General features: G+C 32.9%; 2 protein-coding genes across 5 annotated transcripts in view; both read right to left on the minus strand.

Moving 5' to 3' along the window:
- Positions 1 to 3,692: 3,692 nt before the first annotated feature.
- On the minus strand, positions 3,693 to 96,572 carry LOC111034366 (homeobox protein homothorax-like). Of its 2 annotated transcripts, none has more exons than XM_022315549.1 (12): positions 95,199 to 96,572; positions 89,155 to 89,663; positions 87,559 to 87,700; positions 79,295 to 79,345; positions 75,621 to 75,671; positions 74,732 to 74,983; positions 61,424 to 61,553; positions 51,392 to 51,397; positions 41,976 to 42,107; positions 36,122 to 36,273; positions 25,254 to 25,330; positions 3,693 to 3,795 (listed from the first exon to the last, which is right to left on the minus strand). In XM_022315549.1, exons 1-12 carry the CDS (start codon positions 95,211 to 95,213, stop codon positions 3,708 to 3,710), a joined length of 1,605 nt encoding a protein of 534 aa, XP_022171241.1. In that variant the 5' UTR covers positions 95,214 to 96,572; the 3' UTR covers positions 3,693 to 3,707. The 2 variants fall into 2 exon arrangements, with proteins under 2 accessions (XP_022171241.1, XP_022171240.1); XM_022315548.1 differs by having other exon boundaries at positions 95,187 to 96,572.
- A 39,683-nt stretch (positions 96,573 to 136,255) lies between these two features.
- LOC111034359 (tyrosine-protein phosphatase 10D) overlaps positions 136,256 to 144,179 on the minus strand; it is an 11,318-nt gene continuing 3,394 nt past the window's right edge. For 2 of the 3 annotated variants that reach the window (XM_022315538.1, XM_022315537.1), the window contains 17 exons: positions 143,998 to 144,179; positions 143,534 to 143,823; positions 142,978 to 143,466; positions 142,762 to 142,887; positions 142,538 to 142,678; positions 142,148 to 142,453; positions 141,616 to 141,996; positions 141,140 to 141,520; positions 140,189 to 141,055; positions 139,891 to 140,108; positions 139,444 to 139,669; positions 139,023 to 139,377; positions 138,592 to 138,862; positions 138,106 to 138,366; positions 137,803 to 137,996; positions 137,310 to 137,620; positions 136,256 to 136,297 (listed from right to left, as the gene is read on the minus strand). The exon at positions 143,998 to 144,179 is cut by the window's right edge and continues 90 nt beyond it. In XM_022315538.1, the coding sequence (XP_022171230.1) occupies positions 136,266 to 136,297; positions 137,310 to 137,620; positions 137,803 to 137,996; positions 138,106 to 138,366; positions 138,592 to 138,862; positions 139,023 to 139,377; positions 139,444 to 139,669; positions 139,891 to 140,108; positions 140,189 to 141,055; positions 141,140 to 141,520; positions 141,616 to 141,996; positions 142,148 to 142,453; positions 142,538 to 142,678; positions 142,762 to 142,887; positions 142,978 to 143,466; positions 143,534 to 143,823; positions 143,998 to 144,179 (5,031 nt within the window). In that variant the 3' untranslated portion in view covers positions 136,256 to 136,265. Of the gene's footprint in view, positions 136,298 to 136,870; positions 136,953 to 137,309; positions 137,621 to 137,802; positions 137,997 to 138,105; positions 138,367 to 138,591; positions 138,863 to 139,022; positions 139,378 to 139,443; positions 139,670 to 139,890; positions 140,109 to 140,188; positions 141,056 to 141,139; positions 141,521 to 141,615; positions 141,997 to 142,147; positions 142,454 to 142,537; positions 142,679 to 142,761; positions 142,888 to 142,977; positions 143,467 to 143,533; positions 143,824 to 143,997 lie in introns of those variants that run through there. The other variant, XM_022315540.1, reaches the window with a different exon arrangement.

A 144,179-nucleotide genomic window follows, 5' to 3' on the forward strand; every position in this document is an offset into this window, starting at 1 on the left:
TATTATAATAACGACGTGGGCTACGACGATAATATTATGATGGCGAGGATATGGCAAAGAAACCACGATCGTTTCGCGCAAAAACGGCTTTGGACGAACGAAATAGTAATTTATAGCCGCTTAAAGGAAACACTACCACTGTACCATTACTATTACAACTATTACTATACTATAGGCAGCGGAGAGGTGAAAACTTGGTCTGTCCCAGAGCGAGCACTTTTTTTTCCTTATCAGATACTGCCGGGGATTGACGGATTGCAGTCGCACAGACCCTTCGGGGTCGAGGTCCATTTTTCTTGTCCCCAAACACGAGAAGGGACCACCTCTAGCGACAAGATATATTGTTGTCCCTATACATATACCTATATATATATATATATATATATATATTTATTCCTTGTCCACGCCACCACCGCCATTATTGTATTTCCCAATTCCCGCGTACATACAACATATATACTATATGTGTATAACATATTGTGTGGACGCGATTGTTCGCCTCACCGGATAAATTTCCGTGTAGACCGCTATTGCAATATAGCAGAATATAGAATTTATAAGATATAACCGCATAATAGTATAGAAATACGCGTATATTATAATATGCGCGACGATGACTGCCGCTACAGCTGCAGTTCTTTGCAGTCGTTGTTAAAAACGTCAATTTAAAAGGTAGATATGTATATATATATATTATATATATATAACCTAAAAGCGTACGACGCGACGTCATGTTAACAGCGTTAAATGAAATGAAAAACAACAGACCGGGAATATATTATTAATAATAAAAAACGGCGTTGCCCCGAGGACGAGACACTAAAAGCTTTTGTGTCGTCTGTCCTCCGTTTTGTCCACTGTATATAATAATAATAAAAATAATAATAATGTATAATATATATTGCATGATACGTTATATACACGAATATAGTATTATACATTTATACACATAGTACTGCAATCGTATATACTATATATATATCCGAACAAAAACCAGAAAGCGACATGTACACAACACAACGTTTCACACACGAGAGCATCGCCGCCGACGCCACCGCCGAGTGACGGGGCGCGAAATGCTCTTGGGAATAGAAATGATTAGGACCTCGACGGCGGAAAAGTGGAAAGCCGTGTAATCCCCCGACGACTGATTTTTTTGAATTGCAATTTAATTGGCCTGCTATATATACGGACCACGACCGGGCACGAAATCAGCGTCGGTGCATGGCCATCATTCATAATAATGATAATAATAAAGTAATAATAATAATAATAATAATAATAATAATAACGGAGATGATGACGATATAATCAGTATAAAAGTCAGTATTATAATAATGTCATTTTCCTCCTTGATGGCCTCGCGTATCGCGCTACGACGGTGGTTGCATGCAGGCGAAGACCCCGACGACGCAGAAATATCATCGCCAAAACGAACGTTTCTAAATAGTCGTCGCGGTTATAAACCAGCGAGTAAAAGTTTCCCCCTCGATTTCGCGAAGCACCCCGTGCGCAAACACGGTAATGGATATTAACAGAGATTACTCTTAACACCACCCCACTGCAGCCTGCAGATATATCCAAGATGTCCTTGCACTGCAGTACAGCACTGTCCCTCAATCCTCGCCGCCCCTCATATACACTATTATAGATATCGCTGCCTAATATTCTTTTCGGCTTCTATGCTTTAACCGTATATAATATACGACTACTCCTATTACCGCCGCCGCTGCTGCTGCTGCTACCCTCGGTTGAGATTATATTCACTTTCGTATTATATATATTAGATCGTATATCGTAAAATTATTATGTACCAAATGATGCGTACGTTCGGTACTCGGTTAAAGCTTTCGAAAAGTTTCGAGAACGTTTTTTTTTTTTTTTGCGAGATGTGGCACGACAAAAAATGTTTTAAATATATATATATATATATATAAACATATATGATGATGATGATGCGTCCAAATTACGCGAAAAGAGTTTGTGAGCTATGTACCGAAATAAAAGGGGTCGAAGCATTTTCAAAACGTCCGAGGAAATGTTATCGTGTCGGGAGTGAACGACTATATATAAGCTAGCAGGGTTGATGAGGCGGAACAGCACTGTTTGGTGGTTTTTATATCCGGTACGCATTTATTTCTTTTCTTCGTAAAACGTATAAAATAATGTCGGTCGTAATACATATATATATAAATATATGAGGGGTGGAAAAACTTGGACGGGAGGTCGGACCAACGAGACTTGTCTTGTTAAAGCTTTCGGGAGATTTCTTTTTCGAATACTACCGGAAATATAGAATCGAGGCCCTTTTATACTGAACACAGTACACAGCTAAGGGGTCAGAGTATATTATAATTTTTATACTATGATCGACTTCTATGTAACGCTCGAGTTTACAAGTTATACGCATTATATACATTATACATGTGTGCAGAAACTACGAAAGGTCTTTTTTTTCATTCTTATTTACAATTTATTCCGCACACCATCGAGTAACTTGGTAAATTCGAAATCCGTTCGTTGGCCAATGTAAAAAAAAACACGCATACGATACGACGCGTATACTATAATATATATTATACATAATACGACCTAACTATGCATATTATATATGCAAAAGCGCGCCACATGAAGTCTCGCGATGACATTCGTCTATATATATACATAATAGCTATGAGGTCCCTATATATGTCATGGCGAGACCCTTTTCTCTGCTGTGATTTAACGTCAATGATTCGGGATTAAAACAGATATAATGTACAGTGCTATAGTATAATAACGGACGCGCGAGTGGTCGGTTTATAGTTTGTTTGACCGTAACTGTTTCCCGGTGGTTGCACGCTGCACATTCACGTATACATACGCACACGGGGACGGAGACCGCCGAGTGCAGCTATGCGGGGGCAAATAAAAACAAAAGTGTCGTATAAAGGCAATTTGCTGCTAATAAAATTAAAACGATCGTGCGCGCCGTGGTGAGAGGAGACGACAATCATCAAAAAAAGGGTCTAGATGACTTGCAGTAAAAATAAAATTTCCATTAAACGGGAATAAAACGGTAACCGGCTCGGCGCGCGAGAGAGGGTGCACGAAAATCAAGCATGTCGTAACAAGTTTATCGCGCCATAAAACCCCTCGAAATTGCCAGTCAAAAGTTGTGTGCCACCGTCTCGGAATAGCCGTAAAACCCTACGGCAAATGGGGGGTATAAGGCAGGGGGGAGAGAGAAAATGCGCGCGCGCGAGAGAGAGGAAAAGAAACCTGGGCTGGAAAATTCGCGTAATTGGACCTGAGGTGCATCGCGGAAAACATTACAATTTGCCGCCACCGCCGCGCGTTTACGACCCCCCGCGAATAGTCGTTCTGCTTTACGACGACGACGGTCCTTCTATATATATATATATATATATGTATGTATATACATATACACGGCCTCACTGCCACCTGATTCAAACGATTTACCGCGTATCTTGTGAACAACAACGACGACGACGACTATACGACTATATCGCGACGGGGGAAAACAAAAAAAAAAAATCCGAAACAAAAACTTTTGCGGAATAACAATTACGACGTTTTTGCGCGGCGCCGCAAACAACATTATTACAATAATATATACACGACGATAATAATATTATAATAAATGGTTATGAGATATATATATATAGGTACAACCATCGTAATAATATCTAAGTACACATATTATATCACATAATTTTATTGTTTCGAGACTTACCGGCACGGTTAGACTGATCGATCATAGGTTGCACTATTCTCCGTCGAGCGTTTATAAACCTGCAAAAACAAACAAACAATCGTATTAGAAACGTAATTAATGTAAATAGTACAAATAATATAATATTAGATAATATATTGATTGGGATTAAAACATCACAGCTCCGAGCTACGTTTATCGGTAGTTTTCAAAGCACAAAAAATTACGTTTTATTGATATCAATACGGTTTCAATCGTTAGTAGATATTATATACGTATATTATATTATATAGTTTAGGAAAATCTTTTGTAGACTCCCAATATCGATTACCGCCATTCGAAAACACGTCGCGGCGAAGGCGTAATTCAATACACAAATAATATTGTGTAGTTCGGTCGATAACTCGACGTCGCTTGTCTCGAGTTACGCTCGTATCCATAATACATTAATACACTATTGCGCTGCATTATTGCGCATATAATTCTGAACCGATGAATTGGTTTTTGTTTAATACTTAGGCGCTGGTTATTAAATTTAGAAAGCGCGAGCCTGCATGTGTTGGCGACGCATACCTACGCTACGCAGCCGCCTCCGCGGAAGAAAACCCGAAAATAAGGGTCGAAATAATATGCGTTTAAATGTATTTTTGCCGATTAGAGACGTTGTAAATAGCATTTATGGACGGGAGATGGGTGGGGGTGTGCACCAGTAGGAGAAGTCGTTACAAACACCCGGTGCACATAACTCGATAGTTCTGACCTAACAACCCCGACCTGACATATGACCCGACCCCCATCAACGCGCCCGTAACAGCTGTTCGCTTGACGCCTAATTTTCCGGCCCTTTTTATATCTTTAATATTTCGATTCGCATATGAAACATATATATATGTATATAGTAGACTGTATTCGAGGGCCCCACTGAGCGCAGCCAACACAACCTGCAGAGTAACTTTGGGCGACCGGCACTTCCTCACGTTTATAGTCAAGACTGAGTCTTATTAATATAATATATTGAAACAATTGGCGAGGGCGACCGGAGAAATGAAGTCCTGCGACGCGATCGCTCGTCGTTATTCAGCGCGCGAGCTTAAGCAGGGAAACGCACATAAATCTCCGGGACGCGAATTCTATACCGGTGTTCAGTGTTTATATATATATAGACGAGAGAGAAATCCGATCGTCCTCTTATCGTGTTAATTCGTCGGACAAGTCGATGTCTTTTTAATCCTCGCCCACGACAACTACGTCGCTGCAGGAGCACCAGCTATTCGCTCTCCTGTCTCATAATATATATAGCCTCGCATTAAGGGTGTTGAAAAAAAAACTTTGTCATTAGCAGGGCAAAAGTATTCGTCCAACTCCATTATCACGCGTTTTGCATTAATTGCAAAATCAATAGTCTCCTCTCCCTCTTATTTGGTTCTCTTATCAGATTAAAAAAAAAAAATAATAATAATAATCTCGGAAGTGCAAGCGTATTCCTAGCAAAAAGCGCAACTCATATACTCTCATTTTGAACTGAAACTGAACGTCATTGCGGTTTTTTATGCTTATAAAAATATATACAATTACCTAAATTGTCAGCTCTACTGTACGAATAATGTTGCCTACTTGATTATCAATCATTTGAATACTCATAAATTTTGTTTTACGTTAGAGTAATATACGAATTGTATAATAATATAAAGCTACATAAAATAATATTAGTAAACAAATAAATCGAATTGTACTATAACACTTCTCTCAAAAGTATATTTTCCCGCAGAGACGCTAAATTAATTCTACGCTATTTTACACCATATATATGGTAGTTTTTTTTTGTTTTGAATAAGTAAGTTATTTAAAGCGTGTCTCGGGCGATTACTGTACCTACAATTATTAATGATCATTGTCATTGAGAATTCGACATAAGCGCTAACCTAATCGCTGTTTTTAAATTACAATATTTACATTTTAATTACATTAGTTGGGTTACACGAACGAACTGATGAATTAATTTTCACCATTTATATATGTGTGTACAATAATAATAAAAATGTATATTTATTATTTTACGTGGATAAATAATTTTAAACAACTCGAGTAAAAGTGGTTGTCGATGGTTAAAAACACAATTCGCGATGTAATTATAGTGTTTATAAAAAAAAAAAAACAACAATAATTATATAGTAAATAGTGAAATAATAGCAATAGTAAACTGTATTAATAATAATGATAATAATATACTACTGCCTTATAGATATTAAACACACACATATTTTTTTTAACACCACGCTGCAGGTCTCATAACATATATTTTAGAGAAACATATTTTTTACGCGTCGATACATACTTAAAGGTAAATAATAAATAACGTGAATAGACAATATGGGAATAGTTTTTATGCCCATTTTCTCACGTAATCAATAGTTCATTTGAAAGAGTGAGTGTATGGGTGTGTGTGTGTGTGTGTGTGTGTGTGTGTGTGTGTGTGTATAATACAAGAAGGAAAAATTGATTTCGTGCCACACGCGATTTCTGTAATATGGTTAACTCGACGTTGTATATACAGGTATTATATTGTAATATACTAACGACAACAGCGGGTCATGTATTTGATTAATGATTCTCACAGTAACTATACGTATATACAAATAAACACGTACGGGTAGGAATATTATTTTTGATACGATCATAATTTTCGTCCTATAGTCTCGCGCACATCATTTATTTTATTCGTGCGTATAGACATATACGTATAATATACAATTATTTAAGGTCTCGAGTAAAATATCGCAGTACCTCCTCATTAGTGCACATGTATATTTTGTAAATTATATATATATATATATATGTATAGATTCCGCCGCAGGTACGCGCATTTTAATTGGTTGTCGTATTCACGAAATTATAACGTAATAATTTAAAAACCAACGCAGGTACTTGATTTTTTTTTTTTTTCGTGCAGTTTAGTTCGAACGTCTGGTCCTGTATATTATATACACCAGTGTACCATACACACCACACATACAGCTAATGAAAACGCGAAATTGAATACTCGACAACGCGCGTGCATAAATATGTGTATAGTGTATACACAGACACTATATACACTGCAGGTACTTGTATATTATACATGATAATGTTGTGTGTATGGGTATAATTATGCACGCGTTGATAACTGGCACGACCGCGTTGTATACGGCGTACCTATACCTATGTATTTGACTAATGTCGTATTATTACAGATGGGCGGTTGTCGGAAATCGACAATGTGTGAAATAATATAATATTAAACATATTATAATGTGTACCTTTCACACGGCCAGCGTACACATTATAATATACATAATGTCTAAGGGAGAACGTTCGTCGCACGCATATGCTGGCGCTCGCACGCACACTGCACACGACCGCGGGCGCGTCTCGAACGCATTGTCGGTTATATATACGAGATTAGCGTTTAGGCCTCGGTATATCTTAGACAGAAATTGGAAAATAAATCCAGCCATAAACAAGAGGGTAATCTCCGGGTCTCAACTCGACTCCGACCGGCCAGATATGGAAAACGACATCCCTCTCCACCCCACTAACCGTCGTCCCCCGTCCGAAACGACCATATACCGCCCTCCGACCACCCCACACTGCGCCGGCCCTCGTTTATCCGGGTGGACAAATTTTACGGCCATTCAAACAACCAAGAATGGTCTTTTTCGGTGGACGGGGTGGGTAGCGCGGCACGGCGCGGTGAATCGGTCCCCGCTCCCGCGGTGAGCCTTTTATGCGAACCCATCACACACAAAAGCTTGACCGCCGTCCGCCGCCGCCGCCGCCGCCACCTCCGGCGGCCCTTTTTCCACCGTTCCGTTGTTATTGTAGAGAAAGATTCTATCTCGGCCGCAATGTGTCCAGGAATGTTCCCATATCTCCTCCGACCTCATATATATATACACGAGTATACCTCGTGTCCCGGTTTTACTCGGTTGCGTCGTTGTATATACAAGTGTGTGCGTGTGTGAGTGCGTGTGCGGAGGGCGAAATAGCTCATTCTTTACTCCCCCGGAACAATATCACCGCGCCGTTCGACGAGAATGAAAAATGTGGTTAATATCGTTCGGGCTGCAGCTGCAGCGCAGTGCAGCAGCAGTAGTATAAGGTGGTTTTCCGCGATTTATAATCTCCGCGCGGATTGAGCCCGGTTTCTTATGATATCACGCCGCGGGGGTATAGCGCACACACGCCGATATTGGATTATTTTTATTAGAAATTCCGAAATCGTGTCAAGTCATATTATTATTATTATTATTATTATTATGTCGACATCGCTCAGGTATATATAAACGCTCTTAAATATTATATTGTGTACGCCGCGACGGCCTCGCGAGTATACAATAATAATGCATATTATTCACCACCCCGCGGCACTGCACAAAAGCCACTGAACAATATACCATATATACATGTATATGGAATATACCGACAACGGCCGAATCGTTTTGATTCGCTTATCGTTTGAATATATAAATATAAATATCGTTGTAATATAAGTGTGTGTGTGTGTGTGTGTGTGTGTGGTGCAATTTTACTTGTTACACGCATATATATAATAACATAAAGTCACACACGATAATAACCTTTTATGTTATAATTATTCTAATATTGTGGCCACTACTGAATGCCCTTGAGGGACTTATCCCAAAGTCCCGTGTTCGCGGGGAGCACGCATGTGTTTCAAGTGGCTGGTGCGCGCGTATTATACAAGGGTGACGGCGGACGGCGGTGGCGGTGCCGAACAAGAGGGGGATCTTGAAAAAAGTTAATTTACGACAATTACATCTGGACACCCTCTTGAGTTTTCCGAAAGCAATTTCGCGCAGAACGAAATTAGGGACCGCGGCCGCGTGATCTGGTGCGCCGGCAAGGGGAGAACGAATACAAGCATCGCAACCCTTGCTGTGTATGTGCAGCGCCGCGCGGTGCACGCCGGCATTCGTCGGCTAGTAACACACGGTTTTGTGATCATTAGCAAAGATCATTGTTGTGTTTCGAGCGCACAAACATCGCGCCGTGCGTGTGTGTGTGTGTGTGTGTGTGTGTGTGTGTAATACGCGCGGCGTGCGTGTGTGCATGCGTGCGACGCAAAGGGAATACGCACGGGACCCGATAACCCTTTCTGTACACGTATATACGCGCGCCCGGGAAACATTCACGGTCGGCCGACCCTAATCCCGCCGCCGTCGCTCGTACTCGTTCACCGTGACAGAACACGACTTTCCGTTAATCACTGTCATTTATTTATACGCACACACATGCGCGCGCGCGCTAGAGCTCACACACGCTCACGTGTATTTGTATATTGTGTATATATTATTATACATACGCGCGCTCCAGCGATAATCGATTAAGTGTAATCCGTTAGTGAAAGAATAATAATAAAGTAATGTCGAAAATATAATGTACTCCAACAACAACACGTTATTGTAAGCGATGAGCGTATATTTTCCGTTTTGAGTCGAATTATTGCTGCAGTCGGGAGGACGGTGCGCGTGCGTGCAGCAGGCGCGTATAGGTCGAATTCTACCCGCGGCGGAAATGGCGAACCGTCGCGCAATTTAGATAATATTATTATATACGAAAGCCGGGCGCGTCCGGTAAATCGTCGGTCCCGCGTGCAATATTAAGAATTATGAAGGATATTTTTTTGATCGGAAACCGCGCGTTCACGGGCGCACGAGCTTTATATATATAATAATAATATAACGCGTCTCTCTCCTAATCAGGTGATATACACGCCGGGACACGTAGCCGCCGCAACGTGCCGGGAAAAATAGTAACGGTTTATACGCGGCGCTGCAGGGGGAAAAGGGCGAGCCAAATCCCGATTTTTGACCCTTGGCGTGCCCGCCCGCGCGGTAGCTATATGTACGGAGCAGCGTCCGCGCTGCAAACAAACCAATCTAAATTCGAGACCGTAACAGATAAATATTCCCGCCGGGAACGAAATAGGAAAAAACCAGGCGACCATATATATACCACGTGCGAGAGTGCGTGTATACCTATATATGTGCACCGTTTCCCCCCAATCCGGTGGAGGACTGGCCATCTATTTTCCGGGTGAGAAAAGTTATTTGCCGACGCCAAAGCCGAAACTGCACGTGGTGGTATAGGTATACAAGCGCGCGCGACTCGCATAGAAACTATGGTCATTAAACGCTGCAGTGGCGGAAACATTTTACTTCCGTGGTCGTATAATATGAACACACTGCTGCAGCAGATCCGGACGCTGGAAGACTCCGATATTGAAGGTTATGAAGTTGAGGTGGAGAATGAAAAGGAGGCATTCGAGGCGAACGAAAATTCCTATTTGCGGTTTCCAATTCGTATAATAATATATATTATATTATTATGTATGTGTGTGTGTTATGATGCCTCTCGTCGGGTTATATACACGATTCATATTATTATATGTGGCCGTTACGTACCGGTATGCATAAACCAATGTGTAAACATAAAATATGTGTACACATGCATATGGGTGTGTCGAGCGATGTCGCGCCAAGATAGTTAAATTTATGGTCGAAATTAATCAAAAGAAATAAATTCAATCGGTTTCGAAGACGAAAAGTTGTAAGCAAGTAGGTACGATATGCACGAGTCGTTGCATTTTCGAACCGTGTATCCGTGCAGTATAATATCTTGTGTACAAAGAGGTACATAAAATATAATGTATATATATATATATATATATTACTCTCTAGCACGCTGTATAAGTTTTTACGCGGTATAACAAAGTTTGAACAAGTAAACACACACAACTGCAGACACATGTAGGTGAATGTATAATATTTGAATATAAAATATATGTACTGTACAGTGTCGGTTGATTGTGCGGAAACTTAAGTATTGAAATACTACGTGGTTTTTAAATTCAATGGAGTTAATTGAATAGGCGATAGAAAATTACCCCTTTTTTGTTCAACCCTTTACAGACGCTTCGTTTTATGTTAACAAATCTTTTTTCTTGCGTTCGAGCAGTGATTGTTTTTGTGGCGTTCAACGACGAATGGTGATATTATTATTATTATTATTATCATGGCAACCAAGGGGCGAATAATAATTAACGCGTGTCTTTTTAATTAAAAAACATTATTAATAAAACAATTGCGTTCGTAAAACGCGTATTCGATTTAGCGATACACAAAGCCTGGCGCGTTTCTTGTAATGCGTATATGCGTACGACGCAGCGGAGGGTCACGATAAATATTTATTATGGAAAAATAAAAAATACCAACAATAATATTGTACAGGTACCTATATATATATATATATATAATATATTAAATCGATAGTTTGTAAAACCGGTATATCTATATATATGTATATACATATGTATTACATAAGTACGTAAGATTGCTGGTTTATTTTAAAAAAAGGAAACGAGTTTGAGAATTTTAAATCGAATATAAATAATATATTATACAAGTAAGATACTAGGTATAGAGCATAAAAATAAATGGTAGTTATGACGTCGCGGTGGTTGAAAAAAAGGTTTATTATTATTATTATTTTTATGGGACGCTCTCTCCGAGTGGTGGTGATAATGGCGTATAACACGAGTGGTGGTGTCTGCTCGCCGCCACCGACGCCGTTACCGTTGCCGCAGACGGATGACAAGAGGTGACAATGTATGCTAATGGAAACAGTCCATTATGGATTATGGGCCATGTGGTCGATGGCGACGACGACGACGACGATGACTACGACTATACGATGATGACGAGACTACACGGCGGGGGGGTTGCAGGAGAGGACCGGAGAGAGATAGAAAGAGAAAGAGAGAGAGAAAACGAGGACGGAGCGATAATATAGTATAGTGCACGCCGTTTCGTATAGCGATGATGACGCCAGCCCACGACAGCGGATTCTGCATCGGACTGAGCGACGGGGGTGGTGACGCGGTGTTCCACACTAATATTGATGAAATTAGCCCCGAGTTGCATCATTTCGCGTGAGTGTGTGTGCCCCTCCCACCATGCTCTTATAGTGTTGTTGTCATGCCGGTCCATTGTGCGCAGCTAATGCAATTATTAGGTTTTGCAGCGCGACGGCGTGCCGGATGAGAGTGCATCGATCGATTATTATTATAATTCGTAGAGCCGAGTGGAAGTATATTGTGCAACGATCGGGCGCACGCACGCATATATTATAATAATGATATAATTGTCGCGATATCCGCCCGAAGTTTTCACACGATTCACGTACGGGAATAACGGGTATACGGGCACTGCAGCTGAGGTGCCGCGGACGTCCCGTGGTCGCGTAGATCGTAGAAGATGTCGAAAACGTAAAGTACTAAAAATGGTCCGCCACGAACGTATAATGTCGATTGGGTTTCTAGAAGTCCGATCGATGACAGCGGGAAAAAAGGTGAGAAAAGCATTCATCTCAATCCAAACTCAGTTCTTTTACCGACCTATCGTATGTGCGATCGACATAATATTATAATATAATAAAATTACATCGTATAATAAATACTATAAGAGATAATAATAATAATAATATACTCTCGCGTATCCGTCCATAACGCGACGTCGCCGAGTGAACCGGTTTACACGTCGGGCTGGTTGCCCGAGCCCATTTGTGTGTGTGTCTCTCTCTTTCTCTCTCTCTCTATATATATATATACATAATATATACGTATAAATATATATATATATAAAATACATATGTATATACAATAATGTGTACTATAATATAATGGCACGTCGACGTCGACGTCGCGGTCGTCGTCGTCGTCGTCGCCGCATTTGTCCTTGGGGCCACGGAGTGAATATTTCAGACGATTAAACGATAACGATCGTTCATGTCCCATTGCCGGCGCGACCCGCTGTGTCCGCAATAACGTAATACACTCGCCCGTGCGTCTCCCTTATAATAATATTATAGTTGGCACGCACAAAAGCGGTTTTGCATTGTTTAAGAGGATTTGCGCGCGCGCACACACACACACACACACACACACACACACGAGCGCACAAACTTACATATTATATTATTAAACGCGCGCGGCCGTGTGTGTGTGTGTATAGATGCAGTCGCATAAAACGACCGCAAAACGAGATTCGTCTGTGCGTCTGCGTGTACGTGTACTGCGCTCGTGAATTTATTCGTAGCCGGACATTCTTCGAGTCGAATCTCACCTACCATAATAATAATAATAATATAATAATGTATAGGTAGGTAATATAATATGATTTCCAATTCCCGAGTGACGTATGTGTTTGACGATTCTGAACGGAGCGAGGAATTTATTATGGTCTGAACGCGACGCCGTAGCTTATATTATTTATTGTTTTATGTCCTAATCTTTTTTTTTTTTTGGTATACGAGGAATGATCCGATCATCATTCGCGCTTAACGTGTTTCCGGTAGCGGGTCGGATGATCACGTCATGAATTTCGTACTTTACGAGGAGGGTCGGTGTTTGGGTTTTTCGCGATATCATTAGATAATAGAGTTGCTGAAAAACCACCGCAACTCATCGCTCACACAATCGTTTTTGAGATAATATAATTTAAAAACTACCAATGCTTGGACAGTGTAATAGCGATTTAAATGCGAGCATGCTTGTGCGTTGTATGGGTATTTTTCAAACTATTATATTTCTGCGCTTTAATAAAATCAAAACGATATAAACGTCTAATTTTGATCGAATCGAAATCTCGACATTTCACCGTTTTATTGTGTCGCAGGCCGCAGCTGTGATTCTATTTCGTGTACATAGTTGTGGTTAAGCTTTTATATTATAATATACATAATGTCATAATATACATCATGAATATTATTAAAATGATTATAATATTATGATGTATTTCGTCGTCGTATAATCTATGTATAGTCATGTCACAGCGATATCACCGCGACGCCCGTGAGTATTAATTCCGCGTCAATTAAGCGCGCATAGTAATATAGCGTGTGCGCTATATTATACAGTACATGCCGTCCGACGCAATATAGTGCATTAGGCGATTTGAATTTGAAAAGTACTCGAATTTCAACAAACTCGTTTCTGCCGCGAGGATAAGGAGAAAAGGGATACCTCCCACACCTCCCCACGACCCGCGTGCGTGTATATTAAATTATCTCGCTTACGGTTTTATATCAAAATCAAATTACTCGCGCATCTTGCATAATGAACCGAAGGGGCTTAGCGCGTTAATGTGAGAGCGCCGTGCATGTATGTGTGTGTTTGGAGGTCTGCAGCGCTTGTGTGAGTGTATAATACATCTATAATAATATACACATCTATGTATAATATCCATCCTGGCAACCGAGTGTAACCAATTACCCGAGTTACACAATGCTACAATCCCAATGGAATTCTTGTTATGTACACATATATTATCTGTGTGTGTATATATTATATTATATACAACGGTAAAATAAAAGACCCACCCCGTGTATTCTTCGATACTAATTTCATTTAAAAGTATATATATATATATTAGAATGGCACAAACATTCATTAGGTAGTTATTGTATACCTTAACCCAAAAAAGTTAGTGATTATAAAGCTATAAGTAAATCATATTATGTACATTGTTCACTGAACCACGGGTATATACAAAGATATCTATAGTTTTATTTTATCCATTATTCATGTAAAAAACATATTTTTGATAGCATAATGTCGAGGTATATTTCCGAAATTTAATTTAAAACATAGTACTATAAAAATCGGAGGTATTAAAATATTATAGAATAGAAAAAAAAATTGTTTTATTATTATTTTTTTTTTAATTTAGTTATTATTGACATGTAGAGAATATAGAGTAGGATTTATTTTTCCCTACGCCGTAAAAAAAAAAAAATAAATAAAACGACGAAAAAGAGGAACGGGCCGCTGGAGCGTGAAAATAACGCCCGAGATCCATAAATAACAAGGGGTTGATGCTGCTGCAGGTTCCCAAAGGACGACGTGATGAAAAACTGTGTGATAGGACTTCCAAAGACGAAGAGGCATGCACACACACACACAAACACACACAAGTATAGCGAAGAGCGTTCTCATGCGTGCGTGTGCGTAAAGCCTATAAATAAAGGGAATCTCTGTGAGCTTTTCCGCAGCACATATTTACTAGTATCCACGAAAAGAGCATTCACGCGACAGCTCGAAAGTATAATGTAATATGCAAGTAAAAATATTTTACACATCTCTCATATTGAAACTATACGGTTTAGATACGGATAAAAGTGTGCCAGTCCGGGAATGAGGTGGAAAACGTGAAAGAAATGAAAGACGTCGATTTTTTGCTTTTCAATTAACAGAAAACGAGTTGAGCGATACGGAATATGTCGACGTTTAGTCGCACGCACAAGTAGGTTATCGTCGTCAAATTCGTATATAATTGTCGGACATTCGTATGATACAAGATAGCTATACCTATAGTCCATCATAACGCGTTATGATTATAGTAATATAGTACTCACAGATATAGAGATAAACGGACGATGTACTTGTCCTATACGGAGTAATATGCGTTTACGCCGCGGCCGGCGGCGTCTGATTGAGACGAACAATCCCCTCGTAGACGTTTTTATGCGAGTATCACGCAAGTGTGACAAACGGATATAAATAGTTTACATCAATTGACACGATTATGATCATCGTTCTGTAGTTGCATTTATAAGTACATCACATATTATAGAGTCCTACACACATAAAATGTTTGTGATAACGCGTATATTTTTATATTTTTATTCTGTTTGTTTAATTTTTAAAATAACAGTTCGCTTCTTCGTCTTGTATACTCGGCGCCGTTAACTGTACTCGTCTATTCTCAAGAACAACAAAAACAAACACTGCGAGACAAAAAATATAAATATATATTATATCTAGGAGTTTGTGAAATGTGTATCGGTCATGTTAGGGGAAAGCGTATATAATATATATGTATAGATAAAATAAATACAGGGCAAAAATATTTCAGAACTCTGGCCGTATTTAATCCAGACCATTAAGTTTGTAAAGATACAGTCACAGAGCGGAAAGGACGGCGGCCTCCCTTGTGTCCGATCACTGCTGCCGTTGTTATCACTAACTCACAACGACCGACCGGAATACACGGGACAAAAGGGGAACTTCGTACATCCCTTTCGTTCATACAAAAACTGCACTATACCGAAGAGACTAATGATCCGGCACGGCTTTTCTCTCATTATTTTTGGCCGCTTCCGCAACACGCTTTAAAATCACATTCGGAATTATAAAATACGCAATTTCGATATATCATTATATACGTCACCGACGGTTACTATAATATAACAGCATGCTACACGCATGAGTTCCATGGTACTAAAATATATTTTATTTGTTGTTTCTACCGAGTATTTCTTATTTTCTTCTTCGCCTTAATAGAAATATGAAATTAGAATAGCGGTAGACGCTCTAAGAGAGACGGTGGGAAATTGTATACAGCGGAGCACTTCCGTTTATTCACAGTTTCTGATGAAAGCCGGTCGGCAACGGTGGATGTTCGTTGCGGGGACATGAAGGGGGATGAAGGTTGGGCGAAGAACGAGAGAAAACTGCAGCATCTGTAGTTTTGTAACATTTGCGCTATGTCGGACTGATAAGAGAAATTACACTGTCAGACCAGAATGATATATACCCTTACATTTCCATACTCGGCATACTTTCTCCCTTCTCTTCCCTTTTCCCGTCTATGTTGCTCGATTCCCTCTCTGTTTCTCCCCTCCTCTTCTATACATTTCCTCATTTTCCACACCGTATGCACAAACAGCCAATTCTCGTACAATTCTATCATCCCCAGGATTCTATTGTAAGTTCAATACTGCTACTTTTATTTTGTCACCGTGCGAGTTTGATTAATTCCACAATTTTTGTTTTTAGACACAAGCATATACAACCACATTATACCTTAGCTGTGTTCTATTAAAATAATATCGAGCATTAATTTAAAAAAAATATATATTATTTTACTAACGAAATTTTTTAGTATTTTTTTTTTTTTAGAAATATTTACCTAATACATAACAGCATTGTCGTTAGTTAAATTTAAATTTTAATAATTATTTTAGACATCACACTGTCGTGATGTCAAAATATTAAATTTAAGTACATTGTAGCTGACGACGAGTTAAATATGCCCTATTATTAATTGTAACATTAGGTATAATAAGTGCTAAAAAAATTATAATTTACAACAATATTGTATAAATCAAATGTAATACCTCGTTATGGACAAAAATACGGTGTAATAGGGCCGACCATTAAAAATACCGTATAAACATAATACGATATATATACCCGAAATATATTATGTGCGTGTGGAATTTTATAAAAATAATAATATAGTAGGATAATACATTCCAATAAGCCCGTGAAGGTAATAATAAAATCCCAGCGCAAAAAATCGGAATTCTTATTTATTGCGACGACGATGAGTTGGGGAAAAAGGCAATAAGGAGGATATAGACAGATCCCCGTTGAATACAGGGTTGTAACCAGAGAAAAGGGAGACAAGACGGATCATCTTGGCCGACACAGAGAAAAGAGAAGTAAGAAATTGCGTGGAGGAGGGAAGAGGAGTATGATAGGGTGAAGTAGTGTAGTGTTGGCTGGTGGTGGACCCGGGGGGTAGTTCATTAAAAAGGTGTTTGGAAGACTATTAGGGCTCCTATATTACTCCACCGGGAGTCGTTGTGTGCAATGCTTCTACTATGTCCTAAATATATATATACACCTCATGACTAGCGAAATGTTACCACTACCATTGTGGAGTTTCTGTCAAGACAAACTTTCTCATATAATACTAAGAACAGTAAATCCCTCTAAAATAACCTTTCCTTTACTATCAATTACATACGAATTACAACTTACGACCTTAGAACAACAAAAAAAAAAATAAACTATATTTTGAAACCTTTATTAATTATGATGTTATTTCAACAACCACCGTAGTGTTTAAAAGTGATATTTTCAAAAAAATCATCACAATTTAACAGTAATATGATTCACAGTATGGAGCAGCCATTCATTGCAGCTGTCAATTTTTTTTTATTATTCTAATAAAACACAATTTCAAACCCCTTTATTGTTTAGAGTTTAAATTTTACTATCAGTTCCAATACATGTAACTACTCGAGACGGATTCGCTTTATTTTATAAAATAGTCATAGTTTTAATAAAAATACAATTTCCTCGAACATGACCTAAAGGGTCGATGTTACCATCCCTTCTAAAATAACATAGCCCCTGTTACGGGTCTAAGTAGCCTCTTATATCCGATTCGAAATTGTTTCCCTTTTGCTCCCTGTTTCATGCCAAATCTCCGGGTTTTCTTGACGGTATTATTTGTTTGCAACAAATCCTACAAATAATGATTTATTTCTAACGTTTGTAATAGCTAGCCCTCCGACGAACGTATTAGGGGTTATCGGGACAAAAGTTCTATTGACATTACCAAACGCATAATTGGCAATGCATTTACGTATATATTAATATATATAAAATTATAGTATAGTAAATTAACATTAAACTGTATATTTTAAATAATTTATCAAAATCTAGTGTTAAATAATATATATGATATTAGTGTATTACAGATCGTAATAATCAGCTAAGTTTGATCTTACCATCTATTAAATTGTTAATTGTTTTTGGATGTTCTTTAATTTGAAAAAGTACAAAATACTAAACGTATTATACAAGTGCACATGATATATATATGCATAGTGTTAATTATGCTAATGGGAAACCTATAAAAGCGGAAACATTAATTGGTGACATCCGTCGGGAAAGCGAAATTCAATTGCATTTCCTTACATCGGCCGACGGAAGGAATACACTTGCGATTATGTCTTGGAAATGCGGTCATTTTCTCTTAAAGGGATGGGGTGGGAAGCTAATGCTGCAGTTGCCGTCGCCGGGTAATTACCGTTAAAAACAATTAGCCAATGAGAGGTCCTTCTAAACGAGTTTTATGTATATCTCGTACACGCGCAACAGATTCCCTCTATACAGGACGCAATACTAAACAATTGTCGGTTATTTTGCCCCAGGGAAACAACCGCCACACTCCCTTCAACTTTTCAGTTTAGACGTTTCCGTATTTTTATCTCAAACAAAATAGCAAACTTAAAATATTAAAAAGAAAAAAACGTTGAAATTGAAAAAAAACTTTGACAAGAAAACGCGTAGGTGTGCAGTTATATATTAGGTATCCCACCCTGATGGAAAAAAAAATGTTATTTTACAATTATATTGCACGCGAGATTACACTACACCCACCTCTTTAATGATCAATTAAAAATAATATAAATAAATGTATTATTTTTATTCAATGTTTAAGATTATTTGAAAAATGTTAATGCTGCAATAGACGATATTTTTTTTTCTTCGTGTAACATTCGTGTAAATAACTTTTTGACAATGTTCCAAAATCGCCGATGCATATTTAATTGGAATTTTCGTAGTATATGCATATTATAGTCACGCTCGTTTTTTTTATATGCTGATTTCGCATACATGTTACATTATAATGCAAAAAAAGAGAGAACAAAAGAAAGAGGAAGCATCCATAAAGAAACGAATTTGTCCTCCGTCATAACTCTACTGTGTATGAATATTTTCCGGGTCATTCAACATTTTCTCCATTCTAGCGCGTATATTCTCACTGGCTGCCGATTTACCGAAGGAGACACCCTCCCATATGAATACTTGAAAAAAAAGGAGCTGCATCAACCCCCAGGATTCATTTTTCGTTTATTTCAAACAAGTAACGGCGCGCGTCGCAATAGCAAATTCTCGTTACGCTTCTTCCGTCGTCTTATCACATAAGTTCTCATCTTTCTCAGGTGATTTTCAACCTCATTTCACTTCGCGCCCCATCCCCTACGGCACGTAATTCCCATTCCGCCTATTACTTTTAAACTTTTATTATCAAATGTTCGTCGTCTCCTTTTCCTGATATAAACTTTCTCACGTTTTAAATTTACCGGTTGTTCTTCCACGGCAGCCCCTACGCAATTGTCGTCACAAACTTTCTACCTCACTTCACCTGTTGAGTACACACAGTTATTCTTATTTCGTTATTTTCATTTTTCTCAACTTTAGATTTCTTCTACATATAGCACACTCCCTTCCTCGGAGTGTATTCGAGATAACTCTGTTTTTATTTCGTTTCTTATTAATATTTAATGAGAATTCGTTTTATTCCTATTATTTTTATTTATTACTCACGCGCGCATAAATATATATATATATATCTTCAACTTTTTCTTCCTTTTTTTTCGTAAGTCGTCTTTTCGTTCTCTTATATTATAATAATATCTGTTTTCATCTACCCTCTCCGGCAGAAAGGAAGGAGGGCATTGAATGAGAAAAACTTTTTCGCTTGCTTTTGCCAAGCGTCGCGCGGAATTGCGTTTTGTAATTTATGACTTAATGTGTTGCCTTCAAAAAACCCACTCTCTAAACTCGATCTCTCGGTGCCGCTATCTCTTATTTATTTTTCCAATCCAACTCCCCAAACCTCCACTACCACTATACTACTACTATCAAGTTGTAGCGCATCCCGATTCCTGAAACGTAATTAAGAGCAAGTCGTTTAAGTTGAGCGTATCGCGGAAAAAATCTTTAAGTGCGCAAAATACAATGCATTATTATTCTCAAAGTCCACTCTCCAGAATAGAACCTTTATCTTCTTGATTTCAACATTTAAATTTCTTATACTGTGTCTTCTGATATACGTATATTTCATAGGTACCTATGTATATACAATATCTCGTTTTAATTAAATGACGAATAATTAAATTAACTATTCATCGTAATGTTTAGTACTAAATCGAGAACGTCATATACTCTAAACAATTTATCATATTAGAACTATGTGCGTAATGTATATTATATTGTATAGTAGGTATAGCATTACGAATTCAAAATTGTACGTAAGGTTCATAGTTATTATGAGCTTATTAATTTATTAAAAACATCGACAAACGATAATGATGACCGCGTTATTCTATACTCGAGCAATAACAACAATAATAATAATAAAAATACCGTAAAGTGAAAGTGGAAACGAGCCCGAAAAGTGTATATATAATATATTATAACGTATAATACGGGTCTGCATCTGTCTTCGTTATGATGACCTGGCATTTTAAAAACCGATAGATCGACCTACAGCAGCAGTTAGGGTTTCTATACATATATATATATATGCGCACGAGGAGAGCCAGCCAGTTCATTTTTAGCAGTTTCTAGAAGTATACACTACTGCAGCGGTAACGGTGGCGCGGGCGGCGTTATCGTCCGTGTCCCCTCGTTAGCCTTCGGGGAATTGCCAGGGTGGTTTTTATCACTTTCTGTAAAAAATGGATTGTCATCATCATTTACGCGGGCGCGAGCGCGTGTGAGACGGCAGCCCGGGGTAGGTGTAGTACGCGCACCGTAAGGCCCACGGGACGGAAGAATTCCAGTCGTGAAATTATACGCGTGCTACACTATACTTTTTTTTCTCTCTTCTTTGCCATACCACCACCACTCCCATCTACACCTCCACCAACCCCGGGTTCTGACAGTGTTATTTTTCCTACGATTCGCACGCCGCAGTTTCTATATACGCCGTACAATATAACGCGGTTGTCGCGTAATAACTAAAAGTTGTCGCTGTATTTTTTATATATATGTTTCCTATACACATACACACGCATCATATATATTATATATGTATATAGGAAAAGAAACCGTTGTACATTTTCCCATGAGGATCTGTGTATAAAAATGTATATATAAATTGTGTATGTGTATGTATGTGTGTGTCCGTGTGCTTGTGTGGGTAGGTACATTTTTTTCTTCAGCCCCGAGGTCGGCCAAGCGTAAAGAAAAGCTTACCGCCGTCATTAACGTTTTGCGGCGCCCTCTCTGTTTGGGGCCATAGTAAATCATTTAATCTCCGGTCGACGGGACCCAATGCAAACGGGACGTGAAAATTTTTTCGATAGGGTGTTTCGACCTGCTGTGAGCCCCTGCGCCAGTAATATAATATTAAACCAAGTAAAAAATTTCGTTACTAACACCCCACGCATGTTGGCGAATAATAATAATAATAATAATGACGAAAAAAAGGCCCACTTCTTTTCACTATTAAAGTGTTTTATAACATAATGTAATTATACTGAAGCGAAAGCAACATGTCTAAAAATAAGTATAACAATAATTTTACTCAAAGGTGGGTAATTAAATAAAAAAATTAACTGGAGTAAGTTACGATAAGTCTTAAGTTGAGTCAACGGTAAGCTATAAGTTATTATTAGTTAACAAACAATATATTCAACTTCAAAAGCTTAAAGTTTTAATGAAGAAAAATATTAATATATAGCTCGGTAAAAATATGTTATTAATTTTTTTTTAATTATTGCATAAATTACATACATAGAAATTGTACAACTTCCAATTTTTAAAAATAATAAGTATTTTGTTTAAAATGCGGGAAAATTTCAGGAATATATTCCCTCTTATTTCAACACACTATAGCTGTAAGGTTTAGGCAATTCCAGAGATTAAATCAAGGAATATTAAACTGTTTATTTGTATTTTATAATTATATATTATATTATAATACCTATACAGTGATTAAAAAAAAAAATTAAATAATTTATTAGTTTTAACGATACAACTTTTATAGTTATGAATAAATATTATGATTTAAATTTAAAGTATTAATTTTCAAGTTAGCTGGAAAAATCTAAGATGTTAGAATAGATTCTTTAACTAAGTAAGTAAAAATAAAATTTTTCCCGTACCTAGGTAATAGTTAATGCCATGCATTGATTTTTCTGATAAAATTGATGATCGCATGTCGTATAGGTTTACAGGCTATTGGAATATACAAAGATACAACTGATGTAAATATATATTGAGAAACAAACCGACGAGTATGCATCAATAAATGTTTTCGTCCTAAATAACTTTTGGGCAGTTGGCTGCTGTAGGTACGGAAACGTTGAGACCACCTTTTGAATTTAGTGTTGAATATTTTAAGCAGATTTCAACGTCGAAAATAGGATACGGTCGACGGCAGCCATTTTCTATACATATGTATATCGTATATGGTATATATATATATATATATATGTACGAATACCGCAATCGTCGCACTGCAGGACTGTGCCGGCGACCGTTTTATTGGCCTTTGCTGGATTTTTATGTCCTACTGTAACGGTTCGGGTCCCTCGGATTTTCACGGCGTTCCCGTCGAACACGCTCGCGTTTTATTGCGCACCATCAAATCTCAATCAAGAGTCAATTTGCCGGATCGGCTGTTTGAGACATTTAGCCCACGATAGGTACCTTAAGCGTTGATTTACAACTAGGCGGCGAAAAAATTACGTAAGCCTCAAGTACCCGCTGTAACAGTCGCCAAGCAGGTCATATACGTGCGACAACGAAACGCAATAAAAGGAAAATAATATATTTTGTAATCGCCATTTCATTCCAAATATATCTACAATTTTCGTAAGCGGAACAATAACGCAAAATTATTAAATAATACATTATGATGAAGCGATAGATATTCTGTTCTAATAACAGTTTTAGTATAGCTGATTTTATAACACGAATGAACGTTAAATTATTAAACTGGTAGCTCGAAAAATGTATAATGATGCTGCTACGGTGTATCATTTATAATAACGTACACTGAGAATGTATACATATAGTAGCTATAAATGTCCCCCGATAGCGAGTGAGCGATTAGAGTGTACCGCGTTCCCCATTATGTATACAAGCAATATATATTTTAAAAGCGTTCGTTTCGAGTGAAAATGTAAAAATTCGTCGCACTCGACATTCCTAAATATATTACATATGCGTAGAATACGGCGTGTATACATAGTATACATATATTTATATATGTGTGTGTAGACACACGCGAAATGTAACTGTAGCGCGAGGTGGAGAAAACCAAACGCGAAGAAAAGCGCACGCACCACCGAAACAACATGGCGCCGTCCACCCCTCTGCATGCCCACCAGCGTGCGCATAAAAGCCGCGGCAGTCGCTCTTTCGCCGCTCCCTCCGACTTCTCTCTCCCACTCACTCTCTCTCACCATCCGTTCTAGCGGAATTTCACGTCGGGGGTCGTCCCAACACTCTGATGAATGTTTGTAATTATAACAGTCAGACCCGTTCTAATTTCGCCGAATACACACTCTCGTGTATATATACTCTGTGCACCCCCTTGCCAGCGTACCATACACTATAGTGCCGCCCACCCTATCCAAAGCACCACAACCCACCCGGCAGCAGTCTTACCGCCGCTGGTGTTTATATGTATACGTATACTCGGAACGGCGTACATTACACGGGGACCCGTTCCCGGGGTTACTGGATATAATCCCGAAAGTTCCGGAATCCAAACTTCGGAAACTACATCATCCTTGAGTTGCCGTGACGAAACTCCGAGCCGAGGGATTAAAATTATTTCCCCGGACATTCGCGGAAACAATGTAAAATGCATTCCGGCGCCGACCGACACTATAATTGATAGTAAATAATATATTATATTATATTATAACACACTTATAATGTTTTGTAAACGGCGCATCAATAATGAACTTATAAAACGATAACTGCTGAGTTATTATTGGCTTTCGTGAAGACGATATTGTTATACAATATATAGATAGAATTAATTCATTACTCGTTTTTTTATACAAATCCATCATAATATTAAAAATATTTACACATATATGATATATACATCAAATTAAACGATACGTGGTATTATTTTCATACAAATTATGCCGTAGGAATGGTTTTCAATACGACACGTCCTCACTGCAGTGAAAGCCCATCAAAATAAAGAGAGTTGCAATCATTATATCCACTCGTACCGGCCGACGGTATAAATAGGTATGCATTTTCATTATAATAACATATACATTTTACAGTGATTATTAAACCTCTCTCTGTACGTAGAATATAATATTATAATGTAAGGCACAAGTGCAGGGTAAAAACGTCTGAGTTTCTTTTGTTATCGTGTCGAATATAATATACGTGGAAGGTATGCGTCTGAAATGACTAAACTCTATACACGTTAATATACATTTTGATACTTGTAGACATACCTATAGATACTATATATAGTACGGACAGGACAGGGGAATTGGAATAGAAGAGCAGTTGTTCTTTTTTCTTAAGTGAATGATGATTCAGCGTTTTATTAATACATACTCAGATTAGAGGGTCTTTCGTAATTACAGGTTGATGGTGGATTGGCGTTTTAAAACCATTAAGGACACACTCACACACATAAACATAAACGCGCACGCGAGAACACCGGGCTTATCTGTGTATAACATAATATAATATAATATACACACGTGTATGCACGTAAAATAGACAATGATGAGACGACGTCGAAATCAAGTTATAAAAACAAAACACAAATTGTATCGTAATGGTTTTTGAAGTACGCCACATTAATATATATTAACGGCGATTTAAAAGATAATGTCGACTTACCAATTGTTGACTTGAAGTATAGTCAGACCGGTGTCTTGAGCAAGTTGTTTTTTCTGATCTTCCGATGGGTAAGGATGCTGGAAAAAAAATTAAGTTATTCAATAACGGTATATATAATGAAATCCTTTTTATAGAAACATCTGACATATACCCATACATAGAACATATTTCTAAGCTGTACCTACGTCTACATTGTATCCGTGTACAGTTAGCCTAAACTGTTAAAAAATCGGTTTGTGTTTGAGTGCGATTTCTTTAAAAACGATATAGTTTATATTAAACTTGTAGAGTTCAATAGTAATTTTTTAATGATACGTCGTCAAACCTTTTTTATAATATATATAGTATAATAGTATTATAACTGTGTTTAAATAAGCTCAGACACGATGACGTTTCGAACCAAATTATATACATAAAAAAAAAAAACTCTTTGCAATTGGATCCGGAGGCGTTCTAAGCCGCCCACTTTTGACAAGTGACTTCGAGGTAGAGGATATGTTATTTGTTGTATAATGATGCGTTGTCGAGGTCGCGTGCTCTATACGACATCTCCATTATTCTTGAAAACATCACGTACAATAATAGGAAGGGAAAAATCAGTAATATCAACGCCTCTTTGTAAAATGTATAGCGTTGCCATTTCCGTTGCACCGTCATATCGATGTTCGCGAGAATTATTCTCAACTTTGTAGGCGTATCCCTTGGTATACAGCACCATTAACGCCCAAACGGCACGTGACATCCGATATATCAAACGTAACGCGTGTAGTTATGAGCAAATTATTTTTAGAACAAAAATGTTTAACGAGAGCATAGTCAGTCGATTTCTCCGACGAAACAATTATTAATATTTTATTATTGTTTTTATTATTATGGCTACACTACGACTGACGACTGGTGGGTGATGTTAGTACAAACGCATTTTTATTCATAAATTGATATCGAATAACTAACAGAAACTTATACGATGTTATTATATTTTATGTACCATAAGGGCGTACGTTCATATATACAAGGTAGGTATCCCGCAATAAAATCACGATATGATATTATGCCGGGAAGGAATTTTCTATCATTTTCATAACGTGATGTATACCCCCTTTTTGTCGGTAGACGAGACCAATAACGATCGAGGAAGAGGTTTTTTTTATCCCCGTAGCTCGTTGGAAAAGCAATAAAAGCATTAAAGCATTGCCTATACAGACCGATGGGAATATTGGTTCCCCTCTTTTCACATATTTCCCTATTGGTAAGAAAATATATATACAAGCGTATAAAAATAGATGGAAGAATGTGCACGAATATTTTACAGCACGACAGCTCTATATATACATAATAGCGTAACTCAAAAACCCAAATCTGTGATTCAAATATCCGATCAGTAATAACAAACTAAACTAGGTACACATACTTCCTACACAACACACTAGCAGTAATGTTGTATAGATTTAAAGTTATTCGAAACGTGTTGTTATTTTGCGCTGTTAGTTAGTACGAGTAGTTGTTAATTAATTTAGTTTAGTTAATAATGATGTATTACTATAAATATGATTTTATATATTTCAAAATGTTTACTATCGTAATTTAGACAGTTCTTTTAGTGCAATATTATGGTATAATATTTAGATTTCGAAAAATGAAACATTACGATTAATGTAATTCAACTATCACTAGTTCAACTATAGTTAAAAATGTTTGCTATTAATTAGATTTAAATACGTAATAAAATATAATTTTAAGTGGTGGTGAATAAATAACTAGCGATACATCAATAATGTTTGAATACAAACTTAACCTGAACCGAATTGTTGTTTAAACACTGATACGACAAGCGTGCATCTAAATTTAATTCCGAGGGTCATTTACCAAAATAAAAACGGAAGGGGAGAAGTGTGTGCGTTTGAAACCGCTGATAAAGCACGAAGATTAAACTCCGAAAAATAGGCCTGTGAGCACGTAGTTCCGTTTTTGAACTGAATCCCAAATATCCACGACGGTCGCTGAATGTTTAATGGAGCCCGATTGAAGCCTCTAGGGGCCCCCGGGGGTGTGTATGCCCCCGCCGTTTTAGGACCCATTACGAATGCCTGCAGTTGCATGACCCTTTAAACCAAAGTGAGATAGAGAGAGAGAAATATATATATATATAGAGAGAGAGAGGTATAAAGAGATACAGAGAAAGTGAGAGAGACGACACGACAGTGAAAGCACTGAGATAAACATTTTCCGTCGTATACCCGCGGGAACCCGTCGCTGGCAAAGTTGAAAAGGACAGGTTGATTTCGCGTATAAAACTACCGTACTCAAATGTGATTGAATAATCGGAATTATTATTATTAATATCGTAATAATAATAATAACGTTTTATTAATTGAAACTTAAATGGCTTAAAGTGGGTATATAATTTTAAAGACATACTTAATTGATATTATCTACCTATCGATGCCGTTTAAGGGAACGTATTTATTATAGCTTTTAAAAATTCAAGTGACGAAAAGGCGAAAAATATTTTATGATGGGATAGAGACCATTTCCTTTAACAACTATAACACACGAAGATTTCCTGAGAAGTATAAACCGCAGCGCGCGTCGTAGATGGGCAATTTCGTTCTTCGTTCAGCCAATATAACAAACAACAGCAAGGGATCGACGGAAAAGAAAAGGGTCTTCGGGGAGTCGTGGTGACTATTTCCTTTCCGGATAAACGACACAGAAATGGAAAAAAGGTTTTTTTACTACAATGTAATAGTATAGCATGCTATGCGATGATGCTGCTAGGAAGCAGTTTAGAGGGACGACTCTTAGCGGCCGCATTGATGCGTCGTTGAGTCATTCACATATTCATAGAATCGCCCTCACTGAAGCAGTTTTCCTAAGCAATTTCCGCACCCCTCTCCGGATTGCTATCTCGTAAATATACGCATATTATGCGCACCTCATCACCATTTCACATGTTATAATAATAATTCCGGAGTTTGCGCACAAATCGGACGAAACCCGTTTTCGCGTGCTTTACATATGCGTGTCATTTATTATTACACCATATCGGGTTTAATCTAAATAAATGTATTTAGAGTTTTTACACAGCTCACGAGTGGAAAAAAGAATTGTATAATAATAACGTTATTATTATTATTATACAGACTTGTACGGGTTTCCTTTAGGTATAAAAGTATATAAAACATGATTCGATTACATTGTGTTACGACGGCAGTAACGCACTATCAATTTAAAAGGTAAATAATGATTATTCACCCATTACTTTTTATTTATCTGGTAAATTTATTGTCGTTACGACCGTGTAACAGGAACTCACCGATCAAAACACGGGTTATTACATCAAGGTAAAGGCTGAGATCGTAAAAATCCCATCAAGATGCAATACAAGCTATACGGAAAAATCCATCCAGAGCGGATGTATACGCCATAAAATTCAACCCCTGTATTAACATCGAATCCACGACTACTATAAAGACAACGATTAGGGGATTGTTATTATACGTAGAAACTTTTTTGATTTTGTTTTTCGCAATTTTGTAGATTTTCAATAGCAGAGGGTTATGGTCGATGAGTATACAATTATCATGACAATAAGTAAACCGTGATTAAAATTGTGTAGGTATACTGTATAAGATATATTATTATACGATTCTTTACAAAACTGAATTAATCGTCATACTACAAGTTATCAATTAATATAACAATCGTGCAGCTCATAATAAAATTCAATAGGGGGGGTTCATTGTACACGAGTACACGACAATCGACAAAATATAGGTGGCAGGTACTGTACCTACCTATATTATTAAAAAAAAAATATATAAAAATGAAACGTGTGAGAACAGGTACTGTAATTCTGGTGTCCTAAAGCGTGAACGCGATAAAGAGAAAAACCCCCGGTACTTTGTTTTTTCCCTTCTCTGTCCAGTTAAATTTACGACGCTATAAAACTAATATTGCATCTGGTCGTAAATCTTGACGGGGTTAGCAAGCTTTCCCGTTATATGCACTTCAATGTGATAGACTCGGTATAAACACGCACTAGTTATGTAAGTGTATAATAATACGTCTTTAAATAAACAGAAATTAGATGGCTAATCAAACGTTAACTCCCATTTATAGGCATGCCTAATAAAAAATTAATATAGGACGTATTTATATATAATGACGTAGGCAGGTAAATGTTATTATTATAATACTTAGTCCAGTCGTATGTACAGTATGCTTATTAAAATGCAATCATATTCAGAACAAAACCGTTCATAAATATTTATGGTTTTAAGCGTAAGAATATCATAAAAGAGACTTTGTGTACGATGTCCCTCCCATATTATATGTATTATATCAATACAATAGAAATTCGATATATCTACTTTACGGAACTTCAAACACTGAACAACAAAATAAGGAACTTTATTTTTGTAATCGAATTAGATATTAAAATATTTTAAGACAGTTAAAATGTACAGCTGTATGAATATTGTCATTAATATTAAATCGACAATGTACTACTTTGAGAACGATTATTATACTTATAACTTATTAGTTATTACAGTCGAGTGGCTTAAAAATAACAATACACGAAGATGTATACCGAATGCAAATAAAATCGCATGATAAGACATCTGGAAAGACTCATTATAAGATAGGCAAGGACAAACACATAGTGTGTTTTATAAGATGTATTCTGATATTATTTCCGGAGCAAGTAAAAATTAAGGATTTTTTTTAACCCACTATAGTCTACTAACCTAACCTAATAATTATTTTGCATGAGAAACCGACGATTATAGTTTTATAGGTATACAAATGTAATTGTATGAAAGAAAACGAGGTGGTTAATTTATTGATTCAAGAGATACCGATGTGTAAGTAATTTCAAGAAAGGTCATTGCATTCTTAAACATACACGTTATAACGAGTAATCACAATGAAATGCGGTTACCGCACCATTGTTAAAAACAATCACAACGGAAAACGTCCTACAATAGCCAATTAGAATAGCGTCAACAGCAAACTGGAAACAAAGCTTAAACAATGGTCATCTTTGATTTTATTTCAGGTAGAAAATCAGCGCATACCTGAATAATATGCAATGTTATAAAAATGTATCGGTGAAGAATAGTTTTACACATCGAATAAAAAACCTTATTATACTATTAACCAATCTGATGAAGTCAGTCAGTACCTAATGCATTATGCATTGTAAAACCCTAAACAGATGACCATGATATAAAAATATGAATAATAATGAAATGGATACAATTACTTTTGATGAACATCGGTAATAAATCTGCATTTCGTGACACCGTACATCTTTATGAGACTACTACTAATAATAACTCTGATGAATAAACTATTAATTGTGACGTGTTTATTTCACTATCGATTTCGTTCAAAAAAAATATTCAGTTTTTATATTTTGTTTTTAGTCGTATCATACATTTCATACATGGAATTCGACAATAGTTGCTGTATAAATCGAAATTAGGAATGAAATTAACATCAGACAAGTGATTTTATTTCAGATTTTACGAACGATTGGATGAAATAAAAACTGTGTAGCTGCACAATACTGGAAATAAATTATTACAGTATAAATAAAACGATTTTAGCCAAATCGCGAACACTGAAGCGGTTGGACGACGACGACGCCGCCGCTATAACAACGGTTAAAATAGTTTTCAAGCAACACACGGTGAACGGGAAGGGAAAACAGCGAGGCAATGTGAACGCCGCTAAAGAAAGAAACAGAGTATATTGAAAATTGGAATGAGTATACGGAGAGTATAGGCGTATAGCCGTTAAATTTGTCCGGCAAAAAGGGGATTGAAAGGTTCGATAGGAATTTCAATTCAACCCGAGTGCATTGGACGCCAACGATTCGTCGGGGGCAGCAGCGAAAATGGTTCAGAAAAAGAATAAAAAAAAAGCTCTGGAAAAAAAGGAAAAACTTTAAGACCAGGAGTGGAGAAACTGTGAGCCATTAATCTTGGCAGCCAACAACTGATGTAAACCCATAAATTACTTTCCTCTTTCCCCTTTCACTCTATCACTACCCTGCTCTTTTTAAAGTTACCCCCTCTCTTTATCTCCACCCTCGATAGCGAGATTGAATGCGCGTGGATAAAAGCGTGTATACATATACACACAACGGATATATATATATATTTATCCGAATATATAAAGATATATATGTATATACGTAGAATATAAATATATACACATCCAGAGCATATTTAAATGTGAATTTTGTTCGCTTAACGAAACGAATATACATCCCAAGTGGGTATTCAAAACGGTTGTTCGAAAAATAAATTGATAACTTAAACATATGATTCGATTACGCGTTGAGGAGGTTAGAGTTTTGCAGAAAAAATCAAAATCTTTGCTGAAATATTAAATGATTCCACTGCAATACCTAAGAAAAACGTAATTTACTATCATTAGATACTGAGTGCACAAAAATGCATAAAATACAAAACGGCGGGTAGGTACGAAACCATATTATGTCATACGAAAATAATGTAACGCAGATAATTGTAAGACTTTAACCGTGAAAAGTACATTGTGAATGTGTACCATAAACCTACACTTGTCCGTAAATAACGCGTATACGCACACATTAGTATGCGCAAACACGCTTTTAACCAATTAGCAATGATGTCGGAAATTATCTGTTTTTGATCACAACTCCACTGCTGGTCACACGTTTACATCGACAAACCGTAATTTATCATTAGATCAAATTTGCATAACACGGCTGGTTAGTTATAAAATTAAGCATCAGAACCAACATTGATGTAACCCGTAATATTTTACGACACATAAAAAAAACTGAATTACCAATCACCACACACGTATATTATACGTATACACTATACACACGTAATGAATTAATATGAAATATATTATGGATGTGTTTAATGATGATAACAGTAATAAATTATTGTTATTATTTATTATTATTATGGTATCTTTAATATTATTATATCATCGTTAACATAATTATACATGGTAAATATTATACGAATGCATAATATATTTATTTTTTATTATTGTTTAAAAGAAGAAATCGATAGAAAGCAGTAAGTACGAATTGTATGAAATTAGTCATCATCATATACGAATTATGAGTATTTTATTTGTTTATTTATTTTATGTTGTTAGGTAGATATTTGCTCATAAAAGATAATATGTCCCCCCAGCAGAACATGCTCGTAAAAGAGTAGGTGTATAAATGGGATATACAAATAAAATATAATAAATTTAGTGAAAAGAGGTTAAAAACCGATTGAAAATAAAATATAATGGAGAATGTAAAAAAAAAATTTCAATAACGAATTAATATTTAATGCGTATGCGTAATTAAAAACACGCGAGAAGTTTTTCGATCGTCACATTTTATTTCTACAATACAACATACTATTTAAATACACACACACATATATTATACATAATAATAATATATTGTATGCCTCTAATGTATAATGTCAATAATAAACGAAACGTAAGGTTTCAATAGATTTAATTGCCACTAAAGGACCACCTACCATTAATAAATAATGTTTACATATTACACCGTCTCGCATCTCGCTCGGGGCCGGCTAACGCAGTTGATACGGAGAGACGTGAATTGGAGTAATGACAATAATATCCGTCTGGGGGGTCCAATTTCATTTAATTTATAAAAATGAAAGACGCTAACAATGGGTGATGGACATATGCACTTGAACATGCGTTAAAACAATGCAGTAATGATACACGAAAGTACCACGATTGACGCGTATTTAATTGTCATAATTAAACGGTCGTATACGTATTATTGGGATACACCTTCCCATCCGTATAATATAATAGTCATCACTCTCCGAGACGCAGCTCCCGCAGGAACAATAAAAAAATTGCATTTGTTGTACGTTACAAATCGTTTATTGTACTTACTAAATATTATTTATCATATGTTGTATGCGTTGCACGAATTCCGAAATGGAATCATTGTGGGTCTGTATATTCGTACACTATAAAGGCATCGAACAAATTATGTACCGTGTAGCAACGAAACATGAAACGATAATAAATAACGAACTCAGTACCTGTATAGTATAATATTATGTAGGTACAGACAAACAATAATGGCAACAACGGTTTTAAAAACCGTAGGAAAAAAGTTCTAATCTTGCCAGAGAGGCAAAAAACACGAAGAAGAAGAGGTCGAAGAAGAAGAAGTAGAAGAAGAAGAAGTAGAAGAATATAAAAAATCCAGAATAATATCGTATTTTATTTTGTTATAACTGTCGATCTTCAATATAGACCACTTAACTCTGTCGGTTATTCAATCAGTCTCCGATACTTTCAGACACTGCAGTTCACCGAGCAGCGTGGAAGGAGAAGAACTCATTAGACAAGTCCAGACGATTCTATTAACCGCGTTCATTCATGTCGTTCCCATCAAAATATATGTTGTCGACGTGTTTTTCGACATGTCCACCATATATATATAATATATATATATATATATATATACACACAAACACAGACACACAGACACAAAATACACACACACCAGTCGACGTTAATACCGAATATGTAATTCATATTATTTTACACGCGGCGCGCGCGTTTGTCGACGAACGCGACATGAAGCGGTTTCACCAGACATAAAAGCGACTACACACAAAAGTAATGGCGGTAAATCATATATACGAATAATAACTACATATGTATTGTATATAAATATATATTTCCCAGTGAGGTGGAATGGTGGTGGTGTTGGAAAGAGAGAAACATGGTGAGAGAGAGAGTGAGAGAGGTTTGTTGGTTGCCAGGACAACGAGGAATTTTAATTATTACGATCAGGCTTAAGGGGGCAAGCGTCGCTGGTGCGACCCATACCCACAGTGTTACCAACGGCAACGGGGAATGGTGCCGACCGGTACGGGAAAAAAGGGGTGGGCATATTTATATACATATATATATATGCGATGAGGAGAGAAGGATAAAAATATAACTAATTCCAAATGTCCATTTGAACCCCACAACCACATCCTCGCTCGCTACCTCTCTTTCTCTCTCTCTTTTTCTCTATCTCTCTATATTCCGTTCTTTCGATATATATATAAACATGTATATGTAATATCCACGCATAAATTAAACGAAGTTTGTACATTGTGTAAAATGTATATAGAGTGAAAAGAAAACGCAGTCGAGTATCAAAATTGTAAAAAAAAAATGTATCAAATAAAACGTTACTTTTTGGTTTCGTATACTAAATTTCAATTTAAATAATAATAATACAACGAATTCAACACAGCAACGGTCTAATAAAATATGGTTATCCATTACAAGTGAACTCGATAAAATTACATTTACATATTTACTTAAATTACATCGGTTATTTTAGCAAGAGCAATATATAAAAATTAATTCAATTTGTTTTGTTTTTAAGAGAGAAAGAGAAACATTTAAAGTTAAGTAAGTTTATTATACACAGAAAAATATCAACGGCGAGAAATATTAAATATATATGAAGAAAAACCGCAAACCAATAAGAGTTTAGGTAACTCATCCAATTCCAATAGTGTACGACAAAAAGTTTTGTACCTACTATAAAAAGAATAAATGTATATTAATGTTACGTAATTGCAACAAAAATCTCAGTTTTTAGTTTTGCGTCGACTCTTTTCCTCTTTCTCGTTAATCTCACTCCATCGCTAATAATTATCATTTACCAACCGAAATGGAAGAAATGTAAAAAAGCATAAAGGTTTAATAATTTCCCTTGAGTTGGTATAAAATGAATTTTAATACCCAGAGAAAAGCTCGACAGAGTTTTCGCTCCACCCCTCAGGACAAGATGAAGGACGTGAATACATTCCGAGCACCTGGTACTCCACGAAAGCGCCATAGCAGCAGTGGCGGTGGTAGTAGGAACGGCTAATTGTTATGCAAAATTTAATTTCAAACGAAAATTTACCTTTTGCACAAGAGGGCCCTTTAATTACCCCTTTTTACGACAAGTATACTAAACGCGGCTGGGGCTACAGTGCACGGAGGAGGGTAGGTACGTCACTGCCACCAGTTATACACAACTCGGGCGTTTTTAATTAGGTCTTGGTACCGACTCGTTTCACTGAAGGAAACTTTTCTGCGACAAACATCCGTATCCAAATGGATAAATTACACTGCTAGTTTATTTTCCCTTGGCGAACAAAATTAAATTTCAGAAATTCTCTCGCGTGCCATAATAAAACAAAGAATTCCAAACAATGACAATTCTACTGGAACAACACGTGTCCCATGGAAGTTAATACCGGAATTTTCACAACACAGTAAATGTTCCTTGCGTTTAAAATCAACATTTTGTAATCCAACGATGGTTTTAAACGTACATACATTTAAATCGGACGCAAAACAGTAGGCATTAAACAATAGTTATATATATTTATACGCCATGTAATATGTATAATATATACGTTCTTACGTATTAGTTTGTACATTTGCCAATTAAACGTTATGAACTGACATAATATCGAAAACGTGCGTTGAAAATAATTACTATTATATAGGTAGCGCGTTATAATACAGTTTATTCGTTTCTTTATATACATCATAAATCACTGTACATGCAAACACAACCAAACCCGTAGAAAATGTTTACTTATAAGTTATAAGTACGATGCAGTTATAATTTAGAGCCCGGGCATTAAAATCCATGTATTAAACAATAATTATTATGAAAAGTAAACATTAAACAACCTATCATTTTTAGTAAATCATGTAGTATGTTTAATACACTTTACTCGAGACGTATTCGAGAAAACCGTGGAGTAATATTACAAGTTAACGATTGAAATATATTGGCTTACCGTTAGATGCTGAAATAACCACGCTCGAAGTATATTTGTGGCCACTTTTGGGAATATACCTCTTTTCTTTTGGTTCTTTTTTCCACCGCTGGGATCATCGTCATCCTCTCCCGTACCATCACCACTGCCAACACTGGCATTACTCGCATCACCTATGTATATAAAACAAAACATAACATAACGAGTCATTTTATTTTAATTACTAACATACGTAAATTATCAACGTCAAAAATGCAATTTTTATCCTACTGGATTTACCTTTTTATTTTTTGATAAAAAATAGAAAATTATTATGATTGTCAACATCGTAAAAATGATATACTTTAAAATCGTATCTTTAAAAAAAAAATTATCAAATATAAAATATCATAAGTACTACTTTTTGACTTTTTTTAATTAAAAAAAAAATGAAAAGAGCCTACGGTTATAAATTCGTCTGTCTGCGCGTGCAATTGGTAATTTTACGGAAGTTAGGGGTCGTAGAGCTTGTAGCCGCCGCCGTTCACCCACGCCGGCGGCACTGGTGGTGGGTAAATGTGCACCGTCGCTATCAGATTCACTACAGAAGGTGATCAATCACTGCTACCCACCCCTTCATCAATCCCACTGCATTTCTCCTTCTACTCACTTTGCCAGCCAGAATACACAAGCACACGCACATATCGTATAAATATATACAATATACATATATATACGTACACTTACACACACACCCACACACAAGCGCACAATCAAAACAATATCTCTGCCCATACTCTGCTCTCCCTTATAGTGTATATATATACCTTTTACCGTTCTACACACGTCGTGGTGACGGTGGATAACACTAAATACACGGCCGATAAGGGACCTCCACCGCCACGTGCATACGTAGCTGGATGCTGCAGCGTGTTTCCAAGATACCGTTTTATTCGAATACCGTTTTTCAACAAAAAGCTGAATAAAGCTGTTAAGTATATATTCTTACAATAAAAAATAAAACGCTTAGGACTTCTCATAATTAAGATGATTGGAAAAAATTTAAATAAGTTATAACAACGATGATGACAAGAATCGCGACATTTTATTGCATGACGATAATAATTTTTTATTTAAATTCACCAACGAATATAATAAAATATGTATAAACAACAAAAAAACAACAACAACAACAGCAACAGAATGCGCTTTCATTGCGTTGTTTTAATGTTGACTGTAGATAAAACAGCTACGCTGCACACTGCGCCAGATAAGAAATAGTTGGTGGTTGGGGACATAAACATATCATACGACTGCATATAATATAGCATAGAGTGTGTAATGACTCATACACACTAAATAAACAACAGTAGTGGTATAGTGGCGGTGAGGAGTAAAAACTGTTTATCTAATGGGTTTAGGTGTTTGTTTGTATTTGATTGGATTACAATATTATATCCGAGGGACTGACCCCCTAAACACATTAGGAAGGAAGGGTTATCTCTCTCGACCGCGCGTCGTTGTGGCGGACCCGTCGTCCCGTATCATTGTCAGAGTTCAACTTTTGAATTCGTAATTTATTATAAGTTAAGCTGCAGCACCATGCGTGTCCCCTTCCTAATGTGTTTTTGTTGCACGTCAATTAAACACGGGATTTCGGTCATAACGAATTTTTTAAAACATTCTATTGTCGAATTCCATCTGAAGACTATATACTTTGGCAAAACTAAAATTGTGTTAAAACAAAATTATTTATAAGATAACCTTACCTTCCTATATATAATAATCTATATATGTAGGTACTTCCTAGTTACTTTTAGTTGTTCTAAATCGAATACGTTAATAATCATTATTCATTAAATATCGATTAGCTCATCTGATATTAAAAAAATAATAAATAATCAAATAGAAATATTTCTTTACGAATACCTAACCTATACATGTTGATGTTATATGTTATAAGGATTGGTCAAAGAAAATGGGCGGCGGCATATTAAACAGACAAGAGAAAACGAGTTTATGGACAACGACTTTGAACAAGGCAGCCATTAAAACTAAAAAAGAAAATAACAAGTAATGAAATCGAACTCAGTGCACAACTTGAGATTACATACATGTAAAAGTATAAAATATTAATATAAATATTCCATAAAGACCTTTATGAGAATGATTGACTATAATGAATTTAACTTGTAAATATAGGTAGGTAGTGCAACCAATGCTGCGCACAATAACTAATGAGTTACTAGTTAGATATAATTTAAAATATTATAAGCTAGTTATTCTCACTAAATTCGTAAACAAATTGTTGAATAATAACGATTGTCAGTTATATAGATATTTTATTATATAAACGCTATAATATAATACATGTAATATAGTAAAATAATAATAATCATGTAATAATCTTAATCGTGGTTTCAAAGAATTTACTAAGGGGCTTAGCCACATGAAACATAAGAAAAAAATCTCAACCCCTGAGGTCCATACTAAAAAATAAAATAATAGCGTTAAAAATTACTCGAAAGTCTTATAAACGGAATATTATTGTAATACATCAACGTTAATGTCGAGAGAGAATTAACCACAAAAATATGATGATAATGATGATGATGATGGTGGCGGTGCCTTCGAGATGAAACAAGTTAAAAAAACAACAACAACAACGAAAATAACAGAATGAGAGAGAGAGAGAGAGAGAGAGAGAGAGAGAGAATCTGGCCACCAACACTATATAATATGATTAAGGTCAAAAAATGCCTGCAGACCGACAACGACCCCGACTATAATGGAATATATTATAAACGTGCGACCAGCGAGTTTAATAATTTAATGTAAACCATCTATGGCTATAATAAAGATTAAAGAACGTATTATATATAGGTAAGCTACATCATATATGGATATAAAATGAATCGATACATTTTTAACAACGGAATTGGCGCCGATCTCGTAACATTTTCAGAAAAAAATATGTTTTCAACTTTGTTCTTTGCAACGATTGTTTATTAAAATAAATATATATCATACGACATGAAAAATTCATCAACACACTAAAGAATATTACTCTTAAACATAATATGACAACGTTGTAGCATAACTTAGATTTGAAAAAATAAAAAAAACGTCTGGTAAATAACTGCAATATGTACAATAATAGAATTATATAGCTAATAATTTTACCGTTAAGCCCGTATAGGCGGGAACAAAATGCCAATCGTTTAAAATTTAAGTAAGGCAGTTTTATACTTTTCAGTTCTGCAGATTATAGAACAAGGAAACGTTTGATTTATAATGGACATTTTTCTTCGGAATGTACTATATCAGATAATAAAAATGCCTCAAATGCGTAATTTAGGGTATGTATATGTTTTAGATTTTAAATTCATCGTAAATAATACTCAATATCAAAATAATGAACAACAATCATTACTTTTTGAAAGAGAAAAAACCAAGGACGTACAGTAAATATAGTTGTCAAATATCATAGTCATAATTTACAATATTTATATTCTAATTAAAAATAAATGAAAGATGAAATTTTAATAAAAATATTCTATGCATATATAAACAAGTAGTTATTGCAGGATGCTATTACTTCTAAAATATTAATTAAGAAAACCCATGAAAACAACCACACTTCGAATAAAATGACATCAGTTTTCTAATTAAATATGATAACAAATATTCTCTATATTATAGGGGCCAACCCGAAACATTGACCTAACTACAATTCTAACCGTGTGAAAAAATGTCCCCTTTTTTCGAAAATAAATTTAATATAAGCCCTGGCAGTGTTTATTATATATTTTTTCTCCAACTTAAGATAACTACGATATTATTTGATATAGTATTATAGTTAACGCAAACCGAAACGAGAATAAGGGGGTGACCAGCGTTCGTTCATTTCCTGGCTGTCACCAACACACCTCCGTTTTACCAGTGGTCCGGTGCGCGTACTACACCTCCATTCCGCACACACAATCACCCTATTCCTACCCTTATTGAATGGTATAATATATATATATTTATACGTATACTATAATTGAGACCTCCTCACTTTATGGGCTGTTTTTGATATCATCGTCGTCGTTGCCGTTGTCAGCCTGAAAACGGTACGCGCGCACCAACCCACGTAGTAGCTGTCACATGCAGCAAGTATAAAGAGAAAATAAGTACAAACGAAAAAAGTTCCGTCGGTTGCGGTTACAAGTACCACTAATCGTATTTTCATTTCTTTCTAGCCCTTTACATATTATATACATGATACATAAATCTCAACAGCTGGATATTTCTATATGCATTCATATGAGCTATGGTATATTCGATAACGGTCATTTTTGTATTTTCAAAGGCTGTATGTAATACATAATCGACATTCGAAAATCGAAAACTGTTTATTTTTTTTGATTTAGCAATATCAGGTTCATCATCTTATATCTTTATAATCGATACATAGATAATATTATTTTAAATTAACATAACATATAACAAACCGTTAAAAATAAAATAATTCTATTAAAAAAGCAACATTATTCTCGGATTCAATAACGATCATAATTTTCACTGAATTTTCAAACTTTATAATATATAATGGTGTTTTTTTAGACGAGTGTTTCATGTTTCTCTAAGTTCATGTTCAAAGTTTCTACTTATATGTTGATTGGTCAATCAATCTCTTTCGGGATATACGAAGCAACAACAGTAATTGGCTCCTTCGAGACCAGCTGGACCCCACTACCGCAAATAGTTATCCCTTAGGGGGTTTATTATCATCGTTATTCTGTATATATCTTATAGCCACCACCATCACAACCATTTTTACACCGTTATTACAATCTCTTATTCAGTTTTAAATAAAAAAATTATAATGTAACCCACACGTATTTTAAATAAGCTTTTGATAATGGTGGGTAAACCTATTTATATAAAAATTAAATAATTCATGAAATACTATTTAACAACTTATGATAATCGAAATATACTAGAAAAATATTTTATCAATACTAATTGCAGGATTCCGAAATAAAAGTTACAAACATAGTGTAACTCCGTCGTGTTTAATATACTTATTGCTAATCAATAAACATTAAACGTGTAGAAACATGTTGTGCTAGCTTATAGGCGCATAAGTATACATTTATCTGACGCATCATATTATTACAGTTCATTGTTTATTTATTTTCTAGTTAATTGTATCAAAATATATGAAATTTAATAGGTCTCATATTTCATTCCGAATGAAATGTGGACATCAGAAGATATTTTAATTGATATCGCGTAGGTATACACGTGCCGCAGTTAGCAAATATTTTCAACAAAATGTTTGCGGAGTAAAAATGGCAAGACGAACATTATATCGTCGCCGACAACCAAAAAATTTATATATATATATATATGCGAGAGAGATGGATGGCTGCCTGGTTGACTGCATCGCGGCGCACGGCGCTCGCGCGGTCCAGGTTTTCCATGGCAACGACGACTACGTACATTGGCAAACCGGGAAATGTTTCCACACTCATACCCGCTCACCCACTACTCGACCACCCCTTCCTTCTCTCCTTTACATCCTCTATTACCCCTGATACTCTTTGACAGGGGTTTTCCATTTTTTTTTATTTAATAAAGGGCACAACAAACCTAAACGTACACGTCAAATGCTCATTTTAGTGGCGATCCTGCAGCAAACCCTTATTGACGGTCAGTAAATACCTTAAACTCATGGATATTTATATACAAAAAAAATAAAAAAAGGACGTTAATGGAGAAAAACGAGGGACACATTTTTCGTGACTTTGAATAAATTAACCTATATATTATAACGCTGTCGCATATAAAAAAAACAGTGACCTAGTTAGTGGTAAATGTAAATTATATTTATTTTATATGTACTTACACGAGTTGTAATCATTTGGGCTTCCGCCGAGGAACACAGATTGATACAGAAGACCGCGTTTCGCCGCTTCCGCAGCTGATGCCGCTCGGGCGTCTAGTGGTGGAGGCCAATCTCGCCGTTGACACCATTTACCTGAAAAATACGAACAATCACATTACGTTAACATTAATTTTAAGATAGTTATATAAAAAATTGAATATAACTATATAATATATAAGCATCGAATATATCGAATAATACTAACGTTAAATTAATAGGCTTATACATGATAATTTAAAAAAATACTAAATTTGTAATAATAATACAAAATATCACTTAATCTGACTAAATAATATTTTTAATAACCTTTATGTGTGTGTAAAATATTCGTATAGGTATGTATAAGTATATAGATGTGCCTGTACCTGTGTGAAGAAAGAATTAAGTCGGACAAGACAACCTATAATTTTAAAACTGGTATTTTTAAACGCGTAAAACGTTAAAAAATAATAATATCTGTCATGTCCATTTCGACTGTTACGAGCTGTCGTCCGAAGGGGTATTTATTTGTATTTATGGGAGGAGATTTCGAAAGCGATAATTACGAGTTTGGAAAAAAATCTATTAAAACCACTGCAATCGTATACATTATTTTATACTTACGGTGATAATAAAGAAAATACTATTTTTTATGTACCTATATATATATATATATATTGCAAGCGCGCACTTGTATGAGTGTGTACCGTATATTATGTATATATGTTTGGAGTTTCGGGCCATAAAAATATATGTTTATAATATGTAATTTATTTAATTATTTATTTGTTCCAAATCAATACTTTCAATTATAACTACATACACATATACACACATTTACAACAATATACATGATTCTATTTAATACATATAACTATTCGTATTTCATATATATTATAGTAACACATAACTGAGGTTTGAGAGGCGAGTGGTTTACGTCATCTTTGCAGAAAATATTATAAATATTAGGTATATAGGGGATTATCATCGATTAAACGAGGAATTGAAAATCGATAATTTTGTATTAGCATGATAAGACCTAAAAATGTTTTGTTTCCAAGTCATTTTAATTGAAAAATATTTAAATTGAAACGATCGGCAAAGACTTTTCAGAAAGAAAAAAAATCCGGTCACGTCATGACTTTGTATTGCCAGATGTCGTGTGTTTCGTTGCACACTGAATACAAAATGTGCCATCACCCGTCATCAAATTTTATATGCACGTGCGTGAATAACACGCCGTTTATTATTCTATAACAAATAAGGCCAAATGTGTTTATTTAGTAATATTTTATCATAGAGAGCGTATAGAACAAGACTATAACTATATGCTTACAACGATGTCCGAAGAGATACGCCGGTACGCGCAATATTTCAAATCCACAATAAGAACAAAAAAACAATTGACCTCCACATATTTTTTTCATTGTATGTAGTGTTTCGTTCTCAAATACCAACCAAAAATTAAAATAATAACATATATTGGATTTGTGTCCATACAACTAAAGAAGAACGACGAAGAAGCTCGTATACAAACCATATAGGTAACATGTAGTATATAATATATGCACACTTTACCTATTTATTATTATAGCTGTTTTAAGAATCAAATAGAAGCATGCAACATTCCACGTAGAATAACTCACGTTCGGAAAAAATATTCTAAGCAATATTGATTGAGAAAAATAATTCAACGGAAAATATTTAAATCATTATAAATAACGATGTAATTTAATATTTATCATTGTTATTATTATTACCTTTTGAACGTTTAAAGATTAACATTTTTCAAAATAATATACGTCAAAATTCCCTCTAGGCAGTTACAACAACCTCCGCTGAGTCAACCGCACTTAGATCTCCTCTCAGACTACATGCAGGTAATCCTACTGCGGTGTCGACCTTCTATATATTTTAAAAAATATATTCCCATAAATCAATTTAGTATTTTTTGGATACAAAAAAATATGTATACGTACACATTATGTGCGGTTAAATTTTTACAGCGGGGCTCCGTCGATTTGAAACTAGTAAAATAATAATAATAACAAAAACGCTCCAAGCTGTCAGTCGACTAAAGAAAGTGTGTGTGTGTGTGTGTGTGTGTGTGTGTACAGTATATTTTGTGTATAATATAGTCGGATGATGGAAGTACTAAAATAATTTTAATAATAATATTATTGTTATCATTATCGTTATTATTATTATTATCATTATTATATTATTATTATTATATCCGAATGGTACTGTAATGCGCGCACGTTACAATGATTGACGGGTGTTTTATTTTTCCGAGAGAGAAACGAAGAGAAAGACGTACGCGATACGTCCATGCGTCTCTCACACGCCAATCCAGGCACAGAGTACGGAGTCAAGAGGTCAAACTCATACTACCGGCTCGAGGAGACGATGAGGAGTGGAATAAGTTCTGACAACGTGCACACGCGAAATAGACGCCCTCGTGACGACCATGATCACGACGATGGAGACGACGGTGATGATGATGTTGATCATTATAAAGATGACGGTGTAGTAAAGTTACGGGGCCGGAGCCGGAGCGCGGTGGTAATAAAAATAATAATGATAATAATAAGAAGAAGAAGAAACGAAAATAATAATAATAATAATAATAATACGAACTAAAATTCATTTTCTAAAACGAGTTCTATTATTTCTACACGCGACGCATTACATATATTAGGTATAGTATGGTCGTAGTGTATATAATACGTACAAAGTGTATATGGCCCTGCAGTCTGCGTACACGATGATAATCCTACACGTCTACAGCGTGTGTGCTGAGAGTGCGGAGACCTCGACAAGACTAAGCAACGTTAACAAAGTTTACAAACTTATCGGACACACTGTATAATGTAAATATAATATACGTTTAAAAAACAGTACATGTATATTATATTTTAATGTTTTCATTAAGAAAGAATAGAGAACGCGACTGGTCACGAATTTTGGACATCTCAAAACTGTACTTGGCTATCGTCATCGTCTCTCGTAGGTACGATCCTCATAATACATATTTATTTTTATTTTTTTGTTTGTCTGCATTCATAATATATTCTCCGTACAAAACGCTTAAGATATATACATTATACACAATAAATTGTTATTCACAATATATTATTTAGTATAATAATATGATGAACGAAATGAAACAAAACTCCCGAGCGCACAAGTCGCCAATTACGAGACGAAAGGCGATTTTTCGATTTTTCTTTTCTTGTGCAACCAACAAAAGAGATAAGATGTAAGATAAAATACAAATAAAAGATGGAAGGCAAGAAAAACACGACCGCGGCATATTATATATGGTAAGAAAAACTGTCTCCATTCTCTTTTGTGTACATATATGTATAACTACAGAGTAGACTCCTTTAAAAATTACCATACAATAATCGCCGCCGCTGTCGTTGTCGTCGTAAACAGACGTTAACGAATAACATTATCTCACACACGGCGGTAATTACAACGCTATATTATTATAGGATGTACCTATACATATATAATATATATGTACCTATTATATTGTTCGCACGAGTGACACACTATACGCGGCTATCGTGTATATGATGTTTTTACGTATAATTATTAATAATATAAAAAATGTTAGGTATATAGAAACCTTACAAGCGTTGTATACACCGCGTTTTCTTTTTACGTATTATGTATATGCAAATATATTATGTACACGCATCGGCGATTCGTTAATATATTACATATGTATGTATTTTTAATTCGTAACGGCCGTACCACGATAATTTTAACATTTGTTTGATAAATATATTTTATATACTCGAGAAATCAATATGAAGTTCAAACGCGAAAATAAGTTGTCAATTATAATATTTTATGTCCGGCATTGCATCGTTTTTTACTGTACCACGCCAGTAAAATGTATATAAAGACGTGACATGTTATTATATTAATATATCTTTTTGTTCACAGTAATATCAATGTGAAAATATTATTATTATATATATAATATTATCATCATTCATCGTTTTCGTTCCACACAATTTCTTCCTAATTCTTCCTACCTACCGACAATAATCATAATATATCCGGTTTGTAAACTTATATTATTACTTACAAATATATCTTTGTTCGATTAGTATCTACATTTAATACATAGGTCGTGGTTTATATAGATACTTTTCTATACATTATGTGTATACGCGTATTATATACGAGATTCGGCCAAAGCATTACTACAGCACCAACACCGCGGATAACCACCGTCGGTTCCGAGTTAAATGAGCCATCACAGCAGGCTTTATACATATATATACGAGTTTTCTTTAATTCTATAAAGAAATAAAAATAATTCGTCCGTGGTGGTAATCATGGGAATTATGTGTGTGTGTGTGTCATTTTTATTGTGTCCGTTGCCGGAAGACACCCACCTATTTACTATACAGCCACGAAGACGACGATGATATTTTCCATGGTTTTTCTCATCGCGTCGTGTCCTGTTTTGTCGTGGTAGAATAATCGCGGGTATACACACACTTTAACAGCTTCCGGCGTTTTTAATAAAATGTTTTCTTTCTGTTATGGTCGTGGTTGAGGTGGGGGGGATATACATAGTAATGCGTGTATATTTCACGCTGAAGACGATGCAAAAATAAATTGTATGATAAAAACGGTTTGTACTTCAGCAGCCAGTCCTCGTGGAGAAATATCAAAATTGACGTTCACAATGGTGAAATTTGCAAAAAAATTGAACAAGCATAACTTTTCTCGGGGGTATTATTATATTGTATTACTATATGCGCATAAATTCTCGAGGAAACCTTATGTTATATAGAGTTTCATGTTACTGCAATAACGCGATTATGAAGTTTTCATTTAATGTAACCGTTACTCTTATAGTTTAAACAAACGTAACATACAGAATCTGTCTACAGTAAAATTATTACTCATCTACGAAAATGTAGGAACAGCCGGTGTTTTCAATTTTTAATTTTATAAGGTTATCTCTGAGACCATATTATATAAAAAATTAAATGATGTTTTTAATTCTTTAATTTTGTATTACATTATATATATAAATACTTGTGTTTTTGTTTTATTAATTCATAAAACTTTATGGAAAAAGATATAATTTCATGCTATAAATAAAAATATTTTTAATAAACTGTCAAGAAAGATAAGAAAATGAAGGTTTAATCTCAAAATTTAGTCCCTGTATAAAACTGAAACTGAAGTACTTTGTTTGGCCTATACTGACGCTAATAAGGGATATTAATGTTTCTTGTTTTTGCCGCAGCTGAGAATCCACTAACACGATCTCGCCAATTCAATTACAGTTGATGGATTTTTGTTGTAGAAGTATAAATATATATATATATATATATAGAAAAATGTGCCCCCCCCCCAACTAAAAGTAAATGTATTTGAAAACAATAGACAAGAAATGAATCAATTATAGGTACCTATATAGTATATATACCGCACGAGAAAACAACTATATAAGATAATAATTGAAGAAACTAATTCGAACTAGAAAATATAAGTAGGTACATCAAAGCATTCAAAGCATGGTGATTCAATAGTACAATTACTGTTAGATTTCAGCGATATCATCATGTTATGAAGTATTTGGTAGTTTTTCATAACTCGATGCTTTTCCTAATATGATAAAATCATGTAAATTATTTTACGAAAGGTTAACCACCAAAATTGACAACAATTATGTTGATATCATTATTAATAATAATAGTAACAACAACAACATTAATAATTTATAGTTTGAAGAAAAATTATATTATGATAATTGGAATGGTTAACAAAGCGATGATGATCGTTGCGTGATCGCGAGGTGTACAATTGCTCGGTCAGTTGTATCGTATCCTGTAATTACGTGCGTCTCCTCATCATAATGCCGTAATGACATTAATCTTTTGACATGACGACTGCGAGGATAGACGGAAACATAGAGCAAAGCGACCAACTCCCTGTTGACGGCAGCGATTCGACAAAAATACGTCACGCCATTTATTATGGAGGCGGCGATGGTGAAACCACCAATTACCATTACGTGCAGTGATAATAGGTATGTAGTGGTGGCGTAATAACTGTAATTGTTTATTTTACAATCGTAATTTTGGGGTACAATGAAATGTGTCGTCGAAAAAAAACTCAATGGTAAGCTTGCGTCGTCTCCGCCCTGCTCTATAACCGTTAACCACGTTAGATGTAAATTGTATTGACATAATACCACTCCCCCCCCCCCCCCCCGTTGGAAAAATTGCCACAATATTGTAGATGTAGAATAAAGTTTAGTACATTGAATTTTTTATATAATGCATTTTGTTTATTGAAAACTGAATACGAATCTATAAATGTACATTTACGATGAGGTTATTTGGCATTTTATCAGACTATAGAAGTAAAACAGAAGAGAGAGAATAATATGATTCTACACCAGTTCGTAAACGTCATAATGTATATATTATTATAAATTATAATAACGGAAGTAAAATTAGTTCGTGATTGTGCTGCGTCGCCGCACCGCTGTGCGAGCAGCGTGCGTATATCGCAATTAAGACCAATCGTTTTATAATCAAATATTAATTAAGAAAAAAATCGTTGTCAATAAAATCGAAACCGATCGAGATTGTAATTGAAATAGCAGTTTGCTAATGTTAACACAGCGATTTTGGACGTGTCGTCGTTTCTGTCCGTCAAGGACCCCCCTAGCATAAATAATAATAATTATTTATTATTAGTAATAATATTGTACCATTTAATAATAATAATAATAATAATATGCAGAGCACATCGTCGACAAGCGATCTCACAAGTTTTTCCACTTGTAAACAATACCGTGTAGACGACGTGATATTATTATATTGTTACCCAATGGTTTTTGTCACGCGATTTGGTCACACGGAAAAAAGTCGATACTGTTTTCAGAAATCCCAAATAATATTACATTATATTATACCTTTGTTCTTTTTTAACAAACCTTTTGCTCGCGACGACGGTCTTATTATTATATCGGTTCAATTTCAATACATCGCGTGTGCGTGCCTATATATTTTATATTTTTGTACCTAGGTGTTGTACAATATTTTTATTGAGTTAACTAGCTGCAGTATACGAGTAGGTATATTGGTGAGAGACTATATTATATTATGCCGCTACTGTTGGTGTTCTAAGAAAAAAATATACGGAATAAGATGGTATCAACGCCTAATAATTATGATTATAATATATTCATTTCAAAATTAATTAAAATTTAATTATCGACAGTGAGTATCATGTAAAAATATGATGATTAAGCAGCGACGATGCGTTATTTTTCCGGTTATAGTGGGCGTGTTCTCTCAATAATGTTTTTACCTGCGTGGTTTTTAATACTGTTGGTGAAAAAAAGAACTGCTATACGTCTAGGATGCGTCCGCTTTTTTTTTAATGTTAGGTTTTATAATTGATTCGTATATACCACATAATAAATGAAAATAATACGAATTAAAATAATCAATGTTTTTTATTAAATATTCTAAAGAATAAGGACTTTTCTTTTAAGAAAAATATTCGAGAGCATAATATATACATAAGATTATTATTAAAATATAACGTAATCGATTGGAAGTATGAAGAAAAAAAGGAACGGAATCGTTATTTATTTTGGTATACTGAATAATAATGAGCAATTTGCCCTGCGCTCACTCAAACGCGCATTTTTTATGAGACAAAATAGAAAAGAAGAGAGAAATGAATAACAAACTCGCGGCCCACATTCGCTCAGATAACGAGAATGTAGAAATATTTCACCTCGATAAGTTTTTTTTTAACTTTTTATTATTTGCCGCGTGTAGACTTTAATTTCAGCTCACGACAATCCCCTTGCCCCGGGGAAATATAATGGTATACATAATATAAACTACTACCACGTAAATGGGTCTTTTTTTCTTTCCATCATCCCTTCTCTAACGTCTTCACACACATACAACCACAATATGATTGCACATCGCATGCATGCATACATATATATACATAAACAATATACATATAAAAACACGTATACACTATATACATATAATATGTATATATATAAGACTACGGCGCAACGGCGGTCACGAAAACATATAATTCGATAAGTGAAAATATCGACTGGCCCCTGCTCTACTACCACTACTAACACCGCTGCCCCGGCAAAAGCACTTACAAAAAAAACAATGAAAAAACATAATCCAATCCATTCGCTTAATAAATTAAAGGGCGCTGACGGTGTTTTTTTATACTTCTAAAAGCCTCTACAACGTTGTTTTGGGCGTAATTCGTTTAGATCCATTAATATTATTGTATTCTCTATAAATATATTATATTTATAAATACAACGTTATAAGTAAAATCTAAGACATGAAGTTGGATTTGTCTTATGGGCGTTACTATTAATGATTAAAAACAAAAATAATTTAAAAAATAAACGATGACGATTATACCCCAAATTAAAGATATATAATATAAAAATATACTATTTTATATATAATATGTCATATACATAATATCTTATAATAATATGTACATTTTTTAATAGAAGGTCGAGAGTATATTTAATGTGTGGGTAGGTACGTCGTTATACGTTTAGGCGCATCGAATCAAGTAAGTCATAAAAAAAAATTACGAACGATTTAAAAACGTCAATTCGTCGAGATAAATAAGCTATAAAAACAGATTGGTCAATAACGATAAACAACGAATACTATAGAGAAAGAAAGTTGCGACCGTATATGACGAGTATTGCAATCAATTTAAGGGCGTGCGAGCAATCCCGCTGAAAAAAAAATAAACCAAAAAGGGGGAGTGCCGCACAAGTTGATTGACTTAAACGCAGCTTTGTTCTTTTAACCACGAAACACACAGCATGAAGTCGCACAACGCGGAAAACCACACATTACGTGTATATACCTTTAAGGATAGTACACACGAAGGTATACAAAATGAATGCATGTGGATTTTTTTAGTATTTTATTCAGTGGCGAGGTAAAGAAAAAAATGCAAAACCGTACTGTTTACGAGAGGAGGAGGAAACGTGACTTGAACAGTCAAGACGGATTTAATGGAACTTTTCCATTGCGCCGTCGACGATAAAACCCCTGGCTATATTATAGGTACAATATATATATATATATATATGATGACGATGATGGCGTACGCGTGCAACGGAAGACCTGAGGAGCAAATATTCATTTTCGATCGAAAAAAAAAATCCCGAGTGTCGTATTATATTATTATAATGTAGATGGTGTACTAAAAACACGGTCAGCTATTTTTTGAAGTGCGGACATAAGACGAAGGAAAGTGCGTCGTTTACTTACCACGGAATGCATTAACACTGTAAAAGATTTGGCCGACTTTACTTGTACACTTACCCAATTCTGAAAACAAAAAAAAAACAAAAAATCTCATTAATACATTTGATTTGGATATAGCTACGTGGTATTTTATAATCATTAACAAATTATTCGAAAGTAATCAATTTTAATTATTAAAAAAAAAAATTGGTAATCATTTTTGTTTTTTTTTCTCTAAAGTAGCACCAGCAGTAGGTATATATATTATTATTATTATGAGGTCTACAACACTATATGTACAGCGTAAGTAGTTGAAATGTAGGCGTGGTTATAGCCATGACGTAAGATAACAATCGCACTTGTTTCCACCATAGGACCACCGCGTTTTGTTCTATGTCTATATAATGATGGGCGTTGTTGTTTAACGCTATAGGTATAACATAATTATTACCGTTATATTATTGTGTATGTATAGCCGATATTCGAATGCGTTTGTATTGCCGGCGCACTATACGCAAATCGTCAACGCGTTCGGCACCATATGACAACAACCATAATCGAAACTTGAATCCAATGTAAGTACCTACTTAGGCTAAAACGCGTACGTATATATAAATAAGAACTTGAAAACCATGTATATAAGTGTGTGTGTATCTATGAAGAAATGTAACAACAATTTGACCCTTGCACCGCGTCGGACGGTTATATCGTGCGGCGAGAAGTACGCCTGTCAAATATCCACATGCCAGTACCGCCGGGGCGGCCGTTTCCATTGACCGTTTCGCCGCGGCGCGGCGTATTAGGAGAAGACTCTCAGTCGAAAAGGTCAAAAAAAAAACCGAAGGAAAAATATGTACGTGGTGACTCAATAACATATAGTCGACGGCTAAAGGAATGTTGTCAGATCCAGATGTTATTTCAGTTAGAGAACAGAGCACTGGGCTGCGCCGTGCTGCTATACAGTACCCCGCCGCGTTTTCTAAATCCCATAGGTTATACTTTCGTTTTCTCGATGTTGCATGTTACCTCTCCTCTTCTTCTTGTATTCTCTTCCTGACGATGAGTTGATGGGTCATGTAGATAACGTTTGGTTTAACAATTATTATCATCATCCCATCGACTGTTGTATGACTGTATATATACACACTCACATATAAATATAGATATATACTTATGTTTATATCGTATAATGTATATACTATATATATAATATAAATAAAAGGAATGTAACAACGTTCGAGTCGGTTCTAGAAGAATTTCTCCCACATTTTACAAAACAAACCGAGTAAAATAATAAACTAAACGAAAAGATATGTTTTGTCTCTTACACGGAATGAAGAAATTGTGGAATAACAAAGACAACGGGACCTCTCAATAAAAATCGTTCTCCTATATATAGAAAACCAAGTTCTGCATACTCGTCCGACACCTTATAATAAAGCCAATGTGTGTGTGTATAATATTTGTAAAACCAGTTTACAAGTCTCATGTTCGTTGTCGTCGTCGTCGTCGTCGTCTCTTATATATACGCTCACATTTACATTCAACTGTTTGCATATTATATATTATATATATGTATGTGAGTGTGCGTATAAATGTATATAGTTGCGGTTTTTTCTCTCTATTTCTCTGCCGTCTTTTTAAGCAGAAAAATGTCCATATGTTATGTGTATAATGTATATAGGTATATTTTATTGTACGGTGCACATATTGTATATTATATTATTATGATAGTATACAGTCTCAAACATATCGTTGATGGTTGATGTCTTCTGTTTGCGAGTTTCTGGAAAATGCCACCTGTCATGTGCGTATGTGTTATGATAGTCATTGACTACGCAGAAAAATATGCCAAATTCCTCAATCTAATAAATATGGCAATACACAAAATGTTCAATATAGGAGCACACATAAAATACAAACAACCGTTACATCCACTGTACAAATTATATTACTTTCTCTCGCACCCCACCCCCTCTCACACACACATACTCTATATATTATCATATATTTATTTATATATAGTTATATATATTTTTAAATAAAATAATGGGAGAGGACACGGAAAAATTAAAAACATTGTACAGCGAACGCGATTATTCGGCTATCCCTCCACTATACAACCGGTTATGCGATATAATTTATTTCAAAAAATTAATTCGTTTCGTTTTTTTTATACTTCTTACCCATGTATATATATTTTTTTCCCTGTTCATTCCATTTGATATTATGTTTTTAAAACGTCGTTCCCCAGACGTCTACGAAACGACAGGTGTTCCCTCCTAATACACACACACAGACAAGTACACACATATACATACACACTCACTCACTCACTCACTCACTGGCACGAACGCATTCACTCTCTCATTTACACACATACATATATACATACACACATGCATACACACATACGTACAACACACGTCATCAGACACAATGGGTCTCGCGTATAGTAGTTATGTTAATGTGTGTCCAATGATAAATCGGATTTTAATATATTCCTGGATTTGCTGTTGTTCAAGAATGTCAAACGAACGCCCGATGGTTCCCATAGGATATTTTTATTTAAACTCAAAATTAAAAGTATTTTTTACTAAACTTGATATTTTAAGACTAATATATTAAGTATAAAACTCATAATTACACTGTGACATAGACAATGTAAAAAAATGTATTTAATTCATACTCCAAGTTAATAATTATAAATCTTTTCAAACTAATAGTATTCAACTTAGATAGGTGTATTAAATGTATCTATACCGATACAACTTCATATGCGAATAAGCATCAATAAAAAAATAGTATATTATTATTATTATTATGAGATGCGGTAATATAAGTATTTACCATGTCCTACTTACAAACACGTGGTCAATTTATTAGTCCTTACAACATAATGACCCCCGGTTTATGGTAAAATAAATAAAAGTCAAGGTCGTGGCATACAGTGTAAAATTATTATAACTTACAGAACACCGACGAATCAAACTAATAACTTTTTGTAGTTTTGACTCATTTATATTGATAATAATAAATATACGGTCTAGGAGCACGTTATTAGTTAATTATTATTCTTGAAATGTTATACTCTTCCCTTTCGCGTATATAAACATAAGCTAATATAAGCCGATATATCATATTTCAGTATCTCATAATACCCGGCACGAGGCTCGATTTTTAATTTAAATGTATTATAGATCATTGCCGTCTGAATTTAATAATAATAAAAAAAAAAATCATCGTCTATAATTATCATAATATATTACTTACAGCTAGTGCGTATATAAAATGTAAAGTGTCTTTTTATTTTCTAATCATATATTATATTATTATATAATATTTTTTTCACATATAATTTTTTATTATTTTTATCGTCATTATTATTGATATAAATATAATAATACGCAAGAGTTTTAATATTCTACGGTTTAACGCGGTTTTCCTCCGAAGAATGCATGAAATGACCATCATGTGTGTAACATTGTATACGTACCACACGTTATAAATTATATATACCTCTACCTATAGTATAATATAATATGTACCTCAGTATATATATACATCCACACATCATCATGATGTACACGATTTTTTTTCTATTATCTAGGACTTTTTTTCATTCTTATTATTATGATTCCTGTTTTTTTTTATAGAAATTTAACAGCTATTTTTTTTTTATTATTATTATTATTTTTTGCCCATTGCTTTCCCTCATATGTGTGCGTGCGCGCCCGAACGCGTGAGGATATCTATAAAGACGAAACTGGCGCGATTGCGTTTTTATGTGGACTACGAACCAAACCTGTCGCGTAACGAATTATTATTATACTTTAAATATATATGTATATATACAATAAATACATGTACATATTATAATAGTTTCTATATCATAAACGCGTATAACACGTCGTTGTTAACGTCGATATCAGTTTTATTATTTTTGCAAAAATATTTCCCTTTTTTTATAAACATAGCGTAGGTACCTATCACATATTTAAATCGACATTACACATATTATTTTCTCCATTTTCCACTTACTACGCTCGTGGATTTATTTTAAATAATTTTGCCACAGTAGGGCATACTATATTATATAGGGACACCAATTTATAATAAATTTATATCTTATTTTAAAGTATTGTCCAACTGATGGATTGGAAAATCGAATTTTATCACATAGGTCGTTATAGTCTACAAAATACTCTTAAAAAGAGTCAGAATTAGAATAACAGCGTTTCAAAACAGATTGATATAATAGAGTTCATTAATTACGCATAAATATACATATACATAGTCTAATAAAATACCAAAATAATTTGACAACTGTGGTACCTAATATTATAATTAATACCATGCCGAAGATTAAAAATACAATCACGTGGATAATTTTATTCAATGTTAACTACTTTGATGGATATATATTGTACAACGACAATTGCTTGCAAAACGAATAATATTTATCGATATACCCTAACTTCATTTAACGACGACAGCATTTAACATGTAATGCAATGGTAGTTTTAATAAAAATAAACACCGCGGTGAAGGGGAAGATGGCATTACAACCGTTTACTATTGTGTATATTATATAGTCCCGAAATTCGTGTTGTTGATGGCGACCACGATTATGCAAATTCTATACTCGAAAAGAATGAAAGGAAATAATACAGCTGTAATGTAGTACGCAGGCAACGAGCACAACGCGTACATAATAATATTATAATATATAAAGGGAGGGCGAAAAAATTGATATCGCTCGATTCTGCATAATAAAGATTTATACCTACGTATTATTATAATATTATATATTTAAGTGCATACAACTTTTGTATAATATAGTCCGATGAAAAGAGTGTAATGATTACCAACTATAAGTAAAATATTCGAGATAAAATGGAACATGTTATAATGTGTACTATTTTACCATATAATTCCGCATGCAAATATTGCATATAAAATCTGTGTCGGAAACTTTAAAACAATATAGTCAGCGGCGATGGCAGCGTCGGCTTTGAGAGTATATAATTATTAAATAGCATTTCAATTTATGTATAATAATTTCAACGTTCACTGGTGGGGTTAACGAATATAATCCCCGAAGAGCACACCCGTAAGATTACAGTTTGTCGCGCGCACGCTGAATTCTAAAAAGGCGGTGGTGAATGTCGGCACCCTTCGCCCCGCGAGTACACCACTGCGACGATCAAATTTATAAGTGAATCGTTTTTACGACGTTTTTCCGACGACGACCCTGCAGTATACATATATATAGTAGTCGCATAAATATTATTACCATTATTGTTATTATTATTATATCTTAGAAGGAGGAGAAGACGACGTGACTTTTGTTAAAGTACCCCACTGATCTGCACCAGGATCAGCATCAGCCACAGCCACTGTCGCTTATTCCTACCTGCCTGCCTGCTTTGCCTACCTGGGTGGTTTATTTACACTTTTTTTTAAACATATATACATATATGGATGATAGATATAATATAATATATATTTTCCCCGAACCAACGGTTTAATCGGTCGTCTATGTGCCCATGTGCGCCCCGCTGTTTCGTGTTATTGGAGCCCCCCATCGAGTTTGGCAACGAACACCACCGGCCCCGGCACCAGCGTGCACCACGACGTTATGTATCTATATGCCATCATGCAGAGAGAGAGACCAGCAATGCTGCATTTATTATTATTATTATTATTATTATTATTATTATTATTATTATAATACTCTGTGGCACACGACCCATGCATTTTTATACGTCACTAAATACTTTGTGTCGGACACACAACGAAGATGACTGCTGGTTATTTCTATATATAATGTAATTGTTGTGGTAGGAACAATTTTTTTTTTTTTGGAATTTCTTCTTTGCATCGACCCAAACGGTCGGGTTCGTTGTGTTTGAGACGCTTGTACAAAAAGAACTATAGAGAAACGTTCGTTGTTTGCATGTGCGTGTGCGTGCGTGTGAGTTGTGAGCATCGCACTCGCACACAAAAACCTTTTTGTCCCCTATATAGTCGTTGTTCGGCGTGCAGTTCTCTTTCGGTGCAAGACCGTTTGAAAAGTAATTCGACCAAAAAATAAATTCTTTGGCCAAACAACGGTACTACCTTTTTTTTATCGTTTATTTTCCCCCCTCGACATTTGATACGTCTAAAAATTACAATTACAATGCAAGGGATGAATTTCACTAGATTCAAATGTTATTATATTTATCATTATATCATATTATTATTACTGATTCATTCCCGTTTAATTTTTTTTTTTTGGCCTGAACAAAATAAACTAAGAAACAGCGAAGAAATAAAATTATTAATTTTATTTAAACTAATAATAATCAGAAACAATAGGCGGTAGATTATCTCACAGCCAGCCAGCTGTGCTCACGACAAGCTTATACACACACATACGCACGCACAAGCCAGGCACACAACAAAAATGGCCGCGTCGCCTCGGGGTCATTCCACAAACACACACACAAGATAGTCGTAGCTGCTGCATCATCATTTAAGCGCCCATCATCATCATCACGATTGTGTTTAAGGATATTATATATATATATATATATATATATATATACGTATAGCACTAACCACAGAACAGCTATTATTGTTGAATAATATTCTGCATGAGAAGATTGAAATTCCATAGTAAAGCTTACGGTGTACAATCAATGTATAGGTACATATTATAAATAAACTAAACAAAAACACTTTGTTTTTTGATTTTTTAAATTAAGATTTGTTACACATAATAACACGATAACAATTTATGGCAACTTCAAATGCTGAAATAAAAAAATAATGATTAAATATTTTTCTTATTAAGAAATAACATAACAGGTAGGTATTTGCCTTATTTACGGTCGTATTTGAACATAATCATCTATAAAAAAAATAATGACGATGATTATCTTTGTTTTTAGATTAATGTTTTGTTTACATGCATCATTTTGGTTTGACAAAAACAACGGTGATAAAATGAAGAACAATGAAAAGAAAAAGGGGTAAAACTTTAAGTGCATAGAATAAAAAGCACCAACTGAATCCTTTTGTTTTCATTATTGTAATAGGTATATGTATACAAGAAAAATAAAATAAGAACTTGTTTAGTAAAAACTGGTGAATAATTAATTTATTAACGAATTTCGATATGATTAAACGAGTACTGTCACGCGTTGCTATAACAAAAATTCAAGACATTCAAGAATATTTTACAAGGTATAGAGATTTTTAATATAAACCTTCGAAAAAAATAGGGAAAAACGCTGGAATAGTATTATAGTCGTATAATGGCATTAAATAATATATTATATTAAAAATGTGCAGAGGCAGGTATACAAAATAATAACAAAAGGCAAGACATTTTTGTCGAAAGGTAAGCAAGCAGCTCTACCTCCATACCTTCGCCTTATGTTCGTGTGTGCTTGTATATTATGTCGTATGTGCTGCAGTATTCGTGTGTGTGTGCCAGAGAGTGAGTGTGTGTTATATGTGCTTCTCTTTCTAATGAATACACGTCATAACAATAGGGTCTCCTCCACTAGGTAAAAATGTTCTTTTCATACAATATAATATAATAGTAGAGCCATTGCATTGTCGGATAGCCTTATATATCATTAAGAATAATATAATATAATATTCAAACCGGTAGGTACAATATAATATATAGAGTTCCATTTAGAGGAACGTAGTTTTTATATTTTTCAACGTGGAATATATTTTAAATTTTATAATATATAATACTTGTATAGTATTATATACCTACATATATTTATATATTATAATATAATATGTATAAAAAATATTATATTTTAGTGACATCGATCTACCTACTCATACATAATATCGTTTAATATTTGTTTTAGTGTTGTGTTATGAAGGTTTTCATCTTATAATATATTATAATCAGTATAAAGAATAAAAGGTGTCATATCCCCGCTGTTTTTCATTCTGAAATCGCATCCCAAGGGGAACATTTGACGGCAAGAAAAGATGTTGATAGAGGAGGAATAAAACGACAATAATAAAACGAAAAAAAAGACCGACGAAATAAGCTCAAGCGAAACATTATTTTTCCCCTTTAGAAAGTAAAAAATGTGTGATAAGACTTAGTGACTTTAGGGGGAGGTGAAAGTAATTAGATCACAAATTTCGAGAAAAACGTGGTGGTTATTTTCCACCCACCCATCCTTGATCTCACGTGACCAGGCCACCACCACCACCACTGGCTCTGCCTAGTATTCTCATTTAATCCCGCGGGAGACAAGTGACAGGGGTGGCTGCGTACTAAAAATACTTATCAGTAAATAAAGAAAAAAAGAGGCCAACATCATCCTACAGCTTCTGCGAATATCATTATTTTCTTTTTTGTTATTACTATATTTTTGGGGTGTAACAAAAACAGTAATATCTAATAAGTATTAACTATATAAAACTTCAACAAACCAAACCCATCAAATATATATATATATTCGAGCCTGGGTTAAAAAAAATATAATATATGTATTTTATTGACGCAACTAAAGTAAAGAAATAACTAATGTTATACACCAAGCACTTAACCACGTTCGAAAACTGCAGAGATATAGTGACAATTTCCATTGTTAGACTACCACTATATATGCATACAAGTACATAACATTTTAAATCGAAAAAAGAAGGAAAAAATTGTGATATTAAAGTTTTTTGCGATAAAATGATTTTTCAGCATTACACCAAGTCCTATATATGTGCAACGAAGACAAAACTTGAAATTATGAAGGCGTCACTCCTGCCGCTTCCATCGTCGCCATAAACTGGCGGCAGTACTAGTATTAAGACAGCAACCGAACTGCAAAGCGAGCAGAGAGAAAACCTTTTAAGAAGATGGGAAAGTTTGTTTTCCCACTGCGGCGTCTAAAAGTTTCCACCACCTTCCTCCTTTTATACCAATATCAAGCAGCAACATGTGAAATACTCTCAAAACCACCCCTTGTCCCTGTTGAAAACAGCCACTAAGATGAGTTTAAGTTAAACCTTTAATATTACATCGAAATTATTTTACGCTTTTCTGCTTTTAGGTAGACAGTAGTACTAGAGTTGTTGGTATTTCAACGGTGATGTGTCGGAACGTATTAAACGGCTGAATGCTTAAATTCTTAACATAAAACGAAATTTATTTAAATATCAAACAATATCAAATGATTGTCATTTTAATTTGTTGTTTTTTTCCAAAAACTCGATGTCCAAAGAACGAAAATATTGTTTAAATTAAAGACATAAATGTATAGATAGTACATAATTTATTTTATACATGATGTAATAAAGACCATTTGTTTTCAGTTATATTTCTGACTTCCTAAATTAAACTTATGAGAAATCGAAAATATTATTTAGAACTTTTATACCAATGAAATGATTAAAAAATAAGTACTCATACTTTTGTTTTCTTAATTTACAGAATATAGTATATACATAAATTGAACGAAAATATTTTAAATTGTATTTAGTGTTATCACTAATTATAGTTATTATATAAATATATAATGTTTTTAATTCGAATTTCGAAATCGTTAATTGATAATTAAAAATAATGTGTTATTTGAATTAAATTAAACATAAAATATTCAGTGATACAAAATCTACATTCCAAAACATAATTTTGACACATTTTTGATACCTACGTATATTTTAGTTAATCTCTTCACTTAATCATTGAAACAACATGCTGATGATGGTCGATATAAAAATAACATCTATGTCTAAGACTGTGTATCGTCGACGATAATCGAAATAAACAGTTATAATAGTATGATAATATTCTGGTTGTAGGGATTGTCCCCATCCATATAATAACAACAAGGACACACGCAGGACAAACACTCAAGATGATGGCACTTGAACAGCGTATGTGTCCAGGCTCAAGTGACATACACGCGTAGGTAAACATGTTACTATACAATAACGTTTCGTAGGGGTTCAAAAACTCCCTAGATACGGGACGAGAACAACGCTGCAGTGGCGCCTCAAATGTTGTTTGTATTTCTGTTAAGTGATATTTCTAACCGTAGAAAAAAAAATAATAATAGTAATACAAATTAAGCGTTCGTCACTTACCAGGATCGCCGTGGTCGAGACTTTGCTGCGAGCCCGGTTGCTGTGACATCGGCCCAGGCGTGCCTCCCGAACCGGGAGATCGGTCATCATTCCCGTGTCCACCGTACGATAATGAAGATGAAGGTGGTCTCTGAAATAAATCAATTAAATGTGTACATTAAAGAACGTGTCGTTGTAGTACTACGTGAGAGTTCTCTGAAAAGTATAAATAATCAATAGGTATATACGAGACAAATTTTAACCGTGTAATGGAGTAATATGTTTTTCGTGGAAGAAAACCACTAACAAATGTATACAAAAACCGCCACCGTTGCAATATAATATTTAGTTTCACGGTTTCCCATGGGATCAAATACGACGATCTTTCCTTCTTCCTATACTTTTACTACTTAATCGTATGATAGTACTACTACTGCTGCAACTGCCGCCCCAAATGTAACCTTTTTCTGCTTCCCTTACTACATTTCGTAATGTTTCCTCATCGTTGTAGGGAATACCATCCTCTAAGGGATAATATTCTTCTGCCCTCTCTTACATACGCACGACGTCCTAGTGACCCTAAAATGTCAATAATTCTTCATATTTTTTTATTATTATTATGTGATTAAATATTGATAACTGTAGCAGTCATTATAATATAAGACTATATCAAATTATAAAATAAACTAAATTATAACTAATTTCCTCACTCCCCCTAAACCAAAAAAATTAAAAATATAATATAGTAATTGTATATAAATTATAATAAATAATATTTTTTACTGTACACATTGTAACATAATTTATTATCTTATCGCAGTCAAATATTTGTTACAATATGTATGAGTGTTTATTGTTTACTAAAGACTGACTACTATATAAATGAAACGTTGGGGAAAAGGTAGTATAACACCCAAAGCAATCGTCGTAAAATAAATAATGATTTTTTTTTTTATTATTATTTACTGAGTAAGCAGATAAAACAAAAATCCTTCCATTTACCTTGCTACTGCTGTTATAGGGATATCCTTTTTTACTTTTTACATTTTTTGTCATGATGTTATTTTTTGATAACTCAGTATGACGACTACATATTTATTTAATTTTGTTATAAGGATTATACCGGTATTATAAGCGGTATGTAGATACGGACAGCTACGTATATCTAGGAAAATTATACGAAATCCGGTTTTCTTCGGTTAGTATTTTTAAGTAACATATAATGGATTTTGCATGTACCGTGATCTGTGTCATTATATTAGGTGTACCAGAATACGTGGGAGCGAATGAAAAAAAATAACAACTAGCTTCAACGATTATTATGAAACTAAACAATGCTGTCACTTTTACATGAATTTAGTCAATTATTTCATTAATATAGCCATTAATTATAATATATGCATAAAGAATATTATTTGAATATTATTTGAATATTATTTATCAATAACCACCGATTACATTAATGATAATAATTATTAATATTTTAGTAACTACACACTTACACACAAGTGTTGGCGTTACACATTGAAAGGTTTCATCATTATTATTATTTTTATAATATACAATCATATCACCATTTTACTCAGACTCACGTATGTCTTTTGTAATAATCTCAGATCGATTTCGCTCGATTGCTGAAACAATTGTCTCCTCCAAGGCGTATAAGCGTGTCCAATATACACTCTTTATATGATAAATAATAATACTTGCACACACAGCAACACTACAAGTGATTTTCGTTAGTCTGTAGTTAGTGAAATTAAATGCCATCACTATACACGCATATATTTATAATTATGTAGTTATAATTCGACATATCATGATGGCAACACAAGTGGTATATTATAGGAATTACGACGGTTGCGTGTTCTTCTTGGCACTTTGTGGTGTGACGTTAAGTGAAGACTGTGAATGAGGGGGAGGGGGCGGAGGGATGGGGATATACCGTAAAGGCGGAAACTGCTATATGCACACATGTCGATAGATTTTTAACACGCGGGGTGTTCAGCACACCCACGAACCGTAGTAATTTCTTGTAACGAACGTCGACTATGTGTTTCCGTTATATTCTGCCAAATATATACATGTTTTATTTTTTTCAGAAATAACGAGAACCATATACATACATTTTTCTTGCTATACTCTCACTCTCACTCTCTCTCTCTCTCTCTCTCTCTCTCTTTCTCTCACACACACATACACAAGTAGTTTACTGGACATTTTTAAGGGTTAGACTAAACGGATTCCCAGGTGTGTATTTACTTCCGGCATATTTTAAGTATTATTATGTAGAAAGAATGAATTTGCCATAACTGCCACCAGCGTACCAACGACGAGAATTGTTTATATTTTTTCATTTCATATAGAACGACGGCGGTAGAGGATTGTGAAAAACGAAAGGGTCTATCCCGTACCAACAGTGTAGACTCTGCTTCCGGTCTTTTCATAAACCCTCCCACACATGTGCGCTTTAGGCAAATAATATGATATATTAAAAAGAAAAAACCGCAGGATTATTTTATTTTCGATTGACGACAGGAACTGTAAAAACATATTTCATTTTATATACTATGCTATTGTCTTTGTGCGAGTTGTCGGTTCACTGAGACCATTGTTAGTTTTTTTCGTATCCATATTTTTTTTACTCCATAAACCACTTTTGTCCGACCTAGACTAACTACCACAGCAATTTTATTATAATGTATAAAATTCGTACTTTATAAGGAGACAACCGGTTTAAAATAAGCAACGGCCCAGACCAATAAACAGAATTTAAATGTTTAAATTGAATTTCCTTTACTTTATTAGAGTAGGGGTACTTTCAAAGCTAATGTGAATATGCAAATTACCGATAGAATTTTAATTTTTAAATATATTTTACGGACATATTGTGTTTGCATAAAAATTATACAACTATATATAATAAGTTTTTTTGCTAATGCTCTCATTTCCATAAATGTCAATAATTAGTATTTACAGCTCTAAGAAAATTACGTTAAAGCATAAATTATACAAAAATATTGACCCACAAATGTACTGAATTGTTCGGTGTCATTGAAGGCATTATTGTTCCAATTCTAATGACATGCACTGTTCAAGGCGAAACGAGTCTAGTGTCAATTACAATACTTTTCAGGAAGCGATAATAACACAAAAAAATTTGTAATAGTTGATAATTGAATAGCGGCGCACTCCCCGCAGTCATAAACCACTACATTAGCCACTCATACTTTTCTGGAAAGAAACAATTATCAGTTATTTTCTAATATCTGTCGCATTACTTGGACCATAAATGTCATTCAGCTCCTAGCCACCTACAACACTATATACAGTCTCAGAACGGCCAAGTATTCTGTCGAGGTTAAACTTACTTATAAGTTATAACTTATTACTTATACTAACAATTATTTATGTTTTATCACTCTTATTTTATTTCAATTATACAATTAACTGCGTATATATTTTTTATAATAACACCATCATCAATTATAACGATATACAGAGTCAATAAAAACACATGCTATTTTCTTGTATACAGACACATCTTATCAAAATTACTGAGATGAAAAAATAATAAAAACAGCGAGTGTTATAGAACACAATCATGTTTCACTCGTCTTATACCCTGTTTTATTCTTCGTATCTGTATACTTTGACAACTCAATTCTACACATACGCAGTCTCACGGGTATTGCAACTGCTACTTATGAAAATTGTATGAGTTCGGTGGTCTGCTGTGCACCGTTTGCTTCTAACTAGACATATATCCGTCGTGGTCGCGTAGTTGCAGTATACATTTTTCATGGTCGTTCGGTATTCTGTTTTTTACACCACGGCGGGCGTTTGCTCTTGCCAAATTAATGATTGACACTCGACGCGTTGTGTGTACGTATAATATAGTATGTACAAACCCGCTATCGTTTCTTCTTTTCTTTTTCAGGTTTCTTTTGCAGCTAGTGCTTTTCTTTATCTATCTCCCGTGCCACATACATATGAATTATTTAACGCCAGCAGTAGTAAAATTCACTCAGTACGTGATGCGTAATCGAAACAGAGAACCAAAGGGGTGCTGCCTAATAGTTTGATAAACACGTCATGTACTCGCCACGCAACTCTATGTTGTTTTTTTCCTTTCCTGTTATACAACCCTGCCGTCTTTCACTGTTTATTCTCCGTGCACCGGGATTTAACTAAATAAATTATAATATCATCTACACGCATTCTCTTCTTTTAATATCGTTAAATAAACAACACAATATGTTCTCGACGGCGACAAAGCAGTTTTTACCGTCATACATTACATATTATACATAATATACTTAGAACAAACAAAACACTCTTAACATATAAATATATTACATAATATTATTGAAAATGCGTGTAAATTAAATTTTGGTATAAGCATAATTTCTGTATTGTTTCCAGGGGATGAATAGTAATTATAATAATAATAATAATAATAATAATAATAATCACGACCCACCTAAATATTACCGAGTGAAATATAATATCACACGGTGTCATAAACAACGGGGAAAAATAATAATAATAATAATAAATAAAAATCCTCGACAAACGCCACTATATATATAGCAGAAGTTATAGTCGGTATATGGGCGGAGGGTTGGCCGGCCGACCGGCGCGTGTCCACCGTCACTGCTGTCAGTCGCAGAGCACAGGCAGACACGTCCGTTGCAGACGCGCAGCAGCCACGGCAGAAATAAATAATAATACAAATAATTCTTTGGCTACATACGCGCGCGTGCCACGTACATGCTTACTTCCTGCCTCCCCGCAAGAGCAATGTTTTCCCACACACTCGCGCGCGCTCACTCGCACAAACACACACAAATATACGCATATCGTGTGTGGAGAGGAAAAAGCACGACGTATACATATATATAATATATATAATAGTGCCACTGCGGTGTAATGTCGAAACGGCCAATATATATGTATATTATATTATATGAACGCACAAACAAAACGCGTCTGTTTCGGTGGTCCAGAACGCGTGGGGCGGGCTTTTTCTAGTTTTTTTTCCCTGTATATTGTTTTTTTTTTACCACCACGTGTCCGCGTGTACCAACGCACACAAAAACCCCAAAGACTGACACCAAAATAATGTTGTATAGATACCTACTCACAATGTAATACCGCCACGGTGACTTGAGGTTCCTCGCTTCGTCAACGGCCACGAAAATTTCCACGTGAAAATAATACCAACATACAACGGGGATGATGAAAGAAGAAGAATAAAGACCCAATTTCAATAGAATGGTGTTTTTGAAGAATAAACGATAAAATCAGCATCAACCGACCACGAAATATCTAACATAAGGATGATGCGAAAAGCCGTGAGTAAGAACATAATAATAATGGAATCTTAAAGGAGCGAAGAAGTCTTGAATGTATAATAGCCAATAGGTAACTCGCGTTGTTTTTCAAAATTTCAAAATATGAAGAAAAATCACCGTAGTAACGGGTTGGCGGCGGCTTGGTAGAGAGAAAATATATCATAGCGTTGAATGTATTTGTTGCGCCAGTTTACATGCGCGCGATACGACAACTGCAAATATCGTATTATTATTAGCACAGCTGCTGCGGCGATGGAATCTATATTGACACGGAGACACAGACCTAGCGAGCGAGCGCGCGCGAACAAATAACGCGCGTCGTTCTGGCGGTTGATTAATATTTCGACGGCATTGCCTCCGCCACCGCAGCCGCTCACGCAAGTGTTGTGTTAAACGCTCGTAAATAATATTAACACAGTCGTGGTTGGTGAGTGGTGTGACACGTGAAAAAAATCTGAAATAACGAATCGTTGTTTGTTTACCGGGGTGTACTATGTTATTAATTTTGGAATTTGTCTATCCGAGCAATAATAATTATCGTTCTTTGTATTTTTCTCTTTTCGTTTGTCAACGCATATTATTTATTGTCGATTCGTATATACAATCGTATTACACATTATAATGTGAGCACAGACGCCATCATCACGTGTTGGTCGCGTACGCGCGGTACATTCAAATCGTTCGAAATCCAAGATCGATTAAAACCGCACAACCACCTGACCCGCGCCACGTCACGATTGCGTTATATATACATTAATTTTTTTCTTTAATCGTTCAATTAGTATACACATATAAAATATATATCGACCAGTCGAGCGATATAATGGGAAACGCCAAATAAGAGATTGATCTCGACCGTATATACAAACATCTGCAGTGCCAGCAACGCATTCCTGTACATTCTTCATTGTTGTATAGATCACACCGCCGGCATTGCGACCAGCAATCACCAGGACCGATATATATAAATACATCAGCTGTATGCTTATATAGCGCGCCGTCGTTTTTCGAATCATCATTGTTTTTAATTGCTGCCGATGCGTTGTGCATTTTTTCAACGACCCAGTCTACTACCTGCACATACACATACTTATTATACACACTGTTCTCTTTTGTAAGTGGTGTCCGCGAACTGTTGAATTTTTTTTCATGCGAATTTTTTTCACTCTGTATGGTACCACATTTTGCAGAAGTGCGACTGCCGGCGAAACAACTGAAACAATTCTCAACTACACGTCTTCATTTTATTGATGTGACATTGGATTTTTTTTCATCACGTCTCGTCGCTACTTTACACATGAATATAATAATATGGGTACTGGTAGAAGCCGCTCTCCGTTACCTAACACTGCAATTATTACGGTCTTAACAATACACGCGCTTAACAAATCGATTAACGACTAAGACGTTGACGACAGTTGCACTAAATATTAAAAGGATTTAAGAACTATAGTCCGTTTCAAAATGTATCATACTTCTGTAATCTATGTAAGCATTTATAGTTATACTTAACACACTTTAATTTTTTTTTAATTAAACAATGGCATGTTTGATTTTCAGACTACACCGCTGTTGTTGTTGGTCCAAAAATAACGAAAACAACAACCAACAACAATGATAAATAATAAATAAACTCTTGAATGTGTGTATGTGTGTTTGATACGTGTGCATGCTAGGGGAGAGAAATAGGCGCTACGACCGATTTCAATATACCAGCGGCACCGAAAAAAAAATAAAAATAAAACCCGAAAATAAAAAAGAAATAACCGTATGAACGCGGTGCATAATTTAGGGTAAACCCCGCACAACCGACACGCCACCGTCATCGTTTTGAGGGGCAGGACACACCATATATATACACTATACCGAGTAATAAAATATTTAAACCTCTGCAGGTACCTACGCATATACATACACAACTAACTTTCGGTGAATTGAATTAAAAACTTTGCATTGTCACGAAAAGTGTTAACTGAAAATATTATTACTAAATTGTAAGGAATAATAATATATAACGAAAATAGAATGACCGAACCATTGTTTTCAAAAAATATAAGCAATATATTATACGCTTATATAGGTACCAGGTATGTTATATTATTATGATGAGTATATAATTTCATATTTATCACGTTACCGCCTGAGCATTGATTATATTCGTTTAACCGAACGTATACAATTTAATGCAGATTACAGTGTGTTCTTGTACTATTTGTATACGATGACTGCCCTGGCTGCTGTTAAAAAGACATTACACGCGCGCGCGTAGACTCTTTAAACGTTTTTTTACTGCCGATGTTCCTACATATTATTATGTTGATGGTATTATATCGTGACGACCTCAGTTTATCGCTTTATTACTATCTATTTTGCACCGGGTTATGTACTTAATTAAATAATCGAGAGAAAATTGTATATTTTACATTTGGAACGCACACGATAAAAAATATGAGGCTACATTACGTTTATATACTTTATAGCTTATTACCTCTTCCTAAATATACCTTGTTGTATCATTACAAAACTATAATATAATATAATAAAATCATAAATTATAGTTTAAAAAAATAGAGTTGCGTTTCTAAAATCAATACAAGTGTCTTGTAAGTTATAATATATACACACCATTATAATATAATATTTAATGCCATACTGCTGCAATTAACGTTTCAGAATTTGAATTTAACGTCATTATAGAAATATCTCACTGCAACCCTTGATTAAATATTTTTTATAATTATTATATTGTGTGTGAGTGCATGAACGCGTGTGTATATGCATAAACATATACATAGTGTTGACATATTTAGCAGCTGTTGAATTTTTAAAAATATATACATCACTGTGGCCAGATAGCGTGTATGTCAGTCCTATACGATATATATGGTGTGCGTATAGAGTGTGTATATACAAAGTCTCGCCTTCGCTCGGTGTTCTTTTTTTGGCATCATCACACCCTTTTCACTAACTATTGGGGGCCTAAAACCGTATGTGTGTGTTATATATATTTTTCACATAATATATTTTCACACGACGACGATTGCATCAGTGTACGTCTCAAGGGCTGCTGTTAACCACATATGTTTCCTACATATTACTTACTGATGTTTCCATTCCTAAGATTGAACTCACAAAGTGTATGCGTGTTCAAACTAAAGTAGAAAAAAAATACCCATAACTTATTATCTGAATTAAAATTAGAATTCGGGTAACATAGTGTCTTTGTACTATGGATGTATAAGACTGTGAAACAAAAACACGACACGGATCCGAATAATTCAATTGTTAAGGGTATGATACAACTAAAATAGTAAAATGAATAGTGATGACGTGATTTTCATGAAAACTAAAAATTAACTGATAAATAAATAAAAAGTGACTTCGAGTAGATGGAACAATCACATACATAATACAAACGTCCACCTTTTTTATAGATTGTGAGAGAATAAAAATATAGTATCTATTAAAATGAATACTTTTTCTATACATTTTATATGAATAAATGTATCACTATTACCACATTTCATAGATAATTCATAACATTAAAAACAAAGTTTTTAACACTATTCAATTTCATCATATTCATTTGGTAATCCGTAAGGTATATGGAATAATATATATGTAGGTACTCATACTACATTCAAGTACTGATATTGAACTAGATTTTATTGAAAAAAAAAAATGAAATTAATTAATATTCCTGTATTAGGTATATGGTGAATTTTAAAAAATAAGCAGGTATTAACTCAAGTTAGCATAAAATCATCTTTGTGAACAGACTCGACGCCACATGCCGGTATACAGGTAGTGTTAAGAAAATATACGGCGTTAAAAATATGTTGATGTATTATTAAGGAATAGTTTACTAAAAACACGACGAACGGCGAAACCCTAGTTGTCCACGTCGAGCACATTCAGTTGACTTTAAGTTAATCGACCGGCAATGGCGATTAACCTAATCGGATTACAGCGGCGGCGACAGTGCATGCGGTATGTAGTGTGCGTGTGTCATGTCGGTGTGCTGGCCGGCGGGCTAGCTGACTGGCCGGACGGCGGCCGTGCTGCAGCTTGTGTGCCTCCTGCAGTCCATCATGTCGGGGCGTGCGGGCAGGGTTGGATTCGATGGTGACCGGGGAGAAACACAACGATATATACGCGATATACACGTCTAATTACGCGCGGGGGAAAATATACGCTAAGCGTCGCGCTCCCTTTTATCATTAACTATTGACAACATCTACAGCGGCGGCGGCGGCGGCAGCACGACGAGCAATTGAGCAAAGTGAAAAACACCACCGTCTGGCTACAAATCCTATTATGTGTGTGTGTATCGGGGTGGATAGACGTGCGCATTTATTATTATTATTTCACTATACCTCCCCGTCCCAGGACCCGATGTACATTATCTAATTAGGTATACTAACACTGCAGACAACGTTCATCGCCGCATTAGATTACACTAGAGCTTTTTGAAACTGTATATCATTATTATCATACATTGTAGGTATTTTATTATTATTGCTAGGTATTATTATCACCGGGAAGTGAGAACGTTTTATCGGGCTAAAAATACGCGTAGTGTAATTAATATTTCAGCACGAATGTATGCACGTTTTATTAACAAGTATACACCGACCTATGGCAATTACACTATATAATAATTATAGGTATAACGAGTTAAATATTTGGTGGTTTAATATTAATAAACTCCTAAAAAGTGAAGCAGCATTAAAAGTTGGTAAATAGTAGATTTTGAGTTATTTTTCTAGGCATACACAAAAGCGTTTGTTTAACATTTTTACCAAAAAGTAATATCGTATCATTTTTTTACCGGTAATTGGATAGGTATAATAATTAATTGTTGAAAGCAAAAAGGGACATGAACTAGAAATATAATCGCTTTGATATTGATTTAGTTGTGTTATAATTGATTAAATTTGAAACTTTGGGTACAGTATTTAGTAGATACACATACATAATATTATATAAGTACATAACGACATTACAATATTTTTGCCACTACGACTACTTTTCTCAAAAATTTCATTTGTGGGACAGCGATGTCAAAGTAATTGAAATTAATAGAATTATATTTAGTGGTGATGGCGATATAATGAAATAATTCACTGACAACGAGGAATAAAAGCAGCCAGAGCGCGCAGTCACTCAAACGAAAAAAAAATGACACAAGTTGAGTAGGGCGCACATATAACGAAATTACTCCAATATAACAACCACCCTACTAGAGATTCATTTGTCCAAAGTTGGGGTACGGAGATTATCATATTACACAATTCCGTGCCATTACCTTTAAGTTATAAATACTTAAAAACGCATTGGTTAACGCGCGGTTCGTCTCCGCCGCAGTAGTATGAAACGTACAGCAACCGTCAATAACTGGATGTCGCTCACGATTTTATTAAATCAAATCTAAAATTACTGTACGCGCTGAAATATAATATTATATTATAGCAAAAATCAGATTCGATTACAAAACTCTCCACGACGGTCCACTGAAACCTGCTGCACGACACCACGCCGGGTTTGAGCAATCGGTAAGAACTTATAAAAGTTCCAACGTTTATGCACCTGGACGACCGTCGGTCGTCGGCGGTATTTCTAGTGAGTAAAAAATAAACCTATACAGCCGAATTCATTACTACATTATAATATCATCGTCGTTGATACTTGAACGGACGCATTTCGTCAACAAACCGCCTCCCAGTCAAGTGCCGTAACAGACACTACTTGAATAAACCGTGATGATCGCGATAACCCGCGTACGTGTTTATCATCGTGTACACACACTCACACACACACACACACACACACACTTATACATTTTATGTGCTTTATAAGATATTATATAATATATACGGCGGTGGGCCGCTGATTTATCTGTACATTAATGCGAGATGAAAATATACGATGTCACATTGTGGCTCATCTCGGAATACACGAGCACGCGCAGCGTTAGTATGGAGCGTTCGTTGGCATTCGGTTTCACGGAAATATCTCCTCTCTAGTCCGTAGTGTCTATGGGTTGTGTTCGTTCATTTGGCGGTTCAAAAACCCAAATAGCCATGTCCCGCCGCCGCCGCCACCCCGCGCACATGTACGACGGATGAATATATAAATAGCGTCCCGTGTGTCTTTGTCTAAAAACTAACTATAGTCATACGCGAGTAGGTTCATACTCAAGGCGCGCAAAATAATGTGTATATACTCGTACACACAACACTATGATATAATATCATGCAGCTGGTGATATAATTATAAAAATATATATTATATACTATACGAGTATCCGGAATAATTTTTCGAAAAAAAAATTAATATCCACGAGAAAATGTAAAATAGCTATGCATAGTATACATATACATTTATATGGTAAAAAGATGTTTTCGAAAGAAAAAAATAGTTTTAGAATTTTTTATACTATGTCTAAACACGTAAGGTTACGACTTCATAACCAGTTCCGACGGAATGGGATTTATGAATTAGAATATAATATTTATAATCGGCTGATATAATATGTAGGTATATTATATATTATAGTTTATGTTTTTTTCTGTTTAACATAATGTATGATTTAAATTCGGTGAGCCATGTATAATTTATTATCTATTTGAAAATATTCTCGGATTTCATATCAATACTGCAAAAGACAAAAGCCCTACGTCGATCAGCCACGGTAAAACTCTAGCCCTTTTTAATAACAATTTCGTTACAATAATATAATACCCACGACATTGAGATCCTACCCACGACGCCGGCGTTTTTGTATGCCCGTGTAAACTAGTCTGACGATTGCGAACCAGAAAGGCGGCAGAGAGAAAACACAATGATGTACCACGTGTGTAAGCCGAATAATAATAATAAAAAAAAACCGATTTCCCCCTGTCGACGTCGTCATTATTACTATTATTGTAGTAGTGCAGCAGTAGTATACCCTCGTCGGTTTGACGAAGGGCGAAGGGGCGCGAAGGGGATGGATATATACGCGTATGTACGGTGTGACGGCGGCGGTGGTGGTGTGAATGATGGTCGCCCGTCGAATTGACACCAATTACCAGCAGCAGCAGTAAAAACCCATCTCCTGCGCCACCACTGACGACGAAGAGTTTTTCGCTCGCACCCCAAAAAAAAAAAAACGTATACACCCTAGTGGAAGGGGGACGCGGACGGGGGCCTCTGCCGGTATAATACACGTAGTGCGTATATAATACAGAAGCCACGGCCGCACCCGGTGTGTATACATATACATATATACCGGTGGTGTTACAATGCTCTCAAACGCGCTCGAATTCTCAACTTTTTTTTATATTATTATTATTATTCAGTTTCACGCGCAACCCTGCACCCTCCTAACCCACCCTCTGGCGTGCATGTGTAAGTGTATATGCCTATTATTGTATTTGTTATAACCCAGTGACTATACGTGTATATGTGCGTGTGTGCATGTGTGAGCGCGGTGGTCCCCCTATATATACGTGAATATATATAGTAATAGTAACACATCGGTCCTCCCAACAACGAAAACGTGGCGGTTCTACATATACCGTGCAGTGACACGAAGAGAACGCGGCGGCGACGGCTGCATATAATATTATTACATATATTATGTATACGTGTTAATACGCGTTAAACATTGTCGCCAATACCGACAAGAAAATAACAAGCGGCGAAATCAGTTTTACTATTTATATACGTGTTTGCCGCATTCGAGTGCATAATCATTGCAAAGTTACATGTTTATATTTCTAATCATTTATAAACTAAGTCCTGAGAATCCTAAAAACATATCTATATAGATCCAACACCCACCATCGACAGCAGTTGTAGTAGTTGATGCAATGACGGCGGTTTTGACATGAGTGAAATACTTTTTTACTCTCAAAACGGGTACGTGTAGTACCGTATATTATACCTATTATACTATTATCAGCCAATTATTAATTTATGTACTCACAACGTCTGGCGTACTCGCCCCATCTGTGTGCGATGTTGAATCCGCGTTACTACGGCCGTCGTTGTTGCCGTTCGTAGCGCCCCCTAAACCGCCCAAGCCACCAAGTTCAGACATGGACTTTCCACCACCTCCAGCTGCTGCTGCGGACGCTGACGACGACGAATCCCGTTCGTCGATTACGAGATCAATTGGCATTTTTCCCTTCAAACAACTGATGTAACGATGACAAAAGTTGTCACACAGTTCATGAACCTGTAAGAAAAAAAATAATATTTTTAAACGTATACCTTTATTAATACTATATAGTACAATATATAAATACGTACATCTTTTATTATTATTATTATTATTATTATTATTATTATTCACAAGTACGTGTACCGTTATCGTAATAATATTTCGCACGATATTGCGACAGCGACCAGGCACACACACGCACACATATGTATACGTGACGAAGGGCCGTTAGTTACGGAGGATTATGAAGAATTTTCCAAAAAAAAAAAAAATAAGAAACACATGTGTGTGATGGTGTAGTGTTACCACGGCCGTTGCAGATCGGTCACATTTCATGGTTAGACCACACCGTCATATATAAGACGGGTAACATTATTATGTTATAATAATATATATAAATAGGTATAGTGAATACGTTACACGTATGTACAAAAAAAATAATAATAAAATAGTAGAGTATCGTCATTATCGGTGCAAAAACCTTAAAAATATTTATCATAGAATTCATTGTCGTTTTTTTTTTTTAAACTGAAATCATATGTACGATGTACCAACCATAGTAGATTTTTTTTAAACACTCATAAATTATAGTTGCGCCTACTCTAATTTATTATACATTATATGTTCGTATTTATTCTAATTAAATACTTACTTTTTCTAACTCCAATAGATGAAACCGTAACACCTGAATCGCTTGCACCATCTGTAAAAAAAGACATATTTAATGATTTATTAGTCGTTAAACATTTTTTTTTACACTTATAATAAATCACGCCCAGTAGAAACACTAGTTATACGTAATAGTAGTAGTTATTAGTAGCAATATATAGTACCTATAATAGTCGTAATAGTAGAAGTTATAGACTGTGTATATAGACGACATATTATAGAGGTAGTGTAAGTAACTAGTATTAGTTGTAGTAATATAGTAATAATACATAAGTGTCTAATAAATAGTTTTAAAATTTGATGACGATTTTAAATTAATTTCTTAATTGTTATAACTTATTTCACTATTTAGCACGATAACAAGAATGACTAGTTTTTTCTACATTATAACACATTATAATACAACTAATTTGTATACATAAAATATTTATACATAAGGTACTAAATATTAATTAACAATTTTTATTTATTTTTTTGTAAATATTAAACCATCACTATCTGTATATAGGTAGTGATGACGAGCATGGATTCATAGGTATATAAGACCTGTCGTATGGTGTAACACACACACACACTACCAACAAGAGACTATAATTCATATCGCCGTCGCTGCTGCCGTCCTCCTCCTTACTACTCTTGTTACAAATTGAAACGTTATTTTTGATTTATATGTAGTGTACGTCATGTTGGTCGTTTTTTATTTAATCCGCGATTATATCGACGCGTGGTTTGGCGGTCGGTAGTTATAATTAATTAACGTGATCGTCGATTCCCGCGTGTTGAAGATTTTTAACGCTTTTGACTGATGCTTGTGTGCGTATTGTTAGTAATTAAATTATATACCCATTTATAAAAATGTTTATGAAAATAATAAAAAATTATACGATATACAAGTGTTTAACTCTATATGGTAGTGGGAACGAGGTCAAACAATTAAAACAGATTTGCATTAAACGGTTTTGATTGGGTATTATTTGTTAAAATATTTATCTAAAAATATATTATTTATCATAGGTACACCTATATAATATATATAGTAGAAATACGCAATACAAGAATTTGTAACAATTACGATAAACTAGAATACTAGATAATAAAATGTAGTAATCGCTATATTTATGAGAAATTAAAAAATATAATAATCCGACAAGTGTTTACGAAACAAATCTATTAGTACTATTACAGTAATAAACAAATGAACAAAAAAAACAAACATTAGTATGGTTATACCAACATGTTACAAACAATGGTTAATGAATTTAAATTATTAATGCGAGATGATTTATTCATTGAAAAAATATAATAAATAATAATATAATCATAATTAAAACGTGTACGCATGTCATTCTCATTTCGATTCAAATGCGAGAAAAATCAAGAGAAGAAACCCATATATATACTACATGTTTCTGTATGTATATAAGTTAATATATATATGTTCACCAGACTCCCATTGTCCAGGTAAACCGGTTTACTATCGCTGCCACATATTTTTTAATTATAAGCTATTTGTGAGCACCGCCGCCGCTTTGCCCTTTGGGACTCTCATGAGTTGGAGACCATATTTTATTTTATTTTTATATTTATTAATATTATACAGTGTATTAAAAAACGTGAAAATGGCGGCGGGCAATCATAATAATGCAGTGGAAAAAGAAATTGACGGAAAAACTATAATAACGTACCTACTTATACGATATTATATATGAGTATTGTATAGTAAGTATATTAAGTACAACACGACGCTGTTGGTCTAAAATTAAAAACTCTATTAATAATACGTTTAATTGATCGAATGCCAACAAAATGATGATGGTACATTTATAATAACGAACCGTAGCCAACAACTATACACTATACAACTACTAACCGTAGCGTGTGTGTGTGTGATTTTATATTATAAGCATCGTGCACCGGAGGGATATACATAATATTATTTCGTTTCGTTTCATTTTTTTTTCGCTTCTTGGAAAGAGAGACGGCGAACACCTTCCACGAATTCGACACACCCTCTACAGGTCGGTCCGTCGACTATAGCTGTTACAATATACGTACCCTCGTCGTCGGCGGCGGCGACGACGACGACGACGACGACGACAACGGCGCGGACGACGCGGACGGCGCGGACGACGTATGGTGTTGGAATGTGTAAAAATGTGGAAGAAAAAAACACACACACACGAGCGCGCGACACACACACTAACTCAGAGAGGCCAACAACACATAAGGTCAACAGGATTCCATTTTCCACTCTTCTGCGTTGTGCTATAGCGATGATGATGATGGCGCATATGTTGTGTGCTGCTTTTATATAAGTAGTTGTCCCCCGCAGAGAAACATAATATATGTGTATAAGATATTTAGTGTATATATATATATTTAATAATAATTATAATTATATATATATATTATGTGTAATATAAATTTACACACGGGAGAAATATTTATATATTATATTAATATCGCGTTATTTGTTACGTTGTCTTTGGCCGTCGTCGTTATTTTTTTTTTTTAAATTTCGTGTCGTATGAGAAATATCGCCGTTGTCCGTTCTTTTTTCATGTAACTGCAAAGATACGAGTAAACGATACCGCCACAACATCCTGTTTAAGTAGTATTTTCACGGATCACGATGTCACAATAATCACGGTCCAACAGTTCTCTGGCCCGTAGTATTCATTATATACATGTACTACTCTATATATATTGGCACCTTCAGTAATTGTTATAGTTTCTGGTCAGTTAGGTTTCTGTTTTGGTGCTGGTTTTAGACACCACCGTGTACGCCACTACAATTTCCTAATTTTTAGCACCATCATATAGGATAGCTACACCATCCATAATGTCTTCCATCTCGCCTTAACGTCATTATTTTTAATGCGCTATATAATATTATAATCATTGATGGCAGCGTCGACGGTGCAGGTAATACTCAATTTCCTTCTAGTTTATAGTTACGCCTCATTGCAATTGATCTTTATTTTTTCATCGCTAAATTGATCACTACGGGGTTTTTGTGAAATTAAATAATAGTAATAAGACTATACGTCTGTATAATATATTATAGTGGAGAACGCGACACGCGTTTTCCCTCTTTCTTGGATCGCAGTAAGCCGACAGAGATGAAGAACGTTAACGAGCTGTATTTGTTATATACTTATAGATATATACTTATATACACGCATTGTACTAACTCCAATATATTGTTCACTTGACCGTGCAAACGAGACGGCAGGGACAAACACAATAATATAGAAGCAGTAGCCAGTATAGGTTTAAGTACATTATATATATATATACTAATATTTCCAGCAATCACACTTATATATATATATGTATTGTGTAAGTAAAAAGACCAGATCTCCATCCAATGTTAAATTTCTTAAAAAAATCTTAATGACCACAAAACACGATACATTTTATTGTATCAATATAGTACTATTTTTACTGAGTTAATTGTATTGAATTCGTATTCAATATTTTAATTGTTAAAATCATTTTGATATTTATTGACAAATAATTATTGATACAATAAAATTGATTGTGTGGGGCATTTTACAACTGCGCTGCTAGGTGGCTAGGTAGTCAGTAAGTACTATACATTTAAAATATGATATATGAATTTAAATCGTAAAAATAATATTATTTTGTCCTTACCAATGAGTCGACTTCAGCATCAGCCATATAGAACGGTTTCTCTTGACGTATCTAAAACAAAATACCATAAAATGATATTAATTTTCATATATTAAAACAATTTAATATTCGTATAATATTAAGATTATGATTCGTTTTTGCAGTAATTTTTCTGAAAGTAGGTGGTATTCGAATATAATATATTGTTAACGGTGCCGCCGCTGTCACACATTGGTTATTTTATGGATTAGTTGTTAAAAAGAACAGCAGGTAATATAAGGCTCGACCGTAAGTCGTTTTTCAAATTTATTTCATGATTTTTTTTTCTCGCATTTTTCGATTTAGCCGTAGCAATAAGCAACAACAATGTAACTGCGCGGATACGATTTTGTAGTCAGCCTTCCAGCCGGTCGGTTGGTCGGCGGGCGAGCGCGGGACGTGGTGGCAGTGGTTTTACGATGCAATTAAACCCGTCGTGGCCGCGGCCGTTGTTGGGGCGCGCGCGCATATTTTTCGCGTCTGTCTATAAATATACATATATATATACGTATATGTACACACACACATCCACAAAAAATATTAAATATGTAGGTGTGTGAGTGCGCGCGCCGACGTGCGTATAGACAGCTTAGTGCTTACATGCGTAATCTTCGTTTTTTATTTTATTTTATTATGTTTGTCATATTTTTTATTGTTTAATATTATAATAAAAAGCGAGTATTTAGAATTCTTTAACATATTTCAATGAGACAGCGGATGAACTTGAGTAATTAATTAACATAATAATATATTTAAAATAATCACGATATGTATATATTATATTATATATTTATATAGGAAGGTATATAGTATATATTGCTATATAATGATCCTAACTATATTACTACATGTAATATACTGCTGCATAGTGATTAGGCTAATGAAATGGATCTATAAATCTTATAATAATAATAATGAAATAAGTATAAGTATAAAACCGGGGTGTTTAAGTAGCAATAACAATAAAAATAATAACACTACAGGGGTAGAAATAGCAGCATGCGACTGCCGCGTTTACGAGCCGTTTACATTTAGATGCATGGCTACCGCAATAGCAATGAACCTGTGAGACGTCATTTTTTTTTTATTAACGATGTTTATTTCAACAGATTAATTTTAGAATAATAATTTAATGAGATCATTTTTAACGAAATCTACCATCAAAATATAATTGTTTAAATTATATAAAACGAATTTATTCAGATTATTGTAACATAAAAATATTCAAAAAATTTAATGAATTGTAATTGTTATTTTAATTAATGAATTGTTATATTATAATGTATAATGTAACGTCCTAGCCTAAAAATATACACATTAGTTTCTTTTTTATGAATTAATCAGGTGCATCATATTATATAACAGATTTTTAATCATATTTAAAACATATATTTTGTTTTGCTTCATAAATTATTATTACATACAGCAAGTCTGCAATGCTAATAAAATATCTGAAAAGCCTTTTTTTAATACCAATTTGTAGATTATAAATGTATTTTAATATTATAACAAGCATCCTCATACTCAAGTTAACAAAGTAATAATTTTGTTTAACACATAATATTAACAATATGTATATTTAAATTATATTGTAATAGAACTGTGAAGTTTGAAGGACGTGAATACAAAATAAATCTATGAAACTTAAGTTTGGGTTATTTTCATCATTATATAATTACTAATTTCTTTAATAACGCCAATGAATTGCAAATAATATTCTCATAACACTATACAAAATTTATTTTTACACAAAAATAACTTAATTTTAATCGCTTGAAGCTTTAATTACTTTTTTTTAAACAATAATTCATTGTTGTTATACCCTACGCCTGTAAGCGACAAAGTATATACTATAACACCGCGGTACATGGACTAATTTAATTTAAAAAAACTGAAAATCTTGAGAAATATGAACAAAAAAATACGTAATAAGTACTTTTACTATATTTCTTATTATTATTATCATTTTTTTAACGTTGTATAATATCACCAACCTTTAAATACATTTTAATACATTGTACACTAAATATATTATATATATTATATTATATTACACTCTTTCTCAATAAAGACTGTTGTTGTCCCGCAACGACCGTGGGACGTTGTGAAGAAATATGTTAAGGTGGTCTAATGGATTTTTTCTCTGATACGGTACACACAATGTACCTTTGGTTTTTTTTTATCCCCAGGATCTTATTATATTACTACAGCATAAAAAAACTCAAAGATATACGACAACTACAGCATTAACGACGTAAAGTAATAAAAAAAAAACCCATAGTATTATTGGCGAAAACGATGAAAACTAAAATACACAATAGGAATATGTGCATACGTGACAGTCAATATTATAAAAAGATAGTTTTTTTCCTCAGAAGCTGAATTTAAATTTAAATATTAATAACAATAAAATTATCTAAGTAGTATAATCCTAAGAAAATTCTAATTAATTATATTCTAATTGAGTGCACAATTTAAATATAATTAATATATTAAATATATTATAATATAAAAGTAGATATTAAACACCGTTCATTTTACAACAGTCTATAAAAACTTATGGCAGTAAATAAAAATTCAAAACGTCTGAAGATGGCTTAATATGTTTATTAAAAAACAAAAACAGCATTAACAGCATACTACAAATATGGATAGACGATGAACAATGATCACTACTACTAAAAAAAATATATAATATAATGATTATCGATATCGTTATTATTTATAGTATTTATACGTGTATTTACAGTCGTCATCGTATGCGTATATAAATATAATTTAGTTGAGATGTATGATTTTTTTTTTCATCGTTCTTTGGCTTGAATTCATAACTGAGAATATTATATTGTTGCTGAAGAGATGCAATACACGGGTTATATTGATTTTTTTTATTAGTAATAACCAGTTTCTAATGTACAAGTACAACTAAAACCACATTTTACACAAATGCACTTTTTAGTTTTTTTTATGAAAAGTACCACAAACCCTAATCGTTTTTAAGCGTATAATATAAGTGTTATATTATTTTATTATTATACCTACTTCGTGTTTCCTCGTACTCTCTTAGACGCAATTATGAAGCCTAAATAAATGATATATTATAATAGTTATTAACTTTAAGTATAAAACTTTAATTTTACCACTACAGAATTGTTACCTAAATTAAAAATATTTTTTGGATTATGTAGTTTATAGTTGAAACGATTACATGAATTCAGTAATTACTTTTCAAAAAATTATTAGGTAAGTATTATTAGAAAATGAATTGAGATTTTGTTCTCTGGTGGTAATCTATATTATTATTTATAAAAAATAGTATTAATGGGTTTTATAGAACTAAATATCCGCGAACTATTTCATTATTTTTTACAAAGTGGTCAATAAACCCAGGTTTTTATAAACGTTGAATATAAACATATTATACTATATTAATGGCTTTTAAAAAATTATTATAATAGGAACAGGTTAAAAATACGAAATAAATGTATTAATTAACATCGTAGTTGTTCATTATATACAATTAATTATAAATAGAAATTAATACATAATAATGGAATATTATTTATTATATATATATATATATGATAATATTATTACATACGATAAGATGTTAAATATCTATAAAAATATTAAATTTTGATATTTTATTGTTGCAGAAACTGAGTTCACCGACATCACTTACTCGACCGTATTTTATATAGGCATGTTATTTTGTCACGTTTTAAATAATGTAACGTTGTATACCTATCGATTATCGAATATATGTATTAATTTATTATTATTACTCGAATTCGTTAAAATAATTATTCATCCTATGTACTGTAGAAAATTATGAGATAACTAATACAATTTTACAGAGATTAACGCCCATTTGAAAATAATAGTTTAAATATTTTCATAATATCTGCTTTGTCTGCAGCAACGATAACGGTGAACGCCCTATTATAATTCGGACAAACGTGCCATCAGGATTTTTAAACGAAACCATCGTCGATCAATAGAAATAGTAAAAATAGTAAAAAAAAAATTAACTTATTTTTTTAGATAACATAATATATTATTACATTATTATATTATGTTATACTAAATATGACGTCCTGTTTTCTGTATATACCTACATACAAAACAGCCTCTACCACAGATCAGACCATTACTGCCTACAACTACTACTACTATTACTACTACTACTACTACTACTACTACTACTATGGTGTGAACGCATACAACTATTTTCACTCGCACTAATACACACGCACGCGTGCGCGCGCGTGACTGTAGCAGCACGTAAAAAAGTACTGAATAAGCTAGTGAGTAGCAGTGGCGGCGGCGGTGGCCAAGCTATGAGTGTGGTGGCCTCGCTTTAATTATCATATGATTTAATGTATATTTGTGTGTGTGTGTTGCTGCAGCCGACGATTCGGCTTTACGGGACACTGGTGTGATGGGTTCCCGTTTTACACGCGGCGCAATATATATACATAACTAAATACAAAATTGCACGATATTATTATTTTAATGCACAATTCGATCGTGATCGATTTCTTACACATTTTATAAGTCGAAGAAGATCCCAATAATTGGTTCTTAAAACAAGAAGTGTACCTCTATAACACGAATAAGTTATACCACCGCCACACTGCACCGACTGCGTAAAAATGTAGGTTAAGGTTAAAGCGGTAAACTCGAATATAGCACCAATGTGTACGATATATACTGTACAGAAACGATTTGGAAAGAAGATCGTGTGTTATAAATTATAATATACGCACGCGACTGTATTTAAAACTCGATAATAATATGTTTATATATATTGTGTACACGCCGAAGACAGACAGAATACTGGTGTGATATAATTTATATAAACAAATGAGCCTGCAAGTGAGCAACAGCGATTTAGTCGATTTAAACTGAAGTCATTTTTTTTTCAACACAACCCCAAAACTAATATGCTGTACATTATTATTTTTAGGTCAAAGAATCTGACGCATCCCTACGTGTTTTTAATGTATACAATAAGTCACATATTCAATATATATAATATATATTCGACACGCACAGTATACCTAATCCGATTAACTCAGCATTCGTGTGAGTACGACAACGACGTCGACCTCCCAAAAAGACGATAGAAGCACAAAAAAAAAAGAACTAAACATAGGGAGAATTCATGGACCCAACCCTAAACCTGGGTAGTGAAAGAAAAGAACATGAATGCATCTGCACAGCGGGCAACAACAATCAGCCAGCCACAAGGTAAAAAGAACATTATATATATACATTATATATACATAAAAAGGGAAAGAGAATTTGTATGCCACCTTAACATACCTGAATACTCAGAAAAACGTGAAGAAGAATCGAAATACTATTGTATAGGTAGTACAATAATATTCAACATTTTAGGTAAAATATATTTATACATTTTTAAAGATAAATAACAGCAGTTTAAAATATTTGTGGAGTAATTTTAAATAGTTATTCATTTATAACACAAGAAAACCAAAAAAAATAATTGCAATTTTGAAGAGAATACTTTAGCAGAGAATTATTGAATTTGCATTATTTATTCGAATACCGATCATACAGATTATTAATTGAACAAATAAAAACGAAATACTATTATATTATTATAATAAACTTTATATACACACTATTAAATTAATATATATATTATTTACAATTAAGAAAAAAAGTTATTTTCATAAACAATTTGTTAGATGAATGAAAACTACATACAGAAACAACAGTGGATAGTGGTGAATATGGAGGTAATAAATAACATCGTTAATCGTTCTACAAAGTAAGTGGCTGGGAAGAGGTAGACTAAACAAGGTATCTTCTACAACCATGCTGACGGTTATCTAATGGTGTATAGAAGAATGTTTAAACTAAGATTATATTACTGTATTTAAAATGAATATTTTAAAAGATTGCGTTTTTGAAGCGTAATAAATTTTTATTTTTATTGTACATAATAAACGTATTATAATTATGATAAAAATGATTAAAAATACCTATTCAAAATCTAAAAAAAAGCTAACAAAAGGTATTTTTATAACAGTTCAAAAAAAAAATCGAATATTTATAATTCTTAATACCTACTCATATTCACTTAGATAGTGTAGTTGATTATCAACTTTTGATTTTTGGAATGCATCCACTAAAACTAAAATACGCTTGCGTGTTGTTCTAAAAATAATTATATTTATATATATATATATATAGATAGATAGATATACATATACACTTATATATTGTGTCTTATAAACATTGATGAAAGGTTGCATAACTTTGATAAGTACCAACTAGAATTTGTTTATACGTATAATGTATACTAGGTATGACAATGTATAAGTTAGTTTTTTAAACAATTGGTTTTTTGAGAAATAGTTATTAAAACTGTAATATTTATAAATTAAAAGGTACCAAATAATATAGATTTAAACACCAACAACTATTTTGAAGAAACAACATTGTTAATCCCTCTCCCACCAAAGTGTGTATTTTACAAAATATGGGCAATGAGAAGATTTTGATATTTGTTTCAGTATAGAGAACAGATAATCTGAGATTGTTAGAACGTACAAGTATTGAGTTCAAGTTTATGGCACGGTAAATAAATAGACGGCTCTTGGGAATAAATATAATACTCAGTTTAAAGTACTAGTATAAAAATATTTTTAAAAAAAAACATTTATGTAAGTAATGATAATAATAATAGTAATAATAATAATAGCAGTTAAGACAAGTTTATACGTCATCTCCTTTTTAAAATCACCAACGACATTATTATTATCGTTATTATTATAAAAAAAAAATATAAGTATAATATATAAACAACATTCCGAGCAACAACGTCAGTCGAACCTCTATGTTATTTTTTTTTATTATATAAATTATTTTTATTAATATTGTTATTATTGTATTTGTCTAATTTTTCAACTGAACACGGTGCACGACAAAAATTAGAAATTTTTTAAGTTTTAATTTATAATTAAATAATTTAAAATTAAAATCAGTGTTCTACTACAATCATTATAACAACATGCATGCGCAACGTGCAAACATTATTTAAAACAGTTTTTACAATCATTATTTTAATCGAGTAGAAATCATAATAACAATAAAATATGAAACTAGTCGAACGCACCTATCCACATTAAGTATATAATATTATATTTAGGGGTTGTCTTCCATCGCAACACTTTCGCGGTATATCGTCACGCGCCACTATAATATACCTACTACCGTTAACTCCCGGGTATCCGCCCTAAACGAAGCGAGTGTGTCGTCGTGTTTTTGTAATATCTATAATTATACGGGCAGTAGTGCTATAACATAGCCCTACTATAAAATTACACACACACACACACACATATACACACGGTCATACGCAATCACGTAACGCGGCAATCACTACCGCTAAACGACGCGACCGGCCCATTTTTTTTTGTCAGAACATAGTCTTCTCACTAAATGGTACGCGCGCGAGCCTCGTAAAACGTGTGCAATTTACTATATGCGCCAAAATAGCCCAAGGGTCCCACACCACATACATGCTACACACACACACACACACACACACATATATATATTGGCCGGACGTTCTTCCCTCGAATTACCTCCTCCTATGTATAACACAACACCTCAGTAGCCTCAAAAACACAATACAAATTATTTCTGGAGGGTTGTAAATAATAAGTACACGACGGCGGTGGGCCCCGATAACGCGTATAAACTACGCATCGGTAAATTGTTTGTTTTTATTTCGTTTTTTTTTCGAACGCCACAAATATACTATACCTATAGGTCTATATTAGAGTTTAATAGTAAATAGAGTGCATCGTATGGTGTGTGGGACACGTAAACTCGGACGACCCCGCGTTAATCGAAATCGTGTGCCACGTAGGTGGTGTAGGTACAAAAGGGAGGCTAGGGAGGAATCAATCAATCAATAATATTTTAAAAATGTGGTATACTAGGTAGGCAACGCGTTTTTCGAAAAATGACGACCGGCGAGCACCATTCTATATCATTTTATTATACTCATAAAGAAATAAATAATTCGAAAACAGAACGATGTCGCGACACTGCAGCTATTTATATATATTAAAAAGGCAGCATTTCTTTCCAAACGGCCGTGATATCGTGTACACCACCTGCGGCTGCAGTACGCAGCTCGAGGAGAGCTTAAAATCTTAAAATGCTACACGCGCACTTATAATATTATAGAATTAAAATATTACCTGTTTGGAAAACACGGCGATGTCTTCGTTGAAGGACTCGGACGAGCACACGTCACCGCCCGCTACGCCTGGATCCCGGGGCGTGCACGTGGCAAGTTCGCATTTTTCAAATATTAATGCCAGAAGCGGGAACAGCGGGTGCCTAAAAAGGGGACGGTAAAAAAGAACACACGACAATTAATACACAATGGTTAATGTTTGGTAAATAAGAAAATATTAATGTGAGTGCGGTGGTATTGTGTGTTGTTATATTAATTATTATACCAATAATATACGGCAGGTACACTTTAATGTACCTACGCGGTCGCATTATCGCCGCACTATATATTTTATACACAAACGGAGGCGGTCAAGAATAACAATAAAGGTGTACCCGGTGTGTGTATAATAATATAGCGAACACGAAATATTTGATTTAAATTAACGTTAAACACGCGAATATCACGACAATGTAAAAATATAAAAGTAAAAAAGGAAACCGTTTCGATGACGTACGAGCTAGAGACCATGATACCTGTATGTATAAAGTAGAAGCGAAACGGAATTCGATATACTACTTACACCGAATGGATATAGAAAACGATTCTAGGTTGAGCGTATATCATGTAATTATTAATTTATTACCTAATGATATACGTCCCAATTTTATTTCACGTTGTCGCGTCGAAAAAATAATAAAAAGTACATACATGTTAAGAGCGGATTTGTTGTAAACGACATGCGCATGATTTCCGAGCGAAAAATAAATCATAATAACTATATTCAATCGATTGCCGTACGACGACAATAATTTTAATAAAATGTTGTGCAAGCGTCGTGAAACATAAAATACTCAGACGGATTAAAAGAATAATATTATTAGGTACCTGCAGCAGGCCAGCGGGATATATTAGCAGCGGTGAGTTCATGTTATTCAAACACCTTATGATACATTAAAATATGATATAATTATGATACGTAGGTACGCAGTCTGTAAACACGCGAACAAGAGATATTAGTCAGTACTCGGTAGTAAAAAAACGTTGGACGAAAAATAAAAACCGACAATTATTATTCCGCGTTTATTAGCGGCGTACTATCGAGACACCGAGACGCAGCGAAACCCGATCGTGTTCACAAAGGAGCTGGACTGCGCGTTGGAGGGAAAATGATAAAATGCTCCGGTCGTGGTTTACGCAAGGAGATTCCGTGCGTTTCGAAAACGAAACAGAAACATGCGATCAGCCACAGAAGACGTGATATCATATGCCGCGACCGATGTTTGTAAAGCGTGTGGTCCGCCGCGGTGTTCGCAATTTTCTTTTTATTCGCTCGATTAAAAATTGTAAATATTATGTTGGGGTAAAACGATTTCGCGAGTAATTATTAATAACCGCCGAATCACACGCGGTGAACCAGTTGGATGTTTTCAACTGTTTGGTATATTATAATATTATTGTGGTAACAAGCACGGACCACGATGGTATTGCCGGTACAGCACATTAACGGCGGTATCGCGATGGTTTACGCGACGCAGGTTTACTGTGCGGACTCCTGAAAAACTTTCTCACACACAACACTCTCACCGGCTACCACCACATAATACCAGTGACTTACCCGTAAATCGAATCCTTGTCGCGTTTCTGTGCTTCGGGCACCACCACGGACGCACCACCGGATGTGTGATTGTTGGCGGGCGTACCACCGCCGGCGGCCGGCGATACATGGTTCGGCGGTGTGGCGGCCGCTGCGGCCGCGGCCGCCGAATGGAACATGGCCGACACAGGGTGTTGCTGTTGCTGCTGTTGTTGCTGCTGCTGTTGCTGGAGGTGCGCCGCTTGCTGTTGCTGATGGTGGTGGTGGTGCTGTGCGGCAGCGGCCGCGGCAGCCGCTGCTGCCGCTGCGGCCATGTTTTGGAGGCCCCGATGGGCGAGATGCTGTTGCTGTTGGTGTTGGTCGTACATGCCACCGGTGCCGGCAAGTCCAAGACCGCCGGGCACTCCGCCGCCGGGCACTACGCCCGGAGGCACTACGCCGTTGCCGGCTGCGGCCGCAGCGGCCGCTCCGACTACCGCGTCCATGTACTGTTGCTGCTGTTGCTGTTGGTGTATACCCGGTTCGTCGTACTGCAAAACCGAAAATAAACGCGCACACACAAACAACACAAACGTTTTAATAAGGTACGGTAATGATGGTATAATAATAATAATTATAGGTAGGTAGGTAGGTAGGTAGGTATTATAGGTATAACGACGGGCAGTAATAATAATAATGTGTACAACATTGTACAGAGCTACAATAGATAATCATTATTATTATTATTATTATTATTGTTGTTGTTGTTGTTGTTGTTGTTTTTATTGTTTGTTAAGTATTATTCATTGCAACACAAACTCAAATGTAATAGTTAGATTTAATACATAAAAATAATTTTTGTAATGTTTGCTCTTAGAAAAAAAAAACAATGATCGATATACCCGTAATGAATAAACAAATGTTTTAAGCTACCATATATATTTATTACTTATGAACATAAAGGCACCTATAGGCTACTTTAAAATCTAAACTCACTACACTAATTAATTATATTACATTAAATATATTATTGTGTTTACGAGGGGGCGTATTAAAAGTACCAGACCAAATTAATGTAAATGGCACAGTATTTTGTGTATTTTAAAAGTAAAACATGTTTAGTGATTTTTGTTTTACATTTTTCTAATTTATAGGTAGGTGCAATTCATTTATTATTTTATGTGAACCTAAGGAGTTCATGCATAATTGTAAAGTAATGATTTATAAAATATTCACACGTTTTAAAGGAAAAAAATCGCATAACAGTTTGTATTTTTCATAACACCATATGTTTTGAAAGTATACGCCTCACCCGATATAACATTATATTATGATATTATACATGGAAATGTTTAACATCATGTCGTAATGGTATTATGACAATCAGTTTTTTAATAATGATTTGACAATAAAAGTATGCATTACAATAAAGATAAAAGTAATTACAAGACATGTGATATTATATTTCAGATTTCTATCGTATTCGAGTTCGTTATAAAATACTGGAGTATGACACTCAAAATTATTTATAAAATAAGAAACATGTATAAACATATTAATAGAGATTATACCTATATTATTATGGATCTTTTCATTTTGTTGAGCTATTAAAATTATCGTAGATACATGAAACATTTAAATATTATTCATGCTTTATTATGAGAATCAATTTGTCTATTTTTATTATCAAAAAAATACTGCAATAACATGTTTATATTGAACATGTACAGACGGATCAAATTATTCCTCGCTAATAATGTGTGATGTGTATTCCTGAATAAAAATATTTGTTGTGAAATGTTGTAAAAATAATATTACCCAATGATTGTTCATAAAAATATGTTACAAGATATAAAATAATAATAACTTTAATCTTAGAATATGGATTATCGTATAAGTATTAAATTAGTATAAAATAAATCTGATTTATTTGTATATTATAATCTTGGTAGTTGGTTTATAAAAACAATTATATTAAGAAATAATATATTTTTTCAGGATTCAATTGTTTATTATTATTTTGTTCTATAATAATTCTACACATACCTATTACATCAATGTTCAATATGAAATATAACATTATTTTCTGCAATATTAGTATTATTGAAATCCAATTAATTACATTTTATATAATGCAAAATTGAGTTTTATCATTACTTTAATAACTGTTTGAAGTATGACCTTTTTTATGATCTATATGGAAATAAAAATTTGCATGAAACACATTATACCTACCTACAATTAAAACGTCGAAATTTTTGATCGATTGATGATAACCCGGGGCCACATTTATAATGATTTATTATTATTTAAACGATTTCGTAGAATCAGAGCGGTAAAATTATGATTAGGTAATATTATATAAATAATGAGTAATTAGATGACGACGAATTAAAAGAATACCAAAGGCGGCTGCCGTGGCGATAGTATAAAAGTTGTAATTGCGCCAGCAGCGGGCGTGCTCACTACATCAAAGGTTTTTTTCGATTTAGCCATCGCGGTTGCTATTAATTATGAATTATAATTAATAACAATAATAATTTCCTAGTATATGACCCGAGTAACCTAAACTATTTCACGCTAAAGTATAATCGATCTATTATGCAGAGTAATCATTGTTAATTATTTGGTAATATATCTGATATACCTAAACCTAAATATAATTTTTTACAGTAATAACCATAGTTGTTATAATAATAATTAATACAATTATAATAACCAATATTTATATTTAGTAGGTAAGTGAAGGTTTAATTGGTTTTATTAGTATGTTGAAGTATTTAGTTCAAAGTTTTGTATAGCTGATATCTATTATATAGATTAAATGTTGATATAATTTCTTTGAATCACCAATGTTGTAACATTTTATTGCTAAAAATAAAAATTTGCTGAATATTAATGACGAATGACTATTACTAATACAAATCAGAAAATAAGTTAATTTTTACAATTTTTTGATAATATTCAGATTATCTATAAAATTAGGAGAAAAATATTAAGCTTCATATCAGTTTCAGGTAAATAACTAATCTAGTATAATCATTAATCATCAATAAAAAAAATATTGATTTCATGAAACCGAGATAAAAAAAAATGTTTTGAATAGGTAGAGTTTTGAATAATTTATTAGTAGCATATAAATACTATTAATTAAATATAAACATTTTAAAATTTCAATAACTAATAGCTCGATTATATTTTGTATTAATTTGTAATGTTCACAATAACAATTGTATAGTTGTTTTGAATTTATATGATGATGATACCCAGTAAATATTTAAAACCTAATATTAAATTATTTTTTTTAAACGCAATAAAAAAAAACCCGATCAAGCTTTATATTTTGTTTTAAAACGACGTCCACGCTTAATTCACAGAATTTGAATTGTATTTTTTAAGCCTTTTACATGAAATTATAAATAGATACCTATGTTTTAAATATTTTTATGTTAAAATGTACATACATACATCTATGCACAGATTTAATGAATAGGTACATTAATTTATATGTAAATGATATTTATTTACTGTGATAAATATTAAAACCTGATTAATTTTATTGAACATTGATGTTATTTTTGTTGTGTATGTATAAAATTATAAGTCAATGACCTATTGATAATCAAGTTATAACGATATTATGGGTTGTTAATAAAAGATATCGATAAAAATTGGAATGTGTTCTAACTTCTAATCTAATGTAATAATCTGAAGTCAATGTAATATCACATTTTGATGTCTTGTAATCCGGGGAATATTTTACTATTTTATCAAATAGCAGAGCCAATAACCAATATGTATTCAACTAGAAACTAGTTCATACGAATATTCCAAATATTTCAAATTTACTATTCATAAAATGTCACTTTAATATTCACCGACGTCAATAATAAAATCAATTATTGGAACACGTTACTTGAATATCAATAAATTATGATCGGATGAGGATATTATATTTTCTCATTTTGTAAACCTATAGGTAAGCATATTTTTAAGTTATAGGTTCAAAATCTACTTGCAATGAATTATTATCAATTAAATTTATCACATTTAATGACTCACTTGCCATACAATTATACATTTTAAATTATTATCTAACATACAATTGTATGTAAGACGAGAATGTGAATGCCTTAACTTACCCACCTACCAACTTATTCTTAATTTCTATTATAAATTCTAAACACTAAGCATAATAAATATTTTATATCGAAATAATGTGTGTGTAAATTAACAATAAATTCCTATAAAACTATAAAATATGCGTTATATAGCTTATTATAGACGATTATAATATAAAATAATGCAAGGAAAGTTAAATTCTAGAGTGTTAAAAAACAATAAAACGTCTATTATTTAGTATCATTTAGTATTAAAAGTATTAAACGGCTATTGAAATATTGTAACGCATCGCTATTCATGGTGTATATCAGTACACCTATTCTCCGATGTTTAATCTTATGTCAAAGTGTATTTTAAGAGGTGTCGTTTTCAAACTTCGAAAAATAAGTATCGCGCGAGCGTATAATAGGTAGTAAAAACTAAACATAAACTAAAGTTATATATCTAAAATACGGATTAGAAATTAACGTATTATACCTATTATTTATAGGTGGCTTAATAATAATTACTAATAGGTACGTATACACAATACGTGACAACAAAATTACATCAGTGTCGAAAATAATATGTTGTGCCTATTGTTGTTGCGTTAAAAGATCCATAATGACAGCAAATAATTCTTTTAACACAAAACATTGTCGTTGTTTTTTTAATACATAATATTATTAGTTTATTACAATTTTCAACAAGCAATGGTTTTTTTTTTTTTTTGCTACTTAAATTAATACATTAACTGTAACATTCATACGTATATAATAAAATTAGGTGCATGTATACAGACATACTATGTCATATTATATTGTTATGTTTAATTAACCACAGTAACTGTTATTCTTATTATAAATAAAATATAATGTATAAATTATTATTGTTTAAGATAAAACGCTAACAGATAGTTATTATAATAATCTTAATAACAATAACCACAATTATTGTACACACACATTATTCCAAGCAAAACATAATACGCACCATACACGGTATACCTATTATTCAAAGTAATATAAGAAATAAAAAAAAAAACCCGCAAGTATACATAATATAGTTTGGCCATAACGTCTAAGTGACGACGGCGGTGGGCGGTGGCGGCGGCGGCGGCGGCGTAAAGACAAAAGTGACAAAACGAAGGAATAAAAATAACAAAAGCCACATGGCCTCGGTGCGTACACGCCAGCACTTCAAAGGGTGGTATATTATATAGTGAAGTTATGTAATACATAGTCGTGGTGTAGGCCGTTTTATATACGAACGCAGAGCACACACACAATATACGAAAAACACTAAACACATTGTTCACGATATTATATAGTTGTCGCCGAGACGAATAACATTATATTGGGCATTATGATTTACAGTATCGTTAACCGACCTATATGCCTACTACTATTATTATTATTATTATTATAACTCGTAGGTATTATATTGGTTGTGTTTTATTGAAGCGGTTATTGATGATAACGTCCCGGCGGAGTGAGTAGTTGTGTACCTATGCCACAACCGTGTTATATTAATAGTCGATCGAACGTTTCGCATAGCATGCGGGCTTAAATTATAATCGCGGTCATATTGTTAATTATTATTAACTGAGAATGTCGCGTAAACGAAAATGAAACTGACGCCGCCGACGCCCGCCGTCGCGTGAGTCTCGGATGTCGCGAACACGCGGCTTTTTAATCAGATTATTACAATATCGCAAAATAAACAATGTTCAGTACGGATAATAATAAAATACAACCCATTCGTGTACACAGATATTATATACCGGACCGAGACCATTACACGACCGCGGACCGGTGCGCATTATGTTTCATTCATCGTTATAAAATTATTGTTGTCGTCTACAGGATATAATATTAATAATATCGCATACGACTATACATGGGTATAATAATAATAATTTCAATATAATATCGTAATCTTAAGTAGATATAAAAACGCACAATAATACATACATAAACACTCACCCTGGGTTGAGCCATGTTGCTGGAGGAGTCGCTGCTGTTGCTGCTGCTGCTGCTGCTGCTGTTACTGATGTAGTTGTTTATCGCCGTTGTGGCTGCTTTTGTATACTAACAGTAGGCCGTTTATAAAACTATTATTAATTGTGTGTACAAAACCGCTGCAACCAGTTAACACGACGTTGAAGTATATTTTATAAAAATTAAGCTTATTCGAAAATATTTGAATTGAAGCCAGGTATATACGTTGCAGTATAACAGTATCAACAACAAAACGGCGAGAACGACGGCAATACAAAAATCATTGCAAATAGGTACGTTAAGTGAACGTTGATACCGTATAATATACACATGTATAGTATTGTCAATGCGTGTATACAGGAAGTTGCAGACGTCGTAGACGGATTTCAACAGGAAAAAGAAATATTTTTTATTAAAAAAACATTTGCTTAAAAAGAGCGGCGGCACACTCGTGCATAGGTGTAATAGAGGTAATCTATATTTTTATTGAAAAATGATAATTTATAGAAAGATCGACGACGACGGCGGCGGCAGCGGCGGCGGTGACGACGACGGCGGCGCGGCGGTTATTATCTTTCGCAAAGCGGCGTATTAACTACTACGACGACGGCGGCGGCGGAGGCGGCGGCGACGACGGTACGATAACGGCGGTGGCCACTACTGCTTGTGCTCGATACGCTGCTGCTGTTGCTGTTCCTGCTGCTGCTGCTGCTACTGCTGCTGCTGCTGATAGTGCTGCTGCTGCACGTCAGCTGATCGGGACGTCGCATTTCGGCGCGCAAAAACGTGCTTTACGTCTTGCCCCCGTCCGATGCGGCGTGTGTTGTCGTGGTCGTCGCAGCAGCAGTACAGAGATTGCGGTACAGCGGTGGGCTTCGTGTATACGGGTATGACTATGGTGTTAGTCGTACCCCAGTTGCGGCTGCGGCCTCGATCGTAGGTGCTTGATGTATCTCGTCTTCCCGTCGGATCTCTGGCCGGGAGAAAAAACCTTAACCGGCACGCGCAAACACCACACGCGCGCACACACAAACACACACACACACACACACACACACACGTACGTACGCGGTGTGACGTGCGCGTCTTACACAAGAGACGGACGGACCGCAGGTAAAACGACTGCTCCGTCTGTCGAATACAATAACAATAAATGCGGTCGGACCGAAAAAACACACACACACACACACACGTAGTACTCACACGCGAAAAACACAGTCACGTAAATGCGCGCGCGTTGTTATTATTATTTATTTTTCCACACGGGCGAGGATCGCAACGAACGAACGCGCGCAACACACGACGAGTCGAATACTAAACTGGACGACGGACCGGCTGTGTCGCGTAGTGGCGGCGGGCCCGTGTTCACGACGGCGGCGGGCGTACAGAGTGCGCGCGCGATCGGTTTGCAGTGTGGCGGTGGACGCGGCGGCGGCGCGGCGGTGGCGATGACGACGCTGTGGGACAGGTCGGGGTGGCGGAACGCGGCCTAGCACGCATGTGCTACGCATCACGGAGTGGGCGTGGCGGACGCCGCTTACGACCGCCCAACGTGCGGTGGTCACGTGACAAAAATGGAGCCTCACCGCCGCCCGTGCCGTCGCCCGTCGTCGACCGTCCGTCCATCCGTCCGTCCGTTACGCGCGCACAGTTCGTCCGTCCGTCCGCACTGCCAAACCGGCCGCGGCGGCGGCAGCGGTGGTCGCCGCCCGAGCCCCGCGCCCGACGGCCTGCCACCCGAACAGCGCTTAACCAACATGCCCCACCCCTATTTCCCCTCTCACCATCCCCTCACGGCCCATCCGACAGACAACACACCGTACCTTTCCGCCACCAAGCTTTGTTGTGCGGCGGTTGAAAAGTTCGATTTCGGTTGTGTGCTACGTGCATGCCGCGCGCGCAAACCGGACTCGTCTATTATCTCCGAGCGCGGAAATCAACACGACACGCTCTTTTGTCAATACCCACCGTGGTGGCGGCGCTTTTTTTCCCGTTTCGCCGCCAAACTTACCGAATGCAAATAAACTGCCACACAACACGTTATGTTTTAATAATTAATTGTTATAAATCAATCGACTTCCTACGCGTACATTATTTTGTATACTATTACGCCGTCGTCGTCGAAATATATAGTATCCTCAACAATAGTAATGTTTAACAGACATTGACCTAGCACATATACCGCATCTACATAAATATAATCTTATTTTGTATTTTATCGAGTAATGTAGATTACTCTGAAAATACATATTTTATTTTATTTTATATTTATATTTGTGTACACAGTAGTTTTATAATGAGAGTGCATACCCTAAGCGGAGATAGTATAATAATATTATTGTACGTATTTTGGTACCCGAGAATGACCCGACTATTATATTATTCCACGTGTGTATTCTAGAGAACCACTCGAAAACCACGTTTTGTATGCTGTTATAATAATAATAATATAATATATAGGTGCACATTGTTGTAGGTATCTGTTTATTTCTGCAAATTTAAGTATATATTTATATAGTGTATATAATATGCACTTTACTGCACAGCACATATACAATATACCTATACAACGAGACGAAGAAACGAAGCGCATCGATAAAGATCTATCCGTCACTATTGTACTTTTTAACACGTTGACACATTCTAGTCGAACAGAATATAATAATATATATTTCCTCATATTACCATATACATTTAAAAGCACATTAAATTTAATTCACGTATAGATATTATATAGACTTCGATTTATTATTTACTTAATATTTCGTGTGTAATGAAACCCGTGACATTTATATAATTATATTATATAGGTACCTATTTACTTTTTGTACACTATTGATATAGAGCTGTCGACCATGCGTGTTTATATAGGTAGGTATTCTATAGTATATTATACCGAATTGATTTAGAAATACGTAATGCGTACCTATGTATATAGGTAGGTACTATATAGGTTTACATTTATTTGTACACTTATTCGGTTATTCGTATTTATGTATACGATCGGGGACAAGCCCCTCGAATGTTTATACTGTTTTAAGCGATATTTTTTACCCCTACATAATGTAGACGAGTTTGTAATATACAAGTATAATAAATGCCTAAGTATATATATATATATATATTTATAATATATATATTGAAATAATATATTAATCCCACCTCCGACGTTAACGCCAATGACGACGATGCCACATGCACACACACGCGCGCGCGTTCACACCACTGTTAAACACCTGGCTACCCCGTCGGCGGCAATCGATTTTCGCCACCGCCGCCACTCTCTACTCTTCTAAAACCACCACCGTCGTCGTTGTCGTCCTTTGGTTATCGCCTCCCTTTCATTCTCTCTCACTCTGTCACTGTCCTTCTGTCTCTCTCACTTGCTCTCATGAACTACGTGCAACCCGTAGCTGCCGGTTGGCACACTCGAGAACACCTCCGGCCCGATCTATCTTTGCTCTTTATCGTTACACCTACAGGTATGTGGTATAGGTACGTCCATTCAGGTACGATTTTTTCTCGGTATTTACCATTTACGATTAACCTATATACATTTATATCGTATTTATAGGTATAAATAAGTCCGACTTGTTATTCACATAAAATGTTCAATAAATGCAATATCATAGGTATTAGGGATAGACGTATAGTATTATATTATTTATTCATGTAAGCTTAGTAAAAATTATAAATTATTTAAAGCAACTACCTTACAAAATGTAGGAACCTATAATATAATCACTAGGATTCGGGACTTATTACACACAAATTGTAGGAAATATTATGTACTTAAAATAACCTAAATATATAGAACTGAATTTTTTTTATAACAATTAAAAATTTGATTTATTAAATTTTAAATTTAGACAAACATTAAACTTTATATTACTCTATACTCTATAGGATCGATTTAATTTTCATCGTCTTTTCCTATATTGAAAAAAAGGTTGAGTATTTTTAAAAGAAAAAATAAAGCATTTTTTACTTGTAAAGTTACACTGTACAATAAGACATTTAAATGCGCACGGCATTTATTTTTATAAATTTAAAACGAACGTTCTACGTATCGGCAAATATTAAAATATGCCAAACCTGAATTAATTTAACTTTAAATCTTCAGGTAAACCCTCGAAATTTCCCATAAGTTAACAAATAAACAGCCAGCTAATACGCAGAATCAATTAGGTATTACCCTAGTTTCCCTGTCCGATGACGCCATGACTCGTTCTATGATTATTTATAGGTATACATGACGTGTGACAATAAAAAAAAATGATGTTAACTTCTAAAATAAATATCTTTAACATAAAACGTAACAATATGCAAATGCATAAAATTCCGAACCCTAATAAATTGCTATATTATAATGTATAAATTAATATTGAATGTTGTAAAAGGCAACGGTAAATTACTGCACTGCAAAGTATGCTTAAATGCCTAGTTCACACCACTATAGCAGTTTAAACTGTAAATAGGTGAATACTAATAATAAAAACAATTTGCTATTATCAAACCAATTTAACGGATAGGAGTTTAAAAAAAAACTTTAAGATTATTTTGTATTCAGTTTGAAGAATTCGTTATTAGTAATAATTTAAGTTATCTTAGATATATACAAAAAAATTAAATTAATTCTGTATCTTCCAAATGTCAAAACTGTCATTTTGATGAAGCTATTACGTAATGATATAACCTGTATATTATGTCGATAAACAAAATAATTTTTCGACGGCGATACCTTCATGAAAATCTCACCTATTTATGGCGATGATACCTATATGGTAGGTAATATGATTTATATGATATGACATTTTCGTGAAAATTATTACAATAAAAAAGACATATTATACCTACTTTTAATTAATAACACCTATGTAGGTATTGTGCGATTTTATTTAACATTTAAAATAGGTACTTTTAAAGAATACATAATTCATATTACAATATTTATTTATTTACTTACTTTTATTAATTATTATTAATAATTTATAATTGTTTATGTACCTATAATACCTACACGTATAGATATTATCATATTATGAGCAGGTGATGTTAACCCGCCTTACTATTCAAATTAGTCAAATCGAGAAAAGTTTGTCGTATTCACTAAAAAAGTTTATGAAGTGTACCTATATAAAAGTTTTATTCTATGTATATATTTTCTATATAAAACAAAAGTCATTCAAACATTCTATAAACTTCTTTACGTCAAACGATTTTCAGCGATTTAAAAATAGTTTATCCGGTACATCCCTTCTGTTATTGTACAATACATACATGCTTTAGAGTTTATTTTATACACCTAATAGTTATATATGCATGTAGACATGCAGCACCGGATACGTGGTGGGGGCAAATGCCAAATGGTGACTCTTGCCCTGGGCACCGTTCGCTTAGCACTTCACGATGACAGAGCCTATATACCATCCGGTGTACCGGATGATCTACTGAATAATTAAGATAGCCAAAGACATATAAAACATAATATTCAAAATCCCCTGTACGTTATAATATTATATACCTATACAGATTAAAATTCAAATGAATAAAATATACATAATTACGTACCTTATACATACGATACACATTTTTCAATGTGATACCTATATAGTACCTATATATATGTTATATTGCAGTTATTACTTTACGTCTGTATATTGAACAAAATACATCATACTTAATATGTATAATAATATTATCCATAAAAAATAAACATGATTTCGATTTGGAGGGGCGGTGTCTTCTCATTTCACTAATTTTATATTACTCCCGGGCTCCAAATATACCTATCGTAGGTACAATCTATACAGATATGATCTATTATATATATATGAATATAATATATAATATCAGCTGCAGTACATAGGTATATGGGTACTGAGTATAGTCATATTTTTAGGTATCCGTGTATAATGCGCACAGTACCTATGTATTCAGTTTTATACATACGTATATTGTATATATATATATATATATGTATCGTTGAGGTTACAATTTTGTGAAATATTATGACCTGTAGAAGTGGACAAAACGTGCAGTATATAAATATATATATATATATATAATATATTTGTACATTATACCTGCAGCTATACATGCATTGATGTCATATATATACATATATGTACCAACCTAATCTAACGCGTACAGCAATGCACAATGGTCTTCTGACATGTGCAGCATTATACCTACCTATATATATATATGTATATACGTCGGTATAATATATTATATATCGTGGGATCCGTTTGACTGTTTGAGAGAAGTATGAACGGGCACTGAACACACATAAACACCACTAAAACCGAACTGTCAGCCCCAACTAAATTTAATATTTATCTATATATATACATATATATATATATATTAACGCGTCTGATAGCCGACGATAGATTGGCCGGGTATTATATTCATGTAGTGTACAGGTATAAATATATATATATATATATATATACAAGTGGTGCCACGGCGGCGGAGTTAAAAACGCGTACGCGATAAATATTAAATCGCATGTGTACAGGTATATAGCTGTACATACCCCGTGTACGATACAGTATTTTAAAGAGATATTTCGAACAGATATCCATCGCGCACGGTCCGTCGTTCGTCAAGAGGTGCTGATGCGAGAGCGTCGACGACGCGGGGCGGCGCGGAGAAGGTCGCACGCAGAGATGGCAATAATATGGGTACCTATACACCTGTACGTGTACCTCTATATACAATACGATATTACGTATATATAATATAATATAAGGGGATAAGTGAAACAACAACAACAACAACAACAACAACAACAACAGTCGTCAGCTTCGGTTTAGTGTGATAAATCAGCGCGCGGGACGACGGCGACGCCGACGCCGCCGGTATCGCGGCGGTGTGCCGGCAGACTTTTGCAGCGCGCTCACAGCGGGAATCCCCGTTCGACCGCCTCCGCCACCGCCGCGGCCGCCGCTCGCATGGCTGCTATACAGCTCGTATATATAGCCGCCGCAGTCGTGTTACTGGTCGGCGGTGGCGGCGGCGGCGGCAGTAGGATTCCAGCTCTATGAGAGATAGCCGAACGGGATAGGTTTTTTTATATATATATACGCGTACCTACACACACGGCGAGTCACTGCGTGGCAGCACAGACATCCTGCTGAGTGCCGCTATATACGGTATAAAATATATATCTGCGCGTGAGTGTGTGTGTGTGTGTGTGTGTGTGTGTGTGTGTGTGTGTGTGCGTGTGTGTGTATGTGTGTGTATGTGTGTGTGTGTGTGTGTGTGCGTGTGTGTGTATGTGTGTGTATGTGTGTGTGTGTGTGTGTGTGTGCGTGTGTGTGCGTGTGTACGTATGTATACATGTATGTAGGTATGTATATACGCGTGTATGTATATGAATGTATAATATTCCTATATACTTGCATGCACGATGGTATATCGTACATGTATATATATTTTTTTAAATCCTCTCATTTAAATATTTTTTTCCGTCATATATATACATTAAATACTCGCTCGCGTACGTGTGTGTACACGACGCGCGTATTATATTATTACCACCGTCGCGCCGCCACAGCCGACGACTCGGTTCCTTTCTAATATATAATGTAATATTTATATATATATACGTTTGTCTTCAATACGTAGATTTATTCTTTTTTTCATCACTGTCTTCTCTTTCATATTTCTCCTCGTGTGTATAATATATATACATATTATAATAATAACCGCTGTAGTAATACATTACACGGAACATATTTTAAATAATAATAATAGTAACGTATTTTAATACATAAATATAATATATATAATATATACATATACGCATGCATACCCGAGAATAAAATGTTGAAACATCGTTCGGTATAATATTAAAATATAATAATGTAATATAAAGAGGTTTTTAGAGGTTTTAAACGCGCGGGAGGCCGGCACTTTTACATAGGTATAATATATAAAATATGTAAGCATGTTTATACGAAAAAAATTATTTTTTTCCAACCGACATGGTATTGGTTCGTATTTTAGTTTTTAGAAAAAAGAAAAACGTACCCATATATCACACATCACTCACCATATTATACTATTTATCGAAATTGGAGACATATTATAGCTACGATTTAGGAGTGTGACGGACATCGATACGAAGATTTATCAAAGAAATTGTCCATTATTGAGCCTTCATACGAGGAGGTTTTGTTAATTGATGCAGATGCTAAATATTAATGAAGGAATAAACTAAAAAAGAGGCGATCATCATTATAGTCATTTGTCGCAGGAAAATGTGGTTAAAATAGAAGTTCTAGATATCATATCGATACAATATTGCAAGAATCGAAACCTCGTGGTTACTGGCTATCAGCGGGAAAATACTTACCACAGCATAAATATAGTGGAAATTAATAAGATATATTAAGGTTATAACATTACAATAGTGATAAGTTTATATTAAAAATACTTAACTTTCCGTTCCCAGTTCACACGATTTAGTTTCATACAAAATATAACAAATACATTTATACAAACATAATATATACTTCACTAAAGACGAAAGTCCCACCAATCTAATTAATTGATTGCTGCTTATAATTTTTTTTTAATGCTTTATTTGATATCGAAAATGATACTTGAAATCTATTGCTTTTATACTGCAATGGTTAGTATAGGCATATGCTTTTTTACTGTTTGGTGATAGAAAATCTGAAAAACAATAATTCAATATCTATGTAGTATACGTATATAATATGTACCTATAACTTTAAGTAGATTTGAAATTCAACATATCTATACCAGCTATAAATTATAATATATTATACGTATGGGTGGTACGTATAAGATTTGTTAGCTTTCATAATGGTTTCGATGTAACAAAAATCAATGCAATATTTTATGTAAGAACAGAAATATAAACAATCGTATTTTTAATTAAATATTGAAAATAACTGTGAAATGAAATTTTATTATTGATGCCGCGGGTCTTTTTTTAGGTGTATCCTATTGAACAATATTGATAATATGTAACGTGCCGTATTAACTATTATTTATATAGGAACATTTTTTTATTGAAGAGCGACCAACTTCTAGGAATCAAAACATTTGAATATTTACTACTTAATATTTCTGTAACACTGTAAGTGCACACCAAAACTTAATATGGCTCATTAGTCATTCGAAGGCACAGGGTCGTAGTTGAACAATGGAAATACGAAATACGGCCTAAGACGTTAAATACAAATTACAATTTTAAATCATGTTTTGTTGTTTTTTTTTAGTAATGAGTTATGATGCATAAACAATCCACAGCAGGTATATGGTATATGATATAGTTAAACGAAAATGAAAAATGCATTATTTATAATTTCAAGTCCACGGAAAAAAATACGCATTTTTATTACCATTGAATGAACAATCAAAGAAACATATAGGTGTAATGTAATCAGGTATTACACATAAATATATAGATATAGGTATACCGGATACCTATAACTACGTCCTACATGATGTACATTGTAGGCACCTTTACCATTCAATATTTATGAAAGTTCGTACATAAAAACGCATCGTATACAATATATAAAGTAATTTTCAGACTAATGTGTGACTACAACCTGCAGGACTACCGCCCCTTTCCCCCCAGTGTATCGTCGTCATTCTTTATCATTGATGAACAGTGACTTTTACTTTTCTATATTTGGCGTATGGATAAATGTTATAATTAAGGCAGAGATCTTATTGCACCTTTAAAAAGCACTAAACATTCAGCATTGATGTTCACTTTTTTCTAGAGATTCAATTTAAAAATAATAATTGTTTAATTAATTAAAATACCTAAAATAAGAATAAGAATAAATAATAACCTACATAACTTTAATTATATGCCATACCATAACCATACGAATAAAAGCTTTTAGTCCTAATGAAACTTTTACTTATTCAATAACTGCGAAGATAACATATTATGTCATGTATGGCCGCTTGTCGATCATATTTTAAGCCGTGACAATTATCTATTAATAATAAATACAATTAATTACTAGAAAATGAATCCATAATAGGCCAACCTCAAACGCTTCTAGGAAACCCGTACTCCAACAAACAATCAACAGCCTTAATGATAAAAATTTAAAATAAATGAAACTCCAAGAAAAATAATATGAAAACATTGATTGTTATTACTATTCAGAAATAACCTACCTACTTACTTTTGTATAATTTGATTTTATTTTTTCCTAATTATAACTTAGTATTACTGAATTAATTAAAATTTGTGTCAAAAGTATAAAATTAAAGAAATATGCCCTAAAATCAAAAAAATCCATTAATATGTATTTATATTATGCAAAATAAAATTACAAAACTACCTTTGTCTTAGCACATAAAATGTATGTGCTTCTTACTCTACTATTTTTGTGATTGTGTAAAACAAATATGCAAATGCCGCAATTAGTCTGTCCTAGTTATTATTTAAAAAAGTTTAACGGTGTACATAATATTACACAAAAATACGATTTTCCTTCAAGCAATGTAATTTCATTAAATTAAATTGAATATTAATAATTATTTAGTTTTATTAAATACAAGCACACGCAATATGAAATTTATAAATTAAAATACGTTTTTTTAAGTTTTATTATCTTCACCTCAAGGTTTGGATTCAGAGTATAGGTACAACTGTATAAGTACTTACTGGGTATTAGGTTCGTTGTATGTAGCTACATAATATTATATTTTATAATATAGTTGTCACGCCACCGTGACAACTGACATAGGTACAGATTAGCCATTAGGTATAATAAATCAAAACGAGAAAAAAATATTGGCATCACTAATGTACGTAGTACGTGACACATTATACCACGTGGACCAATACTGGACCCAGTTTAAAAATATGACCTGCCAATTTTAACCTTATAATATCGTTGGCATTTATTGGCACAATATGACAGCTGATAACTGATATATATTTTAGTAACGATAACTGATCCTCAATGAGTTCTAAGTAAAACAGTATTGATCCAAGTTTAATTGAATCACGAACGAATAAACAAACGATTAAAAAAAAGCTGACGTTATACAAAATATAAACGGTATTAACTAGTTAATATTCAGAAATATGCTTCGACGAGTAATGTTTTATCGGGTTTTTATTATATTATAATACAATCAATCAAAATAATTTTCAATATTTTTAATCGATATTTTTGCAATGTATCAATTTAATGTATTTATATTTTTAATTATTTTAGATTGTTTTAACAACAATTTTCAATTTCACACATAGGTACTACATAGGTACCAACGCGTTTTTATTATTAAAATACTTTTTACAATAATTTCTTTCGGATATAAATATAAAATAGTATAATATGTGATATGTATATTGTATTATGTGCACAATGTACATACATAATATTATAGTATTATACACTTGTAAATATTGCAAACGAGTCTTCGGGGAAATACCACATATTATACCTGGTAAGATTTAAAAACAAAAGTTTTGTATTGAAGGATGAAAATTGAAAACAACGCAAGACTTAAATCAGACCATTGATTACTGATTTACGATAGTTATACTTACATACTCCAGCTATAGGTATAGAAATAGTTTTATAAACTTTATTTCGATCAATATATAGACTGTTGGGGAATACCTACACCTACGGTCAATATACTACAGCAATAAGGCACTATACCTACCGTAATTTTACTTTTTTCAAAATCGAAATTGTATTGTCCATCGGTATGGATGTTCTCTATCGATTTCCGCAATAAAAATTAAGTTTTTTCACATTCAAAATCCATATAAATAGATTTGAAAATAACTGAGAAGACGGAATGCACATGAATTAGCATGAAGTCATAAAGATAAGACACAAATAGGCCGTACCTATGTTCAAATACTTTATAAGTAGAACAAAAAGCAATATGTGTTTTGAGAGTTACTGCTTTTCTTTCAGGTAATTATAATTATTGTATTTATACTTTATCGAGTAGTATGTAAAATAAAATTCATATTTTTGCTTTAAATTTAACATTGGTTCCCAATATAAGAATATAGGATTAATATTTATACTATGTTACTGGTGACGAACATTGGTAACTTGAAAAGGAATTATATTATCTTCATATAAAAAAATTATCTTTATAATGTTTATTATTGGTGTGTTAATAAATATTTAATTTTCAAAGTGTTATGTTTTAAATTCTTGTCCTTTTTTTCTCTCTTCTCATCATACCTATAGGCTGTAGTTATATATAAATATTAATTACTTTTGGTGAATATAATATTTAAATGTACATGTTATTACGACCTATATAAGTATCTAAAATTCGAAACTACATATGACACATCACTTCTATGAACACATTTATATGTTAATTATATCAGAAGTCATTTAAAGGCATTCGCTGTAATAAACCCAAATAAAAGTGTAAGTACTCACTACTTTTCATCATCTGATTTATATAAACCAATATGGGATAAGCTGTATTAAGCCATAATATGTTATGATAAAACTTTTTTTGTGTTAGGTTAGGTTAGTTGTAAAAAATACAATAACATAGGTAACATATTTTTAAATTAAAAAAATTATTATTCGAACTTTAAGGACTATTTTAGTATTAAAAACTGTTTTATTTTGTCCTCAAAAGTCATAAATAGTAGTCAATAGTGCTAGCTGTTAAATTCAGGGTTTGAAAAGAACACGTTCATATTTCGTGAACGACAAGTGAGCGTCACTCACCATTATATTATATCAAATATACCCAAAACTTAAACATGAATACAATTTATACTTTAAACTAGTTTTAAGTAACTTGAGTGATTTTTAGATCGTTCAAATGGAATTCCTTTTTTACAATGTTTTTAAAAAAAATATTATCAAGTAATTATATCGACATTTATCTACTTACAATATTTAAGATATTTTTTAAATGTTAATACAATTTTCAAAATACGTCGTGTATTAAATGCAGGCTACTAAATGCATTGTTTAATTTATGCATGTTAAGACTTATGTTATATAATTTTTATTGGAAGTTCATTATATTTTAAATGATATTAATTGAATGTCTTGACTAAACTGAATAAATTTGGTACTCCAACTCCATTACTCTTGCAGTGATTATACTCTATGCTTAAGTAAAAGGGTAATGGTGTAGATGAAGCACTTATATGTAGATAGAAATATTAAACAAAACTTTTTTTCCCACAAGATAATATGATAATGATGTTTCACCATCTGGTCACATCTGTGGAGAGGCTTGACATTTTTACCTTATCAATTAGTATATAAACATACAATTTCAGACGTTTCAACGCCTGCAACCGACTAAGTACTAGCTAATAGCTAGTGGCTACTCATATATTATTCTAGCTGAAGTACCAAATATGCATACCTAGGTAATAATATAAAATAAAATATTGATACCTAATACACTGTTTATTTTAATCTTATATTGTTATGAACACATTTTTCGTACACCGTATCTTATACGTAGAAATTATAATGGCTAAAGTTGAGATCAACGGAGTATAGACAGTGGTATGTAATAGGTCAATAAAGTCGGACTTGATTAACTTAAAGTTCGAGTATCGACTTTTAAGTCAACCAAGTTCGACTGCACTTGAACGAACGTTTTATGGTATCACTGGTTCAAACCCTGGTCATATACCAACTTAGATAACTATATGGTTCTATCATAGTTGATGAAAAACATACATTTATAAGATTTTGATAAAAATAGATTCTTACCTAAAAACGTTTTCTCACTAAATTTGTTTTCGATTATTTTCTACAATGTTATGTTATATTATAAGTGTAGTAGAGAGACTTAAACCTCGGGTTGCTTGATAACGTTTCGCGGCCTTATGTCAATATCCATCTAAATTCACGAAAAATACAATTGTATAACTTTGGGTTGGAAAAGAACATTTTATATGAATATGTACTATATATTGCACTAATGCCATTAAATAAGTGTTAGTATGAAGTGGAAAATCAACAGCAGGATTACACAGCTGGTTCCAGACTCCAGATTACTCAATATGACAATATATAATAACAAATTTCTACAGATTCAGAATATAATTTTTCAAACAAGACACACAACACACCACACACGATACTCTTATGATTTAATCCCTGTTTGAATGTCCCCTAACAACACAATACGACCTCTTCGGGCAGGTAAATGGCATTTTCTAGTCGTGGTCGATTGTAAGCGGAAGCGAATAATATATTTCTAACAATCCCAAGACTACCTGTAGAGTTCCCAATATTCATGTTTCGGTCATTTTATCATTTAATATAAAATCCCCCATCGGGATTCACACAAATATTGTACATTTATAACATGTTATAGTAATTTCTACCTACCGCACCGTCTATTTTTTGCCAACAATGTAGTTAAAGAAGAATAAGAGATACATTTCCAGTAGTGTTCGCAATTGTTGGATGAGCTTCCTTTAAAAAGGTTTATCGCTGTGATCAAATGTGTTGTTGCCATTAGTCATTAATCGTCAAATGAAAAATATATATACTGACAATTCAAATAACAAACTAATAGTATATTTTTTTCAAATCTGCAGTTATATAATATTTTTTCATTTTACTGAATAAGAAGGGAGTGGTTTGATATGATTAAGTGTAATATTTACAAACAAGAACAAAATAGTCTATTGGTATAAGATTTTACTAGTAACAGCCTTTCGACCCTCCGGTGTGTTTTCTATATTATTTCATCTTTTAACTTACAAAAACCACTTTGAAATGACATTTTTAACATTAAATTATACTTAAACATAAAGATATACACATAGTTTAAGTCTGTAACAGTTCTATATCAAGGTTACAATCATACAAATATATAATATACGTTATCTACTTTTGAATGAATATATGCAAATATTTGCATAGAATTTTTGGGTCATATGACATTCTAGATATTTTGTTCATTAATTTCTATAAAATTGAAATCGACGAGTTTTGTATAATTGAATGATTGAACAACCCTATCATGTGACTCAAAGAGGATGTAATTGAGTGAAAAGTGGTTATTTTTATGAACCTTTATACCTTAGTAATAACTAGTAAATACTAATAGAAAATAAAATAATTTTTAATTTTAATTTATAATATTATAAACTAATTAATTGTTTTAATTTTATGACCATAACCTATAACTGTTAGAGGGCAATACGTTTTATATACTATTCAAATTTTAAATATATATATGTAGCTGAAATACAATAATGCAATACATGAGATAAATTATGTTTTTACCCTCTACGGGTCGTATCCTTCAGGTACCATACTATAAATTTATACTTGAGTAAAGATAATTTTTTTTAAGTACCTACCTATGTATAGATAGTGTACCAGTGCTCCACCTGTGTTTAATTTGCATAACTTTAAAGATAGGTACTGCATACAAGTTTTTGAGTTTTTAATAAGTTGAAAAAAATTTCCCAAAATGGATCTCATAGGAAAACAAAAGCACACTTCATGATTGTAAAATCAATATATTATCATTTTCAGTTCTCGCTTCACTGAAGTGTTAAAATAAGGAAGTTTATTCATATAATTTGATTATTTTTCAAGTAGCTCATTAATAATTATGTAAATTGTAAAAAACACAAGTACCTACCTAGTAAAGAAATAGTTATATTTTGTAAGCCAATTAGGAAATAGCTTTTTGTACCTATGCGCAAATTGTACAATGTTAATTTTGTAGTGAATATTTTTAAATACTAGAAATAATTATATTATTTAAAACTATCTAGTAATTTCGTCAATACTCTTCTATTCATCTAATCTTCGAACTTCAATTATTGCATATTGCATCAAACTTACCTAAATATAGATCCAATATAGGAATATAATATAAAAATATATACATACCTGCTACTATACAGTTTACAACGCCATTTCGATCAAATTCGAGAGCGTAATGCCTAATAAAATCAAGTAAAAGTTGTATTTGTATTTTGGTTCATTAAACTTTTATTCAAAAATTTGAATTTCTTATAAATTTATTGGAAGGAGTTAAAGTAGTACCTTAAAACATGGTGGCAACTGTTCGTGATTGGCAGCGGCCGTCACGATGTTCTGGGTGACGTGTTCGTGTCCGTGTCACGCCTCCTGTTATACTCGCGTGATTCTTGACTCGCTTCGATGATCATTTATATACTAACATACTGTATCACGTTACGTAGTAAAAGTTGTCTGAACATTATTGCTACCAACTGGCCATTATTGGCGATTATTATTTATTGGCCCTATATTTGAAATTGGTTCAAAATATTGTAATACTATTCTGCATTAAACTATAACCAAGTTGTAAGCCACGTATTTTTATACTAAATTAAAATTGACCGATAAACGAGATTTTAACGAGTTTTTAATGAATTATTATTATAATTATCTAATATAGAATCTTGTTTATTCAGAGACCTGCAGGAGAATAAAAATACATTGGAATCATAATTAAGGGTTTGAGAACCCTTTCGAAGTTAAACGGAATAAATAGGTATTCGTTATATTTATGTGTAGGTACTTACTTAGCTTCTATAGCTCCTTTAAGTTATGAGATTTCTGAAAAACAACCAATGTGTCTTTTAAAGTAATCCTTATTCTGTACATACGTATAGGTACCTACTATCGACGCACGTAGTACCTATCTATATAGTTTATTCAGTAAAATGTGAATTAACGGTTTGCGTCACGAGAATTTATATCGACCGAAGTGGTACTTTAATACTCTATGACGTTTTGAAATTTCCAATTACCTTATATTTTATAATATTAGATAAGGTTGAATATTGAACGAGTTGAAAGTTATAAATCAATCTTTCTTGCTTATAACTATAAATACGTAATTAATTTTTAAAAAGAATTCGTTTGAAGCATCTTTGAACTTTGGCTACTATATGAACTCAAATTTAGGTACCTACCTATATTGCTTGGTAGGTACTATTTTCATTGTGTCTAAAGAAAAAAAACTATTTTATCAATATAATATGTATTTCAAATTACAATTATAGATATGACTGTATGAGATTTAAACGAAAAACAAATATTAATAGCATTTCGTTTCGCACCAGTGTTAAAGTACCTATTTAGGTATATACTATTATAATATATATGTACATATAACATAATAAGTATAATAACTAAAAATATTATAAGTTGACATTTGGCTGAATAAATTTAAGTAGATAGGCATTATAATATAACATGTGCATCTATACATAATATATAAAATAAATATATATACTCGTATGTAAAATGTGTGTACATATATAAGCATTCTACCACTTTATGATAAAAAATATGTTTATGCATATTATACCGAATTGTATACATATATATAAATGTACCAATATACCTGTATATAATATATTATAATAGGTACACGAATGTATTCAACATCCACGTATATTTTTTATGACTTAAGCCACTACACTCTTTGTTATTTCCAACAACAACGACATCAAAAACGACCGAGGTGGGTGCTGCTAGACAGTATATGTAATGGATTCTGAGTATTCACTGCCGTAACGGTCGAGAATATGACACCAGCAGCGACGAAGAGTGTAATATTTTATAAAATATTATATGCGATCAGATATACATCCGACCCTGCAGTATACTCATTACTATTTTTGAACATATACCTATACCATATAATATATTAGAATAACAATGATCGCACTGCCGATCGTAAAACCGTTCTGAAAAAATCGAAAAAAGAAACATTACAATTATTATTATAATACTGCACGTAACACATTTATGGATACAAAATATAATTATAGTGGTTATATATATATAAATATAAATAAGCATAATATAATACAAAGTTTTATTATGTATAATAATATTTATTGTTGTTTAAAAATCGCCAGTAGTGAAATAAATTACTAATTATTTTATCATTTGAAAGTTTCGGTTATATCGCAATTTCAAAAACTGCAGATTGGTAGGTATACATTAATAATGTATACTTTTATGTATCTATATAAATATATAATGGACACTATACATCATTACGAAACATAATTTATTAAATATATGTATAAACGTCAGTTGCTCTTATATAACCATAATATTTGCTACCTGCTGTGACTAACTATTCGTATAGCTGCCTACGTGACTTAGAAGTAACTTAAAATGAAAATCAACGTTAATTCGTCGGTTCAGTATAATAGTATTGGTACTAGTATTATACAGTGTCCAACTTAACGATAACCCATTGGATATCACCTGAAATATGGAGATATCATAATTCTGTTTTATTAATAAGAATCATAGGGACAACGACTACAAATATTTCATATTTTGGTTTAAGTTAAAGTTTGGTAAAGAAAGCTAAAAAATAATTTTCAAAAACAATGATGGTGTAGCCATTTTGTAGAGTTTATTTTTCCGAAAAGGTTGACGTTTCAACATTTTATTTTCATTAATCTCGTGATTTTTAATGTTAAAATTGCAAATTATTTATAATTAATACCAATCATTAATTTTGATGTTTTGATATAATCTTGTCCAGGGGCGTGCCTAGGAATTTTTTCGGGAGAGTTTCTATTTTCAAACCTAGCCTAATCAAGCTCCACATATACATTATGGTCAACTTTTATTTATAATAAATTTTTTTTGGGGGGGGGGGGGTTGAACACTCCCTAGGCATGCCCCTGATCTTGTCCCGTTTTCTGAAATATTAAAAATCATTATAGGCTAATGAAAATAAAATGTTGAAGAATGTTAAGAAAATGAAATTCTACAAAATGGTTATTTTTTTTTTAATGATTAAATAAGCAATTATTATTTTTTTAACTTTTTTGCCAAAAAAACTAAATTGAATTAAAATATGAAATATTTGTAGTTCTTGTCCCTGTGAGTCTTATAAAAACAAAAAAAATCCGAATTATATCTCCATTATTTCAGAAATGGGTAAATGCTCACGAGACACCCTGTATACTACTATATACCCAGGTAATGTACATTATTATCGGTACTATCCTTAAGTCTTAATTGATAATCATTATATTCTGACTTGTTGTACAACTATACCAAAACAGCATAGTACCGATTGAAGTGATACGCGAGTGTATGTACGCGTTTGTATACATTTATAACAGGTAAATAAATATAGGTGTATAATCTACTTACAAGATATTGTCCATATGTTATTTTATATAGTATTATTGTAACCACTATATGTATGGGAAATGTTTATAAAAGGTAGGTAGGTTTATAATATAATATATGTATACGGTGGTTAGATTCGAGTCTGCAATTTTGGTTTATCGGCGCCATCTGCAGCACGTTTAGATCAAATAATTGATATAAGCGCTTATATTATGGGGTACAGGATCATGCACTATAAACGTTTAAATTATAAAACGTTTACGCGTTTTGTCTGTTCCAATAAATATAAATAAATATAGCCGATCGGTCGTTGGACCGTAACTTCCAAAATTGCACGTTAGTCTGAATTCTGATCAAACTAATTTCAATTCTCTATAATGGCATAGTCAACAGTTGGTAGGTTGAAGTATAATTGCATTGTTCTGGGAAAATTCAGTGAACTACAAGAAAATATAATAATATACCTACCTTAAAAATTATTAAACCTCATAATTCCAGCATATTCACAATTCAGCCCTATTTCTTAGTTAACACTCAAAGTGTGTAGTCCGGAATCGGAAGTGTGTAGCCGTGTAGGTATATACTAGTAAATAAGTTTATATGCAAATTAGGTACAATAAAGGATTAGTGTTTAATTCAATGTCCATCCACTCGCTTTAAAACTGCAACAATGGTATGCAGGTGTTTTCATGGAAGCAAGTCCGAGCAAATTAGTTAATATGTTCCTTACAAAAATAATTCCTATACTGTTATATAGTAATATAGTAGACAATATCAATTAATTAATACATTAGTCTAAAAGTACTTAAATAACTAGCTATTTTTATTCATTATAATATGCTATAACTTGCAATATATAAAGAAAAACATAATATACTTAATATAGCTTCTAATAATATATTGCAGGACTACTGGATCGGAACAGGGTGTATTTTAACTAATTCAATGATCGTTTAAAATATTATAATTGACAAAATATGTACAATTAGTGTGACACTATTAGACTCAGACTTAGGTGCTTATTTATATATATATATATTATATATACAGAGGGATGATATGCGATATGATAATGATATAATAGTATAAATGTTATTTGTTAATAATGTTAAGATTTCAACACGAGTTTAAAAAAAATAAATGTAATGTAAAAACAAATTGGGAGAGGGTGGAGGGACGAGTTATTAGGTCAGTTTTTTAAAGCACTTGTAAGACTAGAAAACATAATTTATACTGACACATAGTGAAATCTACAGCAAGCGTTACCTACCTAGTCTTTTCAGAACTCGGCGCGTGGCCACGTGTCTCACCGACACGACTCGCGACGTGGCGGTGTATAATATAATATTTACGTCGTCGAGCTTATACACGCAATATGTAAGTACATTCCACACACACGGTCGCATCGACGACACAACTATGCGATTGTGTGTGCGTGTGTGTGTGTGTGCATGTCGCAAACAATAATAATAATAATAATAATAGTAATAATAATAAAAATAATAACAGCGACGGCAACAAGAAAAATAATCATAACGACCGAAGCCGGTGCAGGCAACGCTGATTTAGTGTATTGCTGGTGCGGGTGGGTGAGGTGTGGAGGAGTGTTGGGGTGGCAAGCGCTCCGAGGGGTGGAAGGGGATTATAGGTGTGGCGCAGCGCAACGTAGAACGGCGGAGGGGGGTAAAGCTCACTCGCGCGCGTGCCATCCGCGTGAAGCGGCGGTGGCGGTCCAGGCCAGAAGCGTCCCTTCGCTCCCTACACACACACACACACACACACACACACACACACACACACACACACACACACACACACACACACACATACACACACACAAATTATATATATATATGCCTGCTTCTATCGTCATTGCGTCGCGTACGCTGCAAAAAAAATCCTCATCCTCCACCTCCACCTCCACCTCCCCATCGAGTCATCCGCCACCTCATAATCGTCCTCTTCCTCATCGTCGTCGTCGTATAAATGCTCGCGTCGTACTCCTCCGCAGCAGTCACGCGGATGGCTTTACCGCCCTACCCTCTCACCAACAGACACATCGCACCGGTGCGCTACCCACCACCCTACGACTTTCCGCCCTATTCCGCCGCCAGTACTCGGCCCACATAATGTGCAGCACGCAGCTCGAGCGGCGGGTGCCAACCGGCGGCGAGGGCCCCATGTGCGCCTGCGGTCGGGCCACGAGTCGCTGGCAATCGTCGGCCGGACGGCCACATGGGGTACGACACGCTGCTGTGCTAGCAAGCATAACCTTATGGTCGTCAACGGTTGAGGCGGCGGCACAGGACAATGCCGATCCGACACAAGACGGGAAGCTCTCTCTGCACCAGTGTGTTTTGGAATAATTAAAATTATATTACTATCCGATGTAAGAGCGGGTCGACCACATGTGTAATGAACATTTATTCACCTATACTACATCAATAATATGATGCGTATTCAAATTTAAATATCCACGAAGGAGTCACTGACTGTTTTTATAACTTTGTTCAAATGCAATAAGTACTTTGTATGTAAGTTTAGGGGGGGAGGGGAGGAATGTCAATTATTATGTCAATTATTATTAATGTCAATCATATTTTAAACTATTTAAAATTCCCTTAGGCCATAGCAAAAGGCACAAATTGTACTTAAAATTAAATCCTATTTTGTATATTATGACAAATATAAATAATTGGCTAGAGTTTTTAGTCTCTATATTTAATACTTATTTTTAAATAATAACAAAAATACAATAAGTACCAATCGGTTTTACAAAAAAACTGGTGAATGATACCTATCTCGAAATGTTTTCCTTGATAAATATATGAGAAAATTAAGAAATTAACATCCTTAAGAACTTGTTCTTAAAACAGATAAAAAAATGAAAATATACTATTCGAAAAAACGATCACTGACATAAAAATTTGAAAAACACAAATACCACAATATGCACATAGTTTGAGCGACAATTATCGATAACAGCGTACATACATTATTATTACCTATTCATTTCTATGTAGGATACCTATAGGTGAGCTCCAAAAATTGGTTATTTGTTTCCCATTCTACTATCATGGTTCCGAACTTTGTCACTAAGGCTACAACAATTTACATCAGGCTGCTCAGACATTTTTTTTTTGTCTACTTCAACCATACCATCAGCTTGTATACTTTCTACATCAGAACTTGTAGGAGGAACTGACTTTTTTTTTGGAAAAAAATTTAATATAGTGCTTGAATTATTTCGTTTCATTTTGAACAAAAATTAAATTACAAGTCAGTATGCAAATCAATACACTATGCAAATCGCTAAAATCAATTGATAAACACTGGAAAATATGTTATCACTTGTATAATCAACGGTATCGTGAGACTAATTATTTATTGTTTACATCAAATATCAATATAATCACAATATAATATTAGATTACTGTAACCGTGGTCTGTAATCTGTTATCTGTTATCTGTATACCAATAATTGCATATTATTCATTTATTTAATTTTCTTATCAGTTAATCGTGAAAATCCATTTCACCTAAAAAAAAAAACGTCATAGGGGCGATCCATCCTCCCATATCCCCCCCCGTGAGAACGCCCATGATGGTTCATTATTCGCTGAGTTGAATTTTGAAGAAACGCCATCGAATCAAGTTATACGTTTGATGGCTTACGCTTAAAATAATTTCGTTTCTAAAAAATCTAAATAAATATAAAGAAATATTATTGATACAGCTGTGAACATAAGCTATTTTAAATCGAGTACTCTGAAAAACCATACTATTATATTTTAAGCTCATAATTCATAACCATTATGGAAATATAGTATTCACACACAATACGACGATATTCTAGGAAGTTGTGAACAAAGCCAGCATAAAGTAAATAGCATATGAATATTATTTATAAATATTTATTCTATTCTATGGTTTTATCGAATGTGTGTCGTGTAATGGGTATTTTAAAATTTAAAATTTACTTTTATTGTATAATATTTGAAAATATTACTTAATTATTTTACAATAAAATATATTTCCTTATGTATAGTAATAATTAATGTAAGGCATTAAATACAATATTTTATTGGCCCCTTTTATTTTTATTTTCAATCACTCATATACCATTTTAAATACATTTTAAATTAAAAAAAATGTATTACCGACTGAAGTCAACAACGTTATACGTTATTCTTTGTCTTAAAGTTATAAGTTCTACAAGCCACCTGAATATAACAATAGGCTATATAACTTTATAAGACTTATAATACTTAGTATAGTATTATTCAGAAGTCTCCTGGGAGTTAACATAACCCAAAAGTAGATCACCATAAATACTTTTTCATAACTTCGTTGTTCGTTTTTTATACATATTATATTATTCGTATATAGAACTTGGCTAGTGCCTATTATAATAGTAATTATACAGTTTATAATTTATACTGTACACTATCTCATTAAATTTTCTACTTATTCACCCTATTAAAGTATAAGAACTACTATAGGTACTAAGAGAGTTAGAGCTATATGCATAACATTTTCGTCGTACACACAGGTAAATTATACGTTCTTATTTCACGTTTCTTATTCTTCGTAGATACTGTAGCGAATAGTATACGATGCACATTGCACACGTTTATTATGAATAACAATTTCTATACCACCAGTGCATTTATTTGAATTCATTATTTCGATTTCCTTTATTCTATAAATGAAATATTCACTGAGCTACAATAATATATTATTTTGTTAACGCAATAATGGGTATATATACTTGAGGTTTTTCTTGGCAACTGTCAAGTACGAATAAACTACGCTTACGATGTAATAAAAATAAAAAACAATTAACACATAAAGAACAACGTTTAGTGCATGATTGTGAGGGGAGGGGAAGCAGCCGCACACAGAAGGAACAAATTGTTTAGAATTCGGTTTTATTCAAACCGTTTATATTGTTGAATTCCTATTCAGCGATAAATCGTATATGAAAATATTTACTGTGACTAAACATTTCAACATTTTACTATGTGTACCTATATATAGTTCAAACTATAGGACATAATTGAGTAGGTTAGAGGCACGTTGTATTCTCTTGTACTATAGAAGACTTAAAATATTTTTGGACATTTTGTTATGGACATCATAGTAGTCAAGAACCGTTATGTATATATTGTTTGCCACCGGGAAAATTGAGATTGTTAACAATATGTCATAACTGTGCTATCCATCACCTATATACATTGTTACAGTCAAGTTTTATTTGTTACAAAGAAAATATTTAGTTATTATTATTTATTATTGCAAACACCATTAAACCTAAATAAACTAATTTTATTAAATTGTTATACATTGATCTAGGACAAATGGACGTAGCTTATTGGACCTAATAAACGGGGGTGTTTGGAAGTAAAAAATAATAAAAAGAAGAAGAGTAAAAAAATATAAATAATGAAAAATTAAAACGAAATACTATTTATTTTAATACACAAAAAATAATATATTAGCCTAAACATTGATATTGTATAAAATGTTCATAACTTGATCCAAATTAAAGTATTGAAAACATTTTTGATTTATGTTAATTTGTTATTAGGCCAAAAGCTTGACAATTTTCGCAGTACAAGGCGCTTTATAAATTTTTAAAAATAATCAATATTAATAATGAAATTTTACAATTTGTAAAAATTTCTTAGTATAATATGAATTAATAGAGACTAATACCCTAAAAACCAACGTATTTAATAGCTCTGAAGCCACTCCTTCAAATTTAGATTTATGTACATCAACGTTTCCAGAAAAAATATTTGACAATGTACAGTAAAGTAAGGTCGTCCTTAATTATTGAAAAAAAGTTATAGTATTCTAAGTATAGTGTACAGGTAGGTACCAGCGATAAGATAATATTGTGAGTGGCACAGTATAATGCAAAATGTAGAAGAACAGGGAAAAAACTTTTCGATTATCGTAAATAAGATAAGATATCAAATGTAAAAATAATGTGTAGAATGTGGAAGAATTTATAATTACATGCACAAATATCAAATTCAATTCTGTACGGGATAATTTTTTCTTCATATAATACGCCTATTATTTTATTAGTAAAATTGTTTTTAATCTTACAATAAGATATGAGCCGCGGTCTGGCAACCTCTGCTATATATATTATGTAATATATATTATTCTAGATGTATTCTAAATCTAGGTACCGAACTAAACCTAGGCTACTTAAAAATTAAATATATAGATATTTGAATAAATGCATTGAATAAAGAATAAGAGGGTTGAATATGCTTGATGAATCGTCGTGTATAAAAAATTATGATTATACAACATTTACATTCCTCACTCCATATAGAATCTAAAATAAATGAAACTTTTAGATTCTTATAGTGATTTTGCTATGACATGTGTTTTTTTCTGGTCCAACGTCAAGCCTATACCTATAGGATCAAGTAAAAATAATAAATTAGTTATAGTCATTAAAAGGTCAAAAGTAGAAAATTCTCAGTACTTTTCGAAATAGTCGGAAAATAATAAAAAAATATTATGGAAAATTGAAATGTTAGTGTAGTATACCAGTTTAAAACAAAACCGATTTTTTTTTGTTATTCAAAAACAAATAACCTTATTTTAGGCTTAAGAAGACGTTATACCCGCTGTGTTGTCTCGTGTTAATAACACGCAACATAACAAAAATAGTTTGCACTGAACCAATTTACTCACTCTGTAATCATAGTACAATAACCAAAATTCCACAACACATAGTGAACAACTTTATTTGTGAGCATTTTTATCAATTTTTTATAGAGCTAACCAACAATTTTTAATAACTAAATAAAAAACCTAATTTTCTCAAACTGATAACTTTAATTGTATTTATGTTATCCAAATAATAAAAAAGGTACGTCACAGGTAATGTTCTTCCCTATGCGTTATGGAATTATACTATGAATACAGAGGGAGAAAAGTTGTCCCGCTCAAAAATGGCGTTTCCTATGTTGCGCGTTAATAACTGAGACAACAGATGAATAGGTATAGCATTCTCTTAATATTTTTACCGAATATTTAAATAAGATTTTTCTAAACATGGTATAATTTGGCATTTAAAGATTTTTCGATTTATGGTGATGGCAATTTTTAAATTTAAAAGTAATTCAATGTTCCAATAGTAATTTGTTCTTTTATAAATTGAAAAATATCTAAAATTCATAGACGCAATTGTTGTATAGACAATATTTTGCAGTTCAAATTTTTTGAGATTTGATACTCAAACGAAAATTATCAATTTTAGTTACTTTTGTTGTAATTCAAAATCCAAGTGACTTGAAAATATTATTATACACGACTCTTAAAATTAGAATCTGTGATTTGATATACCATATAAATTATATTATTTAAAAGAAAAAATTCATTTACTTTTAAATAGGTGGATAAGTACCTACACATTCGTAGGTATTATATTTAATGGCATGTAACTTATTATATTTTTATCTATAACATAATTGTTCAATCAACGGACAATCGTTTAATGAGTAATAAAGATCAAGACCATTACATAAAAATAATAAAATGTTGATTCTTGCCTATGCACATATATAGGAATATAAATTAATTTTTCCTATAATTTATTTTTATTTTTTATTAGTATAATAACAATTAACTTAATCTTAATGGCCATTAACTAAATTGTAATATAGTAATAGTTATTCAATAAAAGAAATTAATAATACATCCACGGTCTGCAGATGTTTATTATATAGTACCTATCATAAAAAACCGATAGCTGCAGCATAGGTACCCATCATATTATTATGATTATATTAATGATTAATCGATAACTCGATTTGAGCAGTATTTCTTTTGTATGCAACCATGCAATCCGCTCGTCTACTTACTCAAAGCCTTATCTCAGATGAACTGTCGTGCAATTAAAGTTAAAAGGCAGGTATATATTCGTTTATATAATTATATAATATATTATACGATTATAACATATATAGGTATACAACTTAAGTACGTAAAACGTAACAGAATCAGGTACCTATAATATTATGACGACGGAGCACGAGAAGCTTAAAGTAAATATTATAATAAATAATAATGTATTATGTTTACCCATGTGCAATTATTTAATATGAATACGTTGGCTTTTTAATGTGCATCATAACATATTTCATAATTAATCCTTTACCTAATTAATTATTGATAGACATTTCATTGTTTATTATTTTGAATATAGTAATAGGAATATACAAAAAACATACACAGAGTGATCTCTTTATGATTTAAACTTTCAACTAACCTGCAGTTACCTATCAAAGAAAATGTGTTATTCCACTATTTACAAACGTTACTGGCATCTATAAAGACTTTTTTTAATAAATAATATTGTGTACAATAAGAAAATAGTACTATACTATGAAAATTAAACAAATAATAAAATAAAATAGAAATGTAAATTAATTTTAGATTCTGAAAGTAGCGTTGAGTGTATTGGTCTTACAATGATAATGTGTGGTATTCTTTCTATCAGTCATCTACTTCAGTGGTAGTCAAAATGATTTGATTTTCAACTTAGCATCTTTCCCGATAGAAAAGTGAATCTAATTAGTGCATTAAAAAAGTGAAAATTGAAAATTCCAAGTAATTTTTGAATGCGTCAAGAAAAACAAAAAAAAATTTTTTTATAAATATCAATATAATTGTTTTCGTTGGATCGAAATACTTGAAAATATTTCAAATAAATGTTCCTCATAAGTTTTTTAAATAGTATAGAGAAATATTGAAGATCCATAGGCACGAATTTTTTTATAAGTACTCAATGTTCAATGAAAAAAATTCATCAAAATCTCAATGACTTATTTCTATTTCTGTTCAGAATCGTTTTTCGTATACAATGATTTATCATTGAATTCAAATTTAATACATCCATTATTCTATTACGATGACATACTCGACAGCTACTGTGAAGTAAAACGGTAACCACTTGTTGACCTTTTTTTAAATTTTATTATGTTATTATTTATTGTGTGTATGTCCCTATATACATATTATATAAAACACAGTGACGGTTTTGACAGTGGCGATCACATCCCCTTTCCACCATTTAGACTTGGTTAATTTACTTTCATATGTAAATATTAAAAAGGTAGACAAGTGTGTACCACTCTGCTATACAGTAGTTGTCAAGGATGTCAACGTAATGGGATAATGGATGTGTTAGATTGGAATTCAACGATAAATTATTGTATACGAAAAATGATTCGACGGTGATCTTCCACTTATAAGTACTAAAACAAACGATTTGTTCAGGGGATAATTAAGGTGAGCATGAGGGCAGAAGGACCGGAGAACATTTTTCAAATATAGGTGCCTACAGAAATTATGTTATAGCCATAACTTATAAAATAAAAGTAAAATGCCGGAGCCAGATCGTCATTGAAGAACTATATTAAATTGAATATGTGTTTAGGTTATATAGATAATGGGTGAAGAGATAATAATAATTAGTTAATTTTATAATGATTAACTAATACTTAAATTTTTACAAAAATGATTGAAATAACAAGAATATTAAAATTATTTTGTACTTAAAAATGCATAAAACATCTAACCTAACTTATAAAAAAAAAAAATTATTTATGGGTGACTTCTAAGGCATTTTTCTTCATTCCTTAAAATATTTACAACACATATCGATTAAGGCCATATATAATTTTAAATTAGATTTTACAGTAATATGTACTATATAATTAAAATATTTAGGTTATAGATACGATTTATAACTAACGATTTAAATCTACTCGCGGAAAAAAATTATATACTTATTTAATTATACTTACTTCAGTTATGCTCACAATTAAAAAACTATTATTTATTATTTTAATAATCTCAATCACTTGTGCAGAGCCCTAAGGTCATAACTCATAAGTCTTAAGAGTTAAAGTCAACATTTTCTTATCAATTATTAAATAATACAATAATACCTATAAAATTAATTAATTGCCTGGGTAGATTGTATTGGTTTTTATATATATCATATCAGCATTTTGTTAATAACTATAATATTATTAACTTTATATTCAATTGTATACTATTGCTGTATGAATAACGTCATGCTATAAACCTATAGTGTAAGTATGAAAAGAAGTAAGTCAACTTATTGTTTTTATTAACAAAAGAAAATGTTCGATAAGATAATTATACCAGTTCCATTGAATTTGAATTAAATAATATGTTAGTAGCATGACATTTTTTTTTATTAGCTTCTAGTGTAAATCGTGATAGTTTGATAGTTCAACAATTATTAAATAGTAGCATGAAATATAACCGCTATTTAATAACAGTTATTGCCCTGCTAAACTTTTTTAAAATAACAATTAATCTGTACACCGATAATAAGCTTTTTTCCATTAAAAAAAATCTTATACGTTTTTGTACCTACGTAGATTTAAAATTACTTTAATCGCTAGGTGCCTACTAACAAAACGTATTAAATCTTATATTTATGCATATATACTTAACTCAATGTAACTTAACTTATTTTTAAATACCTAGGTAGGTATTTTTTAGATTGGTGAGTATAAAATCTTAATGTCATAAGTATATCGTGTTAATTATTTTATAAATTATTTATAATAGTTGTACAGGGTAAATGTATTATTTCAATAAGTCCTAAATTTTAATGGCTATAACTTAAAAACAAATAGGTATGCTAATTCAATTTTCAACTTGGTGTGACCTTAATTTCATGAAAATTTGACCATTTCGTAAACTGTTTTTGTGCTTTACGAAGTGTGGAAAAGTGGTTTCCATTTCACGAAAAGATCGATTTCACGAAGTTATCAAGTGGATGTCGCTCTGCTGTGCAGTAGGTTACAAATGGGTCACTCGTCAGTGTAATAGTGTAATGGATGATGTTAAATTTAAATTCAATGATATAAAATCATTGTATACGAAAAACGATTCTAAGCGAAGACTGTCCGTCAGTCTATAATATTACTTAGTAAATTAGTATATCTGATGATATTATTGTCATTAAAGTAATTTATTTTACTAGTAATCATTAGTACTACGCAGACCGCAGTAGATTAAATTTATTTTTGCCAAAAAAAAAAAAAATACATTTGAAAAGTTATTGTGTGTATAAAATAAAATAATATACTTTTAAGTTTCAAGTACGCACGAATAATATTAATAATTTATAACAAAATAGCATAAATCTGTATTCTCGGTTATTTAATATGTAATTTCGACCACATTTGAACAAAAAAACTAAAAAAAGACTGCGCTTATATATTTTTGGATTTGTTGGTTACAGAATAACTACATATTTCAGTGAAACTTTGTTTTAAATTTTCAACCCTAAGCTATAAAAGTTTAAATATAAAATTATTTGTAAATTTTGAATGATATATATTTTGTCAAAATTTGAACTATAAATACTTTAAAAAAAATGTATGTATTTTTAATAATTTTCTACTGATATTGTAGGTATATATTAGGAGCCTTGTATTAAATTGTCAAGGTTTTTGACCCAACAAATAAAATGTCATTGTTAATTATAGAAAAAAAAACTAAACAAATTGAAAATGTCCTCAACACGAGTCAAAATGTTTCAAAAATTTAATGAAGTATATTAATCAGTGTAGTATAAATATGGTGTAAATTTCAAGTATCTGCAGTTATTCGTTTTTTTATAAGACAATAGCTATTATGAGAAATGGAGTGAATATCGAATGTTGTAATAATTTAAATTTTAAACGCTCATAAAAATTGAATTTGAATTTCCGGTAGATTTTTTTTTTTGATAAAGGCAGATAAACTTATAAGGAATCTTGTAATAAATTTTAAAGTCTAAGATATAAAAAATTTTTTATGAATTTCTAACTCAAAATAATTTGCAAATTTTCGTGATTTTCTACGAATTTTGTCAAAATCCTAAATTTGAATTCTCATAAAAAATTATTATGGACTCACGCTTAACTTTTTTTTTTCAATTTCCACTAACAAAATATTACGAGGAACCTCGTATTACATTTTCAAGTTTTTTGACGGAATGAACAATTTTTTATTGATATTAGTTTAAAAATAACAAATAATAATCGAAAATTTCATATGCCTCATAAATAGTTTAACACATTTTGAAAATTATTTAGTGTATAGAAAACTTTAATATTTAGTGAAAATTTCATATTTCTACGATATTTTTTTTCAGAGTTACATCAAAAACCAAAAATCAATTTTCTCAAAAACTGGGTTTCCGTTTTTCCTTGATTTTTTGATTGTTTTTCCTGCCTTTTTGAAAACTATTTTTAACTTTTAACCATTCCAAAGTAGCAACTAGATTCACTTACCTACCAGAAAAGATCCTGTTAAAGAAAATCAAAGCCATTTTACTGCCCCAAAACTTGATGACAGACTCAAAAAATATATAAAATAAAAAAACACACATCATTGTAAAATAAATAAATAATAAAGCTCTATTCCGAGAATCTAAAACTGGATATGTTTTAAATTAAGATGTACAATATAGATTATACACTATATACCTAATATAATGTACAATTTAGGAGGGAAATATAAAAATGAGGATACATAAGACTATTTCTTTCAGGGATTTTTATACAAATATGACCAAGATTGTAAAATATGGAGTTGTATTTCTAGTATAAAATAGCTACTTACTAAATAATTTTATAAGTAGTATACCTATATAAATATATAATTAATATTATTTATTTTAAAATTATTAGTTGACATTTTTTTTCATATAGATTATTTCCATGGCATTGTGACATACAAGTTGTCTAAATGTCATTGTTATTCGTTAATAATATAAAGCAATTATTCATTCGGCACTCATACAATATTTCATTTGTAGTAGGTATTTTTAGTTACGTGCATAACTGCAAAGCATTAAGCACGTACGTCGTACGGCCAGTGGTGGACGGGCCCACTGCAGTGCTATGTGCTTTGGTGCCGGTGGATGTCGTATCATGTCCATCGTACAGGTACAAAATATTCAAATTTACAAATTTAATTATTCCAATACTTATGTGGTTTGTACTAAAATCCATAGAAGGGACAAATGTTAACAATTGTTTCAGTTGATCAACGCGGATTCTTCTCTGGGCGTTCAACGGTTACCACCAGTGCTGTTGATTTCATATTTTCATTCCTTATGTACATGAGTTATTCAACTTGTCACAGCAGGTTGACATAATTTTTACAGATTTTTCTAAAGCGTTCGATTAAATAAACGATGGTATCTTATATCCTTAACCGATTGGGTGTTGGTGAGCCACTCGTATGCTTGATTAAATCCTACTCGTGCGAAGGTAGTCAATTCTCACATATCTTTGATAAAACTTCAGCACTAATTCGGGTGTTATCCGGAGTTCCTCAAGGCAGTCACCTGGGTCCATTACTATTTAATATTCTTATTAACATTATATACAACCCATAATTGATCAATGTAGGCTTTTGCTCTATGCCTATGATGCCAAGATCTTTTACAGGATATCATACGACGATTGTTTAATTCTTCAGCCCGAACTAGATAAATGTTCTGATTGGTATAAAACTGTCGGAATATCTCTTAATATTAGCAAGTGTAAGATAATGTCTTTTTTTTGTAAGCGGGATGTAATAAGATTTGCCAACTGCTTAGACTGACAGCCTCTTTTACTAGTGGATAAAATAAATGATTTAGACATCTTTTACGTCCCCTCATTCTATTTCCAACCTCAAATCGATTTTATTCCATGTAAGGTGTTTCGTACAATCGGTTTCATTAGGCGTAACTGCCAAAACTTCAATTATCAAAAACGTCTTTTTTTCGTAATATAATACCTTAGATTTTTACCCGTATACGGCTCTATTGTCTGGTTCCCTAATACCAAAAAGGATATGCTACGACTTTATAAAGTTCAGAATTGTTTCCTTGGTTTCACTGGTCACTGTCTTGATATTGCTCACCCACCACGCGATTATGGGCCTATTAACGAAATACTTGGGCTCAAACTACTATCAGATTGGCGTAATAAATCTTGTGTTAGCTTGACAAAAAAATTATTAGTAGGGCTGCACATTGACACTTTCTGTCAACTGAAATCACTCTGCGTTCGTGTTCCGGGTTCTACTAGGTAACGGGGTTCTTTTTAAAATTCGCCAATACCAAGAATTATGCCCAAAATTATTGGTTAATTACAATTGATTGCTCTCACCAAGACCACATCAATTTTTGTTTGTATGTTATATATATATGCATACATATTTTACAACAGCCAAATGGCGTAAATTTATGTACAAACAAATATAAAATTGTTAATAGCAGATACCTAATATGTATGTTAAAAACTTCATTAATAAAATAAAGAAATTTATATGATGAAAGATTTAATTTTGTGACCGCATATCATGAATTAAAAGACGGTTAATATTTAAGCAATAACTAAAACTGATTTAATCCTTAATTTATTTTATAATAAATGCAGTACACTGTACATAAATAATTAAAATAATATATACAAACAATAAAATATTATAAAATATTATAACCTAATTAAAATGGATTGTAGATAGGGAGAGTAAAAACTACAAATCATATGATTAGTATTCAACTTAAAATAAATGTATTACAATAATAATTAAAGAACCAACAAATATAAACTAGGTTAATATAATATATTATATCATATTACATGCATAACTGCTTACATAATAGTATATTAGTATATAATATTATTTAATAGTAAATACATTTCAATGAAGTATTGAAGTTCCAGCCCTATTCTAGTTATTTTGAATTATTATCTACTTTTAAATTCGAACCTAAACGCATATTATTGACTTAATTTAATTGAGTGTTGACCACAATATATGTACCAAAATATTTTTACCACAATTATTCTCGTAGATACGTGTTGAAAAACATATGTTTTTTAAGGGATTTGACACCAGCAATTTTAACAACATTTTAACAAAAATTAAAATATTATATCTTAAGTATAATAATAATAATTTATTGCTATCAATATCATCAGAACATTATACAATACTATTTTATACATGGTTTCTAGCTCCCCTTGCAAACGTTTGATTCCTGTGTAGAAGGAAAGAGCTCGGCGTTTAAGAGTTAAATATTTATCATATAAAATATAAATGTTAAACTAAAATACAATTTAACTGGAAATAGTGACAATCTCATGTCATATGATATGATAGGTATATGTAGTTATCCATAAAATCGTATCAATTATGAATTAAGTTGGTAGGTATAACATTGAATAATGTCCGGAGTAATTTAATGTCGATAATACTTATAAATACTTTAAATGTGGTATGTTTTTTTTTATAACATTTTGGTAATGTAATGACTTACCTATATGATGATTCCGTTTAAGGAATATTTTAATCGATAATTATTCTAAGGTATTATACTTTATCGGTTTGGTTAATAAGAGCACAATTACAGGTTTTTAATACATCTTACAATTATATGAATGAGCACAGATAATTTTAGGAATTATCAATTATCATCAACTATTATTAGTATTAAAAATATAATTATTTGACTTTTTAGGTTTAAACTAAGTAAACAATCCATGATTTAACAATATCTAAGCACTTATTGGCGTTTTCCTACAAAGCAATTTCATTGTTTTATTTTAATCATTATAACAGTATCATCTGCAAAACTGATAATTTTCCCAAGGGTTTCAGATATATTGAGTTCACCATTATCATATATATTAAATACAATAATGAGACTTATAACAGTCCCTTGAAGTTCACCTTTAGTGTATATAGAGTTAATAATTTCACTGTGTACCCATGTTATTTATTCAAACTGTTTAAGTCTATGTTTGATGAATACGTTTTAAAATGTTTTAATGATATTCCTTTAATAATTGTATATTCTATTATTCTAAGTTTTTTTAATAATATGTTATACTTAAAATTAACAGATTCGACGGTAAAAAGTAGAACAATTGAAAAACTTTATTTTTTTTGATCATCCAATCATGTAAAAAGAACTTATTATTGAGTAACGCGTCATTAGTGTATATTTTCTGTCAAAAACTTAATTTATATGGCAAAAAAAATTGTGTTTATTCAAAAAAGTAAATATTCTAAAATTTGCAAAAGTCTTTCAAATATTTTCGCTAATGATAAAGTTAAAAATATTAGCCGGTAATAATTAACACATTAATTACGAAAAACAGCTTTGAAAAGAGGGATGATATGTTTTAAATTAAGAAGGTAAAGAACCAGTTCCCAAAATTCTATTGAAAATAATTTAAAGTGGCTTATAAAATGAAGGAAAAGCATTTTTTATTAAGTTTTTGAGAATTTATTATTATGGTAAATTGAGCTATATTTGATGCTTTTGATATGGCCATAAGTTTTCTCCTCTAGTTCTAGCCTCCTAAGTCCTAATTCATATCCTCAATAATATTGTATATTTTGTTCTTAGATTTTTAATTAGCAACTTAATTTATTATATTCCAAGTATTTTAAATATTTCCTTTAGTATTGTTAATTTTTGTAAGATATTTCATGTTTCTAACCACTTTTTTATGACACTATTAAAAACATTTACCTGTATTTTTTTTTTAAATGTACTCAATTATATTTCAGTCAATACCATTGTTAGTTATTTCAAAATGACGAAATTATTTAGATAAACTATATCACGTGAAAAAAACCATTTAACCTAGAATCATGGGTAATAAACTATTGTGTACGATAAAATATAAATGAAACTATATTTACACAAAACAATGTTATTGTTATTTAAATTCCATTAATTTTATGTTTTTCAAACTTATAATAGCATTTTTTATATGAAAATAAAAACACTACGACACAGCAAATATTGTCTTCTGTATGTGTATACATTTGGTTCCATAACCAATAATGACTGTAGCAGTCTTAGTGGTATTTTTAACGGTTTCTATACTGACAATTATTTATATTTGTGGCGTCCTCTTAAGTACCTTTTAATTCTATAGGTATATTATGTGCTATTTCTTGAGGTAGATATGTGCTATGTGGGTATACATTTATTAAAAAATGGGGAAGGAAATACCTCTTTTGGCTCAACAGCTATATCGTCAGCTATGTAGGAACCCGAATCGAAATTATGATCTGAATACGTGATGATAATATGATACATTATTTAAAATTGTTTCGACTTTTTTATTTTAGGTGGTGGTTTGATATTCTTAATGTTGTATAGGTGAAAGTATTTAGAGATACAGTTAAATACAAGGTATTTTATCTGTAATTGTGTTTAGAAAATCACTGAACAATTTAGCATTGGGTAGTAACATTTCATACGTAATTTCGTTAGAATTGTTTCCATGTGGGTAATCTCTATAATGTAATAATGCTTTACGGTTTTGACTTGTTTCTAGTATTGCGAATTAAAAATAATTATTATTATTATACTATAAATGTCTTTAATGTGGGTATTAAAATATAATATCTATATGATCATGTTTAGTGGGGCCCATTTATCCTCTTGAAGTATAAATAATAAAAAATATACATTTAATTTTAACTTGTCACAATTCATTTTCAGTGATTAACATTTGTCTACTTGCACCGCACAAGACAAGTAGACAAGTAATAAAATAAGTTATATTTCAATTAACTTTTCTCGAGATACACTGAATACAGATAATTACCCATGAATTTCGAGTGAGTTATTATGGTTTTATGCCTACGTATAAACTCAAAAATATTTGAATAGTTAAAAATTAAAAACTGTTTTATGTACTTATAGCTGTAATTTTTTTATAAAGATTACAAGCGTTTCAGCTGTATAGATTGAGACCTGATTGATGTCTTCGATATAACTTTGCTTTTGTACCTAAGTACACACAAGGCCAGATCTAATATGGACGGAAGGGTGGTTCCGTGGATTTAACCCCGGCATAAAATTTTCTCAATTAGTAAGAACTTAAATTTTGTTTTCATTTCATGTTTTTACACTCCATAGATTATGCAGAAGATGAATGAATCCGCATATAGAAAAAAGTTTAATACAGTGGAACCTTCAGTTTAAACGGACACTTCTCTAAAATTTATTTCGTAATATTATTTTTTGTTTAACTGTCTAAGAAGGTGAGGACTGAGACTTCTTATTACTACCAAACTACCTAAAACTTAAATGAACGTAAGTAAACTAGTCGTATTTCATTATTATATTTATAATATGTCGAGCAATACTGAACATCTACAATTATTCGTTAAGGCTTGGATTGCCAAGGAAATTAAAAGAGTTGCATATTCTTCTATCTGTTTTCAATTCATAGCATAACAGGCTAGGCATTTTTTCTATGTAATGAAGAGTTTAAAAAATGAAAATTTAAAATCCATTCGTTTATTTTAGAAAAATCAGTAAAATTCCCTAAAAATTATTATTTTTAAATAAAGCGGGTATATGTGGATGTTGCTGTGTTGTCGTATATAAGGGGTCTAGATAGTTACTACATTGAATGTGTTTAATTTTAATTCAATGATATAAAAAAGATTTTGAGTGAAAACGGTCTGTCAGCCTATAATACTACTAAGTAGATATATTTTATGATATTATTGTGATTAAAGTAATTTATTTTAGTACACTATAGTAGTCATTAGTACTAATATAATAGATTAAATTCCATTTTGTCTAAAAATTGCATTAGAAAATGTCATTATGTGTATAAAATATAATAATATACCTACTCTGAAAGTTTCAAGTACAAACCTATAATATTTTTAAATTACAGCAAAATAACTAAAATCGTTATCCTTCGTTTAAATATGTTATTTCGACGAAATTTGAATATAAAACAACTATTAAAAAAACTGTGCTTATATATTTTTAGATTTTTTGGTTACAGATTAACCTATTTACGAGGAACATTGTTTTAAATTTTTAACCTTTAGCTATAAAGTTGAAAATTTTAAAAATGTTTAACTATAAAATAATTTGCTAACTTTGAACGTACCTAATACATTTTGTCAAATTTTAAACTTAAAATGCTTATAAAAAAAATATAGTGCATATGTATTATTTATATTTTTCAACTGCTAGTGACATTTATAAAATAAAAAACTAAAAAAAATGAAAAATGTCTATAAATGGCCCTAAATAAGTCAAAATATATAAGAAAATAATGTGAAAAAACCTTAGATCGGGCTCTGAGTACACTGTTGGCAGATAAAGGAATTACTCTAATGTCAGTTGGCCTCAGCCAATGATGGGTCCATCAGTGAATATCAAAGTATAATTTTAGTCTTCTAATACCACTACCTATATAGGTATAATATTATTAATTATTGTTCTTTTCTCTATGAAATTATATTGTAACTGTTATATTTGTACATACTTTTTTTAAATGGAGTTTTTTTTTCTCCGTAAATAAAAATTAAATAAATAAATAAATATTACCTATTAATAGACAGCAACAAAAGTATTTTAGACATGTCTATAGAGTCTGCAGCATATTATATAAATTTAACATTTTCAAAATGTATGGCTACAAGTTATTAAAAAAATGTTATTGCTCAAAACAAAAAAAAAACTTTAGATGTTTAAAACTTATCTCATATACTTAATAAATGAAGATTTGATAATAAAATGGATTTTAAATACGATCCTGATCGTTTATTTGTCTAAACATATTGCAATCAATTTTACTAAGGTGAATGGATGGCATGTAAGTATGTAATGATTTTAAGGAGTTATATCTAGGCAATTTATATGGCTTACATACTCAGTCTATATTATTCTGTATTATGTCAGAATTATAAATTAACATTTATCAACACTGTTCAACTGGTAGCATTTCAATAATTGCACAGTTGATGGTGTCAATGCATTATAGAATGTTAAAATCTCTGATCATATTTTTATCAAAAATGTTGCCTATGACATACTATGGCTTTCATAAGCACAATATTAACAAAAGTTTATTCTTATTTAAATGTTTGATAACAGATGTACATAATATCTAATAGCTATCCAAGTATTTTTAATTTAAAAAAATGAACGACCTTATATTGGGTCTATAACTTACATAATATACCAAATAGTGACTAAAGCAATACCCAAGTTAATCTATAATAGGCACTTACCAACTGTTTTTCATTCATTTTATACGTCATTCAAATTTCAAAAGAATGTGAGTACATATCAGTGAATTTACTCATTTTTTAAATTTATTTTTACAATGACTAGGTAATTGTTTATCCTGCAGATACTTAAGCCTCACTGCTTTAAAGGTCATTGAAAGAATATTCCAAACAGCTTTTTTTTGTATAAGATATATTTCATTTTAGCCTAATAGGATATAGTAATTAAGATTGCAAAAGTATGATCCTTGTGGTTGAATACTTGTATTTTTAGTAATCTTTAAGGAAACCAACTTTTTCTTAGAATAAAATAAAATAATTGTTTTCATATTTAATAATCAACTTAAGGCGCATTTACAACTACGTCATGTTGATCAAATTGAATTGTCATTGGACATTCATTTTTTAGTATCATGTTATAACCAAGTTACAACCGAGTTTACCAACAATTGAATACAGCTCCACTTTTAAAGCATATTGTTCACCAGTTATAACCATATACTTACCACACCCTTGCAAGACACAACCCAATGTAACTGCAAACTCGACTCTTGGTATTATTCTAATAAACTAATAATCAAAGAAATAGATGTTTAATCGATTATATAATTAACTATTACTATTATTATAGACGATGTCAATTCTAATTATGTTGAATATTTTTAACAAAGATGTTATTTTTCTTCAATATTATGTAATTATTATACTATATATTTCATCTTAAATGATTTAGTTAATAAGTATATTAATATGTAACATTGACAAAACCAAATAAATATTATAATTGAATAATCATCAAAATATGACTTAGATCATTATAATTTTCTATTTGCATAACTGTATGTAAAGTTCATACAATAATAATTCAAGGTATTCCATTAATTTGTAGGATTATTAATTTATAAAATTATATAACATAATATATACTGACTTGCGTCTGGCACAGAACAAAAATCAAATTTATACTTCTTAATCAAAAGGTATTTTATTCATTAAATGTATTGCACCTAACTGATAATATACATACATTTTGAACTTCTAAAATATACAACAAAAAAAATAACTTAATATTTCAAGGTTAGTGAAAATTTCATGATGAAATTTGTACACACATAACCATTATTTCTAAAATATTTTTCTATGATTATAACTCACTCTTTTTGAATCCACTATTTGTTTTTTTGATTTTTTTTTTAATTTATCTAAATTTATGGTTTTTATGTGAACAATTATTTTTCAGCTATTTCGGGTCCAGCCCCTCAAAACTCAAATTTAATTAACACAATTTAGATATGGGTTTACACATTTAATACTCATTGGTACTTAAATAATATCATTTTCAGAGCAATTAAAAATCATGTTATTTTAATATAAATAATTCATAAACAGGTACTGTATTAATGACTACATACATAATACATATTATATATAATGATAATAGTTTAAAATATCAATCAATAAATGGTTTTAAATTTTTTTTTAACAGAAAGAAGACAGACAAGATATAATATAAATGTATAAAAATAATAATACTATTCATCAAACATTATGTTGATTTTATTCCCCCTTGATTAATAATTATTATTAACATTCTATAAATAATACAAGTTACTTTAATATATATATATTTTAACACAAAAATTGCAATTGCCGTAATCTATATTTAAAATATTATATTTTATAAAATATCATATCAAAGTAGTCAAATCATAATACTGCTGTAAGTCTATATTTGTGGGCAACTGATGCATACAAAAAATACTTGTTTTTTTGCTTAAAAAAATTACATTCCCGATTCAGCTATTCCTTCGTCATCTGTAACATTAAATAATATATGTAAATATGCTATTTAACAAAATATAAAACTATTTCTACTTTTATGATTACTGCTTGGCATTAGTTTAGTATTTAATAAATGGTTTACGCATTTTCATCATGATTCAAATACTGAATTATAAATTTAAAAAGCAAAGCAATATTAGCCAAAAGTCAAAAACTTTATTCTAGTAAGTTATATACAAAATCAATAATATGTTAGTCAACACTCAACAAATTCTCTACTTTAAAATAAAAAAACGCACACAATATTTTAAATTCTACGTACCATTGTAAATCGTAAAGTTATCCCATTCTCTCAGCAGTGAAAAAAAAAATTGTAAATATATAATTACAGTTCAACAAATAATATACACCAGGGATGCTAACAATAGTTAGTTTTGATTAAAATCTTATAAGTTATATACAATTTTTATAATTATTATCATTGTTAAGTGTTTAAATATATTAAGTCCTAATAGTTATTGCTTATCACTTACACAGATATGCCACAGACACACACATACACGCACACACTCAAACATATAATTGTTTCTCACTTTTTTTCAATAAATATGGTTTCACTTTTTGTGCTCTTCGGCATCATCAATGTCAATGTTGCCATCAAAGTTTTACCATTTTGGCACAACTACACCTAATAGTATATATGACGAAAATTTGACTTAAATATGTATAAATACAAAATTAGCTTATAAACGATAAATATCATCTGAATTTTTATTAGAACTAGATTTCCGCCTCCACCATGAAGACCACCACGATTTATTATATGCATTTGTAGTTATAATTGTATTTATAGTTGTTATATTGTTGTAGGAAGTAGCTGCTGTTGATACTTTTGTATTTGTTATTTTAGTAGTTGTATCATTATTTTTGGACCAAAAGCCCCCCACTACCGTTGGTAAGCCACTAGTAACAGCAGCATTTAACCATAATACACCACATCGTACGATAAAGGCAGTTGTTTTTGAACTCAACATGAGTGACGTACCTTCAAATGCACGGTTGTGATGAGCTAACATAGTAGCTGCAGTCGTATTGTTCATCAGTTCTAAATCTTGTTGCTCCTGATCAAGTAGTTCTTGTTGATCACTGTTGCCACTGTTTTGTTGTAGAATACAAACTATGCATTGATGAATACATATGTACTGTTGTTCGGTTTGTACCATCCATACACGTTCTTTACGCATTGCATATACAATACCGTACACATCAATATAATTGTTCACTTGAGTAGGATCATTGAGCGATTGCAACACTCTGTCCAGAGCTATAAAAGTACCAGATCGTCCAACACCGGCACTAAAATATAACATATTACATTATTACTAACATTAACAATATTGTCTTAGTCGAGTTTACTTTTCAACTAACAACTGATCAAAATAATAAAATAACATCTAAATTAATATTTAAATTTTATGATTAACATAATTGATCATCATAGCTTGATTTTTTTAAAATATTTAATTTATCAATTATACCTGCAATGCACTATTATAGGACGGTGGTGTTGTTGCAGTTGGTGCTGATGCTGTTCGATATTATTTCCTACGCCTGCATGGTGACGTTCTCTAAAAGCACGAACAAAACGGCAAAGCGTTTGTGGAGGACTAGGTACACCAAAATCAGGCCAAGTGGTGAAATGGAAATGTCTTATTACTCTTTTTTGATCATTCTAGAAGTAAAAAAAAAAAAACAATCAAACAACAAATTTCTTGAAAATAATTAGATATCTAAATTTGTTTAACACCACATTATAGATTAGGTGTAATCAAAATTCTTACCCGACAAACCATAAATTCAGTTATCACCCAATCAGAATAATGAGTGTCGTTTAACAAAGTGACACATATATTGTCCCCATAATAAACAGGATGAGTATCATATGGCCAATAATGATCACATTTCTCACGACCTTTTTCCACACATCTAGTTAACATAATTATGCTTCTAGCATTACTTTCCCAACACATACGCCAAAAGTCGTCCCTTGTTGAATGCAATGGACCTTGTGTAACAATAAATTCTCTAACGCTGTTGTGGCCCTGTAACATTAAGTATTTAAAATGTTAAAATACTAATAAACAATAAAAATAATGATTTTAGTTTAGACAGATATCATCACTGTAAAAACGTGTATGAATTCAACTAAAAACTTTTAAAACAAACATCTTAAGATTATCTTCATAAAACATTATTTTGAAATTATAAAAATTAATAACTTCTTAATAAATCATTTAGTTATCGATTTTTAGATGATTTGTTATTACCGGAACATAATTAGCATTTATATAGTCAGATCCTTCTTCGTCATCCACCGGCTGTAACTTAAAACGGCTGTGATCATAAGGCAAAATGTTGGTGAATCTATTTTTAGGACGATTGCATGGCAAATCAGCTGCTGTAGTTGTTGTACCCCCATTGGTAGCTGCAGCGGCAGCTGCATGTTTTAAATCTTCAAATTCTTCAGAAAATCGAAAATCAGAATCAGCTGACATTTGGGCGTAATGTTCCCCAAATCTATCCACTCTTACAGGCCGGCTGATTTTATAAATAAAAATGCACAATTAATAATAGCTAATAAAAATAATAATAATAATAATGATTATTGTTTGTTGATTTTAAAATATATTAACTTTGCTTTTAAATAATAATTATGATAACACTGATTTTGTTTTAAGTTAATTGCAGCTTTTTGTACCTTATTTGTAAATCACATGACAGTTGTTGTTGTTGTTGAACATTAGAGGAATTTATCATATCACCTCCTCGGCCACCACCACGACCACCACCATTTAAGTTTCTGGTCGATGAGTTATCTAGAAATTTCCCTCCAGTGATTCTTCGCTGACCCGTTCCAGCTTGTCTTTTACCACCACCAACAGAACTCTTCATTATTCTGCTCTTGCCACTACCACACAGGAACCAACGGCTTCGGCCACTACCAGTAGCTAATGCAGCACAAACAGCAATTAAAATAAAAGCAGCTGGCAATCCTACTACAACAGACAACACAATGGCTGTAGCCGATGTCGGAGCTGATGTATTATCTTGGTCTGAAAATATTAATATATTAAAATGTATGCATCATTGTTTAAAATTGATTTTAGTATTTTTCAAACCTGTCTGTATAGGAAATGAAAACATGGTGTCAGTAAATTTGTCATTTGCTGTAAATGCGCGTACTTTAACACGATATATTGTACCCGGTTTTAGTGGCCCATTGCAATATTGTGATGACAATAATTTCCCGCCACTAATGGAATTTGTATTACAATGCGTATCTTGCCCAATCGTAAAATCTTCTACAGTCTTATTAGTTGAAAATGGGTAATATGGATCAAGAACCTAAGAATAAATATCATTAATATATCTATGAAAATAATTTAACTACATTGATTAATTTTTATATTTTTATGGTTATAGGCTGTAGTCATCAATAATACCTTAAACATATTGAGCAGTCTAACAATGAAAACAATGAAACCATTACAAGTTACTTAATGATAATAAATTGTTGGCACTTCTTGTATCTAATCTTATACTAAAAATAGTAATTCTGGTTGTACCTGATAGGGTGGCCAAATGGTATAAGCTTGTACATCTTGCCAACTGGGCATCTCAAGACCACTTGCATTTTTAGAATCATCCTCTGCCACGATCAAAGTATACGCTATTACTCGACCATTTTGATCCCCAAAATAGTTCTTTCGGAAGCGTACTTGTATGGTATTTGTGGTTCGGCTTACTTCAGTCGGCACTACTTGAGCACTTGGTTTAGGTGGTGCTGTTACAAAAATATTTAAAATAAATAAAATTGTATTGTAAAACTGTATTGTAAAATATATATTTTTTATGTAACTTTACCTAAAATTGGCATTCTCTGCTCTAAGCTAGCTACAGGACCACGACCAACACGTGTCTCACCACTTATATTAAATATATATTGACGACCTGGTATTAGACCTTTAACAGTGGCTCTATTTCTCCATGGCTCATAATACGATGTTTTAGTTGTTTCACCAACTTCAATTTCAGAGCCCAAAGGAGGCTGACCGTTTAATAAACCGCCATTATTGAGTAAATTATTTCCCAATCCCAACATATTTTCTTCTTCTTCACCGCCTTGCAATTGAACCACAGTATTTGTAGAAGCAGGAGTACCATCAGATGATGATGAAGTTAATATAGCAGTCCATGACACCACATAACGTAAAAGTATACCATTATGTTCGGACTCTGGTAATGTCCACTCCAATGTAAGGTGCCCAGGTTGTACGTCCACTGCTTGGAAATTTACACAACGTCCTGGTACCCATTCCAATGAACTGAAAGTACCAGATACTGGAACTGAACGTCTCAATAATAATGCTGCTGCATAACCTCCTATACCACTGTTTAATATTTGTTGTTGGGATAGAGACCCTAAAGACCCTCCACCACCAGCTCGCACCACAACAGTGAATGTATAATTACGATAGGGTCGAAGACCCTGCACTAAAAACCATGGTTTATCTGTCAAGTTTTGTACAAGTAACCCTCCTCCCCCATCTGAGGATGATTTAGAAGATGAATATGAATTTGCGATAGAAGAAGCTGTAGTAATAATTGTGGCATCAGTATCTAAATATTCAATTTCAAATGCATCATATTGCCCACGGGGTAGTGTCCACACAAGATGAACTGAATCACGGGTTATTTGAGTGGCATTCAAATCAGTAATTGGCTCTGGATCTGTGAAACAATATGAACTAGTTAAAATTATTACATTTAATATAATTGTAAATAATCACTAATAATATTTAAAAATATACTTACAAAGACGATCTTGCCGACGCAAGGGTTGGCTAAGAACTCCATATGCTGACACAGTCCAAACAGTTATATCATATAAGCGGCCGGGGACTAAAGAGTGCCAAGTAACTTTCCATTCATTATCTGATGCCCATTTTTCAGCAATCAATACTGTTCCAGTAGATGATGTAGTTGCTATTCCAGATCCTTGATCTGAAGGGGTGATAGTTGATGATTGATATGCTGTAGATTGTGTACTCGTTTGATGACTAGCTTCTGCTAGTTGAAAACGGTATTTAATGAAACGACTAGCTGTTTGTGGAGTTGGAGTATATCGCAAGGTCAAGGTGTCAGTGGCAAGTTGTTGATCATTAACAGCCAATATTTCAGATAAAATCAAAGGCACTGTAATTTTAAAATGTATGAAAAATAATTTCAATAATTAATATACTGCACAATGTAAAATTATAAAACAAACAATGTGTTTATGTTCAACCCACTTGTATGTGTTTCCAGGATGACAGGATCACTGTACATGGAATGTGAACATGTACGTACTCGTAATCCATAACCCGCACCTGCAATTAATTCATCTAAACCCAAATTCACTAGAATAGTTCCACTAGATCCATTAGGATATCCAGTATCTGTAAAATTTTTCCATCCACTAGATGACGTTCCAACAATACTACTACTCCAAGTTGTAGCTGCTGTAGTCCAACTAATAGAAGTAGTAGTTTGATTTTGATCTGATTGTGGAGGTGGCTTAAGAAGTATATATTCAACAGAATAGTAATCAATTAACCCCTCTGGACGAGGGAATTGGATAGTCAAGTTTGTAGCATCCACAAGCAAAGCCATGTTACTCACAGGGTTTGGTCCTAGTAAGTAAACATTTTGTTTATACATAGTTAATTGTTAATGTTAAAATAATATACAGAAGAATATCATACTGTAAGCAGATATTAAATTATTCTAAGGAGAGACAAATTCCAATATTTGTTATAAAATAAATAATAGTGATGTGCTTACGTATTGTATAATTAACTAGCAGTGGATATGGAGACTCAAGAGATCCATAAGTTTGGGTGTTAACTTGAATTGTGTATCGTTGTCCAGCCACCATATCCGCGATTTCTGCCTCAGTTGATTGTACTCCTGGCAACCTAATCCACTGTTGTTGGCCACCATTGGAATCAATTGTACGATATTTAATAGAATATTCAGTGAACAAGCCTTCAGCTGTGGGGCCATTCCATTTCAATAAAACAGAGTTTGACCCAATATTTGAGGCAGAAGTTATGTTCTCTACTTGAAGATCAGTAGGAGGCCTAGGATCTAAAATTAAAATTAAAATTCATCAAATCAAATATTAGAGAACTTAAAATATTGTTGGAATTATTGATTAAATTCTAAACTTACAAACTGCTTGAAAGTAATCATGAGGTTCAGATAGAAGTCCATGACTTATAGCAAATACTTTAAGTTGATAAGCTGCTCCGGGGTATAAATTTCTTAAAGCCATACGCCATTCATTAGTTATCCTCACAGTCGGTATATCATCTATAAGGGAAAAAAAATTGAGCAAGTCAAAACAGAATTAAAAATATATGTACACAATATTTATATTAATAGATTTTACAAACCAGTGTCATTACGACGAAGTACCACTTGAAATGTTTCTTGTCGACTATTTACGTCTGTTTTCCAAGATACATTTAATCCATAATCTAATGTTGGTCTTAAATCTTCTATGATTGGTGCTGATGGTTCTGTAAATATATTTAAAAATATGTAAATAACACTACTTTAAATTGTGCATTTAAAAGTTTAAAAGAAGTAAATAGTATTATTTGACTTACTCATTGTATGGTAGACAACTGTGTCATTTGAAGCAACACCAGAACTAAGTGATTTTACTGATATAGAGTAATTACGACCTGGTAATAATGATTCTAATGTGCATTCAATTGGAGTCGTTGGATCTTCAATTGACTCTCTAGTAGCTTGGACTACCAAAACATTACTATCAGTAGAAGTTGTTGCTGTAATTGCTGCTGATGCCACAGCTGATGATGTGGATTGTTGTCGTGAGGAACCATTTAGTGATTGATTAAGATTATTTCCCAATGATAAAACCGATGATACAATCAGAGAATCGGAAGCTGATGAAGATGATGATAGAGAACCTGTAAGAACTTCTGCATAGCTCACTTGATATGCATCTTGCCAACTCATTGCATCAGCCTTCCATGTTAATTGTAATACACCACCACCTCCATCTTCATTCAAATTATTTCCATTTGTATTACCACTACTTATAACTTTTAAATCGATCACAGGTAGTGGTTCTATAAAATATACAAAACATAAATATCTAATAGATCTAAATTTAAATATATTTAAATTATTACATACTTAATGTAACATTTACAGAAGCAGGCCAAGAAGCCACTTTTCCAGAAACTGTCTTCACAAGAACTTGATAAGTTCGACCTGGCTGTAGTAACTGTGTGTCGTACACATCACACCATTGTGTTGAACCTCCAGAATTAGAACCATCACCATCACGAGGACGAGTTAGGGTTATTGGAGTAGTTGTTTGTTGAGTTTGATCACTAATGCTACGATGAGATGCCAATTGATTTAATGAAGATTGCTGTGATGGCCTCTTAACATTGACAGATATTTGATATTTGTCAAATTCACTAAATGTAAATTAAATAAAAAAATAAACAGATAAATCTTTAAGATTATGTACAAGAACACAGCATTAATTTTCACAAGTAATTACATGTAATATAACACATATTAACACACATTAATATAACATTGTTATATACCTATAATATAGCTCAGTTGTATGACAAAAAATAACTCACCAAAGTCCTTTTGGTGGTTCCCAGTGTACCCTTAAACCATATGAACTTGTTTGTCTAGGATCAACAGCCACATTCAATGGTTTTAAAGGAATAGTACGGTATTGAGCAGTTGTTGGTGCAGATGTTTCATCTTCACTAACAGTATGTACACTTATGTTGTATGCACGCCCAGGTACAAGACC

This window comes from Myzus persicae, unplaced genomic scaffold (assembly GCF_001856785.1).
Source record: "Myzus persicae strain clone G006 unplaced genomic scaffold, MPER_G0061.0, whole genome shotgun sequence".
Classification (NCBI taxonomy): domain Eukaryota; kingdom Metazoa; phylum Arthropoda; class Insecta; order Hemiptera; family Aphididae; genus Myzus; species Myzus persicae.

Excerpts from the sequence above, each read along its gene's own strand:
- LOC111034366 (XM_022315548.1), bottom strand. The coding sequence starts at position 95,213 with ATGGCTCAACCCAGGGTGAGTGTTTAT. Across the intron at positions 89,664-95,186 it reads AACCCAGGGTGAGTGTTTAT|TACGACGAACCGGGTATACA; the intron begins GTATGTATTATT and ends TCGGTTTTGCAG. Across the intron at positions 87,701-89,154 it reads GACAAGGATTCGATTTACGG|GCACCCGCTGTTCCCGCTTC; the intron begins GTAAGTCACTGG and ends TCCCCTTTTTAG.